Source organism: Prinia subflava (genome assembly GCF_021018805.1).
Source record: "Prinia subflava isolate CZ2003 ecotype Zambia chromosome W unlocalized genomic scaffold, Cam_Psub_1.2 scaffold_37_NEW, whole genome shotgun sequence".
Taxonomy (NCBI): domain Eukaryota; kingdom Metazoa; phylum Chordata; class Aves; order Passeriformes; family Cisticolidae; genus Prinia; species Prinia subflava.
In genome coordinates, this window is record NW_026960612.1 from 2,563,076 (window position 1) to 2,707,254 (window position 144,179).

General features: G+C 43.3%; 1 protein-coding gene and 1 long non-coding RNA gene across 4 annotated transcripts; one reads left to right on the plus strand and one right to left on the minus strand.

The window, feature by feature from the left end:
* Nucleotides 1-508: 508 nt before the first annotated feature.
* On the minus strand, nt 509-104,759 carry LOC134565191 (very long chain fatty acid elongase 6). Of its 3 annotated transcripts, XM_063424668.1 has the most exons (5): nt 104,590-104,759; nt 104,354-104,415; nt 37,018-37,149; nt 3,343-3,494; nt 509-1,384 (listed from the first exon to the last, which is right to left on the minus strand). In XM_063424668.1, exons 2-5 carry the CDS (start codon nt 104,365-104,367, stop codon nt 960-962), a joined length of 723 nt encoding a protein of 240 aa, XP_063280738.1. In that variant the 5' UTR covers nt 104,368-104,415; nt 104,590-104,759; the 3' UTR covers nt 509-959. The 3 variants fall into 3 exon arrangements, with proteins under 3 accessions (XP_063280738.1, XP_063280737.1, XP_063280739.1); XM_063424667.1 differs by having other exon boundaries at nt 104,354-104,667; XM_063424669.1 differs by lacking the exon at nt 37,018-37,149 and having other exon boundaries at nt 104,354-104,670.
* On the plus strand, nt 31,087-32,742 carry LOC134565192 (uncharacterized). The gene is made up of 2 exons (XR_010083804.1): nt 31,087-31,673; nt 31,954-32,742. It is a non-coding gene; the product is annotated as an uncharacterized LOC134565192 (long non-coding RNA).
* Nucleotides 104,760-144,179: the final 39,420 nt, after the last annotated feature.

Consider the following 144,179-nt stretch of genomic DNA (forward strand, 5'->3'; position numbering starts at 1 on the left):
AGTGTTGCTGTAGGCTAAATTAAGAGTAATGGATAATTTCTAAAAATCTCGTGATTTTCTAAAAATCTCGTGATTTTCTAAAAATCTCCTTCCTGAACATCCCTCCACTATTAGCCCCTGGTAATTTAGCAAATATTGATTGATTTAACCCTCTATGACTTATCCTGCTGCAGAAATTCCTTGCCTCTAACTAAAAAATGCACTTGGAAAATGCACTCTCTCAGATATGTATTGCAACGGTGCATCTTTTCACATTAAACTTTTGTAAAAGTACCACTCCTTTCCTCCTTCTGAGGGAGGTCACTCTGTGTCCCAGATATGCTCTCCTGGCAGAGCACATAGCAGAGAAATCATTTTTCTATACATAACCACAGTGTGGAGTTCAGCCAGTTTCCATGCAGGAAACATATTTTTGGGCTTCATTTTGGCTAAAGGTATCAACCTTCTATGGAAAAGATTTTAATTCTGCAATCTTGTTGTTATTATAGACATTTTTTGTTGCCTCTGCTTTTTTTTTTTTTTTTTTTTTTTTTAATGCAGAGAAAATATTAGAAAGGATTTAGAAACCTTTTTTCTTTTTAAAAATAGAAGTCTCTCCACTTTGGGGAAACACACTGCTTATTAATGTACTTTTTACTCTCCCCTTAACATTATTCCATTTCTCTTTTCTTCCTTTTTCTTTCCTTTTTTCTTGATTTTTCTTTTCTTTTCTCCTTTTCTAGAGCAGAGAGGTACAAGAAGGAAGTTGTCTTTCATCAGCAGTCCTTTGAGATAGAGTAGAATTCAGTGAGTCCTCACCATGATAGGATCATAAACTTACTGGGTTAAACCATGCTAACTTTCCCTAAGCTGCCAAGTTTTAGCTGCACCATACATATATGTGTTTCCTTGTGCCTTTTCTTTTTCTTATAATTTTGTTTTTCTTAATGACCCTGAGCTATGGCTTCCCCTTTCTACCACTAGTCAACCTTTCTTTCTTTTCTGGTTTTGCCGATATAGGCCTCAAAGAAAAAATGGCAAAAGAGCACAAAGTAGCTGAGGTACATGAGAGAGGACCAGATGATGTTCTGCACGTGGGAATGGCACTGGCCCTGCTGCATCCAGGAGAAGACCAGGTAATTGATCACGCAACCGATCAACATCTGAGTGATCTGCGACAGGGTAATGAACATGGCAAACTTGCGTGAGACTCTGAAGCCAGCAGCCCGCAAGGCATAGTACGAGTACATGACAGCGTGTACTCCGTAGTTCATGGTCATGAACCAGCCACCGCCAGCCACCATGTCCTTGTAGGAGTACCAAGAGTAAAGTAACACAGTAATGTGATGGTACCAGTGTAAGAAGATGAGCTTCTGCTTCCTAAGAATAATGAATATTGTATCACCTGTAATAAAAATGAAACACAAAAAAAGGAGGGGAGGAAATGAGAAACATATCAATTCCATAATTAACACAGTGCTTTCTTCCCTTTGCTGTTGCTGGAGTATGTGCTACTTTAGAGCATGAAATCCACCTCACCTCTGTTGCAATAGGACAGGGCGACACACCTCTAGATCTGAGAGCCCATCTGAGAGCCAGTTTGGCTCCTAATCTCTATGCAATCTTTAGCAAACCGATGCATCTACATTTTACTGTATGGATAACCCCGTCTGAAAACTCCATAGTTTTATTTGGTAGCCCTTTGCTGCAAACATTACCCAGAAAAGTCTGGGGTGAGGTAGGTGGATGAACGTGTATTGTCTCTAACTGTGAGACTGCCCATCATATACTGTGACTGGAAGAGAAATGCAGCTTGACAGAAAGCAGAAAACCTAGAGGAACCAGCACAGTGTCCTCTGATTCAAATGTCGACATGCAAACTGAACCTAGTTAAAATCAGTAGAGCCTTTTGAGATAATACACAAAAAAAGCTGTTACATGTGCAACCTACCATACTGAAGGAGATTCTTCCAGAAAGAAATTTGGCTTATGTTGAAACACACATCCCTTTTCTGCAAATCCATCTTACTATTGCTGAAAAGTAAATATTATTTCCTCTTTCTTGCTTTTTTTCTTCCGTCTGCTTCTCATGATTGCAATGAGCATCTCAATTAGATATATGGATATATATGTATGCTACTTGTTTTCCACTGTTATACATACAGTGTTTCCAAAAGGATCCCTGAGATTTCAACCTGGGAACTTAGTTTGATGTATAAGTATCCCAGGAAATCTAAGTCATGAATGTAAGTCATGGATGGAAGCAAAACTGCACTGTCTTCACAAGGTCTGTAATAAACCATAATGCTGCTGTTCACTTCATTAAGTGCAAGATATTTTAATAAGTAATAATGTGCTCAATTTTTTGTTGCTGTGCAGTTCTAGCTGATGTTCCCCATTTCTAACAACTAAATTTCTGTGGGTTTGCAGCAATTTAAGCAGCAGGAAACCAAGGGATTCTGACACAGCAAGGCAACTGGTGTCTGTCTCATTCTAGTTTTAATGCTGATGAATTGCTGTCCCCTAATTTGCTGAACCAAATTACCTGCTGAAAGGTAAAGTCTTATTTTTGCTGTACACCTGAACACAGTGAGAGCTGCAGTCCTTTGGGGTTTAATAAGGGCATCCTCCAAAATGACAGCTGTAAGGCTGCTCCTTTCCATTAAAATAACCCTTTCTTACACTAATAAGCCAGGGATGAGAACATATGAAGACTGACTTTCAAGTTGGCTTTCACATGTATATCGTATGTATCCTTATCAAGAAACTGTTGGGGAGATATAAGTTTATAAAAATCAGGACTGAAAAAGCTAGGGATATTATGGGAAATTGGTTTCTACTTGGAGGAAGCAGACAGCCACAACTTTCATAGTCTAGGGAGGAAGCACCTTACTGTTCATAATTGTACACTTAGATGTGTATTGAAGAATGAAAGTTGCAGAATGGAGGCAGAGCCTGACTCAAAGCTTCTTACTGGCACAGCTGCTATAGCCCACCCTCCACTTCTGTAGCCACGGGGTATGTGACTGCCAATTATGCCACTCCTATTTGCCTACAAGTAGTTCAGGAAGAGGTATGGACCAGATTGCTTTTACTTCTTGGCTGCCCTGCTGTGTATAATCACTGCAGTTTATTCCTGGGCAGGGAAAGGTCTTATTCAGCTGCACATTGATCTAACTTCAGCCAAGCTGGAATTGACCTCTAGAGACTAAAACATGTAGTTTGGGGTTGGTTATGCTTACTCAGTTTTCCTGAGACTTAAATGGGATTTTGACAGTGATGAGACCCTTCTTGTGCTTCCTGTATGGACATTTCTTCTCTAAAAATACACAAATGCATATGAGAGAGAGAGAGGGTACTCACCTAGTTCAGGTGCTTTGCTTAGCACAAATGCATATGCCCAGAATTTGCTGACAGGTCCAATGTAAAAACTCTGGTCACACACTGACTGCTTCAGGCCTTTGGTCATCAAAATGTACAGCATATAAGCACCAGTTCGAACAGCACCAAATATACTTTAAAACAAAAAGAGAAAATTAGGAAAGGTCAGTGGACATTTGAAATCTACATGCAATCACTTCAAATCATTATGAGGAAAATGCCATAACTGTGCTGAAATAATAAGTTTGAGACAGCTTGAGAGCTGGAGAAACTCTGCTGGCTTCTAGGAAGTTACTCTGAACTCAGACCTGTAAACTGGACTGCAGTCACATCCCCTGTTGAAAGTCTGGAATAGTAACATCAGTGGTTTTTTTATTGCCTTACCGCAGGAATGATCCTTCGGTTTTCAGGAGCAGTGGAACATCTATTTCAGCTCAAAACAACATGCAGAGTTTTGATACTGGTGGCTAGGAAACTACAAGAAATGAGTTGATAAAATGCTGTATTAGCAACATAATCAGGACCAATTCACTCTTCTGGTTTCCTCAGTTTTCTCTCATCTCTCCCTGTATTTGTTACATCCACAGGAGCTCTGAGCACAGCCATATCCAGGTAGGGCATACAGATTTTGATGAGGAATGTCAGTCAGAGCCAGTGTTTTGGTGCATATGCTTGACTTCATCCCTTAACAGGTCATTGCTAACAGAGGAAACAGGTAGTTAAATCAAGATGTAAACAGCAGATTCACCTTCACCTCATCAAAGTGAGATGCAAGGTAACAGTGTTCTGTAAATGAGAAACTTCATGAGATTTGTAACAGTATTAATTAGTGCAATTACAGAGGGGATAGGTTGATATCCAGCTCTTATCAGGAACTAAGGCTTCTGTCTCACCAGCAAGGAACTCTGCAGAAGGGTTTTTGTCTCATTGTTTTATGGCAAGAACATGCCTGCCTGTTGTCTACCACTGTAGCTTGGTGGCCCCACATAAGCTGTGATGAATACTAGGTGAAGGAAGTAGCTTCCAAAAAGAAATCAAGCAAAGACAGACACAATCTCTTTTGGGGTTGAGTATATCTTTATGCCTACATCATACGTCCTCATCCCTCTACCTAGCTCTATCTTCCCTCTAACTTTTTTGTGACCTTGACCTAACCTGGTTCCCACTCTGCCTCATTGTCTTTTGTGATTATTACATGGCAGGCAAAACAAGCCACCTAAAACTGGTGTATAAACACATGTGGGTAATGCAAGCTGCCATTTATGCAGAGTGTGTGAAAGAAGGAACAGTTCCTCTGAAGTTGTAGATTCTCTGTTACTTGTCTTTGTCTTGTGAAGTCAGTATTCTGTATAAAACATTTTAAAATCATCAAGGCAGCCCCAAAAGCTAAGTTCAATGGCAGTTTTTATGGTACTTGGTCAGACTAGATGGTTCTAGTAAGCCTACTGCATATAAAACCTACCTAGCTGATATATAATATGCACAGAGTATTTAGATTTCCAAATCTGCAGCATTGATACACCCAGTCAAATCTGCCTGCTGCTAAGGAACAATGCAGCTTGCTCTCCCCTGTCCACTGCATGGAACATGCAGCCCAGAGGAGTGCCACAGAGCCTGCTGCTCTTTGGGCTGTCAATGGTATCACAGATGGGGCTCTACAGCCAGGTCATACCCATGGAGAAGTGCTGCATCCTGGCTCCTGCACCATCACCTTCTGATGCCTGAGATTTCATTGTGCCATCAGGAAATTCAGACTGTGAGCACTTACACAGCCACTATTATTATCTGCTATTTGCACAGTGGTATTTGCTCATTGGCTCTACTGCCATATGAGTCCTCTTGTGCTATGTGCAAGTAAAAAAAACACCCTGCTGTGGTTTTCAGGTGTGCTGAAGAAGTTTAGCTGAGTCTGTGTTTCCCATTAGCATTGCCCAAAGCAACGCACATATTCCCAGGCTTACGCAATAGAGCCACTGCAGTCTCTTACGTTCACCCACCCCAGCATGCAGAGGAGACAGTGCAGTGCTCTCAGCATCTATGCAGCTCACAGTGCATCCTCTCCATGTAGGGTTGTTTCCTCCCAGAAATGCTCTCTCAGCACACTTTTCTCATGTCTTTCAGGCATCAGTCATTTTGACTCAGCAGAGAGTGCCAAAACCTGCAGGAGGAGTTTTGAAATGAGGTGCAACTCATTCTGTGTCTTCTCTTTGGTGTTTAAAACATGCCCCCTTTTTTTCTGAGGAGCTGCATTTCTCATTCCCAGAGACAGGAGATCCTGACAGAGATGTGATCTGATGACTTCCTAAAGCAGTGAACTGAGGCTAGCCAGGGCATGCTGCTGCCTGCTCCTATGTTTTGGGTGCTTGCAAAACTGGGTGGAGGAAGATCAGGCAGAATACCTAATGATACACTGGTTCTCCCATTAGCAAGTATCTCAGTGCTGACATTAAAATTGGGGGAGAAAAGGAAATTTTATATAATGAAATCAAATAGCTGCAAGCAATATGTCTTTCTCTATAAAGAAGCTGTATTGCTTTTCTATTGATTCTAATTTTCTGCTTTTCTAATTGTTCGCTACTTAAGTTTTAAAACCAAAGAGAATTCTGTGCCATGAACACAAACGCCAATGAGAAGAACACTTGTTTGAGCAACAGTCAAACAATGATCTAACTGTGATTGGGTATGAACCTAGATTGATAACAGGGCCACAGAGTCTGTGCCTGGTGGGGATTACACCATCCCTTTACTGTGTTTGAGATTATATTGATGTAATTCTGCCTGTCTTTCCATTTAGCAACTACTACAAGAGCTCTCCTTGGAGCACACACACACTGATTCACACTCACACACTTTTCTACAATTCCACAGGATGGTAGCTTCCTCTAGTTCCATGACTCTTGAAGTGACCCCAGTTACAGCTCTACATGGTGTGACTCAGACTAATCTGTATTTTTTTATCAGTAGAAACCAAGTTACATTTTCACATAATTCACTGTGGAAGGCTTTATGCAAAAGAAGCAAACTCCAAGTAACTGATTTAATTACCTAAATAGACACCATGAGCAGGTAGCTGCTTATGAGAAGCGCTGCATGCCAAAACACTACCTTGCCAACAAGTATGCACCACCTGAGACTGAAAAAGATCTAATGCATGCCTGCAAATGTCTTGGAGCCGGAGAACTAAGACAGCTTTTTGTGCCTCTGCCACTTAATCTTGTTTGTTCTGTAAGGTAAAATCAACTAAGAAATTTCTATCTTGCAAAGACATGATGCACAGCAGAGTGATGACATTGCTTACTCAGTAAATCACTTCTGCTTCATTCTGTCCTCACCCTGCTCTCTGCTGTAGCTTTTGTGAGGTATTGAAATGAACTGCTTACCAAAGCAGTCTGTCTGGTGGGAATCAGCTGCAGGGATTTTCAAAATAAGGTAGCAGTGAATTACTGTACAATTACAGTCTTTTACAGCTAGAGAGACTTATCATAAACAAACTGCACCACCTAATGCAGCTTTCTTATCTATTCAGGCTCAAAATGTCCTACATTCTCCTCTCTTCAGGCAGTGACTTCTCTGGTAAGGTAAAAAATGCCCAATTGATATTTTACTGTCCATTGTATGATCAAAATATATCCACGAGTAAAATACAGACTAGTATTTTTCCCTCTCAAACTTGTTTTCAAACAGGGGTTGGTGGGTTGACCCTGGCTGCATGCCAGGTGCCCACTAAAGCTGCTTCAGTCCCCTTCACAACTGGACAGGGGAGAGAAAATATATCAAAAGGCTCCTGGGCTGGGATAAAGACACAGAGAGATTACTCACCAGTTACCATCAAGGGCAAAACAGAGTCAACGTGTGGAAATGACTTTATTACCAATCAAATTAGGGTAGCATAATGAGAAGTAAAGGCCAAATCTTAAAAACATCTCTCATCTTCTCTTCTTCCTGGGTTTACTTTACTCCTCAATTCTCTACCTCTTCTTCCCCAGTGGCAAGGGGAGGAGGGGGATGTGGAACGGTCCTCCTGCTACCAAAACCTGGCCACAGAAATCCAGTATTCAGAGGCCCTCAAAACACATCCCATGCATGGGTTAGGTGCAGAATTAAGAAGGGCTGGAGAGCTGCCTGATGGGAAGACAATGCAGATGTTATTGTCTGAAGCCTATTGCTACTTTCTGCTGTCTCCATCCTACCTGCCAGGAGGGAGTGAAGTATTTGTTTGTAAAAAGCCCAAGTGAGTAGCAGGAACCTCAAGCCTTCAGTCCAACCCCAGCTGGTGTTGTAGCAGGCTCAGCTCCTTCTCACAGTAGAGGTCACTGCCCATTTTTGCTAGGGCTGCTTTCTGTGGAGACCCATCCCTGCATTTGGCTCCTGACACCTCTGGACACTCCAGTCCAGAATCAACACTGCAGAACTGAGCGGGGAATGTGACTTCCAAATAAGAAAAAATTTAGAAGTGCAGCACGGAATATAGCAGCATGTCCTAAAGGATAGTCACCGAGCTGAAAGTCTCTGCTCTGGTTTTAAAAAAACTTAAACAAACAAACCATGCAATCTGTATATGCAGTGCCCAGCTGGTTCAACCAGTTTCTGGGGTGTTGGACTACAGTGTGCTGTGGGTGTGCGGGGCTAGTCCAGCAGCGAGCCAGCTGGCCACCCAGACAGCTCCCACAGGTTCAGCTCTAGTTCCCAGCCTGAGGTCCAGCTGGAAGAGAGAAAAAATATTAATTCTGCCCCAACCTGCTTACATGGTGACTCACAGGAGTTCTGGCAGGTAAGTCTGTGCCCTGAAAGCACAAGGCTATGGCAAAAAGCACGTCCTCCTTTGTGAAAGCCACATTGAGCAGACAGTGGTCCTGGGAAAGCAGCTGAGATGACCACACTGACACAGCCTGCTTGTACCATAACAGCAAGAAAAGAGGGGAAGTAGGTTCTTTCGTTGTTTGTTGACTTTTTAAATTTTTTTTTTTAAATTTTAGCATGTGAAATATTTACAGAGGGAGCACACTGAAATGTCTAAAGGGCAGCAGGTGAAGATGTGCAGCTTCCTACACCTTCCTTCATGAGAAATCAAACCATGTTCACCTTCCTGTTCTGGTCAGCAGCAGTACTTTGGCAGTCATTCCAAGCTTCCCTTCTGCTGCGTAAGAGTTATCTCATAACATAATAAAATGGCCTTTCTGTGCCCTTCTGATTTAAATCCCACAGTCCTCAGGAAAGAGGAAGGAGTTGCACTGCTAATGCTGGGTCAGCACAGGAGCATGGGAAGTACAGTGACCCCTCAATCTGTCAGTTCCAAAGCAGCAAAGCAGTCCTGAGAGCACACCTAGAGAGCAGTATCTGTAAAAAGGGACAGCAGAGAATTTCTGTGCTTAGCCAAGCAACAGAACACGTGCAAACTATGAATTGATACTGGGAAAATGCAGGGAGGAAGCATGTATAAGAAACAACCCTCAGAAGTAATTTTCTTGAAAAGAAATGTAGCCTCATCAAGCACTGCTGAACTCCCCAACAGGACAGTTGTCAAAAGAGTAAAGAAACTCAGGAACTCCTGGTATTACCAAGTACCATGTGCCAAGGTGGGTGCATCTCCATGTCAAAGAACATCTCACACCATTCAGTTGTTCCCTTGCTGTGCTTTTTAACTCATTCATAAAAATAAGTTTGTAACAAAAGCAATTTTTCAACATGAGTAGTAGGTTTATTTTGCAGTTCTCTGGAAGTATTTAGAGTTTTTCTTCTCCACCTGGTAAGGGCGAGCTTCTTTCCAATCACTCTTTTCTTCTGTGATCCGAGAGTACCAGCCCATCAAAGATGTGCACCACAAAGATAACACAGCAGACACAGGGCTAGGTGACAGATTTCTTAAGAAACTGATAGATTTTGTTGCTGGAAATTAAGCTGTTTGTAGGTGTTCTCATTTGAAAGCAAAACCAGTAAGACTCCAAGCCAGAAATACAATTTAATAGAGAGAGAAGAAACAAACAACAAAAAAGGAAAAAATAAAATGAAAATAAAATGAAATAAAAAATATAAAATTTAAGTAAAACAAAATTAAAAAATTATAAAAAATGCAATAGTACAAAGGACCACCGACAGAGTCAGAATGCAAACCTGACACCCTATTGGTCAGGGTGTTGGAAGCAGTCCAAAATAAGTCCTCCTGGAGTGACAGATGTGACTCCGTTGGAGTAGAGATGATCCTCAAGAAAGGGTCCAGTCGTCCTTTGGGAATCCAGTGGAAACAGGCTATCTTGGTGTTGGGGATGGCTGGTTTTATCCTGGTGGAAAGGCTTTGGCTCCTCCCACTGGGTGGAGCATCTCACAATGGAATGAGGTAATGTTATCAGTCATGTGAGAAGCCTTAAATGGCCCATTCACAGGTGATATCCCTCAGAGGAGGATGAGTGGAGGAAGAGATAAGAAGGCACTGCCTTGTCTGGTGTTATCAGTTGTCCCATTAACAGAAGGCATAAGCCCTCTTCCCCCTCTAGAGTTACAAGAGATAAAGAACAATATCTCCCGACTGGTTTCAACAGATGAAAATAGAATACACATTTTTGGTTACATTTTTCAACCCAAGAAAGTAGGAGATTTCTATCTGTCTCCTTAAAGACCCTGCTTTGGCCACATGAGAAAGAATGGTAGTTTTGGCTGACTCAATAGACACTGGGACATCTCCAGAGCATGCAGGCATTGAAGGGGGTGCTTGCCAACCAGCAGAGGAAAGGGTTTTTTCCAAGTCTGTATTGTTTTTTCCTAAGTGAGTACAGATAATGTTGGCAGATCAGTGTTGGGAAATGGCCTATTCCAGGGAGGAAGGACATGATGACAGGTCCTGTCTAACAAACAGGGCAGGAGTTCTGGAAGTACGCATTTGTATGGCAACCACATACTAAATATATATTTACAGCTGTATTGTAGAAAGATAAATCTAAACTATTATCTGTGTAGACAGGTGGGGTAGTCAGATCACAGCGTGCTTGCTGCATTGCTATTGCTGTGGTGTTTATACTATCAGCCCAGTGGGAAAGAGGGAAGATTTAATGAACCATTGGCCTGCTCCTACTCTAAAATCGGTCTTTATATTTTGTGGTGGTTTCAGGTCCCCTAGGAGCAGACTACTCTGTGAAACTGCTAACGTTAATGGGAAAAAGAGAAGACAGTCAAACAAAATTTTAGCAGTTAAATCAGAATGCTTATGGGAATGTGCCCTCATCATCAGTAAAAAGAAAAAAAAATTGCATTTTTTTTCAGTTCTCCCAGGATGTGGCTATAGAGAGGGTAATTTCTTTTTAAAGTTGAGCAATACTAAAAGGGAATGTCCAGGTTAAAGCATTTATCTGGGTAATGATAAATGAGGAAAGAATACACTACGATCTGGTGCTTATTCAAAGCCTATTGTTCCAAAAGCTTTTGTGGACAGATGTGCCAGACTGTTTCAAGGCTGGGAAATGAATTAAGACCACAAGAGTAGCCTCCTTAAGAGCCTGTCCAACAGAGACAGTATCCCTTCCTCCATGGGGAGGGAACAGTGAAAAACCTGGTCACAGACCAGCCTTCCAGTGTACTGAAGCAAAGGACAAGTGAGAAATACCTTTCCTGGCCAATTAAGTTTCCTTAAACTTTTGTGTCCACAGGCACATGTTTGCAGGGTATCACGGAGAGAGAATGTGGGTCCTGTGGGCCTCACTTTCTGGGGGGGGTTGACATGTGCAGGAACATGGCAAAGGAGCACAAAAAAGCAGCACAACCCACAAGAATTTGCAATTGTTTAGATCTGATTTCTGATACTCAAGCTGCTCTTGGGTGTATGTGAATTGGTTAGATTTCATTGCAGCTGTTCCTCCACTTTTTTTTTTTTTAATGAATCATCTCAAGTCTTGTTGTGTTTTTTTTCCACTGATGGACATATTCTTCCACATCTGGCCATCTCTGAAGGGGAAGGGAGGAGCAGCACCAAGTTCACTGGGCAATGTGATATGTGATGGTGCATCTGGGAATACACAAGAGAGAGAGTCAAACAGACTTGATTAGCATAGCTAGTTTGATAACCAAGATGCCATGGAAGGAACAACCAGAACTGTGAAAATTACAGGAGATGGGATTACACCTGCTTACGGGAAGAGAGAAGATTCAATCAACTTCTGCAAGCAAAGAATTGTTGTAAAATGCATGAGTTTTCTGTGTGATTTTTAACCTGATTATTGTAGTAGAAATCATTAACCTGTTTGAAATAGTATATAAGCTTTTGGGAAACCTGAGTAAAATGGAATTCTGATCACCGAATCAGTCTTCCCATCTCTCATCAATCGCCAATAATTGGTGCTCCATATGACCGGAGAAGAACAGGCTATCTGCTGGGAATTGGCGACGCCCCTGGAACTGATCGTGACTGTGAGAGAACCGTGTTTGGGCCTGCAATCATCTGTACGCCGGACATGACAGGTGAGCCAGGGGGGATCAAGGTATGGGACAGGTTGCGTCCAAGGAGAGAGACGTTAACAAAACCATGCAACGCTTGCTGAGCAAGCATGGATCTCCCATCCTTAAGCAGGACCTTAAGTCGCTCCTACGATGGGTGTCACGCATGTTCCCTGATACCACCCCTTCCTCTATTTTTACTCTCCGCTACTGGGACAAGGTCGGCGTAAAGCTCTACGACCTGGCTACGCTGCCTGGCATGAACCAGAGCTACGCCTGCTTCCTGCATGGAGGGCGGTCATGGAAGTGATTAAGAGGGGGGGAGCGAGGCAGCCTGCGATACAACCGCGGAGACAGCCCCGGAGGCCGTGCTAGACTGAAACCTGCCCAGGTCCCGCTCCCCGTCCTCCGTCCGCACCCCCTCCCCAATGAACGCCAAAGATAAAGCCCAGCTGCCAGCTGCACCCCCACCAGGATCCCACCAGCGACCCCAGAGCCACCGAACACTAACCGCTGATGGGGACTCTGACTTTAGTAGTGACAGGGAGTCTTTTGATCCTGGCCCCGAAAAAGATCTGGACTTACTCCCTTCAAATATGCATAACAACTGGTTAAAGATGAAAAAGAAAGCCCTTAAAGACAGAGACTTTGCCTTTATTTCACTGATCAATGCTCTTCAAGTTTCACCAAATGGCCAGCTTTTACAGCAAATCATCTCACAGCACGGGACAGCAACGAGTGCAGACACAAGTCCCACAGCCAACCCAGCAGCTGTCACAGTAACCAGGAGCAACCTTCAGCTTTCAGCCGGCCCAGCCCCCATTCACTAGACCATCTCCAACCTACGTGCAGCCACCCCAAGAAGTGTAATAACATTATCTAATTGCTCAGTTTTTGTCTCCCTACAGGAAATCTATGGACTCTTCCCAGGTCCTCTCAGGGATGGGTGGAAACAGTCAGAGCTATCAAAGCCAACACCTGGTACAGATAACAGGGCCTGAGGGGAGGGTGGCAACTGTCAGGCATTATGTGTTGTCTGTGCCGCTGGTTTTGTGGGGGAGAGATGTTCTATCTCAGTAGGGAATTTTTATGCAGTCAAATTTTGTATAAGGGTCATTGGGGTGCGCGACACCCCGAAACTGACTTGGAAATCCTCTGATCCAGTTTGGGTAGATCAATAGCCCATTGTTGGAGTCCAGGATATTCCTCTGGCCGCCCTGGAGGATTTGGAGACTGGACAGGGGGGTCTGGGATCTGGACAGGGGGGTCAGTTAGACCCACACAGATCCCAGGAGGACACTGACTCTGATTCCTGTCCATGGGAGTGAACACTCACATGCAGGAAGAATCACAAATCCTAAGAATTTAAAATAAGTAGTGGATGGTTTATTATAGAATATAAATATAGAAATTAGGATTCTTAGCATATGGGGCTGAAGAGACAAGATGGAGGAATTGGGGAGTGGCCCCTGTCTTCCTTGTTCTTGCTCTCGTCCCCCATGTTGTGCTGAGTTGGGTTTTAGAGATTGGCTTAGAGTAGAAATGACATGTTAGTATAGGTAGTAGGTATTGGTAAAATTTTGTAAATAAAAAATACATCTCGGACAGTGGTTGGGTCAGGGGTACTGTACATAAGGTGCGGGGCTCTCTGATCCGCCCAGTCTGCCGCGTGTCCTGCTCTGCTGGGGATGCCTTGCAGAGCTGAGAAAGAACTAAGATAAGGTACCCTGCCAGGGAGGCCTGGCAGAGCTGAAAAAGGACTGAGATAATGAAGAATAAACAACCTTGGAAATGTGCACCGGCGGACTCAGCTTGTCGTCTCTACCTCTGGTGTGTAACACTTAGGGCAAAGAGAAGACTGAAAACCTTATTACCTCTGGGAACAGCAACCCAGAGGAAACCCTCAGGGAACAGCAACCCTGGGGAAAAACCTTATTACCTTGGGGCAAGCAACCCCAAGGAGAATCTCAAGGAAACAGCAACCTTGAGAGCCCTTAGCATTAGAAAAACTGCGCATATTACAAAAACTTGTACAGGTACAGCTGGAAAAGGGACACATAGTCCCATCTAATAGCCCTTGGAATTCACCCCTGTTTGTAATTAAAAAGCGGTCTGGGGGGTGGAGGCTGTTGCATGACTTGAGGAAAATAAACAAGGTAATTGAGGGAATGGGGCCCCTACAGCCAGGCCTCCCTTCCCCTTCTATGATTCCTAGAAATTGGCCTCTAACAGTAACTGATTTAAAGGATTGTTTTTTTGACATTCCGCTGCATCCAGATGATGCACCCAAATTTAGCTTTTCTGTGCTGAGCATTAATATGCAGGCACCACTAAATTGATATCATTGGTTATCACTTCCCCAAGGAATGCAAAATAGCCCAATTTTGTGCCAGTGGTACGTGGCAAAAACCCTGAGCCCGATACGGGAACGAATGCCTGATGTTCTGTTGTATCATTATATGGATGATATTCTTATCTCTGCAGAAACTGTGGGTCCAGTGGAGGAAGCAGTGCAGGCTGTCTGCCAAGCTGTTACCTCAGCGGGCCTGACCATTGCATCTGAAAAGGTTCAAAAGACATCTCCGTGTAAATATTTGGGCTGGCAAATAGGCATGCATTCTATTTCTGCACAACCCTTGCAAATTTCAACTGAAATCAAAACTTTACATGATGCTCAAAAATTGCTGGGAACAATAAATTGGGTCTGTCCCTTGCTTGGGATTTCAAAAGCAGATTTAGAGCCATTGTTTGCCCTCCTGGGAGGAGAGCCCAACCTCTTATCACCCAGACGCTTAAACAAAGAAGCACAAATTGTGCTTCAAAAGGTAGCTGATGCTATCTCTCAGAGGCAATCAGCTAGGTGGGCTCCTGAACTGCCATTGTGGCTAATCATTCTGAATCCTAACAAACAGCCTTATGCCTTAATATTTCAGAGGGACTCAGAAAAACCAGACCCTCTGCTAATTATCGAATGGGTCTTTTTGCCTAATAATATGCCCAAGACTATTTCCATGCAAGATGAACTTATGGCCATGTTGATTGTCAAGGCTCGTCAAAGACTGACCTCTTTGGCTGGGAAAGATTTTGATCGCATCTATCTACCTCTCACAATGTTTTATTTGAATTGGTTGCTACAGATGTCTGAAGAACTGCAAATTGCTTTAACAAATTACCCAGGGCAGATATCTATCCATCCGCCTAAACACAAATTATTAAGTTCATCTTTTAATTTAATCCCCAAGCCAAAGAGAAGTGAGACTCCTTTGCAAGCTATGACAATATTCACAGATGGGTCTGGGAAAACCCATAAATCAGTGATTGTATGGAGGGACCCTGAAACTGGAACTTGGCAATCTGATATTGCTGTTGTTGAAGGGTCTCCACAAATAGTGGAGTTAGCTGCCGTGGTCAGAGTGTTTCAGAAATTCAGCACACCTTTTAAGCTGATTACTGACTCCGCATATGTTTCAGGTATTGTACAGAGAGCAGAGAATTCTGTTTTGAAAAATGTTAAAAATTACATTCTTTTTTCCTGGTTAAATCTGCTGGTCTCTCTGTTAGACCAAAGGACGGCTCCTTACTTTGTGATGCATATCAGGTCACATTCCAATCTATCCGGCTTTCTCACTGAAGGTAATGCCCAGGCAGACTTGTTAACCTTATCAGTGCAGCATGTTTTGCCTAACAAAATAGAGCAAGCTAAACTGAGTCACTCCTTTTTTCACCAAAATGCTGGGGCTTTGGTAAGACTCTTGGGATTTACTCCAGCACAAGCCTCTAATATCATTTCTATATGCCCTGACTGTCAGCGTTGCTCCCTTTCTAATGTGAACACAGGGGTCAACCCGAGAGGTCTACAGAGCCTGCAAATTTGGCAGACAGATGTGACACACATTCCTGAATTTGGCCGCTTGAAATTTGTGCATGCTTCTATTGATACCTTTTCAGGTGCTCTGTTTGCCTCAGCTCACACGGGAGAGACAGGGAAAGACGTTTGCTGTCATTTCGCTGCTGCCTTTGCCACCTTAGGAATTCCGCAACAGATTAAGACAGATAATGGGCCCGCATACATTTCCCATAGAGCTGCAAACTTCTTCTTATGGGGTATCACTCATAAAAGAGGCATACCTCACTCACCCACAGGACAATCAATTATAGAACACGCCCATGGCTCTCTCAAACGTCTTCTGTTACAACAAAAGGGGGGAGCCAGGGACACTCCTGCTGAAAGATTATGCAAAGCCCTGTATGTTTTTAATTTCTTGAATTGTTCAATGACAGACTTAAATCCCCTCAAATTACTGAACTTGCTACTGTTGTCAGAGCTTTTCAAAATTTTTCTCTTCCTTTTAATCTAGTAACAGATTCAGTTTATGTTGCAAAATCGTGAAGCCTCAGCCCTAAAAGAAAGTGTAAAACCTGCTAACAGATGATAGATTTGAATAGCTGAATAAACTCCTAAGAAGCTAAAGACTCCATAAATAAATTAGAAATTTAGTTAAAATAAGCTTATATGTATTAGACATTATATTATGTATTGTTATAATTATTCCTTATATTTTACAGTGTGTTTAAACTAAAGGTAGAATCTGGATCTTGGCTAGATAACCTGTTTAGTGGCTGGAGTTTGACACCTTGGCTAAAACTTTTTCTTAGGATAGGAATGCATGTAATGATTTTAATAATAATTGTATTAGTTATGATACCTTGCTTGCTTCAGTGTGTGCAGAGATTAATTAATAAAGCCATCAAGGGGTTGTTCTTGGTTAATACAGAAGGGGGAGATGTGGGAACACACAAGGCAGAGAGTCCAACAGACTTTATTAGCATAGCTGGTTTGATAACCAAGATGCCATGGCAGGAACAAACAGAACTGTGAAAATTACAGGAGATGGGATTACACCTGCTTACAGGAAGAGAGAAGATTCAATCAACTTCTGCAAGCAAAGAATTGTTGTAAAATGCATGAGTTTTCTGTGTGATTTTTAACCTGATTATTGTAGTAGAAATCATTAACCTGTTTGAAACAGTATATAAGCTTTTGGGAAACCTGAGTAAAATGGAATTCTGATCACCGAATCAGTCTTCCCATCTCTCATCCATCGCCAATAGGTACAGTATTAAAAAATAACAACAAAAAAGTTGGGTATTCCAGATGGAACAAATCTTCTAAAAGAGAGAAGGAATCAATTATCCCTACCAAAATCTTAATATATAGTGTCACGAAAAGGTTGTCAGACCACCTTAATGTTATCTCAGATGTGACTCCTGTCTTAGTTTGTCTTGATGGTATTCAATAAAATTTAAGTTACATAAATTCCATGAGTTACCAAAAGTCCTGAATCTTCCTTTATTTAAACTGGTATAGAAACTATATGGTTTCTTTAGACTTATCTTTTACTGCAAAATCATAGTATTTGTACTGTAAGGTGAAAAACCAATCATTAAGCACAAATGAAATGTGACCAGTGACTGAAACCTCTCATTTGACTGTTGTTCCACATAGTGACCTACATGGAATTAATGGCTCTTATTTTGATTTCACGGAGTTAATGAGATCTGTTGTTAACTCACTGCAAAATAATGAGTCCTTGAAACTCACAGAAAAGCAGCCTGGAAAAGGATCTGGCACCCAACATCCTAAATGGTCAGTGTGACACAAGGGCAACCTACATGAAATATTAATTTGTATTAATAATTGACTAGAAGAACCAGCTTTGTAAGTCTGTGCCTAGTTATTAAAAATATTTTGCTAGGTTTGTGGGAGAGCATTTAACTTTCCAAATTAAATTAATCAGTTTCTTAGTCAGTGAAGGATACACAGTGATATGGTACTCACAAAAAAGTCTGAAAGAGAATGGTACTGAGTATGGATTTGGTCACTCTTAACTCTAAATGTAGTATTTTCGAGGTGTTTTATAAACATTTAAAAGACAGGACTTTTGAACAGTGAGTTACCTTGAAATCCTAGAGAGACACTTGTTCAAATCACAGCTGATGAACTCAGGCCAAGTGTAATTTTGTAAGAAATGACAAAGAAAATTAATGTAATTAGGCTATTGTTTCGTCTTTGAACATTTCCAAAGTGCTTTCAAGCAATGCCAGGGTTAGTGATGAAGAGGGAGACCTGTTCTTGCCGAAAGACTTGTTTTAAGACATTTGTAAAGCACTTCTCTGTTTTACCTCCTAGAACTGCTCCAGGTACCTCCCCTGAAGGCTCTGTCTCCTCACTGAATCCACTTTAGATGAAAAGAACATCTCCATTCTCTCCGCAGAGCAGACCTTCCTCTGCCATTCCAAAATCTTGGTCTTCTCTCCTTTCCAAAACCCAAGACCTAACACCTCCAGCCAGGGCTGTTCCAGAGTTACCAACCTAAATAATATTCAGGCCAGCAACTGCTTTCGGTCAGAAATTCCTGTGTAAAGAACTGCTAAGTACAACGCTGTTCAGAAGCTGGGGTTTATTCAGGTAACTTCTTTCAGACTTCTGTCTGTGTTGATATCTCCAAGGCCCTTAACATTCTATGTATGAATTCCTCCAGAACTTCATGGCCTTTACCCATGTGATAGCCTTGTAAGGTGGTTAAGCATAAAACCCGTTTCAAAGACAGAGAAGTAAGGCAAACTGAAATTTAATTGTCCTGTCAAAAATCTGTGTCCATGTTGGGATAAGAAATGATGTGCAACTTTATGAGTCCAAGGTTGTGGGTTCAATCCCCATATGGGCCATTTACTTAAGAGTTAGCCTTGATGATCCTTGTGGGTCCTCCCCAACTCAGGTTATTCCGTGAATCTGTGAGCTCTGGTTCAGTGCCCTACCTGTAGCAAGAGCATGATATGGAATGAAGGTTGAGCTATCCCAAACTGGGCCTCAGATTTGGGCCCATGTAGCAGTAGATAAACCTGTGGCGCAGTTAGAAATTAAGTTAAGGTGTGTGCATGCTTTAGCTAGGACAGTTAGGGTAGAAACATGGGAACTGCCTTAAGCTAAGATTGTTTGCATTCTTTCTCATGCTGAATGCCAATAGAAGTGCACCTGCAACTGTAAACTATCTGACACTATAAAACCAGCCATATCGGGAATAAAGGGGAGAACGTATGTTTTAACCACATTGGTTGCATCTGCATTGCTCTGTTCCAGCCCTATATAGAGACCCCGGCTTCATTCTGGTGCCTGGACCAGGGACTCTTTTCTACTTTTTATTTTTGCTTCAATGCAGATTTTATTTGATTTTATTTCGCGTTAATGCGGATTTTATTTTGAATTTTGAATTTTTTATTTAAATATGAATTTCACTTTGATACGGTGAAAGACTCTGCCACTTGGGTTTGCTCAGTGTGAAAAATTCGGACCCAGTCCGATTCAGCCACTAGCAGCGCTGAGCTCACAGAGCTGGGGCTTGGAAGCGTCGCCCGTCTGCTTTACCCAGAGGGGAACAGTGACACACAGTGGAAGGAAGAGGTAAGCGGCTGGCGTGCGTGAAAGAAAGGATTGAAAGTACATTATGGAGAAGGATCTTCATGCAGCAGTACAGCTTTTAGCAACAATTGCCTCTAAAAGGGGTGAAAAGATAAAAGAAACTGATATAGAACATGTAACCCCATGGGCTCGGAAAAAAAGAAAGCTAAACCAGCCATCGCTTCTTTTTAGTGAAGCAGAATGGAAGGAAATAGGTGAATTATTATGGGACTGTGTCGTTTCGCAAGGAAAAGAAGCAAAGCTTGCTTCAGAGTTAGGTGTGATTTGGAAAAAAGTGATTAATACCTTGCAAACGTTTGCTGCTGAATGCCAAGCAGCACAAGCTGCCATCCAAGCTCTGGAAGGGGCAGTTCCCCCTCCCTCCGGTTCGGGCGTGTCCCTTTCCGAGCCAAAAGAGCTGAAAAAACCATCTAAAGTGGCAAGATTTTTCGGTATAAATTCCACACATCCCGTGAGAGGGAACGCAGCTCCAGTGTGCTCCTCTTTGTGTGAGGTAATGGATACAGCAACAAGCCGCGTGAGCCGATCACTGGAAGTGCTCCCTTCAGCTCCCAGAGAAAATGAGAGCTAACAGGAAACGCCCCAGTCGCCAAGCTCAGGGGGCGTGGTAAAAGATGAGGAGGCAGGCGGGGCCGAAGGCAGAGCGGGGTGGGTGCAAGTGATGCAGCAGGGAGGCAGAGTTCGGGGCGATGCAGAGAGAGGGGGGGTGCCGGCTCTGTCTTCACCGGAAGGGGAGCTGACGTCACCGGCACATGTGACCAAAACAAACATGGCGGCCTCCATTGCCACTTCCAGAAACTTGGACCCGGTCTGATCCGGAGTTCCCGTGCCCCCGCAGCCTGCACCAGCTCAGCCTGTCACCCATTCACAGACAGCCCATTGCCCCCTGCCAGAATCTGACTCAGAAGGAGAGGTTTCTGAGCCCAACGTTTGTTGCACACCCTGGCCACCAGAAAAAGTACGGCAGTCGGATGAATTACAAAAAATAATAACTAAACTCGCAGAGCTTTCTAATCTCCAGAGCCAACTAGAGCAACGAACAATTGAAGCGTCCAGGATTTCTCCGCAAAAACTGGATCATTTGCCAGCTTTCCCTTCTCTGCAATCTAAGCAGGCATTGCCGCCTGATGCCCAGAAGATGGCGCTGCCTGCCACCCAAACAGACCCAATTCAAAAATGCTGGGCTGGTGTTTTAAAGGACGCTATTTTAGATGGGGATTTTAAAACTGCAAATTCCATTGTCTGCTCAGTCATAATAGAGCAAAACAACGCTAAATGGGAACTACATGAATGGAAAGTTTTACAATCGGCCAAACAAACTGTAATGAATCATGGTATTAGGTCCGAAGCAGCAAAAAATATCATACAGCACATTTTTACAGCTGATCTCCTTTGTCCAGCAGACTGTTCTAGCATTGCAACCCTGCTATTGACGCCCTCGCAATTTCTTATTTTTGAAAGGGAATGGAGATGCTTGGCCACCGAAGAGGCAAATAAGCACCAAACAGTAGGAGACCCATTTTATGGTATCCAGCCAGATATGTTGACATGGCGAGGTCCTTCCTCAACAACTAATGTACAACTGACTTTTCCAATTGAAATCCATCAGCTGTCTCGGGCATTGGCCCACAAAGCTTTGCTACTGGTGCCAGACAAGAACAAGCCTGCATCATATGCTAATATTAAGCAAGGGGCCATTGAGCCATACGGCCACTTCATCGATTGCTTATCTGCAGCTTTAAAAGATGCCCCATATTTACCTGCAGAAGTGCAAGAACATCTATTTCGTTCCCTTGCCTTTGAGAAGGCCAACTCACATACCAGGACTGTTTTAGCTTCTCTTCCTCAAGGCCGTGGAGTCGATGAGATGCTAGTAAAAGCTGACAGAGCTGAACAAGACGACGAGACAGCAGCATTCACAGCAGCCATGCAAGATGCGATAGAGCAACAGGGACACATCATTGCAGCTGCGTTGATAGGAGGCAACGCCAACCATCCCAGAAACAACAGAGAAGCCTGCAGTCATGATACATCACCAGGCAGTGAAGAAGAAGAGGCTGCGGATGATTTTGGGACTTTATTTTTAGAACCTGTGTATGGATGAATGGCAGGGACTGAGTCATGTGCTTTTATCTTTTTGCTTTTAATGGCTGGGATCATGGGGTTTCTCTGGGTGAATCAAAGTATGCTTTGCTTATAACAGTGTATGCAAAAAGTAGCCAGCCATGCCACAGAGCCAGTTTGGATAGCTCAAAAAAGAAAAAAGAAGGAATTTGTAGCAAGAGCATGATGTGTTATGGAATGAAGGTTGAGCTATCCCAAACTGGGCCTCAGATTTGGGCCTGCAAGGCCTCAGATTTGGGCCCGTGTAGCAGTAGATAAACCTGTGGCGCAGTTAGAAATTAAGTTAAGGTGTGTGTATGCTTTAGCTAGGACAGTTAGGGTAGAAACACAGTCGCTACCTTAAGCTAAGATTGTTTGCATTCTTTCTCATGCTGAATGCCAATAGAAATGCACCTGCAACTGTAAACTATCTGACACTGTATAAAACCAGCCATATCGGGAATAAAGGGGAGAACATATGTTTTAACCACATTGGTCGTATCTGCGTTGCTCTGTTCCAGCCCCATATAGAGACCCTGGCTTCACCTACCCATGAGGTCTGTTTGATGTAAGCAGAAAGAGGTCTGAGCTCACTCTGCATCATTGAAAACAGCATAGTTGAAAAAACAGTAAACACTCCAGGAGGAGAAATTTTCTTCAGAGTCCTTAGACCTACTTCAGATTTTCTTTGCACTTTTTAAAGTTATCTAAACCTTCAAGTCGAAAGCGCTTCATCCTAATTACCTAAGGTACGCCTATATCTGTGGATGCATGGCTGGAAAAGCAGGGACATGTGCACAATCCTGCTCTTAGCTTAAGGGATGAATAGAAGCTGAAATGTCCTTGAACTGTTGTTTAGATGGGATAAGGAGGAAGTAAAGTTTGGAGCAATAGCTGTAACAGGATGCCAGACTGGATGCATTGACCATAAGTTAGGGAAGATTTGCAGCATTTAGCCTCTTGGACAGAGCTTCTGAACCAATTATGTATACTGCAAGGATGCGTGAACACTATGGTTTAACCAATGATGTTCAGAGTTAGGTGCATGATATGCTTAGCACAGTATAAATGTACGTCAAATAGCTGAATAAACGAGCAAGATTTTTAACTCATATTGAGTGCTGTCTTGACTCTGGCTGATTCCCCAGCCAACATATATCTTTCAAGATAAGTAGTTTATAGACATAAAAGCTATAGGTACACCTCTTAACAACACTTCATTGCTTGTACATTTGATATTGTGGCAGCACACTTTCAAGATCTAAAAGTACAGAGTGATGTGCAGAGACATATAGAGCAAATTTACAAAGCTGTGCTGTCCTAGAAACACCAACAGCTGAAAACGTTCTGACCTAGCCTGAACACCAGATGTGACTTCCACAGGCGCAGTCAGATCCTTGTTTTCCATCTGTTTTCCCTTAGGAAAATGTTAGGCAAACACCAGGGCAGATTTGGCCTGACACAGGTGGACAGACGTGACAGAGAATGTGAACCTACAAAGTGAGTTTCAAGAGCATCCATGCTTCTACCTCCTCTCCACAGTCACACCTGCTGAGTTTGCATAGGACCAGACTGCAGCAACTGACCTTAACTGTAGGAGGAAATACTTGGATTTTCTCCTTCACGTAAGTTTTGCAGTTGTTTTAACTATTGCAGTTGTTTTGCACCAGTGAACTCCAGAATAAAATTAGGTATGGATCAGAGTTCATGATGGAGTGCTTAACTCCTTGTGACATCAGCAGATACAAAAGTGAGGTGGAAAATTTAATGCCAATATTCCTAAAAACTTCTGTTCTCCTTCACTTATGCCTTCAATTTATAAAACTAAAAAAATGGAGTTTTAATCCTATTCAGCAGCAACGGAGTATGTGGGAAATCCATTTTTAAAAGGCTTCTATACAGCCAAGTCTATGAAGGAAAAGCCTGAAGACACAACCAATGCCAACTATGGACAAAAATAGAACCCTAAACTCTCACTGTAAAATGAAAAAATCTGATTATTTCGAAGTCAGTCTTTCAGAGAATGCAATGCTTCTTTTTGTATGTCTGGGATTTAGGACTATCATAACATTACTGAGCACCTAAGCTGAACTCCTTTCTGTTCTATATGTGGGAGAAAAACCCCACACTGGCTATAATTTTCTCACATTTTCCTTTAAGAAAAGTAATTTTGGGCACAGATGTGAAAAATGTTACCAAGTTTTCTCTGGTGCCAATGAACTATGGTAACTATTTACATGCTCATTCTACATCTAGCAATTTTAGTGTAAAACTGTAAAAACAAAGAAGGAAGTTTTTGCCACCATATTTTACCCCTTGTTAATTGTGTTTAAACAACCATGTGCTCAGTTAATACAATTCAGTTGCAGCAGATAATTGAAAGCACAGGAACAACTTCCTCATGCCTGTGTCCTCCAAGGCCTAGCCTATAGATAAAATTATTTGGGACCATTATATATTCTCTTACAACAGGCTGGAAAAAGAAAAAGAACAGGCTGTTGAACAAGCACCTTGGTTCCATTATACACTTTTTTCTTAGGGTAACTGAATACCTTTAAAAGCACTTTTTTAAAAATTAACATAACACTCATTTAAGAGCACTTATGTTAATCTCATTCTTTAAAAAGAAGACAGAACTCATCCTTTTCAGCCCATATGTCTGTAAGGCTGCAAGGTATCTATAAAATGACTAAACCATTGTAATTAAGAGCACAATTTTCACAAACATTTCAGACTAGGAAATGTCTTTGACTTCCTAAACTGCCTAAAATCTTGTAATGACCAATGCCTTTGTTCTCACTTGCAATTTTACTTCTTCAGCTGAGAGAGGAGAGGGAATGCACTGTTTGAAAATGTTAGCTTTCTTTGGGGAGGTGAATGCGATTACTAGCAATGGGCATTCTCTGTGGCTCTTCTCTGCTCTAAGCTCCTGTATCCATGCATCCCACAGTGAGCTCCAGCCCTCTCCTGCTGGAGCTATCCCACCCCTCCACCCATCCCACATGAAGGTGCTGCCTCCAGTGCCTTGCTGCCCACCCCTCTGTGCTCTTCTGGCAGGCTCCATGTCCATGCCATTTACCTAGACTGATGAATGATGCAGCTAAAATCGTCTCTTAATGACATGATTTCATTCCTCTCATTCATAGTGAGGAAAACAAAGACCAGGAAAGGCAGGAGCCTTTCCAGTCAGCCTTGGCACTAGAGAGTTCAAAACGTGGCACTGTGCTCTGAGCAGCTACTCTGCTCTAGGAAGCCACTGAAAAGGAATTTAGGACAGTGGTTGGCATCTCTGCTGGGTCTTGTTTCAAATACGCTCCTTTACAGGGTAACAAAAAATCCCAGGACTGACTCAAAAGCTTGAAAATACACAGGCTACAGTTGAGAATGCAGCAGGAACTGTACCAATGCTGTATTAGGTACATTATGTTTATTACAAACCTATAATCCACTGCTCTTAATAACAGAAAAGGGTCCCTCCAAAACATACACAAATGCAAGGACATGAGAACACCAAGAATTTAACAAGCTCCAATAGTAAAACCTTCCTTCTGATGTTTTGCTGCCTAGCAGCTCCTCAGCCTCTCCTCCTGACCATTTTCTAACTGGGAAGGAGAACAAATCGATCTTGCAGTTCACCCATACAGTCCTTTACAGGACTTGAAGGTGAAGGAGACTCATTCAGGGTGAAGTCCAAGCCACAGTAATGTTAAAAAAAAAAGAGGTAGGAATAGGGGAAGATGAGGAATAACATTTTTTTTCAGTATAGTGCTTGCTTATCCTAAAACCTGCTGGTTAGCAGTACTGGAAGTGTTTATAATGAGGTTCTCTGGCTCTCAGGACCACGTGTGTGAGCACAACTTGTGCTGATCTTTGCAGTTATTATCAGTCTTTTTGGCAGAAAACTTCTTGTTGCATAAACTCATGCATACTTTGAGGTTTGGGCTCAGTCCTATCAAAATCCCAAAGCAAATTTGAGAGAATTCCCCTTCCATTTCTAAAAATGATTGCTACCACTGTACCAAGCACATAAGCCTTGCTTTTCAGACCTGTCTACTGCACTGATCCAGATGCCTTTCTAAAAAGCTTTTCAATGCAAATCATTTGAGTTTTCAGTTGGGACCAAAACCTGAAGTCAGGCCAACTCAGACTGATTTAGAAATTGTGGAAATATTTTACATGGCTCCAAGAAATAATATATCATTTGTGCAGCTTTATAGACCCATAAGCATATGCATGCATGCCTGAGTGGTGTTAGGATCCCATGTGATAAATTTTGGGGAAGGTAATGAGGTCTATTAAAGTGATGGCTCGCTCTGTGGTTTCCAAGTGAGAGCAGATACTGTGCATATTGCATCAGCCTTTTTTTCCTTCTTGGCAATAAATCCCTGAGTGTGGGGCCACTCCCTTCAGCCCTTCCCTCTTGTCGGCAGATTTCTTAGTCACAACTCACCTGGCTCTCCAAACCATTTCTTTGTCCTTTCTATTGACAAAACTGTAAGGAAAGCCAGACCTAACTTATTTCTTTCCCTCCCTAGGGACCTCATTATGCATACCCAAACAGTGACATCTCTGCAGGGCTCCCGATCAGTGGACACTAATCTGGACATTTTAATCACATTAACACCACAGCAGAGGAAAATCCATCTGACTCTCCCTTAATAAGGTGGCAAACTCAACAATTCTGCCAGTTGCTGCATCTGCAACTTGTAAGGCTTATTTATTTGTATGTGTGGATAAAAATCTATCTACCACAGGTACTGCCTTCCAGTCTCTCCTCACAGAGCCTGAACAAATGTAGTTTGATTCTCCAGATCTGCTTTCCTTATGATTCCGAAAAGCCATATTCAGACAAGAGCAGAACACAAAAAGAAATAATCAATAAGTGAAGCTTTGTACGCTGGTGGAAGAACTTGCGCTGCTTAAAAAGCACAGTAGAAAAAAAATAATGCTGGGTCTAAATCCCTACCAGTAGTCTGTGCAACAGAGGGGTAGACAACTGGTGAAAGTGAAAAGAGTTATGCTTGCATAGAGAGCCTTATCCAGAGCACTCAGCAGCTATGCAAGGCCCGCTGGGTTTTGGCAGAGATAAGCAAGGAGCAATGGTCAGGCTGAAGGGAAGCTGCACTCAATCATCACCCGAGGAACAGCAGAGGAACACTCTTGTACTTACACACTGCCGAAAATCATGTAACTGTTTTCTTACAGAGAATGAAAAATAATTTTCCAGCTCTACCCACGCATCCCTGTACACCTCTGATTTCCGAAGAGTCAGTTGCAAGCTAATCAGTAGTAAATACCTATCTGTCGCCCTGGTTTTGAAGACTTTTCTAAGCCTTCTGTATTGTTCTTCATATTGGAGTGAGAATTTTTACTTTATCACACTTTGTACTATAAACAATGGCCATGTTTTGCTAACTGTAATTGTGTACATATTTTAGGTGGGAGGAGAAAGTTGATTGACAGTTGGCTTGACCAATGTGGTTTGAGAAGTGGAATTCCATCCTCCAATCCACGGGCACCATAGGAAATGTATAAAATTGAGTTTTGTTAATAAACTTGTCCCTTTTCCTGCTTTGCTCACCAGCATGTCTTCGTGCAGTTCTTTCCGTGTCATCTGTGACACCTATCACCTGGTTTTACCCTCTTCAGTGTGTTGGTAACTGACATTGCTTTCTGGTGATCTGGCACATGGAGGGCAGGAACTTGCAGGAACAGTATTTCTTGATGAAAGCTGTTACTTCTCCAGCAATAATGTTATGAACAAGTTTCCTGGTTGGGAGGGGCTGGGCTGCCCCTGTCCCAGCCCCGTGGATGGACGGTCACCCCGTCCCCCCCCCGGGGGAAAGTGCAGAGCATGCATTGGCATGTTAAAAGAGCTCTGGGAGTGCAGCCCTCCTCCTCCCAGTTTGTGCTGTCGCCCAGCCTTGTGGAGGAATGGGGTTTTTTCCTGTTTAACCCCCACACCCCAGCCAGTTTGAGTAGGGAGGGAAGCTGCCCTGAAGAAAAGTTGCCTGGCAACACTTGCCTGCCTCATTAAAAAGTGAAAAGGAGCGGCTCTGGCCTTGATTGCCCGGTTATTGTTCTTTGTAACTACCTCCTTCAGCAAGAATACATCTGCTGCGACCAAGACCAATGCATATGCATTTGTATATGTAAATAAAACTGCCCCGGTGGATCCTGGGAGGGTTTTTTAGGGAAACTGCACCCCAAGACAAGAAGCTAGATTCATCAGAGGAGAATTAGATAGTGCCCTAGCCAAGCAAGGAGTAGATGCACCCCCTAGCTTAGTTTGAAGATTCACCATGACCTATGAGGAGTCTGAATGGAATGGGAACCAGCCAGCTTAAGCGACACAGACAGACAATGGGAAACTCTCGAGGTTTTTCCCTGAGGGCAAAGAGCTGACTCTGTACTCCAGTGACAGACTGACACTGCTCTGCCTTCTGATGGTTGACCAGAGAGAACTCCTAGCTGTTACTATGGGAACAAGGACTCGGCATCTACTGTTTGCAGTAGAATGATGAACTGGGACAGCACCTGCTCCTTTGGATGGCTGCAGCAGTTTGAAGAACTCCAATCGGACTCTGCAATCCTGCTGATGACTTTAATAAAGAGCTGATCATTTTAATAAAGAGCTGAATATTAATAAAGGCATATGCCCTGTTCTTTTCAATAACATCACTAAATAATAACTGGACTTTGTTGCAGCTGAAATTCCCTGGCAACCTGTGAAGGCTGCATACTCAATGAGATATTTTTTCTTTCAAGAAGTATTTCTTAGTTCTTGGATATTTATTTCAACAAGTTTGGACTGTGGCTCAACTACTAAAAAAAGGAAAAAAACCACAATTTTCAACTTAAGCCTTGTGTTTGGTGCAAAATCTCATAGGAATTAAGAAATCCATCTGAGGATTTCTAAAGTAGCCCATGAGGATTCATAAGCACAGTGTGCCTCTTAAGCAATCCTTAATGAATGCGTCAGGGGCATTTGCACTTGTTCTTGTGTTGTTACTGAAATTATTCTCAGCATCCAACATCATCTCAAGGCAATCTTAGAGTAAGTATAGAATTGCAATGATTTAAATGATAATCCAAAAAAGTGGCATTATCTAGTTCTGCAAGATAAATTGAAGATACAAGATCAAAAGTATCAAGTTGGCAGAGTAACTGTCATGTATAGCACTGAAATATATGTATTCACAAGTTTGAAATTATCCTATGCAAATAAAGCCAAACAGTAATAAAGTAAAAGATTTAGCAAAGAATCAAGCCAATGAATGAAGCCAGCCATCAGTAAAGCTGTAAAACTGGGAGATAAGAAAGTAAGAAAAATCTAAGTTACAGGGAAACACTAGCATTTGACAGAATAAAGGAGGCTTAAAGAAACTGGAAGTTATAATACAACTGTAATGAGCTGCTCAGATCCATAAATTTAATACCAATTGCTGGCCTGGAGCCACTGATCTTCTTTTTCATTCTGTCTTCAGTGGGGTGATATTCGTGCAAGCACCTAGAGAAGGTCACATCTCAGGGATTTGCCTACAGTTGGCAAATAATTTATTTTTCTTTTTTAATTCAACAACCTAGGGGGAAGATGCTGAATGATACGGGCACAAGGAGACACGTTTGTTTAGAAGAACCTAAACTTGTGACGAAACAGTGACTCTGGTAAACCATGGGCCGACATCCGCACGCAGCCAAGCCCTGCATGCGAGCACTGCTGGGTCTGACAGTGTTTATTAACAGCTCGTCTGCAGACCAAGCATTGGATTTGATAGGTCATGCAAGTTAACACTTCTCAGTGTTGTATTCCTGCTGTCTCCAACAAGCACAAGCTGTCAGGGACTTACTCAGAAGAAAATACATGGAGACACCAGTTCCCCAGGGAATTTCTGCATGGGGTAGGCCCTTTTACCATGCTCACGAACCAAGTATTGAGGCTGAGGAAAATACAAAAGTGCCACATGGGCAGAGAAGGGAGATTTGATTGATTCCTTTTTAATTAATTATAGACATTGTCTCTGGTACAGTTCCCTGCTTAAGCCACCAGACAGATGTTCTTTATTCCTCAAATGCACACTTCAGTCTGGTCCCTGTATAAAATTGTGAGGCAAAGTTTCACTCTCAGGGGCTTTGCTTTGGGTATTATTCATGCTGGGTGGTGGGTGACCTGTGAGGGCTCCTGTGGGCTGGGACAGGGTGAGCTCACGAGAAAGGTGTAATTCAAGGTGACGCTGAGTGTCAACACACTCATTGACTGTGAGAGAGGGGAAGGAACAGGGGCAAAATAAGCAAAACAACACCTTTCAAATGATGCACTGAGTTCACTTTGCTAAGATGTTCATTTTCCAGTAATAAAGACAAGCAAGCTAAGTCAGAGAAAAAGAAAAGGTTTTAAAGAAAGGAGGCCCAGCTTAGCATTGAGAAAAGAGATTTTCATAACAATTTTTAGACAGTCCTATCCATATCTCCTGTAAAGTAGAATCAGCCAGGTTTCACAGTGACTCTTTGGTTTACTTTTAGTTAGGCCAGAGTAGGTAAAAACAGTAAAACCAGCTTACATTCAAAATTACTTTGATGGAAACAGGAGTCCACAGGAATAACAGCAGAGTGAACAAAGGGGTGAGATTTCAGAAGATGGGTACAGCATTTTGTCACATGGCATCAGTTACAAATCTGGGAATAAGGATAGTTGGGAATAAATAAGGTAGATATTAGAGATACATCTTCTTAGTCTGTATATTTTTATCACCTCTACACAATTTTTTAATGCCAGCTAGCCTTTGTTTTGCACTGTATGAATTCACTCTACACAACACTGTATTTTCCTGCTCGAATTACAATAACTTACAGAAAAGAAACTTTTCTTCTTAAACTGTTAAATCTCATCCAATGGATTTTTGTCTTCTCTCCAATCATTCTGAATTTCTACTGTTCACTCAACATTCAACTTCATCTCCAAAATGGTAATTAAAAAGATGTTTCTTTATCTGTTATGTAAGAAAATACGTAAGTATGTAAAAATGAACGTGATCCTATAGAAATAAATTAGTAGGTGTATATTAAGCCTTTTACTGATTTGGGTTCTGAGAAATGTCCTGAGAATATGCATTAATGCTTTACAAATATAGGGAATGTTTCACTTTGAATTAATTTCCTTTTAAATTTATAAGTGAGAAGATTATTAATTCACCTTAAATGCTGCTTATTGATTTTAATGTTATTTGGCAAACATTCCTCTTTTCAGTAATTATTTTTCTCTTTGAATGTACTGTCAGGACCTCATAAAATTCCAGAGTATTCTAAGATTTTGATGGGTTGCCCAGCAACATATGAAATTAGGTTGTGTTTAAATCTCCATGGCAAGTATCAGTGAATAGCAGTTCTTATGATGGGACATAAATCTCAATCATCTTTCATTGATTTTCCTACGTACATGCATGATAACTAGAATGTATTTCAGAGTCACAAATCCAATCAACTGAAATCTTTTCTTTAAACATGTTTTGTCTTTTCTGTTTAATTCAGCTCAGAATTGAGCTCTTCACATAAAAGTATGTCTCGGACTACCTTGTCAGGAGCCCTCAGTGGGTGCAAACCCCTCTACACGTGCTGTTGTGCCTCCAGTAGCAAATCAGTCAACATCAGTTCCGTAAAGGCAAAGTGATTCACCTTCCTTTAGTGAGTCTTTTTGGGGTTGTCTTTCAAATACAAGACCTGTTGTTGTGGGAATTACTTTGCTTTTGAAGCTCTGGCTAGCTTGGTGGCAAGCAGCTAGCAACCTTTTAGCTACATTTGATACTATGTCTACTGCTTAGAGAAAGTGCTTACCAGGAAGAGAGACATTTGGAAACCCTGTACTGGCATCTACTAAGTTCCACCACTGCTACAAAGAATAGCTGGGTTTGGATTAGAATCTAGGTGACCTCAGGAAATGATAAGAGCATGATAGTGGTGTGGCTTGGCTAGATGAAGAGATATTCCTCCTCTCACTGCACCCACCAGCCATGGTCAAGCTTAGCCTCTGCCTACAAATGATTGCATCATTGTCGTGGTTTGAAGGGAAGTGAGTTTTTTTGGAAGTAGTGGTCAAACCAATCAGTCCTTAGGTCTGAGTATTGGCACCTTTGTTGGCCACTAAGAGGTTGGACACGCCTCTGAGGACACGAGGGGTTAAAAGCCGGATTTCCCAGCAGGACTCTCTTTTTCCCTGCTCTGCTTTCGGAGAGGGAGTGTCTTCTCCTCTCCCCTGCCCAGGCCTGGCTAGGCTGGGTGGGGGAGGGGAGCAAGGTGGGCCTGGCTGAGCAAGGTGGGCCTCGGGGTGGGGAACAGAGGGAGCTGGAGTGGAGCTGGTCCAGCTTCCATCTAGAATGGAGGGGTGGAGGGAGAACTTTGGAGGTGCCTTCCGTCCCCCTCCCTGTCCCATCCCGTTCCCCCCGCTTCCCCCCCCCCCCCCCCCGGTCCCGTCTCTCTCCTCCCCCCACAGAGAGAAGGTGCCGAGCTGGAGCTGCTTGTGAGAGCTGCAGTGCCTGCGATCGCCTGTGCCTGACCTTGGTGGTGGGAGATAAAAGCTTTTAACTCTTTCTAAGGCAGAAGAGAGTTATCCCTGGACGCTGAATTCTCATAGTTGGTGGTTTTAGAAGAGAGAGGACAGCCTGGGACCGAGAGGGTAATGTGAGATGAAAAGAAGCCCCTTCGATTGCCGGAATGAAGAGGAGTGGCCTATTAGGCCGGACTTTTCCTGCATAATGATAGCCATAGACGGACCCTGGACCCTCCTGACTATAAATAAGACTGTGTTTGGGTGGATGTTTTTGGCTCAAACCCAGAGACGTTCTGGCCTGCTTCTTGGAGCCCCCGGCCCCAGGGGTAAATGGGGGGGACCTGAGTCCCAAAATGAGAAGATGGCTGGTTTTTGGTACTTGGCCAAAACATCCTTAAAAAGAGCCCTGTTGCAGTTCAGGTCCATGGACGGCAGTGAGAGTGCTGGACATGGAAAGGAGGGTGTCACCCTGGCAGACTCTTCGAGGCAGTGCCATGGGTGACGTGGGAACACGGGATGGTGGACCTGTGTTTCCTGTGGGGGGGGGTCTGTGGTGCGAGAGAGACTCCTCTCGTCCTGGATGGAATGTGGATTGTCTGAATTTTAAAGGATGATGATTTGGATTAGGAACCCAGGGTTGTTGAGGGATTAAGCAAGTAGATGAAGGTAATGTGCTGGAGTCAACTGAGTGAGCATGTATGGAATGGAAATTGGGGGGAGGAGAAGCAGTGTTTTTGGGAGGTTTTCTCTTCTGCTTTTGGGTGGCTGGGTTTTTCTTTCCTTTTCTATTGTCCATTGTTATGTAGTATAATAAATTGTCTGTCTGTTTCAAGTATTAGGCCTGCTCTGCTCTGTTCTTGACCACATCTCACAGTAGTTCATTGGGTAAAATATACCCTCATGGGTGCATTGGCATTTTGTCTAATGTCAACCCATGACAATCATGTTAGATGTTTTAGCTTCTTTGCCTCCTGCATTGATGTGACAGTGCTCCCTAGGAAAGACAACCTTTTACTATTATTAGTTAGAGCCTTGACCCTGAAACTTCTGCTGTCAGCCCCTTAAGGACACACAGGAAAATGGTGCCATGCTGCTGTCCTCTGTGAAGATGAGGCGATCAAACACGTTTAAGCTCCTTGAAAGAAAAGCTACCCATACACAGACTCTGTGGCCTATAAAAGGAAATACAAAAATCCATCTGAGATGCAATGAAAACATGAATTAATGACTTTGTATCCTTCTGTGAGTCCTGTCATCAGCTTTGCTGATTTCTACAGATGCCAGCACGACACTTTTGATAGACTCTACGTAAAACATTCAATGAATGCCCCCAACTTTATATTCAAAGTGTCACAAATATAAAACTGGCAATTCAGGTTTGATGGGTTTTGCAGAATTTTAACCCCAAGAAATATTCAGAAATACAGGACTGACTGTCACTTTGATTGTGTAGGTGAAACAGCAATGCTTTCCTTGGAGTCATAGGGGACTGAAGAAAGACCTTTTGTGTAGCTTCCTAACAGCAGGTTCTTGTTACCACAGAGCAATGTGGGACTGCTCTCCCATGACCTCAGTACATAACCAGTCTGGGTAAACCCACTTAATTAAAGTGTAGAAAACAAAACAAATCTTCAATGACTGAAACAAGTCAACAAACCTGCTAGAGACCAAAAAACCAAACCAGCCCAGCAACCCCAGTATCTCAAACTGATTTCTCAGCAAAAGATTTCAGGAGATGATGTTTTCACAGTGGTTTCCAAGTGAAAAGCAAGATTTACTGTCATTGCTCCTACTGAAGTTTTCAGTGACAAAATGTTCAAAACTAGTCAATGCTTTCAGGAGGAAATAAAGCTGCTTTTTTTCTCATAAATCCTGCTGACTGCCAGTGTTTACACAAAACTCACTCTTGACCGGGCTCCTGAATGCTCAGCAAGCTCAGCAGGGTGGTGTAATTGTTTTGTTTAATTATAAGTGTGGCAATTTTCCCACCCTAGCAGCTACCACAATTAAATGATCTTGGCAAGTGGGAGGGCATACAGGATACATTCTGAAGAAGGACCACGTGATTGGCTGGCAGGCAATTTCCTTTTCTTTTAAAGCCCAAAACACATCTTTTCAGCCTCTGCTAAGTGTTACTATTTCTGAGGATATTTGAAGCAGGTAAAATGGTAGGAGTGCTAAAAGGGAGATAAACAAGGACTCCAGAAAAAAGCCTCGAACTGACCTTGAGGCAGAATACTTAGGACTCTCCAGGCAGTTTTTTCTTCCTCAGTATAACCACTCATGGCAGACAAAAACATTACTTAAGAATTTCTGTAAGGTATTGTAAAAGTTGGAGCATTTTAGCATCCCAGGAAGCCAAAGAGGAAATCTTTTGAAATTTAGGGAGCATTTTCCTGGATCCATAGTAAGTCTACAGTTCTCTAAATGTACCTGAATTGACCTTTGGAGGAAGCTAGAATGCCTTTCAGACCAAGCATATATAAATGCAACACCTAGTTATGACAGGAGCCAGAAAAAAACCAAATCCAAGTTACTTGAAAAGTTTACAGCATTTCAAGTGCTGCTTGCTGAGACAGTCAGTAAGGCTGTGACTGATGGCCCCAGAAAGGACACTGGTGCTGAAGTACCAGGTAATGGATGTTCCAATGAACACTTCTGTAAGTCTTTGTCTCACGTTTTAATGAATTCTTTGTCACTTCTGTTTTCCAGGCAAGAAGTCAAGGGGTTTTGTACGGGATTGCATGTTGCTCTGGAAGCTACAAAGGTTTCATGCTCTGTCTTAATGCAAACATTTAGGGTTGGTTTTCCCCCTTCCCTATTTCACTCTTCTGCACACTACTCAGCACCTCAGGAGAGCAAAGCATAATCATATAATTTTCATAATCAACTGATGCCCAAGGCAAATCCAGCAGGTTAGATGCACAGTGCTTCTGTGCAGGCCAGACATCTCACACACCCCCTCCACTCTGCTGTCTCTTTCCCTAACATACAGAGGGAGAGTTCTGCAGTGCTTGGGGAACCCTTGTCCCTGAATGGTGCTATTTGAGTTGATGGAGCAAACAGATGAAGGAGTTGTGAATCCCTCTCTTAACTATACCCTTCTGGCCAATGCAACTCATCTGCACAAGCAGAGCTCTCTTCGAGTGCCTGGCCTGAGATGGTCTCTGAGGCAGGTTTATCCTGGCAGCTTGTAGCTTCAAAACATCAAATCCATGTTTTTATATCACCCAACATCACTCAGCAGCTCATGCTGGCCATGAGTTAGCTATTTCATATGATTATGATGGGAAACTCCAATCAGCAAGTAATGAATCTGTTGATTTCCAAGTCCATCTAGGCAGTGTAGTGTAAATTCATGCTATTCATTGATCAGTGCATTGATCACTTGTGAGTTTGAGAGGAGATTAGCTAGTGAAGTTGCTTTAAAACCCCACACTGTGAATGTCAGCCACATCTCAATTTGATTTTTAAATTTGACCTAGACATCTCATGTAGAGATCCAAAATCATGCTTCCCCACCTCAGATTGGAAATTAAACTACAAATGCTTTGTGTAAGCCAGATGGTTCCTAGTGTCCTAGGAACATTCAATAAGAAATCACAATCAGAATTGGAATCCTGCTGGCTACAAACAACTTTACAAACTGATCCAAAACCAAAATGCCATCTAGGAATCAATTCAACAGCTGCTGAGATTCAGCCATTTCTGGAACAAACAATGACAATTGCTTACAGGACCTTAAAGCAAAATTATGTTAGACACACAGCCAGAAATACAGCACCAAGTGCAAGCAAATGAAAATTACGAATTTCCAGTGTTAGAACTTGCTCTCAAAGTGATCCAGACCACTAAAAGTTTTGTCCACTTTGAGATATTCTTTGATGTATTGATGATTAAAACCAAGCCAAAATAAAGTTCTTTTGTTAGCATGTCCTAGCTATTAGAAATACAATTTATTTTCCCCTGCCAGAGTTTTGGAACATTTCAAGGTGATACAAATTTGGAGAACAAAAGGAAAAGCCATGAAATAAGCCAAACTTCTCTATTCCTGCTTTATTTCATTCTGTAGAGTCTCTCAGCAAAAACTATTCCCATTCTGTGAAAAGTATTGCACTATTCACACTGCTCAGTAAGCAGATGTGTTTTATGTAGTTGTGAAGTAATATAATCAGTAATTATTATATTGATATAAGAAAGATACAAGTAGCAGTGTTTGATAACAGTTTGTTGATGGTCTACACGTTGTTCGGTGAGTTTTAACTTACAGTCCCAATAGTCCCTGATATGAAGGATAGTCCTCAGGTCATCTGTGTACTATTACTAGTAATTTGTTTCAGAAGTCGTGTTTATAAGGGCTATTTTTTTATAAGCATTTTTTATTCATTCATTTATCTTCAGCCTCATTAAAAATTAGCATATTAAGCATATAAAGTGGAGTTCAGGTTGGTCAATTTTACTTCTGACTTCAACAACTACCAACAATCTGAACATGACATTCCCCATACTAAATATGGAGTCAACACATGGCCAAGAGATGTGCATCACTAAAAAACAGCCTTTCCCTGTGGAGCCACCTTTTTGCTACAGTCACAACCAATTTGTGATGGAATACTCAGAAGTCAGCTCCTGATATCAATTACAGTGGTCTAATTTACCTGCCATCAAAGCAGTGACTTTTGTTTTACCGCACTATAATAGAGATCAGAATCCTGACTAAATATTCCATATATACACACCACATAAACATAATACTACTAGTACGTGAGAACAAGACTAGCATCTTCATGTGTTTATTTCCATTTGTAGCTTGCATGGTAAATGTATTGCAATGAGAAGTGCTTTTTCTCATGTCCTCCTTTATTTTCACCTTTGTTCTTTAAGAGATTTATTGATTTCTCCCCTCTTCAAATGCTCTGTGATTTGGTAAGTCAAAAGGGATCATTTCAATGTTAAGGAGTGGATCAGGACACAACCCTGAATAGCAGAAGCAAAGAAATGCCACTTCTGTGTGAGCCTGTTGCTGCACTAGCAGTGCTGCTGTATGTGAAGAACCCCAAACCTCTCAAGGGCCTGATGTCAAAGGCAGGTGGTGTGAAGAAGTGCCTACCTGAAGACGGCGAGGCTCAAAGACCAGAGCACTAGCGGCTTCCTCAGTTCAAATTTTGCTCGTTTGTTCATTAGGTGCCGACCACCAAATATAAAGGCAGCATACAGAGCTGAAAACAGGAATGATTTTTTCCTGCAAAACAAAACCAAAAAACACCTGTCAAATGTTTAATTAGTATTAGATACAGAGCAGAGTCACATATGGACATCACTGCTAAGGGCTTGTGCGCTTCCTTGAAAGGAAACTTTTGGAGATGTTCCTGCATCCCAGCTGAGTGTATCATTTCTGTATGAAACTACATGCCTGCACATGCTCACGGCTGAGTGCAGGCAAAACTGAGCCCGGGGAAGTTCTGGAAAAGGACAAATTTGGCTCCCATTCTTTGCCAGTTTCAGAAGACTGAACTTCTGTGAGGAATAGAATAGATATTGCAGAGCCCAGAAATACTTCTCCAAGCAAAATATGGCTGGTACTTGAACCAGCTGATCACATTTTGTGCCTCATTTATCTTTTTCATCAAATTTTTTTTCCTGCAGGATCCTCCCTATGTGGCAATTTAGTTTCCCACTGTTTACCTTAAAAAGACACTTAAAGATCATGAGCACTGCAACACACCAAGATGAGCCTCACAAGAAACAGAGTCAGCAGGAGAGGTCAATAGCCCCATTAAGCAGCAAGACCATGCTGGTTGGCATTGCCTTGTGGCATTGCCCTGTGGCATCGTCCTGCCCGTGAGTGCTGGTTCAGGAAATCCAGTGCATTTGCTGAAAAGTCAAGCAGGGCTCTCTTAAGGAACTTCAATTATACTCTCCAAATTGCAAATTTTATTTTTAAAACTGCCTGATAGTAGTCCAGCTCAGCAATAATCACCAAATATTTGAACTCTGCTACTATAACTCATTGTAAATCAACCATTAGAGGTCAAAAATAGACTCAGCCTGGGATTCCTTCCCACACAGCACAATATTACACTGACTAAGGCTTAATGATGTACACCATTAATGGTGGTCTAACTGGAAGGGCATCTATTCAAGAACAGAATTTTCTCTACATAATTTATCATTACATTCACAAATATAGGGTAGACTATGGTTCTGAACCAGGAGGTTCTGGTTCCTATTGTATGCCAAGAAAGAACCACAAATACTCTCAAGAAAGGTAACTACTTCATTAACGTGACAGAAAAGACAGCAGCAGGCTATAAGACCTTTAGTTCCTTCTGACACTGGAATCCCTAGGGCAGCAGTGGCAGACAGGCCTATGATCAGGGCATGGCACACCGCCCAGGCTTCCCATTGGGAGAGAGGCTCACCCATATTGAAGTGTTCAGACTTCATAGGATTTTCAACTGGATGTTTAAATGACAGTATGTTGCTTTACCTCAAGACAAAGACAAGTATGTGCCGTGGTGTCACTACTGGTACCAAGCAGATGCCACCTCTGGGCTCTTCCATTGTGACTGGCCAGCTGAGGTTACCCTGTGGCAAGGAAACTGCCCAGCACAGCACGGTTCTGAGGGCCAAGCAGTGTGGCACAGCACAGCATCTGCCTGTGTCTCCTCAAGGCTGCTGGTAATGGATCACGAGACCCTTGATGGCCAAGGGTCTTCCTGGAAGGTTCAGAAAAACTACAAAAAGCTGTAGCACATCAGACTGGAAATACAAAGAAAGCACATGCAACCTTCAATCAAGATAAATGAATTGAATTTTATATAAGTTTGAAAGCTAAGTAAAAACTATCTCCAGAGAGACAAATGCATATCAGTATGCATTCTGCAGCATGCCATTTTCTGCCCACTGAGAAACTTTGTTTCTACTGATGTATTTATAGCTCTGTGTTGTAAAACGCAGGTAACTGCATGAAAACACACCAGATGCTCTAAGAAAGGAAGACCCAGTGCCTGTAATCCACCAGGTGAGCTTTAGCATCCATGCTAGCAAAAGCCCCAGGAAGACCAGGACAACCACAGAGCCAGCACCCTCTCACCTTGTGCATTGAGATGGTCTAATTGCCATTACAATGGTTATCATGACCAGGTTTTGAAAATCAAAAAGCCTTGGCCCTTATTCATATAATACAGAAAAAAGCATTTATTTTTACTTCACTGGTCAGGGAAGGGACAGAATCACCAATTTGAAAGCATGACTGCACTTTAACTTGGGTGGAGATCAGTAAATATTTGTTAACCAGTTTGGGTAATGATGAACCACCTCAAGCTTGCTCATACTGAACCACCTAACTGTTTACACAAGATTTATGGGTTAAAAGATAGAAGCAGGCTCAGTGTGAGTCTAGACTGCATTCCCATCTCCTTCACTCTGCAGCCTTTTCAGCAGCAGTGTGAAGTGCAGCCCACTGCTACCCTGGGCATGGGTGAGGTCTGTCCTGCACCAATCCATGCATGGATCTCCAAAGCAACTGAGAGCAGTGCAGGATGACATCCCCAGTAATGCAGGGGAAGAGACTGCAACACAGTGCTGCCATGCAGCTGCCAACACAGCACAGGCTACGCAGGCTGGCACGGGAGGACATCAGGATTCAAGAGCAGTAGCTAGAGATTCTTTGCAGGAAGGCAAGCTAGAAACAGTTCAGTTCTAGATCAAATACAGCCGAGATTTCAAAGTATTGGTTCAACTTCAGTTCCAGTTCAAGACAAAAAAAGCAGTCTGAATGAGTTAGCAGTTCATGTATATGTTCTGTCTGTTTCCAGTTCTTCTTGAGCTAGATAATCTATATATTTACATCACGTAACATTTCATTTTGCTTCTTATTACTGAAACTATCTTTTGTGAGTTCAATCAATTTATTGAGGTCAATAGTTACGTTACAGTAATTAGAACAGATAAATTTTAGGTCACTTTAGAGCTTTGCAATGAGTGTAGCATTATTTACAATGATGGTAAATGGTACTCCCAGAGTATGCAGCTTTGTATCAGCAGTGGCAGGCATAGCAAGGTTTGACTGCACACATGATGTGAACTGCAGAGAACAGCTGTAAGCAGTTTCAGACAAGAAGGGACACAGTAGTATTATCCCTCATCAGAGGTAAGCATAATACTGAATAATGATTAGGCTGATCTTGAAATCATCCACTGTTTTGATGCCTGCTAATTTTTGCACTCTTAAGAACTTTGAATTTTCCCCATTTTTTCAGCCTAGCAGTGGTTAAAAAAACTGGGCAGGCCAGGTGATAGAGTTACAAAGGAGTTGCAGTGGTATGTACTCTTAAGATAATCTGATAAACTCCATTAGACTGGTATTAACCAGTTTCCTACCAGTGTTTTTATGATGGATTTTCCCAAAGGTTCGTACTACAGTCATGTCCTGGGCTAGTGACACAAAACAATGGCGATCTGACAGAATTCCATTAGGTCTGGTATGATTTTAGCCAAAGGAGAGTATATTGAACAAGCATTTTGAAAGACAGAGGTTTGGAGTTGTTCTGGAGCAATGTAACTTTTCAATACTATTACATGAAGAGAAACTAAATAGAGCAGAATGATGACAAAAAAAATTAACCTTGAAACTAAAAAAAATAAAATCCCTCAAAGTAATTCAGTAACAGACTTGCATCCAATAACTTAAATGTTAGCACATTCATATGTTTGTCTTCAATTCTGTTGTGCATGGTAACACAGTAGACATAAAGATAGGGCTGCCAAATCCTCCACATTTTTCTGGCATTTCTGTTTCTCACAGTTGTCTCCCACCTTCCTACATTTTCAGACTTCAGGGACTAAGTACTATCTCTATCAAATACAACTCCATGTTCCTATGACAAAAGTTGCCGGCTCTTTCCCCTTTATAGGTTTCTGGAGAACCTATTAAAAGCCATATTTGGGCTTACTACAAGAGAGAGAGGCAAGAGGGACTATGGGCTGAAGATGTGAGACGTCTTCCAGGAGAGTAGCAGGGAGATGGCTGTCTCATGAAGCAAAGGGAGAGGAAGAAGATGGGAGAAATGATGGGAGAAAGAGAAGAGAAAGGATGAATAGTAAGCATGGAAGCAAATGATGGGAGCTCGCAGCCATGAGATGGACATAGAGCTGGGACATCATGGAAGGCAAGGAGGCTTGAAGTCCTTTCTGTGCTGGAACCCCGTGGGCACACTTATGGCAGAGGAACAGAGACAGGAAAGAGGAAAAGTATGAGAAGAGGGAGGCAAAAACTGAGAATGATAAAGGAAGACAGGAACAAAGCTTCTCATTTCCAGCCAGGGAGTCCCATGCAGGAAAGCCTACTCAGGCACCACAGAGTGACAAGAAATCAGCCACCCAAGCCTCAGACAGGAAAACTCAACACTGGGAAGGAGCAGCAAAGAATCCAAAGAGGAAAGCAAAGGTAAACAAATGGCTAAGGATTAAGGAATCATGACTTCCTCAGAAGCACTTATTTATAAAATGCTGAAAATATAAGAATTACTATAGTATTCTAAAATTAGGGGCCAAAGCCTGAGGGTAAGCCTCATGTGCAGCAGCGTGAGACATCCCCCTGTCTCTGATGCAAAGTGAAATAGCCCTGAATATTGCAGTACTGCTGAAGGAGGTGCTTTTGAGCCCAGATGCACTGGCGCCATTTTCCCCCTGAAAATAGCAGACTGAGTCATTATTGTAGAGTTCTCTGATGTTAATGAGTAAACTGAAACAGGTATATATATGTGTGTGTGTGTTCTCAAATTGACTATTTCCACAGGATTTTCCTTAATCCTTAAGGAAAATCGTTATAGAAATGCACAAAAGACAACCTTATCACAGATTGTTTAACTATCTTTTATCATGTAATACAGGATTATCTGCATAACAGCATTCAGTAGGGGAGTAGTGAAGTGGTGTTAGCCCCCTTTCTAGATTCTATAGGATTTTTAAGCTTTTTTAAATTGATATGTATTTGCTTTGCACATTCAAAGTTCACTTTTAAATTCACTACCACTTCTTCATCTGTTGTAAAGGGAGCACAACAGTAAAAAAAAAAAAACCACTGCAGCTGCCAGAGCAGTGTTGCTGGAAAGTAAACAGGCAGTTTCAGGTTCCTGACGTTTTTCTCTTGGCCTTCTTCATCACCATTTCATTGATGTAAAAAAAATAGATTTACTGAAAATAAAAAAAGAATGTTTGGCTATATGAAATATAAGGAAATTTTCCTACTGCTTTCTTCCAGCTTTCAACAGAAAATAACAACAATCACTTGTATTTATAATTGAAACTGCTAACTTGAGAGTCTAGCTCAAGTGCTTTAATCTGAACCCATATGAATTACACACCACATCCACACATCAGCCAGCAGGGTTGGTAGCCTTGGCGAAGTTACTTTCTCTCTGCTGCTTATTTAAAAATCACACATTCTGTATAAAAAAAGGTGTGAAAATGCTTCTCAGTCTCTCAGTGCTTCTACCTCAGAAATACCGTCAAAGCAAACCTTTCTCTCTCTTCACTGATATAATTTTGACAGAACCAGCAAGAAGAGATCCAATGTGTGGATATGCCAGATTTGTGTATGAAAATATAACCTGTACTCCTGGTTTAGATTTGAGTTCCTGCAGCTGCTTCCCATTGACCATAGCAGACTTCATCATAGAGAGAGAAGGGCACACAGAAGAGGAAGACCTGTCTGATACACACATGCCAACATTCTGATTTATTCCTACAGCTCAATATCCTTTGACATTTATATTTAGCACAACAATGATGACAGTCACACACGTAGGTGATTCACTGATTATGGCCTTTGATGTAAAAAGCTATCAGAGAGTAAACACAGACATATCTCATACCAATCATCTGATCCTTTGATTTCTAAAGCCTGTGTCTCAAAAGGCCATTCAGCCTCCTCATGACAGGTACTGTTGGATGCACAAGTCTGTGCTTCCCCCAAGGCTGGAGCAACTTTCCAGGCACCTCTCTCCTGTCTGAGAGCAAGGGAAGAGGAGTCAGGGCCCTGGGAACACATATGGGCCAGGAACTATTATTCCCCTACATGTGCCTTCTCTCTGGGGTGCTGTTCCCATCACCCAATTCATGTCATTACTGCCAGACAGTACTTGTGTCACTGCCCTGGCCCCTTAACCCACACGAAGGAAAGAAACATGGGGCCGGGAGGCTGCCAGGAGGCTGCTGTGGGAACTGTCCCAAGCACAACGTTGCTGAAAAGGATGGAAGATGAGGAAGACTCACATGTGCACTCTTGCTCTATGACTGCTAGTGGCCGAGTTGAGGGGCAGCCTGAAGCCCAGGTCCTCCACTGCCCAGGTCAGAGTGCCAAAGGTGAGAACTGCAGGTGCAGCAACCTCTGAAGAGCAGAGCAACTATTTTTTTTGAGGTATATCACCAGGTCACAGCCTGCTCTGGTCTAGTGGAGATAGCCCCAGTTCACCATCAGCAAATTTGTATGAGTACTGTCCCAAGGGAGCAAGAGGCTGTGCCCACCTAAGCCTCTGGCCACACTGCATTCAGTCAGACCCAGGGGCAGAAAACTACTTCTGCACTGGCAGGGCATCCAACAGCCCTAAAATTACAGAGAGGAGAAACAAGGGCACGGAAGTGTGGGGGCATGGGAGAAGGTGGCTCATGTCCTGCACCTCCCTGATGGTTGCATCTGTTTCGTTGAAACGTTTGCCAGTAATTTGTAACACTCATGTTTGTAAAACATACGTGTTACAGAGTATTAGCCACACACTTAAAATGTGGGCAGCTAGAGACAAAAAAGCAGTGGAAGTTGCAGCCCAGTGGGCTGGGTGACTGGAGTGAGCCACACCATACCCTCCTACCCAGTTGGCATCCCAAGTGACACAGTTCAGCCTAAGTCAAAGCCTGCGTCATCCGATCCTCAGTGCCACCACACATCCCAAGGATGGGCCACATCCCAGGGATGGCATCTGACCCCACTGTTACTGACATTGATCATATGTAACAACCATTTTTGCACAACTCCCTCCAAGATTCACAGTGACAGTACTAAGAACTGAATGTAGCCCCACAGGAAAAATGATGACCACCCCTGTCCCTGTTAAGAGCCTTTACAGAAGCTCAGTGTAGTCAGAGAAACTCCTTGACTGGGGAGCCTCTGCTAAATCCATTGATATCACTCTGACAACATATATAGTTCTTAAGACTAAGATTTGAGGTTATAACAGGTGACAAATCAGGGTGTCCCAATTCCCCTTGCACCCATCACAGGTTTTTTCAGGCTTTGCTGAGACTTTCAGGCAGTTGGTGGAGAGATGGCAGAAAGCAGAGAAGCTAATGTAAGTCATAGGCACTGCAGTTCTGATGAAAAGCTACAGTACTTTCACTTTTGATTTCATCAATGTAAATGTAAACCTCTGGCCTCCACAGTAAAAACCTGGAGCTAGTAAACACAACTGCAAGTGAACTTGGGGACTACTAATCTACATCCTTCTCAGCTGAAGTCATTCTGTTTGTTCTTACCTCTCACCTGAAAGCAGTTAATGAAGATGCTAATAGAGGTATGTCCTACAGACATAGCATGAAAATAACTAGATCTCCAAACTGCCTTACTCCTTTGATCTGCTTTATCTGATCAAATTAATCAATGGTTATGACACTTCATAATTTTACATTTAAAGGAGTACGTCAACGTAATTCCTTCAGATCCAGGAAGATCGCTGAAGAAACTCAAAACATTATTTATATAAAGAAGTGCTGCTTTTTAAACTGCTTGGCAGACAGATATTTGTTTATTAAACAGGACAAAACACAACTCAAGTAACAGATCAATAAGAATACTTCACTGAAGCTGCCTTTGCCTGTGCACCTGTGGAAAGCCTCAGCACCACAGTGGCAAGCTCAGGTCCCTCTATCATTGCAAAAGCAGTTTGTAAATATTTTGGGAAAGTGTCTGTTGGATCTCAAAAAATATTTAAGTAAAAATAAAAGTAGTCATTAAAGATGAAACATGGAAAATGGAGGGGTTGCAAGCAGTGTGTTATTTTTCTATCTGCCCTAAAAGACATTCCAGCAGACATTGCTCCCTTCTGCAATATGACCTCAGAAAATGATGTTGCTACAACTGTCAGTGGATTGCAAAACACAAACAAATAAAAACTGTTCTGATTTCCCTGAGAGCGTTCTCAGCCAAAGTAGACATGCATAATTTTCCCACAGAGTAGAGCACAATGTTAGAAACAGGACAGCAAAAAGTAATGCACAAATAAGCCCTTACAGCCAGGGATTGTTGAACACCTTATAGAAAGCATCACCATAAAACTTTTTCAGTGCTGGAAAACATTAAATTATCCTGGAGGAAACCAAACTAAGGGGATGCCTGAAAAGCATAATAATTTAGAATACTATCCTGGGTCTGGCCAGGACAGGGTTAATTTTGCAGTAGCCAGGAGGGGGCATGACTCGGACCCAGAGGTTATTCTGTACCACCACACTTTGTCACTGCCAAGGCTGGAGGTAAGGGAGTGTCTTCTGGGAAGAAGGGGTTCCTTTTGGTCAAGTGGCATGGCAGGGGGAGCTGTCCAGTCCTGTCTGCTGCTGGGGGTTTTCTGTGTAAATCCTTCCTTTCCTGTACCCTGTCATTAGTATTGTTGCTGCTACTGTTTGTTTTCTCATTCCATTGCTCTTTCCAGTAAATTGTTCTTATCTCAACTCACGGTGCCTCCAATTCTCCTCTGCAGCAGAAGAGTGGCCAGGAGGGGAGTGAGTGAAAGAAGTGCGGGTTTTAGTGGGAATTCTAAATTGGAACATATCATTCCTAAACCATGTCAGATATCAACTAACTCCCCTTTTCTTCCCCACCTAAAGACCTAAAACCATATACATGGATGAGAGCAAGCCAGCAATATCATTTGGTTAAAAGGGGATACTGGTACCAGTGATATTGCAGTAATGGAACTGTGGAATAAAATGTCTTGCTAACTGACTTTCTGAATGTCCAGGTAACCTGTGGAAGAGAAGGGAGCAAATGGAACTCAAAAAAAGGACATTTTGTTGGAGAAGCAAATGAAAGAATATCTTCCAGCATCCCCTACTGAAGAAAAATCAGGTCACCTTGAGAACAACTGCCTGCTCTGACTGGTCCCATAGTACTTTTTGATGCATGATGTCAAGGACTTCTTGATGTATCTAATAGAATCTTCAAGGACGTGTGACCTTTGTCTATGGGTGAGAGCCAGTGACAAAGAATGCTAATGGACATGCTGCAGTGAACCCAGACCTAACTCTTGACCAACAGGAAACTAGCAAAATTCAGACAAAAAATGGGGAACTAAACTACTTATTTAAGAGTTTCTTGCTTTTCATTCCCAGTGGAGGCTTCAATACCCAGAATAATCTGCTAATAAATTTCCAGGTACTTTCAACCTGTCTCAGTTCCCATGTGATTGACCGTGACCTATAGCTTCTCCACTAAATTCAGAATTGTTTTACCTGAAATCAGTCAAGGCAGTATCTTTAAAGCAGACCCTTTCATATGCAAAGGTAGAGGCAAACTGGCCTGAATCCAACTAAAAGTCTTTGAGGAGTATATTAAACACCATGAGAAATACTGCAAGCAATAAACTAGTGGAGGTAATTTTCTAATTACGGTCATCATTTTCAGGATCTGAGGTGGACAAAATTTAAGAAGCAGGATGACATTCCTAAACCTGTAGTGGAAAAAATGGGACAAAGGAATGTAGCAAAAGCTGTACAATCACCAACACCTGTTCCTCAACTAAATATCACAGCCTGGCTGTTTAATGGCCATTTCCTGCAGAAATACCACTTGTACTCCTGAACAAGTCCAAAACAATTGGCATAAACCAGCAGGAGTGGCACAAAGCAGTACAAAGTACATGACATTAATGTAGCTTATCTCCGTTCTGTCAGCAGTATGGTTGTGTGTCATGGGTTGGCACTAGCCAGATGTTAATGCACCCATGAATATATGTTTTTTCCCTAACAACTACTGTGGGATGTGATCAGGAACAGAGCAGAGCAGGCTTAAATCTTGAAAACAAAAAAACACCAAAACTTTATTACATTACATAAGAACAGAGACAGAAAAACTCTTAAACACACACAGAGACAGAAATAAAAACTTCTCAGAACATTTCTTCTCCTAGTTTCCACCCCCTACACATTACTCTTCACAGACCAAACCTTTGGGTTTTAGATCAAACAATCACCACTCAAAAAAACTAATCTTCAATTCAGCAAGGGAGAGAGGAGTCTCTCTCGCACTACAGACTGTTCCTCAGAAAACACGGGTCCACCCCTTATGTGTTTCTATGTCACTCGTGGCACCGCCCAGAGAAGTCTGCCAGGGTGACACTCTCTTTTTCCTATGTCTAGCGCTCTCACTGCTGTCTATAGGCTAAAGCTGCATACAGGGCTCTTTTAAGGATACTTGCATGCCGAGCTCTCCCCCTTTTTACCCAGGGGCTGGGGTTCCGAGAGCAGGTCTCCCCTGAGGGCAGAGGGCACCACCTCACCTTCCCCCTCTCTTCTCTGTTTGCTCCATTCTTCAAGTGCTAGTCACTGTAGCAAAAGCAAGGGCAGCTGTATCCACCGAAAATGCAGTTTATGTTCAAAAGAGACTTAAGTTCAGTCCATAGCTGACATTATGCAAGAAAAGTCTAGCTCAGAAAGCTACTCCTCTCATTCTTTGCCCATCGGGTTCTTTCTAATCGTGCTTTATCATCTCGGTCCCAGGACGCTTCCCTCTCTCTTCCGAAACCACCATTCATGAGAATCAATGTCTAAGAAAAGTTTCTTTCTGCCACACAAGGGTTAAGAGCTTCTAGCTCTCGGCAGGGTGCAGGCTCAGGCACTCTCAGGCTCGGCAACTCTCACGTAGCTGGGCACCTTCTCCCGGAGTTTGGGGGGGGGAGGGGGGGGAGGGTGAGCACACACAGAAAACACTTCTACAGTTTTCCACCCCTCCATCCTGGATGGGGCAGCTCAGTTCCAGTCCTGTCCACTCTCTTCTCCCCCCCGGGGCTCCGGCTTACTTGAGCCCGACCATGTGTTTCCCCTCCCCCACTCAGCCTCGTGGCTGGGCGGGGGAAGGAAGCCTGAGACCTCTCTCTGCTTAAACCAGAATCTAAAAGAGGCCGAACCCCCCTGGAGTCCTGCTTTTAACTCTTTGTGTCCTCAGAGGCGTGTCTAAACCTCTGAGTGACCAATCCAGGTGCCAGCAGAAAAGCTGATTACTGATTAGCCTGCCCACATCCCCCTGGAAAAATTGACTTCCCCCCGCAACCACGACATTGTGACAGCTTGTTCTGGCTTTCCACCTCTGGCTACAGTGTCGTGCTTGGCACGTGCCCCTCTGTCTCTCTTAACAGGTGGCAGGACCCACTGGGTCTCCCAAACTAAAGTCTGAGTCTCTTTTTGCTTCCAGCCATGAGGGTTTGACTGACTGCATTATGCCCTTGGCCACCCCCTCACCTCATTAGATGGGATACTAAACTGCTTAGCCGTATTTCACTTTCCATAGCAGCATATTAAGACCAGGTTACTAAAGGATTAGGAAGTATAACATTAAAGTGTTATACATACAAAGAGAGTTGCCTGTCCTAGTCTCTGCTAAATCTTGCTCAGAGAGGACCTGTTAAAAGACAGGAGATGCCAAAAGGAAAGAAACCACAGAAAAAAGGTTATGAATCTGGACTATGGTGGAAGTGGCTGCATACATGGCCCAAGAGAAGGAAAAGGAGCATTATGATTAGTGATTGACATCCAGCTCTTCTGGACAGGCAGACAAATAGAGCAAGCAAGGGCATAAATATGAATAATTTTTTTTTTAAATTCACATACATTAACAGTTAGAATTTAATGGCTGTGGTCACTAAGGGACAAAAAGCAGAACCAGATCATTGCAAATGAATAGGAGAGCCTGTTAGTATGTCAGTGATCCTGCTTCAGATTATTTTCAAACAGGAAGCAGCCTCCTGTGAAGGTAGAGAACTTAAGTTACTTGACCTTGGTTTGTTCTCAAAAGTCACATAACCAAATTTTGTTTTAGATCTCCTAATTTATTCCATTTTCTGTTCTCTTCTTCATTGGATTTTAAACCACTGTAACTTGTGGATTTTGCTCAAATTTCTCTCCATGGCAGGTTTACTAACTTATGGGTGGCCTGTGAAGAGGTTAAAAAAAGATCTGTTCCAGTCAAAAGCCAAGCTAGTCCTACATTAATTTCTGTATCACACAGCTACTATAGTAGAATACTCTCCACTCTCATCACCTATGCTTACCACTTTTATGGAGCTATTGTAAAGTCAGCAGAGAATCTGCCTCCTGTATCTTCCCGATGTTTCTCTCATGTTATGATCAGATGACACATGAACCCATTTGCATCCGTATCTCATTCAAGGATGCTCTATTCCCTTTGCAAACAGAATACAAGAGTCCCTTGGCCCTTGTGTGCAGGATTTGGTAGGCAAGAGAGGGGGAAGAAAGTGATCTTCCCAAAGACATTGTTTTCTCAGAGGATGCCGTGAGGTGATCCAGTGCTTTGCAACTCTTCCACTAGAGCCCACCAGCTGAACAAAAGCAAAACCCAAGCACTGGTCACCCTCACTGCCCCTGCACCTGGTGGCCCCATCACAAAACCCACACATGCAACTGGGAAATATCTGATGCTTCCTTGCTAAACCTGCACAATCCAAGCATCTACCACACTCTTCAGGTGTGGGGCACTCCAGTTTCTGGGCACTAAGTACACATTAACAGTAGCCTGCTTTTATGAGCCCCTCCTTGGGAAGGTAAATGGTATCTCTATGAGGTTGGTAATGATCAACACAACTGCACATTTGCCACCCAGCTAACCTAAGTGCCCAGAGAAGTTGCACAGCTGCATATTCAACTAGCTTTTCCACTTCTTTGACACCCTAGAGTAAACGTCAGTTTGCTAATATTTACTGCTTTTGGTTTTGCTTCTGTTGCTGTAGCTTGCTTTGAGACTTATGAATGTAAGTGTGCTATAAATGCATATTAGAGACTTCCACAATTACTCTGCATCTGGACTGACACTTCACTCCAGCCTGTTTTCCAAAAGGCAGATAGTCTTGGAATTGAAAGCACCAAGGGGAAAGAAGTTTATTCACATTTTAGGGAGCTATGCCAGTGATTCCCCTTCTGCCCCATTGCAAGGGGCTTTCTACTTTATCCAATTTCTTCAGATCACTGGGACTCCAGCTCACTAAGAACAAAAACATTTTAGAGACCTTGACCTGCACCACCACCAACACAGACGTGCCCCTGCATTTGCCTGCATCCTGGCCATGGTTCTGCAGTGTTGCAGTCAGCCTGTACCTGCACTGACAGCCAGCAGCAATGGTCTCGGTCACAAGCTCTGCTTTACTTCTTTGAGGCTCCAAGCTGCTATGTCCACATGGTCAGCACAGTGCAGGGGTGCACCAGCTCACATGGACATGTCCAGTGCAGCCCTTCATTCTGGTCCTTCCTGCTAGTCTGAATCACTGAGCAAGTACAGAGGGACAAGTGACAGAGAGAAACCTCTGAAGAAAAATATTTGAGTCTTCTGTCTTTTGCCAAGAAGGAACAACATTTATGCTCAAAGTTTTGGTTCAGCAGTTTCAGTCCCTTTGGTAGAACAGGTTGGGTCAAGCAAAAACACAGTCAGTTTGTGATTAATTGCAAATTTTTTTATTTCAGCCTACAGTTTATGTTTTAGTCCCCCTACCCATCTACTCTATCAGCAAAAAGTATCAACAACTCCCCGCCTTAGACATTTAGCAATCTTATAGGACCCTGGTGACTTGTTCAAAGATATATCAACCTTGTATTGCAGACGTTTGTTCTTTTTGGGGACTGAATTCTCATAAATACAGCTTTGAGCTTCTTATCCACATTTCTGGAAAATGCTGGATCTGTGTTACAGTTGCCACTCCATCCATCCTACCCCACCCCTGGTAGCTTTTGCTCTAAATAAAACCAGGACATTAGCGTGGCTACAAACCAGATGATGGACATAACTAGACTAGTTGCAACTGTACCAGTCATTATTACTTAAATCAGACTGTGCTTCCTTGTTCTTTTATCTCTGTATTTAAACACTGTGCTGATATACACCAAATTCCCTATAGCACTATAACACACTTTATTCATGTCTCACATGTGCTTGTTTACTTGGATAGTGCGAAAAATAAATCCCACTTCTACTCCTCACTCACTTTGATTAAATAACACCGGCATGATGGATAAAAATTAAATATTACTGATAATATTACTACTGGTAACATGCTAAATGAGCCTCTTAAATAATAATTCAAGAGAATGGATTTACTCAAAAAAGAGGTAACTAGTTGAGAATGTGGCACCATGTAATTGAAACTTAACCCCAGTGCTACATTTGCATTCATAGACAGACCATAAACTTTGAGTAAAACTATATTCAAATGATTTGGCTAAATTTGGTGCTCACAGGCTGTGCTAGGCTGACAACTTTCTGAACAGGCTCATGAACTGATTCCATTAGACCTTCTAAAACCTTCTGATGACAGGATGTGTTAATAAGCAATTGTAGTGGTGTGTTAATGAGTTCTTTATATTTTATAAGTTTTTCTAAGTTCTTTGTAAGATGGTTTGTTCCTTGTACCCCCCGTTTTGCCTTCCTGTTAGTTGTCCCTGGTAACCCCCCAGTAACTGTTAGGTGTCAATCCTTTCCCCCCTCCTCCCTGGAGCCTGCCTGTCACCTCAGAGTCCTGCCTCAGAGCTAGAAAGTTCTGTGAGGGGCTTCGAGTGATAGGCAAGGTTCGGGGAAAATTCCCTCCTCTCTATTCTGTGTGGTCCTCGTTTGTGTCAGTCACCTTCGTATCCCCTTCTGTATTGAACCCAATTGGTTGTATCCTCCTCACCACCCGCTGTACCGCCCCCCATAAAAGGGGGCCGCAAAAGGCCAAAGGTGGCTCCATCAGAGCAGTCCTTGGCAAGTGGGGAGGCTCCGCCTGACCCCTCAAATAAATCCCCTTGGACTTACTCGGCCGGCTCCTCCCTTTATTCTCCACCGTCGTCTGCCGCTTGCCACCTGTGCCCTCGACATTTCGTCGGAACCAAGACCCACTGGATCGGCTTGGCTTGCGCTGCTTGCCAGCCGTACCTGCTGCTTGCCATGGTGCCTGAGCTAGCCTAGGCAGGGCGGGACTGCGTTCTGAAAGGCACCAGCGACAAGCAATGGTTTGGGAGCTCCTTAAGACCAAGAAAAAGCAGGTAATGTGTCTATGTGAATTTAGTAGCTGCACTGATCCAAAAGAGCAACACTGCAAAAACATTCTCAAGCAGCTGCTTCTCTTCCTCACCATTGTACACTAAAGCATTTTAAACCACAGAGTTGTTTAAACTATAGGGGTGACACATTAAGCACCCTTCCAGTACACATCCTGCAGCCAAAATGAAAATGTGAAAATCCTGCTACAAAACCTAAGCATCCTGCAGCTAATATAACTGGAAAGTGATAGAATAATGTCTTGATGTCCCCTCATGGTGTGAAATACAAAGTTATGTTTAGTGTCAGGGAAGTTAAGAAAATCTGTGTAATTGTAGTTGTGGAACACGGCCATGGGACAGTTACAAAGATGAGTTCTAATAAACAACCGAGGAAAGCATGGAAGGAAAGAAAAACGGGGAAGAAGGGAGGCCCAAGACAAGTGATGCCATTGACAAGCTGAACGTCAGACCTAATGCAGTGTATTTACATTGTTTGCGACAATCTTGTCATGAATGTGGTAATTGTGAATGGTGGGCAAAGATTAAGTGTGGAGGTTGCAAGTGAATCATTTGGATCCATAGGAGTCGCCTCCGTTGGCTTGCCTGCTGTATTAGCTGGGATGGTAATTTTCACCCTGGAAATCTTGCGCCAGCATTAAGAGAGTATTTAGGAAATGTGCAGCTAGACAATTTCAGTTTGGAGGATTTGTTTGAAAACGAAGGAGCCAGATGGAGAGCCTGGATCGTTTGGCTCATCCAGCAAACTTTGAAACATGTAGTGACCCTTAGGGATACACATATTTTAGGACAGCAGTGTAGTAGAGGGGTGAGAGTCCCCATTCAACATGGGGCTTCTAAACATAGTTGGGAAAGGACGTGCTGATATTGGCAGCGGTGCCGTAATGGTCGTCGCAATCGCCATTCTAGCCACACTACACAAGGTTGATACTGCCACAGCAGACCCTGGGAGAGCCTTATTTGACCCCAGAGAAAATGTTTGGGTAACGCTGGCACAAAGCCTGAATACTGCCTCCTTTTGTGCCAGTTTGGCCGTCCCAATGTCACCATTTGTGACATGCTTGGTAGGTGTTCCAATAAATGACGCCAACATAAATTTGTTGACTGAGACCCCCATAGGAGATTTTTGTAACAGTGAGGTAAACTATTATGAAAATGGATTGGTGATTAGCTTTCTCTCGATTACTGGAAAATGTATGTATGGAATCGACTCATGGATCCTTACACTACCCTTTTATCCAGGCGATCCTCCGGAGCTTGAAATTCTTGGGACACTTACTGCTCCTTCATGTTTTAATGCATCAGCATATGGGTGGCCATTGGGGATAAAGGATGGGAATCGTATAAGGCCTACTTTTGTTACAGGGTCAAACGGATGGAATAACGAATCCTTATGGTGCTTGGAGCTGACTCAGAATAAAACAACCCCAGCGTCATCGATCTACCCTAGGCAATTACGTGCTGGCCTATTTTTAATATGTGGCAATCGCGCCTGGGCCAGGATACCTCCAGCACCTGTTGGTGGGCCATGTACAATTGGACAAATAAGCATGGCAATGCCACACCATCATCCTAATGTCAGTCATCCAAAGGTTAAAACACAATACAGCCGAACTAAACACACAGCCACTATATTCCTTGGAGAAAACTGTAATGATGAGGTAAAGTTATGAAGGAAATGGCAAGTTGTTTTGTCAGCATTGTTTCTCCCTGGAACTACTGCTGGCAATGCCTATAACAATTTAGAAAAGTTTGCCTGCTGGGTTATTAAACAGGCTAATGCTACTACCAATGTTTTATCCTTATTAGCTAAAGATTTATCTAGTGTGCAGCATGCAGTGTTACAGAACCGCGCCATGATTGACTTCCTGTTATTAGCTCATGGTCATGGTTGTGAAGACTTTGATGGAATGTGTTGCATGGACCTTGAGGATCATTCTGAATCCATCTATAAGAAAATACAGAGCTTGCAGCAACATGTAACAAGATTCAGCAAGATGTGGGATTTTTTGGATTGGAGTCATTATGTGATTGGCTAGGCCTTGGTGGGTGGATAAGAGGTCTAGTGAAAACAGGAATCGTTGTGTTATTAGCAATCATCTTAGGAGTGTGTTTGTTTAGCTGCTTGTTATCATGTGTGCCTAGAGTGTTTGCTAAGGTAACAGAGCAGGCATGGATTGTGCAAAAAGAAAACGGGGGAATTGTGGATGCATGGCTGGAAAAGCAGGGACATGTGCACAATCCTGCTCTTAGCTTAAGGGATGAATAGAAGATGAAACGTCCTTGAACCATTCCTTAGATGGGATAAGGAGGAAATAAAGTTTGGAGCAATAGCCGTGACAGGATGCTAGACAGGATGCAATGACCATAAATTGGGGAAGATTTGCAGCATTTAGCCTCATGGACAGAGCTTCTGAACCAATTATGTATACTGCAAGGATGCGTGAACACTGATTTAAGCAATGATGTTCAGAGTTAGGTGCATGATACGCTTAGCACAGTATAAGTGTACATCAAATAGCTGAATAAATGAGCAAGATTTTTAACTCATATTGAGTGCTGTCTTGACTCTGGCTGATTCCTGGCAACATCTGGGGACAGAGTTTTACACCTAGAGCTGCAGTTCTTACCTTTCACCAATCGAAAGCTCATTATGAGATGTTTCCATGACTTCAGGTCAGCATCCTGTAAGGGAGCTCATCCCAAATGCTCCCACACCCACTGCCTTTAGTCTGTCTGGAAAAAATATCTCTGCTTCCCCCGAATTAAACATTTTATGGAGAAGTAAAATGGGCTGGGGAAATATTTGTCTATGATGGGTCTGAGGAAGAGGAAGCCAGACAGGCAGCGAGAAGGTTGGGTAATTAAAGTCCCTGAAACTGCCCGCCAGCAATGGGCACGCATCACTGCTCCCGTGGCTCACTAGGCTGCAAGTGTGTGTCGTATGAAATAAGTCCATACCTGACAATTCAATTTTTAAATTGTTGTTTCTATGTGGTGCCTGGAGGCAAAATATAGGGCTCTGTCATCCTTCCTGGAGCTGTCAACACTGGACCAAAACAACTTCAGGAAAAATGTGGAAACAAAAAGCTAAAGGAAACTAAATTCAGGTCATGGCTGTGTGTTGGATCAAGCAGCTACAGAGTGAAGGCAGGTCCTTTTCTTTGCTTTCTTTCCCTGCTCAATGCCAGACTTGTTTAACAAGACTCTCCTTGGTGAATTTTCTTTTGTAATTAACAAATGAAAAGGAAGCATGCTTCTCTGCATTAAAAGAAAAAACAAACAACCAATGTAGCTGCCTTTTGTAATCCATTTCCATTTTTAATACTAGGAAAAGGTTTTGCTGCCTCTGCTTAAGTACAGTCTTACTTTTTGGCCTTCTCTAGTTCAGGAGGGAGAGGGGGAACAAGCAAGTATCTTAAATGATTGAAGATGTCTGTATTCATATTAAATGGTAAACACTAATGAAATAACAGTGAGAAACAATTTCTAGCACGCAGGCTGGGTAAATCTATCACAACAGACACAGCAGGTGGCTGATCTCACAAGGTCTGAAGCATTATCTTGCTCCTCAGACTGCACTAACCACACGTGCTTTAATTTTTTTTTATGATCTTTTGATGCTTTTCATAGGTTCACACAATTCTTCCCTGCTTCACATCTATTAAAAAACCCTGGCAGGTTGAGTTTCCTCTCATGCAAGAGGGAAGGTGAGGAAGGTATATAATCGCTTCAGTTTTCTTGGCAGCAGAACAAAGCCACAGATGCCAGCCACCACTAAGTGTAGGCAGGAAAATGACTCCCAGTCATTAGGACATCCAGATTCTGGGAGACTCTGCTTTCCAAGTGCAAAAACATTTGTCTGCTTCAAAGATGGGGCTTGACAAGTTTGGGGAAAAAAATAATTAAAGACTAGGTGATGGACTGCATGACCCTTCAGGTTCCTTACAAAATTAAACGGGCCTTGGGCACTCCTGCCTGCACCCCATCACTTCCTATATGACTGTGCTGAAAGTGATCACTGGGCACACAGACCCAGGAGAGGAAAAGCTTGGTGGTGCTGGGTACAGCTGGGTGTGATGCATGAAGGTGGCAGACAAGTCTCACCTCTACACTACAACAGTCTTTCTGCAAACAGAAGCATGCAAGCCTAGCACCTTTAATTTGCAAAAGCTTCTCCCTTGCCTTCCAGCACTTGCAGTGCCAAAGCACATCCCCCAGCATGCATGGCTGGGACTTGTTGAGCAAGATGTACACAGTGAAACTCTGACTGAGACTCCTGCACAGCACGACAGCATAAAAATTATATATAGTCATCCTCTGGGCAGAAAACTTCCTACAAACTGCATACCTAGGAGAGCTGCAGAGCTATCAGCAAGGAAGGGAAATCTAGAGAAGGAAAGAAGGAAAGGAAATGTAAGTTTGCAAGCATTAAGAGACACAAAGATATCCCCTTGCACAGTCATATAGTGACTGTCAGCCCAGCCCATCTGCTACATCATCTTCGGCATCCTTGTAGCCCAGTAACAAAGGATGGTCTCTATCTCCAGTGCCCCTGAGGACAAGTGCTGTCTAAACCACAGACACAGAGACCAGGACCTGAGGCTTGAGAAAATCTCATTACTCTGGACCTTGAGATGGGCTGGAGTGGCAGTGGGATCAGCAAGGATATCCCATAGTGGTCCCTGTCATGGTATCAAGTCTGCCTCCAGCACAGTGCTCTGTAGACCCAGGGGTTTTGGCTGCACCGATAATAGCTAGTAGCTCAGACCAAAAGGAACAAATTAAAATTAAGATTCCTTTGAGGCTGACTCATTGCAGAAACGTAGTCTTTTACTGGCCTATGCTTCCCTTCCCCTGTGTGCTTGCCTCCCTCACAGCAGAATGGTGAAGAACTACAATTTACCAGTGAACAGGCTCCCACACCTCCCCAAGCCAAGCCCAGCTTTGCTCAACATTCCACATCCCTGCAGCTATACAAACAGTTTAAAGGCAACTCCAGTTTAGAAGGCAATTCAGAGCCAAATGTTTAAACTCCTTACTCAAAAAGGCTCACTGAGCACTACTGTCCTGGGGTGACAGGACATTTTCATGCTTTGTATCCCATTCTTGTGTTTCTGTTCCCATGTTCTCAGTTTGTTTTGTCTATAGCTGAGCCCCTCCCCCGGCTGCTTGCTTTTGGCTTGCTTGCTGCTAGCTTAGGCTCGCTTTGCTGGCTTTGCTCTCTTGCTTTTTGCTTTTTGCTTGCTTTTTGCCATTTTTCTGCTTTTGTTTTTCCCCTTCTTTCCTTCCTCCCCTTCCCTGAAGACATCGGACCTGCTTCGGGCCCTGATTCAGGAACGTCAAGGGACCCCCCCCCCCTGGAGTCTGCACCTGAGAGAAGCTTTGGCACCTTCCCCAGCAGAGACTGCTCACCCTCTCTTGGACTGGTGAAAACATTTGTTGTCATCTTGGACTCTTTTTCTTGTGTTGGGGAGTGTTTTTTTTGTTGTTTCTTAATAAACAAGTTTTTCCCACTTTTCCTCTGAGGAAATTCCTCCCGAACCCGGTGGTGGGGGAGGGGGGGGGGGAGTTGTGGAGATTTTTCCCTAATTTGTCCTAAACCAGGACAACTACCCATGCACAGATTCCTCCTTCATCTTTTTATTTGTTTTGCCAAAATGCTTTGCTGCATCAGTGCACTGATTGGGCTGACAACACTTTGTTCCTGGGAACTAAACAGTAAACTATTTGCTAGCCCATTCCTAGCAAATATATTCCTTGTAATAAGAGCACATTTTTGTCTGTCTTGATCTGGATCAGTAGCTTTTGTTATGCATCACCACAGAATAGAAAGAGGATAAAGATTTCAGGGTTTGGCCCTACACTGTGTGTGTATATGTCTTGGGTTATGTAACCAAAAAATGTGTATTCTATTTCATCTGTTGAAACCAGTTGGGGAGATGGTTTTTTTTCCTTTATCTCTTATAACTCCAGGGGGGAGGGGGGTGGAGGCCCTCTGTTAATGGACCAGCTGTTAAAACCAGGGGAGCATTATTCCTTATCTCTTCCATGACCCATCCTCCCTTCAGGGGGATATCTGCTGTTAATGAGCCATTGAGGCTCACCACATGACTGATAAAATTAAATCATTCCATTGTGAGATGCTCCACCCAGTGGGAGGAGCCAAGCATTCCTACCTGGATAAAACCTGAGATTCAGAACAGCAAAGCATCTTTTCCACTGGATTCTCAGAGGAAGACCAGACTCATCTCACCGCCACTACAGGATCATCTCTACTCCAACAGAACCACATCTCTCACTCCAGGACAACTTATTTGGACTGCTTCCAACACCCTGGCTGACAGGGTGTCAAGTCGTATTCCTGACTCCGTCAGGGTTTTCTAGGACTTTTGCTTGTTTGCTTGCTGGTTTTTTTCTTTTTTTTTTTTTTTTTTTATTATTCCTAGTAAAGAACTGTTACTCCTATTCCCATATTTTTTGCCTGAAAGCTCCTAATTGCAAAATTATAATAATTTGGAGGGAGGGAGTTTTACATTCTCCATTCCAAGGGAAACTCCAGTTTTCCCTGACAGACACCTGTCTTTCCAAACCAAGATAGTGCAGAAAGGAGAGAGAAAGGGAGCCTGGCTCTTAGTGATAACAATATTTATCTGAGCTCAAGGCTTGGTAAGTCTTGGAAGTTTTTACCAACTGATGTTGACAAGTCTTTTGTAGTTTCATCCCCCTTCCCAAGAGACCTCCTTAAGGACAGCATGGCACTGCTCTGACAGCACTTGGCAGCTCAGCTATTGTGGCAGCCGACGCCAAAAGGGCTGACGGGGAATTAACTGAATCACTCTCTTACTTCAGTTCAGGTCAGCCCATGTCGTGGCTGAGGTGATGTAGAGAGATCTGCACTGATCAACCTGTAAGGGTGGACAAAGGGCTGCCAAGCTGGTGTTTGTTCCCAGTGCTAAATGTGCTTTTCCACATAATTCTCTAGCTGTAACCATGCATGTATCAAGAAAAAATAGAATAATAGAACTTTTGAGGTCAGAAAATACCTTGAAAATCATTGAGTCCAACCATTAACCCAGCACTGCCAAGTCCTCCTCTAAACCATGTCTCGAAGTGTGATATCTACATGACTTTTAAAACCTCCAAGGACATTGAGTTAACTACTCCCTGGGCAGCCTGCTCCAGTGCCTGTCAACCCTTCCTGTGAAGAAATTTTCCCTAATATCCAACCTAAACCTCTCCTGGTGCAACTTGAGGCCATTTCCTCTTGTCTCATCACCTGTTACTTGGGTGGGATGTAAAGAGGATGGAGCCAGACTCCTCTTGGTGGTGCCAAGCAGTAGGATGAGAGGCAATGGGCAGAAACTGGAACACAGGAAGTTCCATCTGAGAAAGAATTTCTTTACTGTGAGGGTAACGTAGCACTGGAGCAGGTTGCCCAGAGAGGTTGTAGAGTCTCTTCTCTGGAGATATTAAAAAACCATCTGGACATAGCCCTGAGTAACATGTACTAAGGGACCCTGCTTGAGCTGGGAGGTTGGGCTAGATGATGTCCAGGGGTCCCTTTCAACACAAATCATTCTGTGAAGAAAGACCACCCCACAACTCACTGCGACCTCCTTTCACATAGTTGTAAAGTGTGATAAGGTCACTCCTGAGCCTCCTTTTCTCCAGGCTACACAACCCCAGCTCCCTCAGCCACTCCCCATGGGACTTACCCTCTAGAGCCATCACCAGCTTCACTGGCCTTCTTTGGACATGCTCCTAAGTTAGTGCAACTTACTGGGCAGGAGGGGTAGGGAACAACCCTTGCTTAGGGCATAAGCTGGCAAAAAGCACCTATTTCTATAGCTGAGAAACACAACTCAGCAACTCCAAGCCAAACATAAATGCTGCAGGCAAAGCTGCTCTACTTACTGCCTGTCAAAGAACAAACATGTTTGTATCCTGTCGTTTTTATCTGCATAGGCCCAGTGGGAAATAACAGACAGAGGATGCCAAACACTGACAAAGTATGTGGTGAAACTGCAGAGTAGCCAGAAAAGATTTCACCTCTCTCTTACTGCCAGAGAAACACTTAGGTCTGGTCCAGGCTTAGGGGCATTAATGGAAAATTCCTTAAAATTTCAGAGCACTTTGAAAAAAATGCATATTAATTGGCGGACCCTGTTTTTGTCATTTGACATCCCTAAGTCAGACAGCAAAACTCCACAGCTTTAACAATCTTATTTTATTTCTTAGTCCCCCAAGTCCCTACCCAATGCTTTTTCTTGATTAAGCAAACTTTCTTAAGGGACTTATCAGCTTTCAGTGATCTCTCTTTCTGTGTGACTTATTCACAGGCAAAAGTGTGTTGAACATCTATTCCCCCTCCCTGGGGTTCCTTGCAGTACCTCTGAAGTGTTTTATTCTGCCTTTTTGTGACTGAATTATCAAGATTACCATTCTCTATATGTGTGTATTGACTATATCTATATTGCTTAGTAAGTGAAAAAGAAACAACTCAAAAAGCTATTCCTCATCCAAAACATTCACATGGCCCAGCTTTCGAGAGTGTGTTAAACAAAGGTATCTCAAGGGCGAAACTACGCATCTGACCATGTTCCTGCTGTGATAACCAACTGGAGTCAATTCAAGGCATTTACAGCCTCTGCATCCTTACAACAGGCATTAGCTGGGAGTCAGAAGGGGATAGACATCAACGCAGGCTTGCCTTCCTGATTCCTTGCGAAACTCCCACTCACCGCATACAGGTGGCATCATCCCTGGTCCCACTACAGCTTAGCTTCTTCCCAAGAAAAAACGGAAGTCCCCAGGCTGCTAAAGAACATTCCATATAAACTAGGAGCAAGTTGCACCCTACTAAAGAAACAACCCAGTTTCTCTCTTTCTGTTAATTTTTGGCCTGTACAATCCAGCTGAGCTCATTACAGCTCATTTCACTGGCATTTGTGGCAGTACTACAGGACTGTAATTTGCACTGGTGCCAGGTTGTCTGCATTGTGAATCTGCATAGTACAACTCCATTGTACACTTACTCTAGTGCAAGTTTCTCTGGAGTATGTCTGAAGAACAGAAATAAAATCAGAACTTATTAGGAGCAAAAGTAACTGAGTTTCATCTTTGGTTTACAACAGCTCACTAGACGCAGCATGTATGTTACATATCAAAGTAACACTTCATGAACATCACTGTAGGTCACTTGAAGTATCTGAGTTTAGTTATCCAGAGGTAAAATAAATATGTAATGATATTTTCTATGTCTGCATCATCTTCTTAAAACTTTGGAGATCCCCACCTCCTGGAATGTCCTGGAACACAACTGTTTGCTGGAGCCTGCTTACAACACAAAAATCAGAGATAATAAAGCCAAGAGGGAAAACCATCGTTTTTTGCTAGTTTCTCATACCTGTGCAAAATGCCAAAGCATTATGAGATGCATAAAGACATGTTAATATGGACAGATTCACAGTAACAACTAACCATTTATAGTACTTTTCCTAACACTGGATTATTGGTATATGCAGCTGACTTCAGGCCATAACTACTATATAAAGTGGTTCATCTACTTTAAATGCCTGTGTAACCTTGTTACTGCTCACATTCTTCTCACACACTTTTTTACTTCAGTCCAGAACAGGACAGTGCCATTTTATAGACAGAAGACTGTGTTACAAAAATAGGCTTGGCCACAGTCTTACCTGTGCTTTTGAGTCTCTTCTGCGGCGGAATGCTGTCCAACAGCAAAACTCATCAGGAACAGATTTAAGACTTCTTCCCTTTTTTCTCTCCTCCCTGACTCACTCTCACTATACCCAGGTCTCTATATATCCAAACTAGTGTTGATACTGGGGTGCATTCGGCTTTACCCAAGCCAGTGACAACCCTCTTCCCCCATAACCTTTCTTATCTTGCAGACTTTTTGGTGTCTGTGGGAGGAAATAAGGCACAAATATTGCCCAAGACCCTGCCTCTGCTCAAGTGCACTTCTGATTATTCACTTAACTGACTGCATTAGGGAACTGCAGCATCAAGCACATCACATGTGGGACACATCTACATTCTCCTTTTTAATACAGCTTCATGATTTGAAATGTATTTCTCTCATTTAGAAGCACAATAGCATTTCCTAACAGAGACTGGATTTATCAGATGCAGAGAAGTCAGTTGTCTTTACCACTGATAGATGCACTTCAATGTAATTAGTTTCATGACTATTAATGAAATAACTCATTTGAACTTTTGCCACTAAAATGTTAATGAGTAAGACCAGATAATGGCTTGGTAATGGGATATAGATCCTTTTACAGTTTGCTAGTTTAGATCTGGCCCATGTCTGCCATGACCAAAGGTCATTACTACCTGAAAGACTATTTGATAATCAGCATGAGGCGAGCTAGTAGCATTAAGCCCATGCTTAGCAAGAAACTGTCTTATCATTTCCTCTCAGCAGAAACAAAGCTGAGGAAGATCACTGCTTCTTTTACACAGCTGTGGTCAGAAAATTTCCCACATTAGGACTGTTCACCCAGCATCTTTCACCAGCAATGCATTCAATGAAGTTGAAAGAGAAATAATTGGAGTTGAAAAAGCTTGTGTATTTTTTGTGCAAGACACCATTAGCTGCTCTGTGACTCACTGTCAGGGATTGTTTGCTTTTAGTACACTTGTAAAGAGAACAGGACAAATAAATAAATACTAAACCCATAAAAGATCATACTGTGTCTAAAGTTCAGCTGGTCACTCATTAGGTTCAGAAGTGCATTTAGGGATATGAACGATGTTAATCCTGGTATATTGAGCCCTCTCATCAGTCCAGCAAACCAAAATACGCACCACTTTCAGCAGTAGCCAACACATACTTGTATCCACTCCTTTAAAAATTTATACTCTTCTGTTTGGTACTGATACAACTCAGCTGATACATAAGCACACACCTGAAGGCTGGGATCAGATAAGATCGGGGACTAGAGAAACGAGGGTCCAAACCAATATGGTTATATCACAGGTTCTCCTACTTTATTCTGCGAGATGTCAGGTTTTATACAGACAGAATAGTTTACACGAACAGGTGCATTCTGATAGGCAGTGAACATACAGAAGTATGTAAGCTATTGCAGTTTAAGGTAGCCACCGTGTCTTTCCAGTAATTATCCCATGCTAGCAGCACCACTACCTTAACACATTTCCAGTAACAGATAAGGTTATTTGTGCTGCGTATGTGGAACGTACTGAGGCCTGCTAGACCAGGCCTGAGGCCTGATCTGAGGCCTGGTTTGAGGCCCAGTTTTGTGGATAGCTCTACCTTATGATATAAGCTATCCTCCTACACACACCAAAATTAATAAATTCACCCTGACTGCATTCCATATTGCTACCTCTTCACAGAGAGTAAATTGTGACATGGACATGCAACAATTTTTTTTGCTCAGGGACTTAAACGAACTGGGACTTATTACATTTTCATGGGGAACTTTAGGATGGGTAGGCACAACATAATTACACAGAAATTCTAAGCACTCAAGCTGGCAACCCTTCTCTTATGACTGCACATGGGCTCGACCGAGGTTGTGTCTCACTGAGTATACCTCCAGCACCATGTCCCTTCACCTTGCCATCTAACTCTTGCTTTTACGTGGAGTCACAACAGACACACAAGGAATCCTGAACAAGCACCCTCCTCAAGCACTCATTTTGACGAATAGGCAATGTATGCAATAAATGCAATTCCCTAGCTTACCTCAGCTTTTCTCTTCTTTAGTCTCCTAAGAACAGTTTTATTTGGACTGGATTATCTTCTGCACGAGATTACTGGTGGGAGATGTCACAAACCCTCATCATTGTTTTGGCCATGGAAAATGAAATTAAAACTGCTGAGTGGCAGCCAGTCTGCTATGGATTTGACACTACGATCAGAGCACTCTTTCAAATGTAGTTACAGGCTATGGCCTTCTGATATCCATGTGTGCAGATGTAGAATAAACTAAATGCTTGCAGGGCACTGTTATCTCATGATTTTTTAAAGAATGATGATCAATACTTAGCATTTAGTCATGTCATATAGGATAGTAATTCTAGCTTACTTTTTTAAAAGAAAAAGGATTGCAGCTTGGGTAAAAATCAGTCAGTGATCAAACTGGGAAGCTGTCATATATTTACATTTACATATACATGACTGAGCCTCAGAAATTGGCAATACATGAAAGAGCCAAGAACAACTTTTTGAGCAGTGTTGCCTTAGATGTCAGAGGGGATAGTGACTCTAAATGCTTGGCCAAGATCTTGGCAGCCAGTCTGGTTTTCAGAGTAGAGCTGCTCAGTAGCTTCTGCAGACTCTCATAAGGTGTTTCTGACTAGGAAACTCACAGGGAGATACTATAACCATTACTCACTTTGAAAATCTTGAGACACAGTAGATATCTAAGACTAAGCATCTCACTTCATACACATTTCAAAAGGAAACTCACATTACATGGTGCAGCCTAAACTCCATAGCTAGTGGCCCGCTCAGGCACTCTTTTCCCACCATTTCCAGATTTCACACAAATATTGCAGCAGAGTAATGAATGCCATGTGTTAAGATTCAAACAAATAATTCTTTAATTAGTTAAGAACCTTCCAAATCTGACACAACATAAACATGGCTTTTGTCTAAATTACACATGCACCCTTCAGTAATAACTCAGCTGCTCTGTGCTTTCACTTGTTCGTCTCCAGCTGGGATATGGAGTCACCCCTGCGGTCCATGCACAAACACCTGCTTGCACACAGACAACCTTCCTAGGTAAAACCCTCAGCACTAAAAAAGGCTCCAACCAAAAAAACCTGTGGCACATTACATTGTCTTGATGAGTGGCTAGTGCTTTACTCTAGGAAGCCACACCATCAGTCTGTGCAGTCATCTTAACTACAGCCACATTCAAATTATTTGTTTTTTGATTTTAACAGTTATTCTAAACAGATTGATGGCAGCTTCCAAAACATGTTGATATTACAAGGCAAAGGCAGCAGAAGAATTACCTCAGTGTAGCAAAATCAAGTGTCTGAATTTAGAGACTTGACAGGAAGAACGTGCACTTTTAACAGCACTGCTTGAACACAAATCTTTGAGTCTCTAGAAATGGGGCACTTTATTCTATATTTATATTTTTCCTCAAACAGCAAAGTATGGCACTATTGTACTACTGACAGATCTTTTTTATTGTTTGCAATGATAATTTCTTTTTTTTTTTCAAGTATTTGGGATTCTTCTGAAGTGGGATCTTCTGCATTTCACAGTGACATTCCTGAAATAACTTTGAAGAAGAAATAATGAGCCTACCTTTACTTTACAGGTTCTCTAATACAACATAAGCAGCTTTACAAGGCTTAGCTAGTCTCTGCTGACCTAACTGCATATTTTACTCCTACAATAAACTAAGCAGCCTGCTTCCACAACAATTGACTAATTGACATAGTGCTTTTGTTAGTTTCTTAATAAAAACAATCCTAGTCTTTCAAAAATCAGACATAGCAAGTAACAGTGGAGAAGATTACTAGAGAGAGAGAAGGACAGAGACACACACATATCTCAATAAGCAGATCAGTGCACTACCGTTGTCGTGTGGGGTTTGTTTTTGGTTGCTAGGGGTTTCTTTAATTTCCAGCCATTTAGGGTGGTTTTTTTCATTGCCTCTGATTATTTTTCTCAAGCGCAGACACTGTTCAAATCCCTGTTGGCTGCCGTGTTTGAGCACTCTCCAATCAGCACTACAGTGTCTGTATGGGATCTGTCTGCTACTGAGTCACTGGGTCCCTGCAGAGAGCATGAGGTCACTTGCTGCTAGAGCAGAGCACCCGCAGGGACCGCCCGGAGCTCAGCTGGGCTGGGGAAACGCCTTTACATAAGAGACAGGCTCCTCCTCTCTGCTGCCCACCATCAACTGTCCTGCCTCTGCTCCAGAAGCAACCAATAATGGGGTTTTTATTAACACAAGCATTTAGGAAAGACAAGCTTGCAAAATTTACTATCTGGAACATCTATATCTCTTGCACTGCGCAAAAGCAATACCTACACACACCCTATATGCACACTGTGCATACTGATATTGGGATGTATGGGGAGGAGAGGGAATTTAATTGGAACAAACCCCAAAATTGCTTTCTCAGACTCAGCCCATCACACCTGTGATGACAGACAGCATGCAGATGTGATATCCCCAGTCTACTTCTTTTGTGTTTGCCCACAAAGGAATCAGCAAACAATGCTTTTAAATTGTTATCATTAAACTCTCAGAACTAGCCCCTTATGGAAAAAAAAATAGGCAGCGTTCAATTCAGTTCAAGCAATGGGGCAGAAAATTACATGTTGATGCAAACTTTATTCACAAGGGTTTAATAATTTTTTTCCAAGTATTTAGTTCTATTTTATCTGAAAATTTGGTTTCTGAAACCCAAGTGACAGCTCTGAGCAGCAGTATTTGATCAAAAATTGTCATCCCCTGGCTTTACTCACTGTAAACACTTTTTGCTTTCAGAAAAAAGAATGGTTTGCTACCCATACCAAAGCTCAGTGGCGTCAGTATTTTTAGTTTCCTCATTTTCCTCATTTTAGCTTCACCTTCTGGCTGAATAATTTGGTCAAGGTATAAGTAAACAAACATGATAATCCAGTGGAAAATGAAAAGGAATGGTATCTCTAAATACTGTTACATCCACAGCAATAAATGAATAAATAAAACTAATGTAATAAACTATACAGGTAACAGACTGAACACACATTTAAGTTGATCCTGTGAACAACAGTGAGCAAGAGTAAAGAAAGGGATGCATCTCATCTCCAGCATCTGTTCATGTGACAACAAGCTTTATGTTCCAGAATCCCATCATCACTGGTAACACATGAAATGGTACAAATGAAGAACTGCATATGGCAGTTAAAGTAATACAATTTCTGAACCTTGTTTCACTATGGAAATTCCAGAAATTCTACATGAAAGGCTTCCTCCTAGGGACTGATAAGAATATATGCTTTTTCTAATGATGTGCTTATCACAAGAAGAACTGACAGGAAACACTTAAGGAAAGGACAAAATTTTCCTAGGTGCCAAAATATTTTATGGTAGTCTCCTTATGTAGGTTACTAATTTGTTCCAATGCATAATTGAGGCTTATTGCCAGTGACAAATGCTGTGCATAGGACTTCACCTCTCAGGCACAGACCCTTGTTCATCCGCCCTTTACAAGATGGGAGAACTCTTCAATGCTCAGTATTTTCTTTAGTTTCTGGTGCTAACATGATAATTTTGGATAAAATGATCAGATAAATGCTTAAATTTTTCCTCAGAGGGGATCTTCTGTGGCCCTTGAATCATCTGAGAACTCTTTCACAACTTTTCCATCTTTGCAATAATACTGTCAATACACAATATTTTTTTTCAATATCCAAACCCATTTTTTCACTTTATTCCATGTTTGTCTCTTTGGACATTGACTTGAGCATCTTCTGTGGAAGGAAAAACCTGTAACAACATATATAACAAAAACAGCTATATAACAACAGCAACTGATGCACTGGCACATCCTCCAAAAAAGCTGTTTGAAATCAGAGGACCTCCAAGCATACCAGATGTGCCATTAAACATGGGCTGTGTGTGCTTGATTTCTCTACAAGGCACTTCACCAAAGATTAAAAACAATCAAGAAAAGCTGGGATTTCCTCCTTCTTGCTATAAAAAACAAATACCAAAGAACTCAGAGGCCGAGAGGCACAAGACTAACTGCAAAATGATTAAACTATGCACAAATGTTTCACTGGAGGTAATTCTCATTCCATGGGAAGAAATATGAAAGCAGACAAACTTAGGATGGCTACAACTAAAAACACCACCTGAGACCTTAACCACTGCCTCATCAGAACTAAGCACCACAGCCTAGAAGAGCTCCAAACAAAGTGCAGCTCAGCACCTGTTTAACACATGTTCTACATATCTTTCTTGGGATAAGATGGCTGAAGAATCAAAGGAAATGCTTTGCAAACAACTCACTAGACAATTTTGAGGTGAAATTTTAATTGCACAAAAATAAAGGCCTTTGGCATTATCATTACAAAACCAAGCTTATCTTTGTCCTCTTGCCTTGTTTGAATTGCTCTGGATTGTGCAAGTGAACAAATCACCCAGTTGTGCAAGCTCCAGAAAGGTGATATTTATTCAGCAAATAAGTTTGAGAAACTGAACTTCTAAAACATCAGATGCATGAATGTAATTGTTTGTGTAATTATTCTAGGCTGTAATTTAAGTACCATCCCTCCAAATACAACTGTGTAAAAAGAGTAATTCTGCATCATGTGCACAGATTCAAAAGGTATTCTTTTCTATAGCTATGGATATATTACCAATCCAATCTCATATTTCATGTTGGATGATCATAAAATGCTTTTAAATGAAAATTTAGGGGACAGAAGCCAAATGGCATTTCACACAGAAACTTCTAATCCAACTAGTGATCTTTACATACACATCTCAATCACACCAAGAAAAATCATCTAACCAAAGAGTGCATGTATCACCAGCCAGCCAAACAAACCAACATAAAAGAATTGATTTTGACCATGCATTTATTTTTATTTACCTTTCTGTGGCTCAAAGCATTTTTGGCAGTAATCCCCATACTGTGCCATTTCATTGTTTCTCCATTAAAATTGCCTTTCAAAAGTTTACATGTGTGCCTGCATCCATCCATACAGCACAGCTACATATTCTGGATAATCCAGATGAATAATCCAGCAAGTATCACAAAACCCTATAGTTTTTAATTGCAGGAGGACTTTGAGAACAACTACCCGCACCTTCCTCTGAATCAGCACTACAGAAATCTGTAAAGATCTTAGTCAATTCGAGAAACTTTTAGTGTATATGCAGCCAAATTCATCCTTTGGATACCTCAGAACCAATGCATCTCTGAAGGCAAATGAAAGAACGACACAATTCTGAGATCTTCAACAGTGATAAAGCTTACCAATGGCATTGCGTCAAGTTTGATAGCAATGAAACCTGCCTCTGGTCTTGCTCCTTCTCAGTCAAGAAAATGGACATACTAAAGCAGTTGCCAAAACAAAGCCAAGACCAGTGTTCAACTGCTGCTCTGCTTTGCTTACTGCTATTAATTACGCACAAATTCCTTGAACTTTCGAGGGGTTATGGATACCCTGATGTCCCAGTTTCATTTTGCTGGCACTCACTAAACTTTCAAAGGACTTGCCTGCCTCAGACGGTCTCTTCCTCTTCTGATTTGAAGTTATGACTATTACTACAGCAACATGGCAACAAACAGGAAGCCCCAAGGCAAGTAGTGCAGCTTAACCCAGAGCGCGAAGAGGATTATATATGGTAATGTTTATTTGTGCAGCACAACTTCATGTGTGACCAAAGGGCAGGAGCGCATTCCCCAACCACACAGTGTGGCTACCTGCAACCTGTGGAAGCCATAATCATGACAATACTTCTCTGGGAATGCCTGAAGGGAAGATGGTGCCAAGCTCATACCATGCTGTCTTCCTCCCACAGCTGGCAAGAGGGTCACAGTCTCTGCAATTCATCTTGCATAACTGAGGACTGAATTCAGCCCTCAGTTTTTTAGATAGCAAACTGAGCTGAAAAACCATTCATTACACAAGGTAATTTGCCCCAATCACTTTCAAGCAGGTGTGTGTGTAGGCAGGTGTGAGGTGAAATCAGCCATAGAATCACAGAATCAGTTAGGTTGGAAAAAACCTCTGGGATCATGAAGTCCAACCTTTGAACACCACCATGTCAACTAGACCATGGGATGAAGGACCTCCTGTCCTGTCACTTGTTGCCTGGGAGAAGAGGCCAACCCCCATGAGGCTGTACCCTCCGTTCAGGTAATTGTGCAACAGAATGAGAAGATCCCCCTGAGCCTCCTTTTCTCCAGGCTAAATAATCTCATCTCCCTCAGCTGCTCCTCATAGGATTTTACTCCCCAGACCCTTCATCAGCTCCATTGTCTTTCTCTGGATTAACTCTAGCACCTTAATACCTTTCTTGTAGTGAGGGGTCCAGAACTGGACACAGTACTTGAGGACCTCATCACTGTCCTGGTCCCACTGGCCACACTATTGCTGATACAAGCCAGGATGCCATTTGCCTTCTTGGCCACTGGGCACACGCTGCCTCATGTTCATCTGGCTGTTGACCAGGATCTCCAGGTCATTTTCCACAGGGCCACTTTCCAACCTCTCTCCCCCTCAGCCTGTAGCACTGCCCAGGGTTGCTGTGGATGAAATCTAGGACCCAGAACTTGGGTCTTGTTGAAGCTCAGTCAACACATCTCTCAAAACCAAGGGTGCAATTAAGGGGAAATTCCCAAATGGCTCAGCCCACAGCGTTGCACAAGAAATGCAATGGAAAAAGAGCACTGTATTTCTTCTCCAATTGTTTCCTGTTTACATAGCCCAGCACTGAATAGACCCCATAAAGACAAACCCTATAATTGCTGAGAATGACCTTTCTTTGCAGACCTGATTAACCTGGGGAGCTCTCATGCTCCATGAGAGCATGCTTCATAGGCTGTTCACTTCTCTTTCTAATTGTATCCATCCTGGACTGAAAGGAAGAGGTTAAAAAATACATAGCCCTTTTCTCCCAACCATTAAGCAAATTTAGGTTTAGCCACCTTTACACTTTGGAGCCATAAGGAGTCATCCAAAAAGATTAGACAGAATACAGAAAATTCCTTTTGGCCTTACAGGAAATGACAGCCTGAAGTTCTTTGCAAATAAGCTAATTTTTTTAGCCTCTGAGATGCTGACCAGGCTTTGGTGATTTTCTTTTTCCCCTGGACGCATTCTCCAGTCTTCCTGCTTATTTCCCTGCTATTTTAACTGCCTAAACTACACTGAATTGAACTAAATCTGATATAGAATTATGTAATCATTCTAACAACTGAAAAGTACAGGGCTAGCTGATTAATTCATTATGATCTTCAACAATGACTTCAAAATTTGCCTTCTGTGAAGACTGTGACTGAGCCTAAAAACATTGCAAACCTGTGATTTTTTCTCTCCCCACATAGACAGTGAAGTGCAGAGAAGAACAGATAGATCTTGGCACAGTTCTGCAAGCATGGGAATGGGAAAAGAGCATGCAGTGTCTACATGAGTTTGCAGTTTGGGCTGTCCATTATTCTTCTACTGTAGCAAGGAACAGTATAATACCTCTAATAGGTAGTAAGGAACAGCATTACTGTCATTCTGTATTGGACAGTCTAGTCTCGTCACACCAACCTGTGCAGCACCTTTTCTTACTGAAGCATAGCTTATGTAGATGTTAAGATATTATCACCTTCTGAAAGTTCACCATTTAAACACAGAGTCTGTCTCCATAGTTAACTCCAATGTGAAGTCCCGTGCAGAGCATCCAGATTCCCACACATCACACGTTGAAGTTTCAATGCTCTCAGGAATTTGGCTACCCCATTTTGCCTTATTTGATCTGTTGGAAAATTGGCAAAACTCTACTGTGCCTGCATTTGGTCTATGTCTGTTGTATAGTAGGATAGTTATTAAGGTCCCACCTATGGAGAGCAAAAAGAAGAAACACTAAATAAGAGAAGAGAGTCTTGGTGTCTCAAGCAAAATTATAACTGAACAGCAATTGTTTTAGAGATTAGCTGTTAGTAGAAAAAAATATCACTCTAGAGAATAACCTAAAGACAGCAGTGATCTTTCTCTAGAGAGCTTTTTCTGCAAGGTAAAAACATTACATCGCAATAAAACCTGTGCTTTTTTTGCTTACATCTTTGTGCTTTTTGATTCTGGACATCTGTACTTGATACTTTACTTCCTACCTACTTGACTTAAAACTTGGTTCTGACTTATAATTTATAATGCTGAAAACTCTGCTAATATATTCCAGACCACATTGCTAAAATGACAGAAGTCTGAGAATTAGGTCTTCTAAATTAACCTCTTATCAGACTTAGGAATGTTACCCAAATAATACCAGAAATGTACTGTACACAGCTGAAGAAGTCACTGAACAGAATTATATACAAAAGAACAATAACAGCATTGTTCTATATTGCACTTGGAAAAAGTAACCCTAAAAGGTTTTAAAACTTCTCTGAATTCAATGAAATGAACTTATATGAACTTAAAAATGTACAGCATGTTGGAATTTTAGACCTAGTTCACATTCACTATAGGAAATTAATAACAATCTAAATCAAAGATCTTCAATCCCCTTATACAGTTGAAACCTGGGCCTGAATCTTTCACTTTTTGCATGCAGATTGACTGCATCTTCACCCTGAGGTGAACTGGAAGCAGCTCCCAGAGTGAGAGAAAGGGTACCATCTCATGCAGGACCACAATTCAGGTGGGTACCAAGTAAAATGCAATGATGCAAAACACAAGAGTACACACCATGAATAGTGAAATGGAAACGAGGGTTATCCCCACGTATCAGTAACTGCAGGTGCAATAAGTCTTTACAAAACAATGCTCATTGCATTTTCTTTTTGAGCAGTGCCATAAAATTAGGACACTGCATGATGCTACTCAAGGATGCCACTATTTTCTACTCAGGGATGATAAAACAATGTCTGACATTAGTGTGACTGCAGCCTACTGGATAACACACTAACCTTTGGTGAGGAGTCAAAATATAGTTATTTGTCTAACCTGGGTTAGAAATAGGATTACCATTTAAATGCATTTCAGTGTCTACTGGGATAAGTTATTTCACTAAACAGTTACCTAATGACACAACAGACTGCTCTCTCTACAAAGCCCTTGACACATTACACAAGTGTTTATTGCTTCTGCTTACAAGCCAAAGATCAAAAGATATCTTGAACAGATCATAACATGAAAAAGCAAGAGGCAAGCCATGAAAGTCTTACAGACAAAGCACTGACACCAACAACCGAAGACTACAGCTTTGGTTAGATAGGTTTCTTCATACATGCTTAATCACTGAATTTAACCAGTGAAAGTGCTGTGTAGCCCTTTATGAACTAATAAGCAGCCAGGAAGAATTTAGACAAATACTAATTATGGTGTATTTATAGAAAAGCATAGAATCACAGCATGGTTTATGTTGGAAGAGACCTGAAAGATCATCTATTTCTAACCCCCTTGTTGTGGGCAGGGACATGTTCCACTAGACTGGGTTACTCAAAGCCCCCTCCAACCTGGCCTTGAACACTTCCAGGAATGGAGCATCCACAGCTTCTCTGGGCAACCTGTTCCACTGCCTCATCACTCCCACAGTAAAGAATTTCTTCCTTATATCCCATCTAAATCTACACTCAGTTTAAAGCCATTACCCCTTGACCTATCACTATATGACTTTGTAAACTGTCCCTCTCGAGCTCTCTCATAGCCCCCTTTGGATACTGGAAAGCTTCTCTAAGGTCTCCCCAGAACCTCCTCTTCTCCAGGATGAAAAAATCAAACTCTCTCAACTTGTTTTCACAGGAGAAGTGTTCCAGTCCTCTGATCATCTTCATGGCCTCATTTGGACTCACTCCAATAGGTCCATGTCATGTGCCCCAATCAGCACTCCCACTTGGTAATTTGTCATAATTAAACAAAATTTGTCATGTGCAAGTACCTGCAATATGACTGCAATACATCCGTATCAACATCCTCACTGCTTAAGACTCAAGCAGATTTAAACAAACACTGAGATAGATACTCATAAACCAGTCAAATAAATAAATTCCAGGATTTGCATACATTACCTCAAGTTATTAAACAATGAAGGCTGATCCAAAGAAGGTCAGCAGACATGTAGTGCCAACATACACTAAAGAAAACAAGAGACAGAAAAGCTTGACAAAATATTTAGGAAAGTCACATAGGATTAATCTCTGTATGAGAAACAAGTATTTATATGGCCTCGAGGCTCTGCTCTTTTTGAGTCAGCATTCTTTTACAGTTCCTCATGGTATAGAAAAAACTTGTCCTATGGCATTAGTGGGAGCTTCGCCTGGGTTTGTTTCCTGAAACACAACAGCAAAAATGTAGCAGCCAAAGGTAAAGACTTACAAACTGCTTCTGTACTTTTCTGATATCAGACACAAAAGATGCCCCCTGTAAAATGAAAAGTACTCTTATTGTGTGTCTACAGTTATACAATTCTGAGTAAATCAGAAAACCATCAATAGTCCTTAAGAAACTTTGATTCTATTTTTTTTAAAATAAGGTGTACATGTAATGTGCATTTAGTTTAAAATCTGACTTAAAAGATCAAAACACCTGAATCCTGGAGTACCACCAAATCCTACCTAGATTACTTTTAAATCATGGCAAATAAGGATAGAAATTGCCAGCGGGTAGAAGGCAGATTAAATGCTAATGTAGTCTAGAAACCTTGAAACTTAAAACTGAATTAGTAGAGAAGCACTTTTAAGCCTAAAGAAAATATGTTCAACTAACACAGAAAAAAGTGGTGGTTAATACTTATTCTGTTGTGCTGTAGACAGCAGGATGTTTCTCCCAGGGAATCTGAAGAGGGCTGAAAGCATCTTGTGCTGGGCTTCACTTCAGTGAACAAGGTTGCATGGTCTGTTGGGCAGCTTTTTAGACCTCTTTGCCTGGTACAATACTTTATGCCTCATTTGAACCAAACTAAATCTTTTTCTTTCTCTCTTAATCAGCCTTCCACCCAATGCCTCTGCCTGGAAGACACATACAGGCACCATTTTTAAAATCAGCCAGTGATGCTGCTTACAATGACAGCATCAGGCTCCTTTCTGCAGATAGCTTTAAATTTCAGTCCAAATGCAGATATGAAATCTATTGTTGGTTAACAGCAGCAGAAAGAAATTCATCCAAATATCTGAGACATATAGGTACTCTTTCAGAGAGCTGCCAAATCTGAAGCTTTAAAAAGTATCCACATACAACCTAGGCCAATAAGTAGTACTGGATTAAACAAGAATGCTACAGGTCTGTTAAAATCATTAAAATTAACAACTTGGACTTAATAACCTCTGCATTAAGATGTCTCAACATGCTTGTAAAATAAGCTGCTGGAAAATCTGATCTAACTATCTATATAACTAATATATGGATATTTCCTTGACTGTCTGCAGCCTAAAGCACCTTCCAGAGGTACAAACCTCTTTCTTTATCTTAGAGAAAAAGCCAAGTGGCCAACTTTGGACTGGGAAAGGCATATGGCAGAAAGCTGAAGGGTCAGCAGTTTGGAGGCCAACCAGGGTGGGAGCAGGCTTAAGAGTTTACAGCCTACTGGGAACTCTGGTAAGGCAATAAAGCCTTCTCCTGAACTCTCTAAAAGAGAGGATTTGAAAGCTGAGTGGAAAAGTCCCGGTTTCCATTTTAAACTCTGTGCTGAAGCAGCTTTTCATCCCAGAAGTTCATCATCCAGCTGCACAAAGGAACATAAAACATTACTGGGAGCAGGTGCTGCAGTTTGGAGGTGGAGAAGAGTTCATCTGTTCCAGCACCACTGCTCACCATGTCCTGTGATAGTGTGTCATGCTGAAGAAAAAGCTTACTGCTCACCTTAGACAATAGAAATGAAGAAATATTTCAGTAGAGCAGACCTCACCAGAATACACACTACCATGAACTGATAAAGATAAGGCATCTTTCTTAAAGCTCTCATATTATTGTCTATTCTGGAACTGGCTCCTGTTCACTTGGGCAAAATAAATCTAAATGTATGACTTACAAATAGATCATGCCAGATGCTCTTTGCCAGTAAGTATAACACAAATTCAGAGGAAGCTGGGATAGAGAAGATGGGCTAATTTAATGTAAAACAAAAGCTCTGCTCATAATTTAGTATTCACTGTATGGGATCAAGGTGCCGGGCACTGCTTTTGAGACAGTAAAAACAAGTGGCTTTCAGAAGGATTTGGACAATTTTCTTCCGTTTTTCAAAAACTACTTCTGCTTTATTGCCCCACACAATGATATCATCAATGTACTGCAAGTGTTCCAAAGCTTATTCCCACTCTAGTGTAGTCTGGGTAAGTCCATGGCAGATGGTAGGGCTGTATTTCTACCACTGAGGCAGGGGATTTCAGATGTACTGCATGCCCCTCCAAGTGAAAGCAGACTGTAGCCTGCATTCTGCTGTCAAAGGGATTGAAAAAATGCATTAACAAGTGTACAAAAGTATGTGTACAAGCACACGTTGTCCTGCTATTGTCTGAGTATATACTTGGTCCATTATGTATTCAGAAACAATGACAAAAATGTAAATCCTAAAGTGAGTAAAGTTGGGCACAAGTCCTTAGCATTGCCACTGAAATGCCTGGAGGGCTTTCAGAGCTTGATTCAAGAAGCTGACAGTCATTTCCGCTATGAAGAAACAGCTAACAGAAGACACCAGAGAAGCTGTATGTTTAACTTCCTCCAGCACTTACAAAAGTCACAATCAAAAATGCCAAGATTTTTCGGAAGTTTCTGTTTGCAAATGCTAAACATCACTGATCTCACTGAATCTGGAATATTGAAACCTGCAATAAGAAATCCTATAAATATTGTTTAACTTGAGAAAAACAATCATGCCTAAGAAGAATCAAAAAGGCAGCCCTTTCCAGGCCAAAGTTCCTCAAAGTGTCCAGGCACTCAGAAGCCTGGCTCTGTTCAGCTGCTGATGTGCAGAACCAGCACAGAAAGGCTGTAGTTTCCACACAGGGAGGGTTTTGAAGGCACCATGGAAGCTGGATTCCACTTGGTGATGTTGGGGAGTGCTGTCTGTGCACCTAGATTGACACAAAAGTGATGAGCAGGAAGGAGAAGGCAGAGAGGCAAATAGCATGTTTTGTTTACAGCAATGCTATTGCAAGGTGATGCTGTGTGGTATGATCTCATGGGAATGCATATATAATGCTCTTTGAACCATGAGGAAGAAGCTGCTAATTAGTTCCCTGGTAATTGGCCATGCATTGTCCTTGCATGAGGACTACTGTGAATACACTGGACATCATCTGATTAAAACAAGAGAAAGGAGCATCATGTGATGGCAACTGAATGAGATGGGCTTCAAACTAGACCTAAACAAGATGGACAAGAAAAAGAAATGGTGGCTTATTTAGAAGCCATTGAGAAGACAAGGTAGTTGCAATCATCTGTACTACTCATCCAAAAAGTTTAGAAGCCTGGGATTTAAAGGAAAAGAACTTGAAGACATAATGTCCTTGCATACAAACCCAGACCCTCAAATATTTTAGGACCATCATTAAGTATCACTGGTATTTGAAAAGACATGTCAGAAATGAGCTGTACCTCCAGAAGTATATGAACATTGCATATAAGAACAGGCACTCTTTGACGTGGCAAGAGACGTAGTTGCAGAAAGAAGTCAATTTTTTTAGGAAGAAGTGAGTAAGCTAATCAGTGATCAGCTTTTCTGCTGGCACTTAGTCACTCAGAAGTTTAGACGCCTCTGAGGACACAAAGAGTTAAAAGCAGGACTCTAGGGGGGTTCAGCCTCTTTTAGATTCTGGTTTAAGCAGAGAGACGTCTCAGGCCTCTTTCCCCTGCCCAACCACGAGGCTGGGTGGGAGAGGGGAAACACGTAGTCAGGCTCAAGTAAGCTGGAGCCCCGGGGGGGAGAAGAGAGTAAACAGGACTCTAGAACTGAGCTGCTCCAGCCAGGATAGAGGAGTAGAAAACTGTAGAAGTGCCTTCTGTGTGTACTTACCCCCCCTTCTTTCCCTCTGGGAGAAGATGCCTAGCTACGTGGGAGTTGCCTAGCCTGGGAGTGCTTGAGTTTGCAGCCCTGCCCAGAGCTAGAAACTGTTAACTTTTGCTTAGCAGAAAGAAACTTTTCTTAGACATTGATTCTCATGACTAGTAGTTTCAGAAGAGAGAGAGAAGCGGCCTGAGACCGAGATGACAAAAAGAGATGAAAAAAAAAAAAAAAACCCAGATAGGCAGAGATTAAAAAAGAGTAGCTTTTGAGCTAGACTTTTCTTGCATAATGTTAGCCATAGACTAAACTTAAGTCTCTTTTAAACATAAACTGCATTTTAGGTAAATACAGCTGCCCCTGCTTATGCTACAGTAACTAGCACTTAAAAAGTAGAGCGAGCAGAGAAGAGAAAGAGAGAGTGTAGTAGCGCCCTCTGCCCTCAGGGGAGACCTGCTCTCAGAACCTCGGCCCCTGAGTAAAAAAGAAGAGAGCTCAGCATGCAAGTATCTTTAAAAGAGCCCTGTATGCAGCTTTAGCCTATAGACAGCAGTGAGAGCGCTAGACATAAGAAAAAGAGAGTGTCACCCTAGCAGACTTCTCCAAGCAGTGCCAGAGGTGACATAGAAACACATAAAGAGTAGACCCGTGTTTTCTGAAGAACAGTCTGTAGTGTGAGAGAGACTCCTCTCTCCCTTGCTGAAGATTAGTTTTTTTTGAGTGGTAATCGTTTGATTTAAAACCCAAAGGTTTGGTCTGTGAAGAGTAATGTGTAGGGGGTAGAAAATGAGAGAAGAAAAGAAATGTTCTGAGAAGTTTTTATTTCTGTCTCTGTGTGTGTTTAAGAGTTTTCTGTCTCTGTTCTTATGTAATGTAATAAAGTTTTGGTGTTTTTTTTGTTTTCAAGATTTAAACCTGCTCTGCTCTGTTCCTGATCACATCCCACAGTAATTGTTAAAGAAAAAACATATATTCATAAGTGCATTAACATCTAGCCAGTGCTAACCCATGACAGACATGGACACTTAATGGCTCTGGGTGAGAGATCAAAGTGGGAAGGCACGCTTGGCTGTGAGGATGCAGGGCTGCTGCAGCACAGCTAGTGAGGAGCAGCCAGATGAAGCCCTTCTGGGAGCAACCTACAACCAGGGCAGGTGGTTATGTTAGAAATGAGACACTTGACACGGCCAATATATCAAGCAGCAATTCAATTTGTAATATATGATGTAATTCGTGTTCATGCAATATATGTTCATGTAATATGATGTATCAATGGTATGAATTCAGCCACGTTTTAGGAAGAATACGGTAGCAGTCACTCAGGTTTAGAAATAAAGTGAAATGTTTAAGAATTGTGAACGCCCTTGCCTGAAACTTGGGCAAAGACCATGATTTACAACAGAAAGGAAGGTGACTACGAGAAGAGATAAGCCCACTCCAGAGATGGACTCGACAACGACCGACAATTATCACTTAATATAGATCTAGACTTCATCATCCGGGGTGTGCATCCCAATATGAGATTCCCTGAAATCGAATCAAGTATTCATCTCTTCTCGGAAATCCAATCAACCGTCCGTCCGGCAGTGAGGACAGAATTTCATGAATATAGAAAAGGAGTTGAAAAAGACAAAGAAATATGAAGCAATGTCCCGTCCAACCAAAAACTGTGTATAAACTGACCCTGATGGGACTGAAATTGTGAACAGGGGAGCTCTGGTGTGATAGAGGCTGAAGCTAGGTTCACCCAGTGCTGACCCCCAGCTCGACACTGACTTTGTTTGTGGCTTTTTAGTTTTTGCAAATTTTGTTTCCAAATTTTATTTTGTAAATTATTAATAAAATTCTTTTTTATTAATTTGATTGGTGTCTTGGTTTGAAAGACAGGTATCTGCTAGGAAGGGGGCAGGACCTCCCTAGAGATGGAGAATTCAAATCCCCTCCCTCCAAATTATTCTAATTTAGAAAATTAAAGGGGCTTTCAGGCAAAGGTAACAGTTCTTTACTAGTATATATGACAAAACAACAAACAAACAACAACTACAGCATTAATAATAAACAAAACCAGGAACCTCGTGGGCTTTCTTTCACAAAAGCCCAGGGCAGTTTGATCTTGGTGTCCCTGCAGGACTCCAAGAGGCCAAGCTGGAAGGGTGGAAAGTCCCGGTCTGGTGGATGAGATTAGGAGCTCTGCGCTGGCAGCTGGAGCGGCAGGGGTGTCCCGGCAGAGCTGGGCAGTGCAGGGCTACAGAGTAGCAGGAAAGCCTCAAAGCTCCGAAGAAGCAGCGGTGGTGGGGGGAGGGCCGGAGAAAGGGAGCTCAGGATTCCTGGGTACAAGAGCAGATGACGGTAGATTTCCCAGGACGAGGCAGAGTGATGGCTGTGAACTCTTCCTGCAGCAGCGAGCAGCAGCTTGACTGTCCTCCTCGATGCCGAAAAGCAAGAGTGAGCAACTTCCCCCCCCCCCCCCCCCCGAAGGTTTCTTAGCAACTTATGGGAAAAAATTCTGTAAGTGAAAAAGAGGCAAATCTAACCCCCAACAATTGGCTACGCATTTATAACAAACTTGAGTTCTCGTCTGGGAGCCAGAGCCAGTTTTTGGGGTCTACGGTCCCTCTCTTGCAGTCCAGGAGGCACCCTGCTGATTCAGCATCCTGGCGGAATGGGGAGATCTCATGGAACCAACTGGACATGCGAACCAATCAGAAAAAGCCACAATCAAAAGGGGACAGGATAAGAGCTGGCTCAGGGGCTCTCAAAAAACTCAGGGAGGACTGGAGGTAAGGAGTCCTCGGAACTGCGGTATAATTTCACTCATAAAAATTGATGTGCACGAAGAATCCATGCAGGAAAAATGCTCTGTAAGTATTGCCTGGTTGAGTGCGGTGACTGAGTGTGAGTGAGACGTGATATTATCATGAGGAGAGTGCAGACCTCACGATCGCAATTGTGTTGTCCCGTGAGGGAAATGGTCAGTCACAGGGGAAGCAGGTGACTTATCTCACGTCAAAGCCGATCCGGGGAGGGTCGGATATCGGTCACGGCGGCTAAAAGGGAAGGGACATCCTTGGGAGTTTAAGGACTGGTAAACCTTTTAGTCTAGGACCAGGGTAGGTCCAGGAAATTTAGGCAAATAGAGAGCTCATCACCAGGTGAAACCCTCCTTGTCGGACCCTTGCGGGGTTAGTAGTCTGGTGATACTGAAATAAGGAATTAGAAAATATGGTACCGGGTAAGTTCAGAAATTGCAAAAGTCAGAGAAAGTCGGACCTTCACGTGGGACAGGCTAAACTGCAGTAGCCTAGCTAATATGGGACAGCAAAAAAGTAAACCTCAGGAGAAAACGGAGGAGAAATCCACCGAGAAACTAAAGGATGGCACACCAAAAATCCCAAGGGGCAGCCCATTGGGGTAGTTACTGGAGTGTTGGGACAAATATCCCGTAAGAGGAAGAAAATCTAAGGAAAAGATGATTCATTACTGTGTAGAAATCTGGGGAGGGGGGGAAATAAGGAGTCATGTAATTTGGCCTGTGTTTGGTACATTCGAGTAGTGGGCATTCAGAGCTTTGTGCATTTATGAAGGGGGAAAACAGACACAGGATGATGAAGAGTATGAATACGCTAAGGTGTGGGAAAGGGCGGACATCAGGCTCTACCTGATGAAAACGAAAAACCTTGGTGAAAGCCAAGGCAGCACATAAGAACCTCTAGATAATCTCCCACCACCCTATCTACAGCCATTACCCCAGCCTGTGCAAGTCCCAGTACCCCTGGGACCCCCACCCCAGGCCCTGCAGGCGGCTCGAGCCCCTCCACCGGGAGCTTCAGCACCGCCGCCTGAGCAACAACCCCCACTGGCAGAGTTTAAGTCCCCGCCCCCTTCCCAGCCCCAAGACCTCCTGCCCCCAGAACACCCACCTCCTGAGCTGGACTCGGCACCCCCTCCCAGCCGTAGCCCCTCCACAAGACTTACAAAAGCGATCTCCACCCTACCAGCCAGGAGGACAGGGCGAAAGTTAAAGAAAATGAGTGAAGGAGATAGTGAAGAGGAGGAAGTTAAGCACAATCTTCTCCCCCTAAGAGAGGTGCCAATCGCCCCAGAGGTTATCGGATACGTAAATGTACCAATTAATACTGGAGATGTAAGAGCTTTTAAAAAGGAGATAGGAGAATTAAGAGATGACCCTTTGGGGGTCTCAAATAGACTTGATGAGTTCCTAGGCACGAGTATTTATTCATAGGAAGCAGTGCCGAGGGGACAACACATTAGCAAAGTATTCAGAGAATGCATGGGGAAAGATGAAACTCCTTCAGAGTGGTTAGATTAAGAAAATGTCCACAGACAGACGCTAATTCTCCTATAGGAGAGGTGTTGTTAGAAACTCAATTTGTAGCAAAATCTTAGGAAGACATACGGAGGAAACTTGAAAAAGAGTTTGAAATGGAGTAGGCAGGAAAAAAAGGGGAGGAAAGCTAGAATCTCTTTGCCTCAGTCCCCGCACAGCCCCTACAGCTTGCTCCGCCTGCACCCGGGGTGGCCACGTTGCCCACAGCTGTGCCACCCCTGCCTGTGCCCCAGACGCTGCTTGTAGCTCCACCGGCGCCCGCCACAGCTCTGGCCACACACCCGCTCCTGCGGGATGCCCTGCCCACCCCACCATCTGCGGCAGCCCTGCTCGTCCCTGTGGCTGACCCCACACCAGTGCAGCCGCCCGCAGCCCTGGCCCCTTCTGAACTGCTGACTCCATGGGAGCTCACGAACGCATGGTCCGCGGCAGCTCTGCTGTAGGTCTGGCAGAACCACCCTGACCAGGGGACAGTCCCGGTCCCCACTCCCTCTGCTGCAGAGGTTCGGGCCCCAGCACTAACTTCTGCGCCCCCCCCCTCCTACCTTGGGAAGACCTGACATAGAGCAAATTTAGCTCTCATGTCTGTCCTTATTTCTTTTATAAATACCTTTTTTTATGACACAAGAAGCCTAGCCAGGATCTAGAATTATCTTGATCCAAGTTGTAGAAGTAGGAAAGAAAGATGTAGTAGAATTCCAGCACAGTTATATCCAGAGAAAGAACAAAGAGTATGTTTTCCAAAAAGTAAATATCAAATAAAACCTTTGGAAAGCTTAAAGGTAATTTCTAGAGAAGTTGTTTTTCAGTGTTTAATAGATTTAAAAGCAGAAAGAACCTGTATCACTAGAAACCCAATAAGATGTGAAATGAGTAAAGAAATTTTAGAAATAGTGACAGAGAGAAACAAAACGTTTGAAGTTCCTATCATAAAAGATGTAGTGATTAGCAGAAATACCAAAAGATGGGTGGGCAATATTTTATTAATCCCAGAACTAGGTCTCAACGTGTTAAGAAAAGATCTAGAAGTGTTGTTGGAAACAGAAGTTGTACCAGAGATATGGTGAAAATAACAAAAAAAAGATCCTCTTAGAAAGAAAGAGAATACATGTTGATAGTTTGTTTAAAAGTTTTACAAAAAGAATGTCGAGATGTGCCTTTGTTGATAAAAAGAAAGTGTAAAATATACTGATTATGTGCATGCTTTTGAGAGTTGTACACACTTTCAGAAATTTGAAAAGAATAATACATGAGGGACTCATTTTTAAAAAAATTTTGGAGGCATTAAAATAATTGCAAGATACAAAAAGGGGGAATAACTTCAAAACTAAGAGAAAATAATTTGATGATTAATAGAGCAAAAATTGGAGTCAGAAGAGTTGTGATAATAATAATGTTTGATGAGAAAAACTAGAAGTTTCTAAATATAGTACAAGCAAAAGTGCTAGTCGCAGCTGTCAAAAAAGTGCAGAAACAGGAATGTTCCCATGACTCTAAGAAATCAGGGAAAAAAGGGAAAAATAGCACCCAGAAGAAGAAAAGAAAATCACTTTTAGAGCACCATGGGTAGTATATACCCCCCCCCCAATGTAAGGAGTATATTACAACAAAAAGCAGACAAGTGGCTTACAGATGCCAATCTTTTAAATCTGAAGCTATATTGATTTATTCACCTGGTTTAGAATTGCGGACAATGACAGCTAAAAAATCCAGCCCAGCTTCTGTCTGGAGAAGCGTTAGAAAGATCTGCTCACACCTGTGCTGAAATAATAGAACTCCAGACAAAAATAAGACCTGATTTATAGGAGGAAAATTTAGAGGACGAAGAGAAATAGCTTGTAGATAGATTGGCAAAGATTATAAAAAGGAGTAATAATGCAAAGCACCCCTTTGGGTTTTGCCATATACAAAATACAACCGGGAGATAAAGTGTTAGTTAAAGCCTAGAAAGAAGCCTCCCCAGCTCCACATTGGGAAGGTCCCTTTGTTGTCCCTCTAAACACAGACACAGCACTTCAAACAGCTGAAAAATCCAGACACACGCTTCTCGGGCAAAGGAGATCGAAAGACAAGAAGAGGAGCCCGAGTAGAAAGAAGCCTCTCCCCCGGGAGACCTGAAGATCAAATTCCACCGGCTCTATAAATGACTGACAGGAATACGATAAGTTAAGCCAGAACGTCTGTTACCCATGCATTCATTTTAGGTGCGTTTATTGTCACGAGATATGGGTTGTACATTGTCAAGAGGGATATAGACCAAGGGGCTTGTGCACAAAGTGTTTAGAAACAGAGCAAAACCTGGCTGATCACATCTTAGTGCTCGCCACAAATTTGGGCTTACTAGAATTGGATTTCTACAAGTAGTTTCTCCTATTTCAAAAGGGGGTGAAGAGACAATTGGACGCAAGGGCACAGGTCCTAGCAATCAAGTGCCGAAAGACTAACAAAGTACCCTGTAATGCCGACCAGGTAAAGCTATCTAGGTGGGGCACCTTTAAGAGGAGGTTCATGGCTCGATCTAATTCTAGAACCCCAGAAGAATACCCTTGCTGTCAAGAAGACGGATTCCCTCGCCGCCGGTTGCAACTCGGTGGGTGCAGGCATAGGCAGAAGAGTACACCCATGGGGAATCCTAGTGATCCTGAGCCTAGCCATGTGCCAGATGGTTGGACTGCCCCTAGAGAAACAGATCAGCATGGAGGGGCCGAATCTCGATAATAGTGCGAACCATGCTTTAAGATCGTGACCCCGTATAATTGCCAGAAGGATGACATAAAAGAGTACTGTACATATAACGGCACTCGGTTCGAAATGTGTAATTCAGAAGAGAAAATAGTCTGCTATGACACAAAAACGGTGCCTAAGGGCAAACAGCCAGGTTTGCCATCTAAGCTGGGAAGAAATGTGAGACACAAACGGGATGTCGGAAAGGCACATACTATCCCTATTTGTGACAAATGTAATTGTACAGTATGGATTGGGGGCAGAAAAGAATCCATGTTCAATGGCATATTTCCAGATAAATAAGTTGTGTTATGATAAGAAAAAGTTAGGAACATGTGTAATGAATAGAAAAACTTATTGGGTGGAGAAAAACCTTAAATACGGTAAACCCTTGCCCAGGAATGAACCAGTAATGTTAGACCTTCTAAAAAATGATGATGACCGGATTTGCCTGAGGTTTGATGAGACTTTTTGTTTTTCGAAAAATGACGAAGGGATGGACCCAGAAAGTAAAACAGAACAGGTAGCTCAGGAACTAAAAAGACAGGAGTCCGAGGCCAAGAGAAAAAGAATGGAACAAGAAAGATTTAAGACATTGAGTGAACAGTACGAGCAGCTAGAAAAGCAATACAACAATTATAGGCTGCCTGCATCAAACAAAAATCTATTCATACACTTAATGCAGAAAATTGCAACTAAATTAGGGCTATCTAACTGTTGGATTTGTGGAAGACTAAAATCGGCAGAAAAATGGCCTTGGAGAGAGTTTGACTTCAGAGCAGCTCCTGAAATGAGATAATACACCAACATCAAAAACCATCCCACGGCCTGAAGGGTAGATGTTAGATCAAAGAGTAATTGGGACCCTTTGCATTAGCAGGGAGGGGGGAGCATTTACAGAAGTAGTGGGGTATACTCCCTGTGTATCTACACTGGCCGTAAATTCCCAAGACAAAAGCAAAATTTGGCAACCCAAACCCCCTCAGGGATATTAGAGCAAAGAAAAGGGGACAAATTGTAAATAGATCGGTCTATGCTGGTGCAGAGGCTCTGGAGCAAACCCTTTCTGATGCTTGGAGAGTCTGAAGAGTTACTGAGAAGAGCCAGGAGCCGTAAATATTGAATAGAAAGCCCCTGGGAGAATTTATTGGATCTGTAGAAAGAAAGCCTACAGTGAATTACCATGTAAAGTGGAAAGGCTCCTGTCCTTTAGAGATCATTCAGCCCTCCTTTTTCACTCTGCCTGATCTGAGAGCGGCATGTTAGGAGCACCATTATATGAAACCCTGAGCAAGAAAAAAAAAAGAATTAAAGAAAAACTCCCGAATGCAGGGAGGAACCAGAAATGGAGAAACAAGGATTAGCCTGCAAAAAGAATAATAGAATACTATGGCTCTGCCACCTGAGCTCAAGATGAGACCTGGGGATATCGGACCCCAATCTATCTGTTGAATAGGCTGATAAGATTACAGGCTGTAATAGAAGTCTTGTTGAATCACATCTCTGACGCACTCAAATTACTGGCCAAGCAACACTCCCAAATGCGGGCCTTTGTGTATCAGAACCGGATAGCATTAGACTACCTCTTGGCCAAGAAGAGAGAGGTGTGTGAAAAATTCAATGAATCTGAATGCTGCGTAGAAATTGATGACTACAGAAAAACAATAAAAGATTTGTCTGCAAAAATTAAGAAGGTAGCACATGTCCCGGTTCAGAAGTGGAACTCCATACTTCAGGCCTCTTAGTAAGATCAACTGTTCAGGCAGGAAGCATGGTAGAAGAAAGCAGTTTTCTTTATACTATGCTCTGTAGCAGAGATAATATTCCTGCCCTGCCTGATACCATGTTTCATACACCTAATACATTCAGTAGTGCAAGGCATGTAAATAGCAGCCCTGCCCATAGATCAGGACATGGCCAGAAGGAAACTAGGCCAGGATACTCAGGCACTTAAGATTATGAAATTAAAGGGAAGTAACACAGAAAGCACGTCGGCAGAAGTGCTAGCAAAATTTGAAGCTAGAGCAAAAGAAGAAAGAGATAACTATGAGAGATATCATACAGCTGATTGAGATGATTATAAAGATGATTTTTAAAATAAGAAAAAAGTTTTGACAAGAGAAATTGCTTAGGGACAACAGGCCTCAGTACGTTCAGCATACGTAGTAGCAGATAAACTTATCTGCTACTAGAAATGTGTTAAGGTAGTAGTGTTACTAGCATAGAACAGTTACTAAGAAGACACGGTGGCTACCTTAAACTGCAATAACTTACATATTTCTGTATTCTCACTGCCTATCAGAATGCACCTGTTCTTGTAAACTATTCTGTCTGTATTTAACCCGCCATCTCACAGAATAAAAGAGATTGCGTGCTTAGAACCATATTGGTGTAGACGCACGTTATTCTAGCCCCCAATCTACCAGGGCTCCGCCTTTAAGGGACTACTTCATACACTAAAATACGGTTAGTATAAGAGTAGCCTTAGTATATGTCAAAAAAAGAGAAAAACAATTGATCACCTTCATTCAGGTGGACAGGAGTAAGAGATGACAAAAGAACTTGGAGACATTAGAAAGAACACTAATTAATTAATTAATATGTTAATATGTTAATGTAGAAGGGGAGGGATTGTAATATATGATGTAATTCGTGTTCATGCAATATAAATGTATAATCATTTATGTTCATGTAATATGATGTATCGATGCTATGAATTCAGCTGCGTTTTAAGAATATGGTAGCAGTCACTCAGGTTTAGAAATAAAGTGAAATGATTAAGAATTGTGAACGCCCTTGCCTGAAACTTGAGCAAAGACCATGATTTACAACAGAAAGGAGGGTGACTACGAGAAGAGATAAGCCCACTCCAGAGATGGACTCGACAACGACCGACAATTATCACTCAATATAGATCTAGACTTCATCATCCGGGGTGTGCATCCCAATATGAGATTCCCTGAAATCGAATCAAGTATTCATCTCTTCTCGGAAATCATGAATATAGAAAAGGAGTTGAAAAAGACGAAGTATGAAGCAATGTCCCGTCCGACCAAAAACTGTATATAAACTGACCCTGATGGGACTGAAATTGTGAACAGGGGAGCTCTGGTGTGATAGAGGCTGAAGCTAGGTTCACCCAGTGCTGACCCCGGGCTCGACACTGACTTTGTTTGTGGCTTTTTAGTTTTTGCAAATTTTGTTTCCAAATTTTATTTTGCAAATTATTAATAAAAATCATTTTTATTAATTTGATTGGCTACACATTTATAACAAATTTAATAAGTGATTAATTAGCATGGTAAAGTATGAGCAAAGACAGCACGCTGGGTACAGTGGTAGGGTTTTCCCTTACGACTCTACACCGTTTGCTGGACTTGCTGGTATTTTATTGGCTATATTCATACATATTCATAAGCTTTTCTCAGCAGTCTCTATTTACAATTTTTAACATCACTATTCAGTACCTAGAAATCATAAATCTATGATGGTGATGTTTGGTTCCTGTTCAATTTCTATACTCTATTGTGATCCATTTTAGATTTCAATATTCCAGGATATGTATCCCAGATGGTGGGGTCCAGCTTCCAGATGTGGGGTCCAGCTTCTATTTTCCAGGTCTATCAATCTTCGATAGTGATGTCCAGTTTCCCTTTTTCAAGAACCATAAATCAGCGAGCTGAAATCCTTCTTCCGTATCCAGGATGTTTTCACCATTCTGTGAGAAAGCCTAAGATCATTCTTACTTCCTTCTTTTGTCTAAAAGCCTTTTTACATCCTAAAACTACAGTTTAAAATTCTTTAATACAAAGCAAGCTTCTAAAGTCATAATTAAAAGACTCTTATTACAGAATAGCTTGAAATTTATAATAGGCAATTGCAAGCAAACGGTTTGTTCAAAAACCTCCTTCCATGCTTTCCTCAGTTGTTTATTAGAACTCATTTTTATAACTGTCCCATGGCCGTGTTCCACAATTACAACTACACAGATTTTCTTTATCTACCTGACACGAAACACAACTTTGTATTTCACAGTTAGCAGGGTCTCTGATCACCCATACTTCTAGAAAAGCAGGACAGTGGGGACCCAGAATCTCTGCCAAGGTTCTTAGCCATGCCCGTGTACAGCTCCCACTTAGAAAGTGCTTTCAGACACAGGTTGCCTGTGTTAGAGTCTTCTGCAAGTGAAAACACGAAGCTGCCTACAGGCCATTCACTGGAGAGTGGGACTTGATGACTCTTGTGGGTCCATTCCAGCTCAGCATATTGTGATTCTGAATTTAAATTCATTGTCCAAAACAGTTTGGGGGAGCAGGGCTTGAAAAGACAGCAAGACCGAATGCAGGTGGTGGTGTGAAATGCCAGGCAGTGATGCTGGGGATGGCCCTGCTCAAGAGCAGTGTCCCTGCCCTCCTTCCCATTCCAGGTGTTATGAACAAGTTTCCCGGTTGGGAGGGGCTGGGCTGCCCCTGTCCTGGCCCCGTGGCGGGACAGTCGCCCCGTCCTCCCCCGGGGGAAAGTGCAGAGCATGCATTGGCATGTTAAAAGAGCTCTGGGAGTGCAGCCCCCCTCCTCCCAGCTTGTGCTGTCACCCAGCCTTGTGGAGGAATGGGGGTTTTTCCTGTTTAACCCCCACACCCCAGCCAGTTTGAGTAGGGAGGGAAGCTGCCCTGAAGAAAAGTTGCCTGGCAACACTTTCCTACCTCATTAAAAAGTGAAAAGGAGCGGCTCCGGCCTTGATTGCCTGGTTATTGTTCTTTGTAACTACCTCCTTCAGCAAGAATACCTCTGCTTCAACCAGGACAAATGCATATGCATTTGTATATGTAAATAAAACCACCCCAGTGGATCCTGGGAGGGTTTTTTAGGGAAACTGCACCCCAAGACAAAAAGCTAGATGCGTCAGAGGAGAATTAGATAGTGCCCTAGGCGAGCACGAAGTGGATGCACCCCTTGGCCTGGTTTGAAGATTCACCATGACCTATGAGGAGTTTGGATAGAATGGGAACCAGCTAGCTGAAGCAACTTAGACAACGGGAAACTCTCTGAGGTTTTCCCTGAGGGTAAAGAGTTGACTCTGCACTCCAATAGCAAACCCCCCCACTGCTCTGCCTTCTGATGGTTGACCAGAGAGAACTCCTAGCTGTTACTATGGGAACAAGGACTCGGCATCTACTGTTTGCAGTAGAATGATGAACTGGGACAGCACCTGCTCCTTCAGATGGCTGCAGCAGCGTGGAAAACTCCGATCGGACTCTGCAATCCTGCTGATGACTTTAATAAAGAGCTGATCACTTTAATAAAGAGCTGAACATTAATACAGGCATATGCCCTGTTCTTTTCACAGGGGTCTTCAGACCCTTGTATTTTGTTGCTGTTATTCACTTGCAGGTGAATGATATTAACATATGTATCCAAATGTAAATACCTTCCACAGACACAGGAGCCAAACACAAAGACGCTGATTATACAGCATCTGGGGCACAGCCCTAGTAACAGAGATAAAAATCAACACATCCAGGGAACAAGAAAGAAAAGGCAGTGCAAGAGTGAGTCAGCAAATGTAAGCAATATATTAGTCAGGCAAGCATTTCTGAATGCACCAGGAGGCTGCTCACACTGCAGACAAAGTCACAGCCCCAAAAACCTGGAAGACCATCCTGGTGTGAGGGCCCCCTTTTGCAGGGGGAGCTCTAAATTTTTATACTGGTTTTGGGAAGGCTTTAATGTAGATTTTTTCCCTTGCCCCCACCCTCCCCCCATCCTTAAACCTCAGAAAGGAAAAAATCTGTGCCATGTTTAGAAAGACAGAGATGTGAGCATGGAAATCTGGTAAAGCAGAGGAGGCTGCCTGTGCTGCTGTGTCAGGTGTCACCATAAAGGCTGCAGGTTTCCAGGATTAGCCTGGTCACTTTGCAAGCCATGAAATGCTCCACCAAGCCTGTTTACCCTGTGGTTTGGCTCTTTCTCCTGCCAGCCTGCAAAAGAAGTGGCTGAATGCCTCAGAGTACTGCTGTGACATGGCCCCATCAGTGCTGAACCTGTGCAACAGCCATGGGGAGTGGGACTGCACCGCTCCTCTCTGGGGCCACACACAGCACAACCCACTGCACGGAGTCTAAGGGCCACTGCTGCAGAAAGCAGTGAGGGGAAAGAAAAAGCAAGGCACAAAGCCAGGAAGTTTTACAGAAGTCACTGGATTTCACATCACCAGCAAACTTATTTGGTTTTTCTGATCTAAATCCTGTTGTTCTGCCACTTTGAAAATGCAGACTCTAATTAACTCACATGCTTATATACTCTGGCACCTGAAGGATACTTGCTTTTGTAAATGACATTTATAAAGCAAGAGCTATTTAATACCTGCTTAACATATATCCATAACCTTCAGAATGTCTCCTATGAGTCAACACAGCCTGACTTGAAATGACATCTTTCTCCTTTCTGTTCTGTAAGGCTTTCTGCAGTGTACAGCCACTACCCCAAAGCACAGCAGAAAGCAGCCTAAGCCATTGCTCATATTAACTCGTTCAACACTGTGTAGTTTTATTCTGGAAGAGGAGCACTTGCATAGAGAGGATTACATCTAATCCCATCTCTGGGAAACAGGCTCTTTTCAGTTTAGTCTTCATGTTTTCTAGTGATCTCCCATACGTAGCCATTTACTCCACAGGTAGATCCTGCATTTAAAACTCTTCGTCGGTATTTCTGCAGGAAGCCTGTGGGATGGTGGCTTAGTCTACCTTCAGCAGAACTCAGATTTCTGTCTGTACCAAAGATACAGGTAATGGCAGAGCCATCCCATTACTCATCCACAAAAATTTACATCTTCTTCCCATTCCCATCACAGATATGTCTCCCACTGAGTTGGATGAATCCCAGGCCCCAATGTTAGTAATTAAGGTCCTTGACAGTCTCTAGGTCTCCAGATGAGTGCCTTACCCACTCTTTGAATGATGCAGATTGAGCAGGATAGTCTAAGGACCACACCACAGGACATTATCACAGCAGACCGTGGGATCCAGTTAGAGAGGGATGTTTGTCCAATTCACAACTTACGAGTGTTTATCCCCACTCCTGCAGCCATAACAAAACATCTCAGACTGCATGGGTGCAACATTTTGGGCAGACAAGCACCTGAGTATAGATGCCATCATGGGTACTACTTAGGACACATCACCTCCATGCCATGCTTTCTCCAGGACTGTTTCCAGGACAGCTACACAGGCAGCCTCCAAGCAAGGCAGCTGGAGCAGTGTGATAGTTTACTGCCTCTGCTGGTCCCTTCCACTCCGCCACAGATCACAGTCTCAGGAGGAGTCATGAAAGGCAGCTCAGTTTACCCAGCTGTGGCAGTGCTTTCACGTGTGCAGCATGGGGCCAAAGTTCAGCCCTGGGAAGCTACTCCAGTGCCAGCAAACCCAAAGCAACCCACCCTGATATCATCCCCTTGTGCAACCTGGCTGACAGGGAGGCTGTCCCTGTTGCCTCACAGACTGGCTGACATTCAAGAGGGAGCATTTGATCCAGCAGCCAGGAAAAATGCATGATGGTACCAAGTTTATGTCTGTACATGCAATGGGAGACTCTCCAAAGTTTTGGGAACCAGTCTTGCTTTCTTTTCATGTCACACAGGACTTGAGAGCTAAGAAGAGAGGCCTCAGCTGAAAGTCAGTGGAAATGGTCATTTTCATCTGGGAAGATTTCCAGCTCCAATGGCTTCGGGCAGCTCTCAGAGCAGCCCTTGTGGCTGTGCAGATCCACCACTTTCAAGGCATCCTTCCTGTTCTTCGAAATGCTACATTATAGAGCTTTCTGTCATTAAAGCATCTAACTCACCAAGAATGTGACTGTGGGATTCTGTCTTGATCTTAGCAAAGGGAAAAAGGATTCTTAAAATACCGTAACTCTTCATGGTAATACAGTGAACACAAGTGTTCCTCTTTCAAGATGTACTCCACTGAGTCGACTCATTCTTGAAAATTTAAACAAGCTAAGTGGGTTAAAGATGTCTGAAGCCAAATTCATATCCCCTGTAAACAGATATAACACTACCTAGTTTAATGGAAAGGAGTCTAACTGCCAGCAATAAATATGGATTAGGTCACCAGGACACAGCCTATGAAAACAAAATGTTGGACCACAATCATAAAAGCACAGGCAAGATATCTGTGGTCTGTCAAAAATCTCCCTCAATCCTATATGTTAATTTGTTGGAAGCAATGAAGACTGCTCACAGTACTTGCAACAGTTCACTGAGATACAGCAAAGGACCACCCTCAGTATCTTACACACTTAGCATGCCCACCCTGGAACCACCAGCATTCATTAGGGAAGATGCTCCATGGCACCCCAACAGCTGAAGTCACAAGGACTGCTAAGCCAAGAACATTTGGAAAGCCTGAGGTCAAAATCTGCATTCCCAACTTTAATGCTGACACATGATAGATGCTAACAGATCCTGTTTTGTTACCCTCATCCAATTTTCTTTTCCATCAAGAGCATGCCACTATAGAAAGCAGAGGAAGGAGCTCTGCTTGTTCACCCCACAATAAAAAGCTGTGGTAGCTCTTCCAGTTACGATTTCTCTCTAATCTCTGGATTGCCCACTTTATCAACCTGGTGTATTTTTTTCTAAATGTAGAACTTCTCTTAATTTTCTCCTAACATCTTTTCCAATTATTCCATTTATAGTAATGACCATTTCAAAATATGTGAATTGTCATAATTGTTTTACACATCAGATGCTACATTACATTTAGCCAATACACATAAATTTAGAAACTATTTTACACTGAAGCCAACTGCCGTTTTATTGTGGACTTTATTTAGTATTTTTCCACTCAGTGACTGGGAAGTGGCTTTTAAAAGAGAGGGCCCTTTTATACCAGTATACAATGGGGCTGTGGAAAGGTACAAGCAAGCACCCTTCTTTGGTTATTATTGCTGCATTCCAGGAACCAAGGTCCATGTGATTTTATCAGAGGATGGCAGTGGGACTACCCTGATGCACTGCTTTTTCTGTCCAGCCTGAGACAGCTCAAGGCCAGGCCTGTGCTGCCCAGCTCCACCAGACCAACACCAAAACATGTGCCAGCTGTTTCCCACAGTGCAGGGTATTCTACAGAAACATTCAGGGCTTTCCCAGCCACCTGTGCTGCTGATTTGACTGCTCCTAAAGGGGAAAAAGATATATAGAAAATGAAAGAGGATTGGGAAAAGGGTGATAGAAAGTAAAAAGCAAATAGGCATCTGAAAAAAGAAGACAATGCATTATGGGGGAGAAGAAGGAAGAAGGATCAGGAGAAATAACTACGGTCTAGTTTGCTCCCTGAGTCTCTGCATTTGGTAAGAGAGGGAGTAGTTTTACAATACAACTTCTTTCAGCTGCCCACTTCCTGATGACTCAGACACCTTACATAGCAGGCATCTGTGGTCAGATAAATGGCATCACCAGAGCCTGCAAGGTGCTCCTAGGACCTGACTGAGTGAACAGTAATATAAACTGTCTGTAATCACTAAATAATAGAATCTCAGACATTAAACAACATCCCGAGTAAACATCCCGAGCAGGACCAAAAGACATCATATATGTAAAGATCTGGGAAGCACGTCCACTGTAACTACCATCTTTATGCAGGGGCACCATTACACAAGGACCACCTTTCACAAACATCAGGGGACTGGTTTTCAGAATCTCTCTTTCAGCAAAACATTTTCCTTTATTTCCTAACAAGTGTGAGCATCCTGGGTACAACAGCCTTGAGACAGTCAGGCTCCAAGTGTTCCAATAGGAATAGCTGGTGTTGATCTTATCTTTCAAACAAAAATTTGAAATTTGTCCATGATCTAAGCACTAATATAGGAGAGGAGATCTTGGAAAAAGCTGGAAAGCTTATCTGAATTTCTTAAAAACTAAAATATGCATTTCATTCATGGTATTAAAAGATACTGAACAGGGACACTGAGTATTCCTTTCACTGCTATAACATTACTTTCCTTCATGGTCTTTGGTTGTTTGGAGCCATTCTCTCTCCAATGGAACAGAAGCAAAACTCCCCACTGGGTCACAGAGATGGTGGCAATGTAGCTGCACAGATCTGGCTCTCATAGTCCAAGCAATAATTTACCTAAACTTTTAAAAAATAGCGAGTTTTGTCTGCTTGGGGTACTAGTCTTAAACTAAATCCCAAATTAGGGGCAAGACAAGAGTTTTTCATTGCGTCCATGGGCAGTGCCTCGCCCAGAAGGAACCTTGCCTAGCATAAGACTCCCAAGCAAGATTTAAAAATAAAGTATTTACAGAGCTCTAAAACAACAAATAATGGCGTAACAAAATAATCCGATCATCTGTGTACATTGCCATTGCAAGAGGCAATGTCACTTCCAGACAGTTGTTGTGTGACCAAAAACAGTATTTTCTTTATCAGGCATGTGATCAAAAAAGGATATTTAAGCACATAGGAGCAGTCAGGTCAGAACAAAGGTTGAATTAGGCAGTGTCTTGTTTCAGACAGTGCCAACAGCAGTATTTTATGAAAAACTATAATGGGGAAATGCCCTCACAAAACAATAAAAGGCAACATTATGCATCCTGAAATACTTCTACCTGCTAAACAACCTGTTTCATCGTGAGTCTGAAATGAATGCTGCACACTCTCATCAGCAATTCCACTTAGCACATCCTCACAGCTTCTGCTTTTACCTAGGAAAAGCAGTGAAATCACCCACGGGTTTGGCTGGGTTTGGGCCGGACGCCCACGTGCATGGAAGACGCCATGCACACATGGAATAGGATGGATCCTTGTCCACAGCTGGGACCGGGGCTGAGGTGCAACAGGGTCCAGGGCAGCCAGCAGCCCCTGAGCTACTGTGCCAGCAGAGCAAAAGTCTTTGTGAAAGTCGAGGTAGACGAGCATCTAGACATCCACGTGGTGGACAAAACAGCTAGGAGTTTCTGCTTGGCTGTCAAGCCAAGGCAAATGAGGAAACAAGAAGGAATTGAAATGTAACGTGTCTACATCATTTCCTGCTAATAACTAAGGTTTCTTTTGCTTGTGACCTGCAAAGACATGGAAAAGGAGTTGGATAGCCAGCTCCTCCAGGGAGAACAAAGAGGAAGAAAAGCCACAGCTTTCAGCTGCCTGGAGATGATCTATGTTGGCAACAACAAAATTCCCATTAATGTTTACAGAGGACCTGAATTCAGAAGACTCACATCAGGGGACCTAGAGGGTAAATGCCCAATTAAAGCTAAAAGGAAAATTACATAATGAAAAAGACAGACTTTGTAAACATTTGTTAATAAATCCATTATCTGAATGGCACAGTGCAGCAACTTTGGCATCCCACTTTTGTTTATACTTAGGGGATTTTACTGCTATTTTAAGTAGCTCTTAATGGCTCTAAATAAATTAAAAAAAAAAAAAAGAAAACTGAAACCCAGGAAATTTTGTTAGTCAAAAGATAAGACTCCTCTTTTTTTCAAAAATTAACTTGGCCCATTGTTTCTTCCCCTTAAAACATTAATTGGTACGCCCTGGGATTGCTCTTTCCAGGTATATTTATACTACTGATGGCTCAAGATATATAGAGCAGACATTTGGCCTTAACACTCTTGGCTGACCTTAAGTTTTATGTCCGGGGTAACTGAGGCCATCAGATATCAAAATCAACACATTCAATCTGACGAGCTCACCACCTGGATGACGTCCAATTCATTTTTACTCAGTTTGTAGACTTCATATACTGAAACTAATTACCAACAAATTTTAAAAATTCTGTTTAAAAGTTACCATCACATGTTGAATAATCTGAAGTTTTATTGGACTATTTGAAGGACAGTTCCTTTCATAAATTTGCAATTAAAAATGGTCTGGACTTTAGCAGTTTAATTCCATGATACCAACACTGAACTGTCTTGCCTCTAATATTACAGCAGCTCTTCTCAGTCCTCGGTTACCACAGTCAAGGAGACAAACTTTGCCCCACATCCTTGGCAAGAATAAAGTATTCTTCACTGCTAGTATAAGTGTAAAACTGCATAGTAATAGTGTAAGACCATTATGTTTTCTGTACTGTTTTACTGTAGTTATATACAGGTCTTACCACTTCAGGATCACCTTTGTGGCATGGCAGAAAACCAACTCTGAATATCCCCAGAAAGGAATTGTTCCCTATTTTGCAGCAGAGGAACTCAGGCACAAAGAGAATTTTTCAGAGGTGACACAGGTCCTTGATTTCCATTGAAATGATGGGACTCAGTCACCTGACTGATGCCCAACTTCTAAACAGTGGCTATGGCTGCCTTCAGTTTGAAGTCAGGCTCCCCACATACTTAGAGATATCATTCCCCTGCATGCCATACATTGCATAAACCACGGCCTGTGCTCTGCAAGGTCCCAACTCCCCTGACATGAGGTAAACCACTGACTTGCATCTCCCCCTCTTCTTCCCCACTCTGAATACCAGCTCTTCCCATAGGAGGTCAAGGACTGCTCAGGAGATGCAAGCTCTGCCCATCATTTCATGCCATGTCTACTCTGTGGGACCTGGGCCCCTTCTCTAGGCAAACTGAGGTCATGTTGCTCTTGGAGTCCTTCCACCTTGTTCCTAGTATGTAAATAAAATTCACAGCAAAAAAAGTTTGTGTTCTCACAAAAGTCAACAAGATTCGCAATTGACAGTTTGCAACAGAGCACATAGTACCAAGGCACACCGTGAAGGGCAGTATCAGGTACCATTGCTACTTTGGCTCTGAAAGCAATCACAATATTTGCAAATCTTACACACAAACTGATACAATTTTCTCCTTCTATTAGCCTGGGTCTAGCCCCACCCTTCTGTTTCCTGTTCTGTTGGCAGCTTGCAAAGCATTAACCCAGGTGTCCCTGCAGAGCTCCCCACAAGGCTGCACCAGCCTTCCCCAGCAAACCCAGGAAGTCCCAGGAAATGCAATGCTGTGATGCACACAGGAACAGCACAGCTTGTAGTAGCAGAAGTCTGGGACACTTGAGCCAGTGATGGGGCAGCACAGTAGAAGACAAAACCCTAACACTCCAACACAGAGCACAGCTCAAGTGGCCTGACAAAACTGTTGGCAAGAAAAAATTTACTGGGTAGCACTACACAGGAAATGTGGTTACACAAACATATAGGTTTATATAGCCTAAGCCAGTGAAAAATTTTATATTTCAGACAATCCTAATTTACAGTTAAAAATAATGTTTTAATCTCTGCTCTTTTCCATTAAAATAAAAAGCACATAAATTCTTAACAAAGCTTTCCAAAAAGTGTTTTGGAATGTCCACCTTCCTGAATGTCATATTTATTTCTGAAAATGATGGTAAAGTTCCTAAAGTACTCCTTGCTCCACTCCTAAAAGTTTAGTATTCCCAGAAGTATGTGGTGCTTCACAAAGTGGAAGAGGAGTCTTCACTCTCAAGAGGTTTAAAATCATGGAAGCAACATGATGACAAATGTGTTCATACTCTAGGGACAGAGTAAACAATAAGTCAATGCCTTCGTTTCAGTGGTAAGCTGAATCAAGAAGACACTGATGTATTTATCTTCAGGATGACATTTTGATGTCCACCATTTTTTTTTGAATTTTTTTCCTAAGCCCACACAGACAGAAAACACCTGAACTCTGAAAGGACATTTGCTGTTATTCCTCATAGACTCCATCCTTCTATTTTCAAAGAGCCAAAACCCTGTGATAGTCCAAAATATCAGTCTTTGGCTCAGAAAGGCCTGTAGGATGAAAGAAAGGCAAAGAAGTGGGATCCTCTAATCTCTGCCATACACTGGTGGCCCTGTCAGCTTTATGGCCAGTTTGCAGAAGAGAGCTGGAAAAATTCCCTCTGGAGAATGACATGTGGAGGATGTGGAGGTAGGCTAAATTTTTGGGCCAACTGAATTCTGCTCAAGTAAAACAGTCTGGTGGAAAGAACCAATTCACATCTTCCTTTGAGTCCTTGCTGCAGCACAAAGGAAAGTACAGGGTGACTGCAGCGTCCCTCTCTACATCCTTCACTTGGCATCTAGCAAGAGCTCTGGGCGGGGGGGGGGAGGGGGGGGGAGAAGTAATTTACATCAGTTTTTGGCTACTATGCACATATGCCTGGAGAGATACGCTCACGGCCTCTCACTCTTGATTTCTGCATGAGGTAAGAGCAGCTTAAGTAGATGAGGAGAGCTTGTTCTGCATTTAGGAAACAAACCTGTCTAGGATGATGGTGCTTGTGTGAATTATTAAAAGGCAAGTACACTTACAAATCCAAATTAGCTGACCCTCTGCCCTTCCACATTTATCTCTAGTTTTGACTTAAAAGAAAATCACACCAAAGGATAAATTTCTCCCAGCACTGACTCCATTTTCTGCCTCTGCCACATAAAAGTTTTCATAACAAAAGATTAAAAATAAACTTGAAAATAACTTGCTGCACAGATGTTTTCTTTCAAATACATAAACATTTATCTTCATCTAAGGTCCACTAAGTTGATTTCAGAATCGAGTTTGAGTTGTTGAATCCCCTTAAAACCAAAAAATTCCCAGCAGTCCTTATGCAGTCTTTCTCTCTACTGAATCATTACTTCAGTTAATGATAACAAAACCACTCAGTTTCTGCAGCAGAGCCCAACAGCATCTTTAGGGAATAACCAGTTTCACTTTCATCCTGCTTGTCCTCCTCCCAGTACTACCTGCGAGCATGCTGTCAGCTGCCAAGGGTTAAACCTTGGCTTTTTAGGAAGCAAAATAGGAGGGGAATGAGAGAGGACCGAGGACAGTCTGCTCAGGGCAGCAGCTGGCAGGAGGACATGAGGCTGGGGCAGGGACGTCCGGAGCACTGCAGCAGCCGGCGAAGCAGCAGAGGAAAAGTTTCTCTGATTTTAGGCAAGCCCTGGTGTGATGTCAGCTCTCCCAGATAATCTCGGTGCAGTCAGCACAGGCCTCCTGCCTCCCTATTGACGAGCCCCTTGTCAGCAGACATCTGAAGATAATTATTATTGGCCAGACAATTATAACAGGAACGACTGTCACTTCGTGCTGATGCTCAAACCTGGTACTCTGCAGCACAATGGAGAGGGACTTGGCAGTCACCACTCCATCCAGGCATTTCTGTCACTTTGCCTTTCCTGAGCACCAGCCAGTTTTTGCTGCCTCACTGGCTGCAGCTGGGAATAGGGATCTCAGTGCTACAACACTTTTTGCTGCATGTCTGACAGAACCGTCGATTTTCTCCAAAAATATTAATATACTTACCCATAAGAAATAAAGGACTAGAGCTGCATTAACTCTCATGCAGCAGTTTAAAGGAAAAAAAATCCTCTGGAGACTATCTACTTCATACCACTTCCCTCTTTGAAGAAGTTTGGGAGGAGGTGCTGAGAGAGTTTGATTAATCATTTTAAGCAATCATTTTAATACATTTGACTTAATCCTGAACTCACACTCACAGGTACTGAAATCACACCTCTCATGGTTTGAGCACAACATGACAGTATCTTAAAATGATACTGTATTTTATATTCAAAGCTACTTGATGGCACTATACTTAACAGCTTTCCCACAAAATAAAGTGTAAGGAGTTTCGTGACAGTAAATAGACCTGCTGTTCTTTCTTTAACCTGAAATCCTGCCATTGTTAGTTTAGGGAAGGCAACTAACTGGAAGCTCTTACCATCAGAGACCAGGAGGCTGCAGGTCCACCTTTGCAGCCTCCAACCTTGCTCTGCCACTCCTGCATCCCTGCATGAGAACCAGGCAGTCTGGGGGCTATGCCATAAACGTGTACATAAATATAAAGCCAGGCATTCAGGAAGGCATGAAACCCATCAGCTCGTAAGTATGAGGCAACAGACTATTTATTTCTCCTCAAAAACAGCACCCTCTTTACAGCACTGCTAATCCAGGCCTAAGCTTTAAAGAGATCTCAGTGCCATGCATGTTGCAGCATGGGGTCCTCCATGTAGTGAAGCAGGAACATCTGGAATGAAGCAAGGTGGACCTCATTCACTGCCATTAGACCAATATGCCCTCAGATGGGATTTTTGGGGGCAAATGGCAGTAAGGAAACAAGCCTTAGGATGGGGAAGAAAAGACTGGGTGCCAGCTGCTGATGAGGGCAGAGGACACGCACTTGCCCCAGGGAGTGATGGAGCATGGAGCAGGTTCAAGGGACCTAGGCAAAGAGGGGCAAGCCTTGGCTGAACAGAATCAGACCTTGCACCACGATCCTTCCTGACCAACCATACCAGTACCTAAGGGTGTATGCCACTACCCCTAGGCTTTGCATTCAAGCTTTTCCAGCTTTAGGCTTACAGAGTTTTAATTAAAAGGGCTTGACAGTGCTTTAACCAGCTCAAAACTCAGAGGATATGTAAAAGGATTCACATCCATCCTCAAACTAGGCTACAGCTTCATATGCAACCTAGTCACACATCTCAAAATCCAAAAGTCCAGGTCAACTCCTTATAGCAATTTCTCGCGCCCTAACACCCTACAGCCTTTTTTGTGTGTGTGTATGTTGCAAGGTAACAAGACATAGTTCTGAGATGAGGTAAAAAAGCAAATGCCACACCTATAGAATTTGTTTATCTTCATGTTAGACATTGTAATAGTATTGCACCCTAATTAAATAACAATTACAGTAAAAAATCCTGCCACAGTCTTTCCTTAAGCAAGTCCCTCTAGTCTGTTTTCCTGGTCAAAGAGCAAAGGAACACGTTTATCCCTACATACTACTACTTGTCCCTACATACTACTACTTGATGACCTCATCTTGGATGACTCTTATGTTAAGGATGTGTACATTAAGGCTACACCTATAAAGTGCAGGAGCCATGTGCTGCCATTGAGTCATCCTCACAGGAAGTAAAAAAAGCTGATCTATTTCACCAGTTCAGCTCCCTGCAAAACTCAAATGCTTGAACAGGACCTGTTTCATTAAGCAAAAGAATTTCTTCAAGATAAAAATGCACAATTTAACCTGAAACTTGGAAGAGCCTTCAGCAGCGTTTTCAGGAAAAGCCTGCCACAGTAGAGACCTCAGAGGCCACAGCTCCATTTCATTTCCAAAAACATTCCCAGGACACAGGAAGATCGTTCTCCTTCACTTTCACGAGAATCAAAGATACTAATTCATCAGTTCCCTGAGAGAAGGTGAAACTAGACCAAAAAGCATGTGGACATGTATGATCATATCTCTTTAGCTGTACAGCAGCAGCGTAACACCAATGGTCTCCTCCTCTGAACCTGGAAAGTGGGAGCCCAGCATTACAGAATCCCAGCTGGCGACCTCTGCAGCACATGAAACTGCCAGAGAGATTTTAATAACACTGCTTAGTATTTATGTAGTACCTGACATCTTCAAGGCACTTGGCAAACATTACCTAAGTCATTAAAGCACCTCATAAGGGCATTTCAGCATTATTATTTCCCACTCCCCTGGTCTATCTTTGCTGGGGAAACTGAGGCCTAGGAGAGGTTATGTAATGTTCCCAAGGTCACATCATGAAGCACAGGAGGGTCAAGGAGAAGATGCAGGAATGCTAGTTGCTAGTTCTTTAAAATTAACTGTATCGCTCCTGGGTTATTTGACTGTTACACTCATGTATCACCCCCTCCATCCTCTTTCACCAGCACATCCTATTCTGTTGCATTCCCCTGAGGAATGGTTTTTCCCCCCTCAGGGACCCCTAGAGTCTGTAACCACGTAGTTTAACCCTTCCTCTCCTTTCTGACCCTATTGGCTGTGTCCCAATTATCCCTCCCTGGGAGAAGCTTAGATAAGACCCTCTTCTTCCGCATTCGTCCTCTTTCCCCTCTGGTAACCACCTGGAATAAACGTCTTGAACTACAGCTGGGGGTCAGAGCCTCTTTTGGATCCTTTGTCCTGTCCATGAAATATTCTTCCAAAGCCCTCTAAGGTCTGAGCTAACATTGGAACATTGGAGGGGCTACAGGGGGATTTATTTCACTATTCTGATGCCAATTTTCTACTGGAACATGGACTGAATGGGAAGCATCCAAGACTCCCAGCCCAAGAATATCTATGTGGTCTCCTTTCTCCTGAAACGAGTGACACCACGCACCCTTCAAGAGGTGATAAGCTCACCTGCAGAACAGAGGGAGACATACATGCACTTAAATGGTCATTTTAATTATACTGCCCTTAAAATTCCCCACACAAGTCACTAAAGGATTCTAGCAAATCCCTGACTGAGATCCACCTAGGATCCTGGACCATTCTGCCCTACAAATATAGACACCAAAGCCTGAGCCCAGAGGCAGTCCTATCCTACCACTGTCACATGAGGATGGCATGGGGAAGGTCCTCCCTCAGCAGGACCCTGCTAAAAAGGGCAGACAGTCCTGCCACGGGAGGGCATGCAGGCAATATGAAAGTTGGGGGCTAGCTGGGGAGAGAAACCACAGGAGCAGCAGAAAGGGCAAGACTGGACACTAGGAGAGGGTGGTCAGGGACAGTGCATCAGCAAGGCACAGGTGAGCGGGGGCAGACTGTGAACACAAGGCCCGTGCAGGTGGACAAAGCCAGGACAAGGAGTGAGGCAAGGTGGGCAAGTATCATCGACAGAGGGATCCTGGCCCCGATGATAGCTCAGAGAGCCCCACGGAGGGGGTAAGGCCAGCTGGGGGGCTCTCTCCATCCTCGTCGCCCTGCTGCCGGCCAGGGCCCAGAGATGTCCCCGGGGCATTGCCTGGCAAAGAGCAGCCTCCTGGCACAGCCACTCCCGTTCGGCCAGGCTGTGAGCGTGCGTGTGTTCCTTTGCGGGGCCGTCATGCTCCGGCTCGCCGCCACCCGGGAAGCCCCGACGGGTCGCTGCGCAGCCCCGGTCCCGCCGCGGCTCAGTGCGCCCCGGCTTTCCGGCTGCACGCACACGCCGGAAAAGTTAATAACCGCATGGCTGCAAATGAAGTTTAATACGAGCTGGGGGAGGGGAGGGGCAGGCAGAGGGGTTCCGCGGGGAGCGCGGGCAAACGCGCAACTTGTTTGAACGAGGCTGCAGCGCGGGTAACTGTAGGGTCGGGCAAGGATGGAGGTAAGGGAGGCCGAGGGCAGAGCCGGGGCACGTGTGCAGCTCTGCGCCGCCGGACCAGCCAGAGGGCCGGGGCGCGGCCGGAGGGGGAGGCGGTGGGGCTCGAGCCCCGCAGCGCACCGCACCGAGACGGCGGCGGGCTGCGCCGGCCTTGTGTAACCCGGCGGGGTGGACCCCGCCCGGGTGCGCAGGTAGCGCCGGCGGCAGTGTCCATGCGCCCGTGCACGGCGGCGCAGAACCGAGCCGAGCCGCGCCGCGCCGGCCGGGCGCAACCCGCGCACCCGGATGGGCTCAGTGCCTCCCCGATCAGGGCGGGCGGCGGCACTCACCAGTTTTCCTGCATCCACTGGATGGCCGCATGCTCGTTGAACTGCTTCTCGAATTCGTATTCCTGCAAAGTCAACACTGACATGTTCATTGGCCCGGTGGCTGTGGAGCCGCTCCCCGCGCCGAGATGCTGCCTGCCGCCGCCTCGGGAGCCGGGCCCCTGCGCGCCCGCCGCCGGAGAGCGCCCGCGGCCGGAGAGCCCCCGCCTCTGGCCTGGCCCGCCCCGCCTCAGCGATACCCCGGGTATGGCATAGCTCCGCTCCCCTCCGCGCCTCTCCTCCCGGGCCCGCCGGTCTCCTCCTCTTCTGCGGCCGCCGCGCAGCGCCCGGGGGCGGCGCGGTCTTAGTGCCCGCCCGCCGCCGCCGCCCGGGACACCCGCCCCCTGCCGCCCCTCGCGCTGCCCTGGTGGTCATCGGTGGACCGCGCCGAGGCTGCGCTCCTGGCAAGGAGGAACACCCCCAACCCCCTCTCTCCCCGCCCCCCACCAGGCTGTCAAAAATAGCAACAAAAAATAGGAAGCCCCCACCCCTGTGCTGAAACCATGCCGCAGCGCTCTGCGTGCCCTCGCCGGCCAGCCGAGAACTAAAGAAGCACAAGCTCAGATTTAGCCAGAAGGGCAGACGCATACATTCCCCCAGAAGCCTGCACACTCCCCGACACGTCCTCTTTTGGATTTAGATCCCAGTGCACCTGCTGCGGGTGCCTCCGTCCCGCGGGAACAGGCTCTCTGCCCTCCTGCCCAGCTGGGTCCAGCTTGCTGCGGGGACAGGGGCTGCAGCTGGGTGACCCCATGCGGGGGGCACCGTCCTGCAGCCAGGCTGTCCCGAGCTCCCTGCAGTGCACAGACACGCTTTTGGATGTTACAGTATGCATGGGGCTGGTGGAGCATGGGGCAGAGACTCTAAGTCTAACCATCACCTGCTGAGCTGCTCTCGCAGTTGGGTCACACGGTGTTTATGTAGCCTTAATTTTCCTTCCCGTCTCATCTGCCACTTGCTGATGTTTCCAGCTGAGCTCTTCCAACTCCAGCAGCATCCTAGATGTGCGCTGCAGTATGAACCGAGCTAAAAGAGTGGTCCCAGCCCCCCAGTGAACTTGCAGTCTTAAGGCAGGAGGAAAACAGTGCCAAGGAAGCCAGCCTAAGTGAGCAGCTCCAGCAAGATCAGCACACTCTTGATTCTCCTGGACTTCAGTTCTCATTGACATGAAAGTCTTTAGTATCATTAAACTCAAGCACTGAGAAAGTGAAAAAAGAGAGCCCTCAAGTGTTGAGACATCAACAGCTAACCAGTCTGATGATCCTGCTTGCATTTGGACTACCATGCTCTCCAGAGTAATGTTTTTCAGCACATTAGCCCAGAGGTCTGAAGACCTGCTCCCTTACAGTGGCAGCTACCTAAAGTTGGTGTCAGAGCTGGTGGAGTGCACAGGATGAAGCTGAAGGTTATGAAGTGTTGTGACAAGGGCTCCTTTAGGGTTAGGATGGACTTTAGGGTTAGGATGGCCTTGGGGCTTCAGATGAGGTTAACTATTGCCCCCGCAGGGTTTCTGTCTCCCTGGGAGCTCAGGTGCCAACCAGACTCGCAAAGCATCTGTGAGGCATTCAGCCTTCATTGTAGAGTACAAGACATTAGGTAGAGGTTAAGTCACAGCAACACTTGAAAATGTACTGTAACAGTCTCAGAAAATACATTAACAGCCTGGAAATACTTAAACTCTACTGAGATTCATGCAAGTGTCAAAAACTCACTGGGGACTTTCCCAAGTTTTCTATAGCTCTCAGGACTTTGCATAGGTTAAACAATCTGCAGGGAATCTTACTTCCTTTCCTGTCCTGCTCTACCTGAAAATTTCCCCTAGCTCTTTACTATCTACAAGTTAATCCTGAAGCTTGGGGTCACTTGCAAAATCTGCGTGAACAATGGAAGAGCATATAAAACCTTCTTGGCCTTCAGGAGTTTGTAAGACCTGCTTCTATTTGATTATACTGATCGCAGTCAAGAACAGTAAATAAAAACATATAGTCTATTTTAAAGGAAAATAACAAGTAACCATTTTTGAAGTAATTTAATTAGTTCTCACACAAAAGCACAAACTTGAAGTGAAAGTTGGAAATGCCTCTCAGGAGAAAGGGTGCGGGGAGAATGATGTGGTCTCAAGAGACAGGGAATACAACGTTAGTCCCTCTATGCTTGTTCATGTGCATACCTCTGTATTGTTGTGGTTTTTTATGGGGTCCTCATCTCGTTCAGTAAGTGGATAGTTACTGAGCATTACTTTTTTATTCCCTTTATTTAGCATGTCTCCTAAGGCTGTACAGAAGGCATAGCAGGTAAATAATACATTTTCTACCAGATATGTTTATGCGGCTTCTGTTTACCCAAGACCCTTTGGTTGAATAATGCAAGCAGCTTCATTCAGGATTTACAGATAAGTCTCTAATCAGGTTGTGTTGCTGGGAATCAGCCAGAGTCAAGACAGCACTCAATATGAGTTAAAAATCTTGCTCGTTTATTCAGCTATTTGATGTACACTTATACTGTGCTAAGCATATCATGCACCTAACTCTGAACATCATTGGTTAAACCACAGTCTTCACACGTCCTTGCAGTAAATATAATTGGTTCATAAGCTCTGTCCACGAGGCTAAATGCTGCAAATCTTCCCCAATTTATGGTCAATGCATACTGTCTGGCATCCTGTTACAGCTATTGCTCCAAACTTTACTTCCTCCTTATCCCATCTAAGGAATGGTTCAAGGACATTTCAGCTTCTACTCATCCCTTAGGCTAAGAGTCTCAGGGTTGCTGTTCCCTGAGATTCTCCTCAGGGTTGCTGTTCCTCGAGGTAATAAGGTTTTCGGGACTGTCCTTCTCAAGGTTGCTGTTCACTGAGACTTTCCTCGAGGTTGCTGTTCCCCAAGGTAATAAGGCTTTCTCTCAGGGTTGCTGTTCCCTGAGACTGTCCTCAGGGTTGCTGTTCCCCAAGGTAATAAGGCTTTCAAGCTTCTCTTGCCCAAAAGGTCTCATGCCGGAGCCAGAGAAGACAAGCTGAGTCCGCTAGTGCATGTTTCCAAGGTTGTCTATTCTTCTTTATCTCTCAGTTCTTTCTCAGCTCTGCCAGGCCTCCCTGGCAGGGTACATTATCTTAGTTCTTTCTCAGCTCTGCAAGGCATCCCCAGCAGAGCAGGACACGAGGCGGACTGGGGGCGGATCAGAGGGTCCCGGACCTTATGTACGGTCCCCTTGACCCTACCACCATCCAAAACGTACTTTTTATTTACAAAATTTTGCCAATACCTACTACCCATGTTAACATGTCATTTCTACTCTAAATCAATCCTTGTAATACAACTCAGCAGAAAATGGGGGAAAAGAACAAGAACAAGGAGGACAGGACCACTCCCCAATTCCTCCATCTTGCCTCTTCAAACCCATATACTAAAAATCCTAGATTCTACATTTACACTCTGTGATAAACTAACTACGACTTCTATAAATTCTCTCAGCTTGTGATTCTTCATACAATGTGGGCATTCACTCCCATGGACAGGGATCAGAGGCAGTGTCCTCCTGGGCTCTGTGTGAGGCTGGCTGACCCCCTTCTACAGATCCCAGACCCCCTGTCTGGTCTCCAAACCCTCCAGGGTGTCCAGAGGGATGTTCTAGACTCCGACATAAGAGCACGATTGTGCACATGTCCCTGCTTTTCCAGCCATGCATCCACAATTCCCCCGTTTTCTTTTTGCACAATCCATGCCTGCTCTGTTACCTTAGCAAACACTCTAGGCACACATGATAACAATCAGCTAAACAAACACACTCCTAAGATGATTGCTAATAACACAACGATTCCTGTTTTCACTAGATCTCTTATCCACCCACCAAGGCCTAGCCAATCACATAATGACTCCAATCCAAAAAGTCCCACATCGTGCTGAATCTTGTTACATGTTGCTGCAAGCTCTGTATTTTCTTATAGATGGATTCAGAATGATCCTCAAGGTCCATGCAACACATTCCATCAGTCTTCACAACCATGACCATGAGCTAATAACAGGAAGTCAATCATGGCGCGGTTCTGTAACACTGCATGCTGCACACTAGATAAATCTTTAGCTAATAAGGATAAAACATTGGTAGTAGCATTAGCCTGTTTAACAACTCAGCAAGCAAACTTTTCTAAATTGTTATAGACATTGCCAGCAGTAGCTCCAGGGAGAAACAATGCTGACAAAACAACTTGCCATTTACTCCATAACCCCCTAACTTTACCTCATCATTACAGTTTTCTCCAAGGGATATAGTGGCCGTGTGTTTAGTTCGGCTGTATTGTGTTTTAACCTTCGGGTGACTGACATTAGGATGATGGTGTGGCATTGCCATGCTTATTTGTCCAAATGTGCATGGCCCACAAACAGGTGCTGTAGGTATCCCAGCCCAGGCGTGATTGCCACATATTAAAAATGGGCCAGCACGTAATTGCCTAGGGTAGATCGATGACGCTGGGGTTGTTTTATTCTGAGTCAGCTCCAAGCACCATAAGGATTCGTTATTCCATCCGTTTGACCCTGTAACAAAAGTAGGCCTTATACGATTGTCATCCTTTATCCCCAATGGCCACCCATATGCTGATGCATTAAAATAAAAGCATGAAGGAGCAATAAGTGTCCCAAGAATTTCAATCTCTTGAGGATCGCCCAAATGAAAGGGTAGTGTAAGGATCCATGAATTGATTCCACACATACACTTTCCAGTAATCGAGGTAAAGCTAATCGCCAATCCATTTTCATAATAGTTTACCTCACTGTTACAAAAATCTCCTATGGGGGTCTCAGTCAACAAATTTATGTTGGCGTCATTTATTGGAACACCTACCAAGCATGTCACAAATGGTGACATTGGGATGGCCAAACTGGCACAAAAGGAGGTAGTATTCAGGCTTCATGCCAGTGTTACCCAAACATTTTTTCTGGGGTCAAATAAGGCTCTCCCAGGGTCTGCTGTGACAGTACCAACCTTGTGTAGTATGGCTAGAATGGTGATTGTGATGACCATTACGGCGCCGCTGCCAGTACCGGCACATCCTTTCCCTTCTATCTTCAGGAACCTCATGTTGAATGGGGACACTCACCTCCCTACTACACTGCTGTTCCAAAATATGTGTAGCCCTAAGGGTCACTACATGTTTCAAAATTTGCTGGATGAGCCAAACGATCCAGCGTCTCCATCTGGCTCCTTCGTTTTCAAACAAACCCTCCAAACTGAAATTGTCTAGCTGCACATTTCCTAAATACTCTCTTAATGCTGCCGCAGCATTTCCAGGGTGAAAATTACCATCACAGCTAATACAACAGGCAAGCCAGAGGAGGCAACTCCTATGGATTGAAATAATTCACTGGCAGCCTCCGCACTTAATCTTTGCCCACCAATCACAACTATCATATTCACAACAAGATTGTTGCAAACAGTGTAAATACACCGTGTTAGGTCTGACATTCAGCTTGTCAATGGCATCACTTGTTGTCTTAGGCCTCCCTTCTTCCCTGTTTTTCTTTTGCCATTGACAAAACACAGCAAACACAGTGGTGGGTTGTGTCACCACAAACAAATGACGTGAAGCCCATCGAGTAGAAATGAGATGACCAAGGTGGTTAATACAGTCTTTCTGTTCTTGAGGAAGTTCTGTACGTTGATCTGAATCAGTATCTCTGAGTAGTGGCAAGAGTGGGTACAATTCATTGTTTGTAATGCCAACTGGAGTTCGAACCCACTGTAGATCACCAAGTAGCATTTGCACATCTGTGAGCGTGGAAATTTGAGTTTTAATGGTGACTTTCTGCAGAGTGATTATTGCATCAGTTATGAGCCAACTCAAATATTTTCCAAGGGCTCTTCTGTTGAATCTTCTCAGGTGGAATTTGCAACCCAGCTTTCCTTCATTCTCTTGCCCTGTTGCTTCAATGCAGCTGCCAATATTTGCATCTGGCCTTGTACAGCACCTTTCACTGCCTCGGCAATGAGTGCAGCATTTTGACTCAAGTCTTGTTTAGCCATTTTTTCCACCATTTCGTCTACTGAGGCACCATTCGGAAGCGTTGAGAGAATCATCTTTGTTTTGGCCTCATCAGTATGTAGGACAAACCAGCTGCTGTAATCACAAATGATGGCTTGGGATTCCTGGGCTCTTGAGGTCTCTGAGAAGACTTGCAATCACAGGCTGGCCTAGTTTCCCCCTCTGCCAGAAAGGTGGAGCTCATACACCAATGCTTGCCTCAGCAATGGTGGGGAATATCAATTCTGAAGCCTCCTAAGTGATGAGGAAACTCCTTCCAATGATTTCTAGCCCCAAACAGGAGTTATCAGAGTGACCCTTTAGTGATGTTCAGAAGCTATGCCTGTGCTGCTATGGATCACATTTGTACCAAACCAGCACAGGAAGGCTGCCTGCAGTTTCTCACAGGAGGAAACAAGGCTTCTCCCTGCAGTTACCATCAACTGCATATCACACATTCTCCGCCTTTTCCTCCACAATTAAACATTGTGAATAGTTTGAAAATATCTACTTAATTTGTTTTTTTCAAAGTTGCATTTTCTCACATGTATTAGACAGGCATTAGGTGGCAGTATGGGCTGGAGACTTCAGCATGGGGCAATGGGCAAGATATGCATATTCCTGATTCCATTTATGGAAAGAGTCTAAACTTTCCCATTTGCCTAAAAAATGGAAGTGTGAGTAATGGTCCCCTGACATCCTGTGAAGATTAATTAGCTAATGTCTTCACAGAGCTCTGTGCATGAAAAATGTACCCCCTGAGTACAGAAATAGTCAAGTAAAGAGTTTTTCTTTTACATCAGTTTAATGTCACACATTTTGTCCTTGATTTCTGCACTGACACATTTGATCCATAATTCAGCCCATAAATTCTCAACTATTCTATTTTTAGATTTCAGAGAGACAGATTGGAATTTTTTGCTAAATCTAACTTCCCAAACCATAGTCTGACAGGACAGATCAGAGCTATGTACACAGTAGTTAGTGAAGAGCTGACAAAGTGCTTTCATAAAGTCATCACAAAGGTGGAAAAAACCCAGTGGGTATTCTAATCCATCTCCTTGCCTCTGAAACATTTTTCTTTATGGTACAATTGTACAAGTGCTGTATCTGAAATGGCAAAAAATGTTGTTAGAAGTTTTCTAGGGAAATGCTGTCTGACAACCAAGGAACACTTGAATTTCCACATCAGTTTCAGAAGTAATTTTCTCCAAGGTTCAGCCTGTAGCTCCTGAGCAACATGCCTCAATCCAATCTACGCCACTTTTCAATATGCAAATGGGAGTTTGGCTAAAGCCTGTCCAATATCAAAATACCTCAGGTAAATTCTGATCCAAACATACTTTGACCCATGTCTGGATCATGCTTGAAATAATTTCTGTGACTCCAAAATTGCCTTGTATTATTGATATTTCAACTCACAGCATGGTATTTTTCTTGCCAAGAAAACATTAGGAGGACATCTTTACCTCATGCTGTGCTTGGGGCCTGGCAGCAGACAGGTCTAGACTCCAAGCTTGTGTTTTTTACACGTGAAATCCAGAACTAATGCCGTCTTTTAAGCTACCATATCACACTGCAGACTCATTTCACTGGCTCTGTATTTCCATCTTGCACATTTCTTGTCTTTCAGCATAGCTGCTCTGTACAATTTTCCCTTCCTTTGGATTAATTCCATTTCTTTTTTTTTTTTTTTTTTTTTTTTTTTTTTTTTTTTTTTGTATCTTCTTTTATATTTCCTCCAAGGCAGTTACTTATACTTTCACATCATCTGCAGTTCCCCTTACTCTCACATTAATGAGAACACCTGCATAAAAAGTGAGCCTAACACAAGTCCTACCTCATCCGTTTTCCTTTCAGGATTAATTTCACTCTCGTGTTTGTATAAAACCCCACTCTTGTCAGACCTCCTTTCGTGGCAGGGAGTTACTTGGCTTCTCTGCTACTCTCATTGCTGCACATCTTACACGTTATTTGCCCAACCAACCCTTTTCACTTGCAATATTGGATTCCTTTCTCATTTCAGTCTCAAACACTGGAACTTTCTTACCTCTCTCTTGCCAGCCACTGTGCCATAAGGTACCTGTTTTCTATGTACATGTGAAGAGTCTAGAACAATTTTCTCAGCATTCAAAGCATTTGGTTTCAGGTAAGACCTTGACCTCATGTTTGTACATATGGCTCTGTATGGATGATCATGCAGTTTTAACTCACTTATTGTTTGAGATACTCTGAGTAGTTTTCTTAGATTCATGTCTCCCGAGGCCAACGGGGATGTCTCTTGAGCAGAACTCCCCTGTGTTGACTCATTAAAGTGTAGCTGTAAGAAAAAAAAGAGAAAAAAACAAGAAAAAAAAATTTACAATTGCTACCATAACTTTTAATGAGAACCTTACTGTTAGATCCTGTGCCATGCTTCTGGTCCCATTTTTCTGGCTTCAAGGCTGCAGGAAGCCATTACCAAAGCTTTCCTCCCTTGTGAACTCATGGATTGCAAAATAGGCACCCTTTAACTTTTTTTTTATAAAATACACACTAGCTCCTGGGTTTTCTGCCCATAATAAGTATTTTCCAGCTTCTTAATTGTTCTCTAACTCTTCTCTGAACCCATTTCAGTTTGTCAATATCCTTCTCAAATGACAGAAATGGACACAGATTCCATTACTGCGCTCTCCAGTGCCAAACACAAATATCATCGCTCCATTGCTATTTGAGCTACCTCTGTTTATACATCCAAGTTCTGCATTAGACCCTATCCTGTCAAGGAGAAGCTTATTCGCCCCACAGATCAAATTCCCATCTTTTACAGAGATGCTGTTTTTCCCATCCTTTACAGAGATCCTGCTTTTTGGGATGCAGGAAGATCCCTTGGGGCAGATTCGTCCTCTCATTTTTATTATTATAAATTGCACCCAGACCACAAATTTGAGTAATAAACTTCAGTTTAAGACCTACACTGTTTAGCTTATTCTCAGTTTATTTAAAGAATAATATTGTTCTGTCTGGCTTTTAAGCTCAACATTGCTGTCATTGTAACCTCTTTGGTTTCTGGCAGTTAGTCACTGATCAAGAAGCAGCCATGAGCTGACCACTCTGCAAGCACATATGCTTGCTCATGGTTACCTGCTTATATGTACTGAAGACTTATCACCCATCTTATTTTTTAAGATATGCTATGGTAATTTTGTGGAAGTCTTATTTATTATCAAAATATTACATAAGATCTAATCAAACTCTTACCAGATGTCTGAGCACATTATATCCCCCAATGCTAGCCAAATTTATCCTTTTATCTAGCAATCTATTTCAAATATGAAAGCATCCATTTAAGCTCTTTAATAAATAGCAAGAAGTAATAATTATAAAGTCATTAATTCTCTCCTCTATTTTATGATTGTATCCCATTTAAAATATTTTACCCGGAATGAATGTTAGAATGAGAAATAGCAGTTGAAAGCATCTGAATCATGCCATCTTCTGATTGTAAACATTGGCATAGAGCTAAAGATGCCTCTGACTAAATAGTTATTTAAAATTCATCCTAGAAATACTGAGGTCCTCAACCAGCTCATTTAAAACCCCTGGCTGTTGACAAAGCAAAATATTCTCTTTCTCTCATTTTAATGGATATTTTAACAAAGTTTTTGTCCAATGTGTCCCAGACTTCTCTGGGAACACAGTGAGACTGTCTAACAAACTATGAGTGATGGCTCCATGTTTCAGGTAGGTGCCCTCAAGATTTCTCTCTGTTGCCACCTACCTCTGGAAGCAGTAGTATCCCAATTCTGTCACTGAAACTAATCCCTTTTGAACAGTCAAACTGGTACTTTTGCTTGTGTATCATACTTGCAAAAGCAGGTCTCACAGGTGTCATCTTAGCAAACACTCCAGGCATCTCCCAGCACCCCCTTGAGCCTGCTTATAGCACAAAGATCAGTGGGGACTCTGAGCCACCATATGCCCTTTCCAGGAGGTAACCTGCAGGGTGAAAGGCAGAGGCATCTGCTCCTTAGGGCTTTTCAGATTGATTTGAGGAGATGGGAGCTAGCTGTTGCCCTTATCCTCAGAGGACATTCCTACTTGGAGTGTTCCTAGTGGATTACCACCAGCCTGGATTTAAAATGAGGTGAAGGCTTCAAGCTGTACTCCGTAAAACATTTGTCCACATGGCTGGGGCCAAAGTCTAGCAAGGGCACTCTTTCAGGAGTTGCTTATGGCCCAGCTGTCCTCAAAGCTAAGGGTGTGTGGAGCCCCGCCAGCAGCACACTTAGGCAGAGCTCGTAAAACACCTCTTAGAAATTCAGCCTCAGGGAAGACATTTCCCCACCTGAACTGCTCCATTTAGTCCATGTTTTCTGGTGGGAAGCCAAGGATGAAAGAGAGATATAGACTTCTAAGTTTATATCTCCAGTTAAGAAAAAAAAAAAGGGTTCAGATCCTGTTTCATAGATGACCTGGCCTCTAGCTTTATTCAGCAACTTCTATGTCAAGAAAATATTCAGTAAGCAGGAGAAGGGAAGAAGAGGGTTAAAATCTTAAAGCTGTTCTGCTACACAAAAGATGTGGGTGAATAAATTATATAAAAATAATCCACCTAAAAATAAGTAGAAAAAGAATGCTAATCCTATTTACATTTGGTGATTCTCACTATATGTTTTATTTATGAAACTGTAATCCTAGAACAGTAAATACTGCTATTCTTTGTCCTCCCATGAAGATAATGTGGTAGAAAGAAAGGCATGTAGCATGCAGAAAAAGCACATTAAAGGAAGAAATTGATCATGTAATTAAAAGAGGATTTTTTTGTGGAGCTTAAGAATGTTTTAAAACATTCTCTCTGATTTCTAAGTGATTGCTTTCACAAAACATATAGTACAATAAAAATGGCGGGAAAAAAACCCCAAACCTTTCAATTATTTGGCATTTCACAAACACCCTTTGTCAACTAAAAAACCTATGGTTTCAGCTGAGTCTTGTTAATAGGCACAACTTCAGCTACTGCAACTGAGAGCAGGGTTGTATATGCCTGTGCAAATGGGCTCCACACAAACTCCTAATTTGCTCCTCACTTATTCTTTCTGCACTAGTTCCCAAGAACTATTTAGCAGTCCTGGTTGCTCAGCAATTGCCTGTGGTTTCCACACTGAGGTAAACACTGTCATATGGGGCCTGAATCTTTGCTCTTAATGTGCTAATTGAAACTTGGCTTTGGGAAGGAAACAAAATGAGGAGAACTGTGGTGGGCCAGAAACCATAGGTGAATTTTCCTGGCTGGCCAAAAAGGTGAATTTTTCTGGCTGAATGAGGTATGTCCTGATTTTGTGCCAAAACAGGGCTCCAAGTTGAGCTGGAAAAAAATGTAAACATCTCTCACAGTTTTGGTCTGCCACCCTGCAAAATGCACATGATTGGCTTATACAAGTAAGACCCCTGTTCGTGGCTTTGTTTATCCAAAGCTCGATTGCACCCTATGAAGCAACAATTAGTGATGGCACAGAATTAAGCAGATTTGATCTGTGAATTCAGCTGTTATAATAGCTTCTGCTCAGGGTTCCCACTTTTATCCATTTAATAGTTGTGATTTTGGTTTGACATCTTAACCTGTGTGGTAAGGAATATTGTAAAAACACTTTCATAAGATGCACCACAACTCTCTCCTTTGCTATGACAGTGGTATTTCTGGGAGAAGAATTTCTTGCACTCTTCCCGGTTCTGTGAGAGTACACTGGCAGCTCCTCCATAGCCTTCTGCCCCCACTTTTTTTTGAGGGTATATTCAATGAGAACACCACCCATGATGTCCTTGCTTGACTTGCTGTGTCACTTAGAAACTCCCAACTCTCTGGGGCCAGATGGGGTTCACATGAGAGAGCTAGTTGAAGAGCTGCCCAAGCCACTCTCCATCATTTATCATCAGTCCTGGCTAACTGTGGGGGTCCCAGATGGCTGGAGGTTGACCATGTGACACCCAGCTACAAGAATGATTAGAGAAGGATTGAGAGAACTACAGGCCTGTCAGCCTGACCTCAGTGCAAGGAAAAGTTATGGAACAGATCATCTTAAGTGTGATCATGCAGCAGGTACTGGACAACCGGGGGATTGGGCTCAGCCAGCATGGATTCAGGAAAAGCAGGTCCTACCTGGCCAACCTGATCTCCTTTCATGACCAGGTGACCTGCCTAGTGGGTGAGGGAAAGGCTGTGGTTGTGTCTAGCTGGACTTAAAAAAGCTTTTGATGCTGTTTCCCATGGCATTTTCCTGTAGGAGCTGGCAGGCCGTGGCTTACACAGGTGCACTCTTTTCTGAGTTAAAAACTGGCCAAATGGCTGGAACCAAAGAGTGGCAGAGAATGGATTACCTCCAGTTGGTGGCTGGTGACTACAGGGCTTCCCCAGGTCTCAGTGTTGGGGCCAGTTCTGTTTAAAACCTTATCAATGATTTGGACAAGGGTATTGAGAGCACCCTCAGTTAGTTCACAGATAACACCAAGTTGTGTGGGAGTGTTGATCTTCTGGAGGTTAGTAAGGCTCTGCAGAGGGATCTGGACAGGCTGCATCCATGGGCGGAGGAAAACAATTTGCGGTTCAATAAGGTGAAGTGCCCTGTCCTACATTTGAACCACAACTGTTGTAATTTAGATTTAGGGGGGTCCCCAGGGAGGGTTCCCCAGGAGCCCCCCGGGCTTTAGGGTCATGGGTGTTCACATGCAGGCAAACAAGGAGACTCTAGACAGCTGGTGAGGTGCTGATGAGATGAGGATTTATTCGGAGTTCGACCCCAGGAAGGCAACATGGTCACTGAGGGAGAGGGGAGAGGAGGGGGAGAGGTGGAAGGGGAGAGGGAAGGGGAGAGCAGGGGAGCCTCCGGAGGCCTCCAGGGCAAAGAGTATGAGCCCTCTCTGCTTGCACCCTTAACAGGGAGCTTCGAAGTGGGCACGGACAGATTCTTCAGCCAATGGGGTTACAGACACACGATACTGCAGGGAGGTTACAGACTTGGGATAAACCATACATTTTCCAGGGGTGAGCCAGAGCATAGCATTTCAATAAAATGCAATCCCACAAATTCACCCTTTTTTTGTTAAAATGTGAGAAGAGAAATATGACATATAACAATTAACAATTTAAAAATGAAACAGTAATTACACAGTTTTGCAGCATAAGAACAGATACAATTGCAGTAAGGATTATGTTATACTGTGAACATTTTATCTGACTTTGTAATTGCAATAAACGGGTTATGTGGGTTTATATTGCAAGATTTTAACAAATTAACAAATTTATTTAGCCTTTTCAGTGAGTCTGGCCTAATAGTGTCTAGCCTTTTCTAACTGACTTTTCAGACCTCCACAACCCCCAGTTCTAGGCTATGACGCTGACTTCTGCTCCCATTCTAGGGACAGGAAAACACTTGGAGTTCCCCAGGCTCCACAGAAGGCTTCAGATTCTCACCCATGGATCTGAGCCAAATTATTCCTTTCACTTTCCAACTGGTTCAACCAAAGGAGCGACACTCTGCATGCAATTGTTTACATTCGTCTATATGTACCCATTGGGGATTTTTTTCATCCATACTTGAACCAGAAGTGTCGGAGACCTAACAGAAGACCCCCAGTTTTAGGTCACCAAAAGAAAAACAAAAAGAAAAAAAAAACTACAAAAACTGCCAAATACTTTCTCAGACACCATTTTAGGTTATCAGTCACCCTCAGAACCTACTGAGGACAGCATAAACCTAAAAGCGTTATTGATTTAGTAGTCTACTACTGAATCGCGCCTTAAAAGAAGACAGTTCAAAAACTGCTTCCCATGGATTTACCCTTGTGACCTGAAAAGGCCTCTGCTTTCTAAAACTGAAAACAGGGGAATCTGCAATATTCACACACACAAAAACTAGAAAAGCATAATTGTAAAACTACTTCATGGGGATGGGAAGGAAATGGAGAAAGAACAGGGTTTGGGTTTTAGGGTTGGAGAAATAGGGGGCTTGGATCACCCTGCTGTTTGGCCAGAACAGCAAGGGAGAGGGACAGAATAACAGGGAAAGGAGATCATAAAGTAGAATTAACAATTATACAAGGCTGTAAAACTGGTATTACAAATTTACCTTAGCTTAGGGTTTTGGTTTCTTAGCTTTTACTTTGTGGGACTTGGAAAGCAGAAGGTGGAACTAGGATCTGGATGGGGAGGCACGTGGCCATGTTGGCCATGCGGTCACAGCGGACATGGCAGTAGCTCATGCTGTGCTGGGCTTAGCAGGACGGGGTTAACTCTTGGGGATTTGTTAAGGGAAGGGGGGTTAGGGAGAAAGAGCAGTGAGGGGAGGAGGGAGTAAGGGTAAGGAAGGAGGTTACAGAATTTACAAAATCGAGTTTTGGGAGGTGCGGGGCTTGGGCACAGGTGAAGACTGCTTTTTCATTCTCTGATGGCTCTCTCGCTGAGTTCTTTTCGCTGCTGTCAAGGGCTCTTCTCGCCACTGCTGCCGGGTGGGGGGAGGGCCGGGTGTTCTCCGCGTGGCTTCTCCAGGTGCTGGGGCCCGCACGCTTACAGGGGCTGGGCCAGGGCCACCCCGCGCCTCACACTGGGGCCGTGCCGCGCCAGCTCTCAGGCACGCACTGCTGCGGCGGTCCCGCCGCTCCGGGGCTCACGCCAGAGCCTCGTCGAGCCAGGGCCACACTGCCTGCTCCGCGCTACCGCGCTGCTGGGGCCGCACCGCCGCCCAGGCTGCGCAGCTTGCGCCGCATCACTGCGGGCCGGGGTCCCAAGGGGCTGGGACCCATGCCCGCACAGCGCTGCCTGGCGGTGGTGGGACGGCGGAGTGGTGGGTGGCTTGGGGTGGTGGGTGGTCTCTGCCTGGTGGGGGAGGGGCCGCCCGGGGCCACGATGGCCCAGGACGGCCACTCCGCATTGCCGGAGACAGTGCTGAAGCAGTGTTCCACGGCACTCTGCGCTGTGCTGGTGTTGCCGTGGTCCATCTTTGTCTCAGGGTTGTTGGTGCTCTTGCCCCACGTTGGTGCATCATTTGTTGTAATTTAGATTTAGGGGGGTCCCCGGGGAGGGTTCCCCGGGAGCCCCCCGGGCTTTAGGTTCCTGGGTGTTTACATGCAGGCAAACAAGGAGACTCTAGACGGCTGGTGAGGTGCTGATGGGATGAGGATTTATTCGGAGTTCGACCCCAGGAAGGCAACATGGTCACTGAGGGAGAGGGGGAAGGAGGGGGAGAGAGGGGGGGGAGAGAGGGAAGGGGAGAGGGAAGGGGAGAGGGAAGGGGAGAGGGAAGGGGAGCAGAGCCTCTGGAGGCCTCCAGGGCAAAGATAGCGATCCCGTTTCTCCCTGCACTCTTATCAGGGAGATTCGGAATGGGCAAGGATACATCTTCAGGCCAATGGGGTTACAGACATATGACACTGCAGGGGAGATTACAGACTTGGGATAAACTGAAAAAAGGGACTCTGTTTGGGGTTGGAGACAGAGCAAAAAACGCAGGTCCGACCAATGTGGTTAATAACATACGTTCTCCTCTTTATTCTCGAAATGGCTGGTTTTATACAGTGTCAGATGGTTTTCAGTTGCAAGTGCACTTCTATTGGCACTTCTACTGGATGACGACCGCAGGCTCCTCTCTTCCTTCTGCTAAGCACAAATAATTTAAAGTGAACAGTACCTTGGATAATCGACTAGTTATGTCAGTTTCATCACTCTGTTTTTGCCTTGCTAGATATTCTTTCAGAGTCCCATTAGCCCTTTCTACAATGGCTTGACCAGTGGGAGAGTGAGGAATTCTGGTGGTATGCTTGACTCCCCACTTCTGCATAAATCCAGCAACTCGCTGACCGACATAGGCTGGACCATTGTAGGTCTTAATTTCTGCAAGCACACCCATCACTGCAAAACAGTCAGGTGTCTTTCAACATGCAAAGCTCTTTCACCTGATTGTGCTGTGGCCCAGATAAATTTAGAATAGGTATCAACAGTGACATGGACATATTTCAATCTTCCAAATTCTGGAACATGAGTTACATTAATCTGCCACAATTCTAAAGCTTTCATCCCCCTTGGGTTTGTGCCCAAGCCAAGGCCAGGCCCATGATGACTACATTGAGGGCAGGCACTCACAATTCCCTGTGCATCATTCAGGGGAATTTGGAATTGTCGACGCAAAGCCCTAGCATTTTGATGAAAATTCTCATGGCTGTCGCAAGCCCTTACAAATTTGTTTTCAGGAGGGATATGGGCAATGCAACTGACTGCAGCATCTGCTTGTGTGTTGCCTTCTCCTAAACCGCTGTTACACTGATGGCTGCGAATATGCATGACACAAAAGGCATGCTGACGCTGTTTCAGTATACTTCTTAATTGCAAAAACAGTTCTCCAAGGCGCTGATTTTGGGTGGTCCTGATGAGTGCATCCTCAATTCTTTGCACGACTCCGACCACATATAAAGAGTCCGAAACATCATTGAGTGGTTCTTTGTTCCAGGTCTGCAAAGCCCAACACACTGCTCTCAGTTCAAGGGTTTGCAGACTGTCTCCCATTTCACTCTTAAGTAAATGTTGCATCCATTCTCCTTGTTGTTGCCATACACACACAGCCCTTTTTGCTTTTCGGTCGGCATCTGTAAAAACTGTTCTGCCTTTAACTGGTGTCAAGGAGCACAAAGGTCTCTCTAGCCATTGATAACATGTAATTAGAGCCCACATTGGGCCTTTTGGCTGCTGGTTATGAACCACACCTCTAAAACCCAACAATGCTTCTTGCATTGCCACAGAATGTCTCAGCTTCCACTCTAAATCTTCACTTCTCACAGGAACACTGATGTCTGCTGGTTCCTTTCCATCTATCTCTATAAATATGTCCCCACCCTTTCTTATCAATGCAGCAAGAGCGTCTGTTCTCGTCATGATACGACTCTTTGGTTGCACAGGTAAAAACACCCATTCTAACACACTTGCTGTTGACCTAAACTTAGACAGGCGTTCTCCCTTTTTCTTTTGCCATTGAAAAACAATGGCAAATGGACAGGCATCAGCATTGGAAAGAAAAAGTGACAGTGGAAGATGCTCTATGCGACGAGCATTCCAACCACGTTGTAACTTTTCTGATACCTGACTTAAAGCTCTTTGTTGTTCAGGGGTACACATTCGAGGACTGCTGGCATAGCTGACATGAAGCCACGGTAGAAACGGTTGTAAATCATCATTGGTGATTCCTACGATGGTATGAACCCATTGTAAGTCTCCAAAAAGTCTCTGAGCATCATGTAAGGTGGAAATGCTGGTGAGTAAAGTAATTTTCTGTGGGCAAATTTGTGCACTTGTGATCAGCCAACCTAAGTATCTCCAAGGAGCTGATCGCTGCATTTTCTCTGGGGCTACAGTCAGTCCACGATGTTTCAATTGTACAATTAACTAGTTTAACTCTGTTTCTGTCAATGGCTTTTTGGTGGCAATAAGAATGTCATTGACATAATGATAGATCATTGCACTAGAAAAATGCTGACGAATGGGTTACAAAGCCCAGCTAACAAATAATTGACAAATTGTTGGTGAGTTGCGACCCCCTGGGGAAGGACTGTCCATTCATATCGCTGTGCTGGGGCCGCTCTGTTGATAGATGGCACAGTGAAAGCAAAGCGGTGAGTGTCCTGTGGATGAAGTGGGATGGTGAAGAAGCAGTCCTTTAAATCGATGATTATGATGTTCCACCCTTGAGGTATCATGGTTGGTGCTGGCAGGCCTGGTTGTAAAGCACCCATTGCTTGCATTTGCTCGTTGACTTTGCAGAGATCATGTAATAATCTCAATTTTCCTGATTTTTTTGGGGGTAACAAAGATTGGCGTGTTCCATGGACTCACTGAGGGTCGAATATGACCTGCTTCTAGTTGCTCTTGTACCAATTGCTTAGTAATTTGCAGCCTTTCTTCTGTCATTGGCCACTGCTCGACCCATACAGGAGTTTCAGTCAACCAGGTGATTTTTAAAATGGGTGGCTGCTCTGCAGTGGCCATCAAGGAAAATGCTGGTTAGTGGTTAGGACCATCCCTAGCTGAGAAAGCACACCTCTGCCTAATAATCCTGGAATTTCTTCAGGCATTGGCATAACATAGGGTTGAGCCACAATGACTTGATTGTCTTCAAAGATAATACGGATAGGGTCCGCGGTCATTAAGGGGACACTCATGCCGCCCACCCCCACAACGTGGGTGTAGGGAGATTGCAGAGGCCAATTAGGTGGCCAGTGCAGTTGATTTATTATGGATATGTCTGCGCCCGTGTCGAGAAGTGGTGCTCGGGTGACATTGTTGTCACCGCGTTGTAATTTCACTGTGATCTTTTAGGCTCACTGTAAGGAAAATATTTCTGCCGGTTGATCCAAAGTTTCCATTTCCTCTTTCTAGTTCAGTTGGCTGTTTCGGTAGTTGACAATGCGGTAGAATATTTTCAAAAGGGATAATTTGAGCAATTTTGCTCCCTTTTGGAATAGTCACAGGTGGCTGCAAAGCATAAGCCATTATTTTCACTTGCCCGGTGTAATCTGCATCGATGACTCCTGGAACTACGATTACACCTTGTTTGCCTGTGGAGGATCTTCCTAATAATAAACCTCCAACTAGAGAAATCGTGCTATACATTGGTCCATATACATCGGTGGAAATCAGGGTTACTTCTTTGTCTTGCAGGGTAACTTTTTCTGCTGTTGTTATATCTATGCCGAGACTTCCCCATGTGGCAGGCCTGTTCTTGTTTAAGAAACCATTTTTGGGATCTTGTGGGTCAAGGCATTGATTTGTGTCTTGGCGCGCTGCCTTAGCGCACTGGCTTTGAAGTTTCCCTGCTTTCTGCAAGCTTCAGTGGCATGGGTGTCTGCATTACATTTGTGACACCACACAGTCTTTTGACAGGTTCGCTTGAAATGGCCTGTATCACCACAGCGGAAACAAATAATGCTGGATGCTGGTTTTTTGTTGTTGCTGGAATGGCTGATGCTTTTTCCTGTCAATGCAGCTGCAATAATATGTCCCTGTTGTTGCACTGCATCTTGCATAGCCGTGAATGCTGTTGTTTGATTATTTTGTTCTGCTCTGGCTGCTCTTACTAACATTTCATAGACCCCATAACCTTGGGGAAGGGAGGCTAACACAGTCCTGGTGTGTGCATTGGCATTTTCAAAAGCAACGGAACAAAATAGATGCTCTTGCACATCTGTGGGTAGATCTGGGGCATCTTTTAGAGCTGCAGATAGACGGTCGATGAATTGGCCGTATAGTTCAGTAGCTCCTTGTTTAATATTTGCATATGAGGCAGGCTTTTTCTTATCTGGCACTAGCAGCAAAGCTTTGTGGGCCAATGCCTGAGACAGCTGATGGATTTCAATTGGAAAAGTTAGTTGCACATTGGTAGTCGTGTAAGCACTGTGTCCAGTTAGCATATCTGGTTGTATACCATAAAATGGATCTCCTAGTGTTTGGTGTTTGTTTGCTTCTTCAGTCGCAAGACGTCTCCATTCTCTTTCAAAAATAAGAAATTGCAAAGGAGTTAACAGCAAGATTGCTATACCTGCACAATCTGTGGGGCAGAGATGATCGGCTGTGAAAATATACTGTATGATATTCTTAGCTGCCTCTGATTTGATCCCGTGGTTGACTACAGTTTGTTTGGCAGATTGTAAAACTTTCCACTCGTGCGGTTGCCATTTGGCTGTGTTTTGTTCAATTAGCACTGGGCAGGCTATTAAATTTGCAGCTGTGTAATCCCCATCCAAAATGGCATTTTTCTTAACTGCGGACCAGCGGTTCTGAATCGGGTCTGTTTGGCTGGTAGACAGCGCCATCTGCTGGGCAGCAGGTGGTAATGCCTGCTTACTTTGTAGAGATGAAAAAGCTGGCAGATCATGTGTTTTTTGTGGAGAAATCCTGGATGCTTCAATTGTTCGTTGCTCTAATTGACTCTGGTGATTAGAAAACTCAGCGAGTTTAGCTATTATTTGTTGTAATTCATCCGACCTCTGCATCTTTTCTGGTGGTCGAGGTGTGCAACGAACATCAGGCTCAGAAACCTCTCCCTCAGAGTCGGATTCTGGCAGGGGGCACTGGGATGCCTGTGGATGGGTGACGGGCTTTGCTGATGCAGGCTGCGGGGGTGCAGGGGCTTCAGATTGAGCCGGGTCTGAGTTCTCAGAAGCCGACATGGGGGCAGCCGTGTTTGTTTTCATCACATGTGCCGATGATGTCAGCTCCTTTTCCGGTGGGGAGAAGGATGACACCACCCCGCTCTCGGCACCGCCCCGAAATCTGCCTCCTTGCTGCGTCACTTGCGCCCGCCCCGCTCCGTCTTAGGCCCCGCCTGCCTCCTCGTCTTTCACCACGCCCCCTGAGCCTGGTGGCCGAGATGTTTCCTGTTAGCTCTCATTCTCCCCGGGCGCTGGTGAAAGCACTTCCTGCGCTCGGTTTGCATGATTATTCGCTGTATCTATGACTGTTGGAGTCTAGAACATCCCTCTGGCCACCCTGGAGGGTTTGGAGACCGGACAGGGGGGTCTGGGATCTGTACAAGGGGGTCAACCAGCCTCACACAGAGCCCAGGAGGACACTGCCTCTGATCCCTGGCCATGGGAGTGAATGCCCACATTGTATGAAGAATCACAAGCTGGGAGAATTCAAAATAAGTAGTATTTAGTTTATCACAGAATGTAAATGAAGAATCTAGGATTTTTAGTATATGGGGTTGAAGAGACAAGATGGAGGAATTGGGGAGTGGCCCCTGTGCTCCTTGTTCTTGTTCTCGTCCCCCATCTTTTGCTGAGTTGGATTTTAGAGATTGGTTTAGAGTAGAAACGACATGTGAGCATAGGTAGTAGGTATTGGTAAAATTTTGTAAATAAAAAGTACGTTTTGGACGGTGGTTGGGTCAAGGGGACCGTACATAAGGTGCGGGGCTCTCTGATCCGCCCCAGTCTGCCGTGTGTCCTGCTCTGCTGGGGGTGCCTTGCAGAGCTGAGAAAGAACTAAGATAATGAAGAATAAACAACCTTGGAAACATGCACTGGTGGACTCAGCTTGTTGTCTCTGGCTCCGGTGTGAAACACTTAGGGCAAAGAGAAGACGGAAAACCTTATTACCTCGGGGAACAGCAACCCCGAGGAAACACCCAGGGAACAGCAATCCTGGGGGAAACCTTATTACCTTGGGGAACAGGAACCCGGAGGAGAATATCAGGGAATCATAACCCTGAGATACGACTTCACGTAGGGAAGAGCAAAGCGGAGCTGCATTGCCTCTGACGGGATGCGTGGAATTTATACCGAAAAACCTCGCTACTTTAGATGGTTTTTTCAGCTCTTTTGGCTCGGAGAGGGACACTCCCGGATAAGAGGGAAGGGGAGTTGCTTTTTCCAAAGCCAAAATTGCGGCTTGGGCGGCTCTGCATTCCGCAGAGAACGTTTGCAAGGTATTTATCACTTTTTTCCAAATCACGCCTAACTCTGAACAAATTTTCTCTTCTTTCCCTTGTGAAATAACAGAGTCCCATAATACACCTATTTCCTTCCATTCTGCTTCACTAAAGAGAAGCGATGGCTGGTTTAACTTTCCTTTTTTCCGAGCCCATAGGGTTAACTGTTCTATATCAGTTTCTTTTATACTTTTTCCCCTTTTGGAGGCAATTGTTGCTAAGAGTTGCACTGCTGCCCGAAAATCGTTCTCCATGTTTTTAAAATCCTTTGTCTCCCTCGTGTCAGCTGCTTACCTCTTTCTTCCACCGCGTGTCGCTGTTCCCCTTCGGGTGAAGCAGGCGAAATCAAGCTCTCCAACCCCAGCTCTGTAAGATCAGTGCTGCTGGTGTCCCGTTCGTTCTAATATTCAGTCCGAATCTTACTCACAAGACAACCCAAGCGGCAGAGACTTTCACCGCATCCAAGCGAGATTCATATTTATACTAAAATTTTAAAAATTAGAATAAAATCAGCATTGAAGCGTAATAAAATCAAAATAAAATCTGCATTGAAGAAAAAATAAGCAGAAAAGAAGTCCCAGTTCCAGGGCACCACTGAAAAAAGGGACTCTGAGGTTGGAGACAGAGCAAAAAAACCAGGTCCGACCAATGTGGTTAATAACATAGGTTCTCTTTATTCTCGAAATGGCTGGTTTTATACAGTGTCAGATATTTTACAGTTGCAGGTGCACTTCAATTGGCATTCAGCGTGAACAAGTATGTAAACTATTTCAGTTTAAGGCAGCTACTGTATCTTCACTCTATTTGCCCCATACAGTCTGTGCCCACACCTTAACCTAATTTCTAACTGCGCCACAAAGCTTATCTAGTTCTACGCAGGCCAAAATCTGAGGCCTAGCAGGCCCAAATCTGAGGCCTAGTTTGGGATAGCTCAAATCTCATTCCACAGCACATTGTGCCCACTATCTCTAAGAAATTCGGTTACAATAAACCATACACTTTCCAAGGGTGAGCCAGAGAATACCCTTTCAATAAAATGCAATTCCACACAGGTGGGTGTTGGTCTCTTCTCCCAGGCAACCAGTGATAGGATTAGAGGAAATGGTTTCAAGCTGTACCAGGGGAGATTCATATTGGACATCAGAAAGAATTTTTCCCTGAAAAGGTGATAAGGTATTAGAATGGAAATTACCCAGGGAAATGCAGGACTGATCACCACTGGAAGTGTTCAAGAAACATCTGGACATGGCACTTATTGCTATGGTCTGATTGACATGGTGGTGTTTGATCCAAGACTTGGTCTTGGATAGCTTTTCCAACCCTAATGCTTCCATTACTGTATATGTAGAAGTTCATAAGCAGTCCATCTGATTCACACTTTGTGGCATATGTCTGGCAATGACAAGAAATAGGTGGTGATTTACTTTAATAAGCTCACAGTCACAGGACATACAAGAGCATTTCATAAATCTCCATTGATGGTGAAAGGAAAAATTCATCAGTGTTTTGGTCAGACTTTTCCTTGAACTTGGAAGAGGGCATGTAGACTATTCCAGCCATCTAATTTAAAAACAACAATTGAATCTAATTCTTTAATGTATTTTCAAGTCCACCCTTTGCTATGAATCTCTGAAGGCTTTAAGGTGACTGCTAACCCATCAGCACTGAGGAAAAAGACAGACAAGGGGGAGATTGTTCTGGGAACTCCAGGCATCCTCATTTTTTCATACCCAGAAATGCCATGTCCCTCCCTCAGCAGCATCCCATGCAATACACAGAATCACAAGCATCCTTTGCCTCACCCGGAATGAGAAAGAAGGAAACAACCCTTGAGAAAACTGAATAATGAAATAGCACTGTCTTGGGTTGAAAAATGTAACCAAAAATGTGTATTCTATTTTCATCTGTTGAAACTGGTTGGGAGATATTGTTTATCTCTTGTAAATCTGGGGAGGGGGGGGGGGAAGAGGGTGGATGCCTTCTATAAATGGGGAAACTGATAATACCAGATAAGGCAGTGCCTTCTCATCTCTTCCTCCACCCATCCTCTTCTGAGGGACATCACCTGTGAATGGGCCATTTAAGGCCTCTCACATGACTGACAACATTATTCCATTGTGAGATGCTCCACCCAGTGGGAGGAGCCAAAGCCTTTCCACCAGCATAAAACCTGCAATCCTAAACACCAAGATAGCTGGTTTTCCACTGAATTCTTTGAAGAATGCTGTACTCATCTTGCCACCACTTGTTGAGGGTTATATTTGGTTTTTTTCCTTCTCACAGATTTTTTTTCCCATAAGTTTCCAAGAGGCCTTGATGACTACTTAATCAGAACAAGGGAGTACTTGAGGGACATGGCAGCACAAGGCTACACGTGTTGTTTTTGAGTCCCTGGGAGTGTCCCTCAGAGGGGAGAGATGATGAGCTTTGGGAAAGGCAAAAAGACAGAGCTGGGGGAGGGGAACTCACTCTTGCTCTCAGCGCCGAAGAACATGGTCAGGCTGCCCCCTGCTACAGGAAGAGTTCGCGGTCCTCACTCTGCCTCTGTCTCGTCCTGGGAAATCTACAGTCCTCTGCTCCAGTACCCGGGAATCCTGAGCTCGCTTTCTCCAGCCCTCCCCCCACCACCGCTGCTTCTTCAGAGCTTTGAGGTTCCCCTGCTACTCTGTAGCCCTGCACTGCCCAGCCCTGCCGGGACACCCCTGCCGCTTCAGCTACCAGCGCAGAGCTCCTCATCTCATCCACCAGCCCGGGACTTTCCTACCTTCCAGCTCGGCCTCTCAGAGTCCTGCAGGGGCACTGAGATCAAACTGCACCAGGCTTTCTGTGAAAGCCCTCAAGGTTCTTGGTTCTGTTTATTATTAATGCTGAAGTTGTTGTTTGTTTGTTGTTTTGTCATATATACTAGTAAAGAACTGTTATTCCTATCCCCATACCTCTCTCTGAAAGCTCCTTTAATTTTTTTAAATTAGAATAATTTGGAGGGAGGGGATTTGAATTCTCCATCTCTAGGGAGGTCCTGCCCCCTTCCTAGCAGATATCTGTCTTTCAAACCAAGACACATAAATGCACCATTCTGACATGTGGGCAAACCTATTAACTGAAGGTGAATAAACTCCAGATTCTGGGTTCATTTTCACCGAAAAGATCAACTGTGAGTTCTTTTTTTCAAGAACAATAGGTGATTCTGGAGTTTTCTTTCTCCTGTAATACACCTTATGGAGGAAGAAGAAAAGGTCAGGAGCACTGGTGTAGAAAAGACTACTGCAGCAATCTAAAAAAAGAACACTGAAGAATGGGCATGAGAGTATCTTCGGAATATGTAAATGCTCTTCATCTGCTCCCAGTTCCTCAGAGGCTGCACAAAAGGCATTGGGCTTACACTGATTTAGGAGGATGGACTAAACCTCTCAACCTTCAGCCCTATATTTTCCATGAATCAGCAGAAAGAGAAACTCCCTCTGTTCTTGAGGTTCCAAATTCCCATTTTTCTTTTCAGGTGTCTAAATTATATAAACACAGGAATCTTATCACTAGACATAAACCAGACCCAACATAATTACAACACACATCAGTTATTAGTAGATTCTTGGTCCTGCCTCTATTCACTTTCTTAGTAGTGCAAACATATAAAATACACAGTGGAAATCTTGTCACACACACAAAAAAATTAGGAATGATGACTGTGGTGATTCTGCTTGTTGGATTTGATCTCTGGTAATTTTGCCAATTTTTGTCATCAAGTGTGGGCCTGACATTTGTCTGAATTTAGGCTTCAGGCTCTGTCAGTGTCTGTGTGAAAGGTAGATGAGCAACTTTCTCATGTTAGCCTGAGAAATCTAAAGGAGGAAGTCAAACAAACCTTGGGAAGTGAGAAACCATCCGCAGGTGGTGTTTTTCCAACATGTTTACTGGAAAGAAATGTTTACTAAAGGGTGTAGACGCGGAATAACCAATCATGTTCTTTGTACCAAACTACTCTATAAAAGTAGAATTTAGAAGAATAAAGTTTGGTCTCATCCTTACCATCATGGAGAGTCATGTTGTTACTTCTGTGCCGTCCAAAATCCATAACAGCAATCAAGGGAAGTCCATTTTGTTCATACGTTACCAGTGTGAGCTTAGATGCTTTCAAGGTATCTAACTACTGCAAGTGTCTAAAATGCCATTTATTTCATGCCTAACTTCATCTTTATTCATCACAAAGTACCCTATAATTACACATATTCGTAGACTTTAATAAACAGATTTTTACTGCCACAGCCATCTTCACCATAAAGATGTCTAGTGTCAGGCTGGCAAGCTTCTCTTTCCTTACAACTGTTTTTATTTCATACTGAAAATGAGATTGTAGAACAGCAAAGACAGGTGAAATGGACTCTTGCTCAACACATACTGAACAGAAGGGTTTGCTCCATTTTTCCTGAAATGACCAGCTTTCTTCAGGCTGCATTGTCTGATCTTTTATGAAAGTTACTTTGTGATCATTTCTGGCAGTGCCAAATTAGTCTCTGCTGTTTGGTGATGGAAGACAACCTGCTAGTTCCTTGGAAAAGCAAACCAGCAGCACCACAAATGATAAACTTCCTGAAATCAAAGATATATATATATATCTGTCTTGTTCCAGCCTTGTCAGACAAGCTACAGAGATCTTTAACTTGAATTATTTGTAACTGCCTGGAAATCAGCATAAACTGTCCATATGGGAAATTTGACAAAGCTGTCAATAATGCCTGTTTCACTGCAAATCTATGCCAAAGAACCTTCTGCTTGTACAAAATTAGACAATGATTTTAAATTTTCATTTCAATTGCCTTCTCAGTATCTTGGGAAGAAAGGAACGGACCTACCATTAGGTAAAAATGTAAGTCAAGGATGTATGCATGAGAAAAGCACAGACAGCAATGAACTGGGGAGTGTAACATGGTATCCATTACTGAGCTCCTGGGCACGTATTGGACTGAAGCTACTTTCAGTCAGCTTGCACATTTTTGCACACAATTTATAGTTGAATTACGTGTCGCTAGTTTGGGAGTTTAGGGAAATTATGTCTGGCATCTGATTTTCAGTAACACATAGGAAACACTGGAATAATTTACGCACCCATAGCACCAGTATACACTCAGAGTAGCACAATTTAAACAATAAAATGTATGAGTTTGCGTCTGGGATGCTGAGTTAATTTATTGCATAGCTCTGTAGTTTATTTCTGAAGTAAAACCTAGGCTCTCTTGAAATCAATAGGAATTTTACCACCTGCTTCTGCACAGCCCAGACTTATCCTTATGATGTGGGATTGCACGTCATGGGTTAGCACTGGCCAGATGTTAATGCACCCATGAGTGTAGGTTTTTCCTAATGAGCTACTGTGAGATGTGGTTAAGAACAGAGCAGAGCAAGCTTAAAAGTTGAAAACAGAGAACAAAACTTTATTACATTACATAGGAACAGAAATAGAAAGGAAAACTCTAAACACACACACAAAACAGAAATGAAACCTTCCCAGGACATTTCTTCTCTTCCTTCAATTTCCACCCCCTACACGTTACCCTCCATAGACTAAACCCTTGGGTTTTAAATCAAACAATCACTACTCAAAAAAACTAATCTTCAATTCAGCAAGGGAGAGAGGAGCTTCTCTCGCACCACAGACTGCTCTTCAGGAAACGCAGGTCCACTCTTTGTGTGTTTCCATGTCACCCGTGGCACCGCCCGGAGAAGTTGCCGTGGTGACACCTTCTTTTCCATGTTTAGTGCTCTCACCACTGTCCATGGGCCAAGGCTGCATATAGGGCTCTTTTAAGGATGCTTGCATGCCGAGCTCTCCCCATTTTTCCCCTGGGGCCGAGGGTTCTAAGAGCAGGTCTCCCCTGAGGGCAGAGGGGGCTACCACACCCTCTCCCTCTCTTCTCTGCTTGCTTTACTCTTAAAGTGCCAGTCACTGTAGCAAAAGCAGAGGCAGCTGTATCTACCCAAATGCAGTTTATGTTCAAAAGAGACTTGAGTTCAGTCTATGGCTAACATTATGCAAGAAAAGTCCAGCTCAGAAAGCCACTCCTCTCATTCTTTGCCCATCCAGGATTCTTTTCATCTTCTAACTTTATCATCTCGGTCTCAGGCTGTTTCTCTCTCTCTTCTGAGGCCACTAGCCATAAGAATCAATGTCTGGGAAAAAGTTTCCTTCTGCCAAGAAAGGGTTAACAGTTTCTGGCTCCCGGCAGGGTGCAGGCTCAGGCACTCTCAGGCTCGCAACTCCCTGCTGAAACTGGAACTCAAAAGAGGCAGACCTTCTGGGAGTCCTTGCTTTTAACTCCTTGTGTCCTCGGAGGCGTCTAACACCTCAGTGGCTACTGAAAAGTGCCAATATTCAAACCTGACTTGTCCATGTGCTCACAGAGAGCCAACGGGCTCTGTCACAGCTAGTCCAGACACAGCGACAGGCTTCGTAGGGGGGTCAGTCTGCGAGCAACGCAGGCAGTACTGACCCTGTGGGTTCTTTGCCTAGCAGAGGCTTGTGTGAGCGATGGAGATTCGACAGGCAGTGGAAAGAAAGGAGGAAACAAATTCCAGATGAACAGAGGGTTTATTGCAAACACCTCCTCAGCCCGGGACTGTTCGGGGGGAGAGGGGTGCGGGGGGTTTTGTCCGAAGGATTCGGAGGGGGGGCAAAGGGGGTGGCCAGCCACTGCCAGCCAACCGGGGCAGGTTGCCAGGGGATATGGGGGCAGTAGAACATAACTTGGACCAATCAGGAGAAAATAGGAGGGATTTACAAAGGCAGGAGAAATAACAGGCAGCTAACCGTGTGCTGCATAACAGGTGCAGGAGTCATGTGAGTTAAACAAAGGAACAATCGAGGGGTGGGGTACAGAGAACCCAACCAGTACAAAATTAGACAAAGCATAACTGATTAAATTAACACACTGCCACACTGACTATTGATTGGTTTGCTCACAACTCCCTGAAAAATTCATCTCCCCCTCAAACCGAGACAGCACAGCAGAGGGAAAGAGACAAAAAAGACATCCATAACATTTTTTTGTTTCATACTCCTGGCTGAAATGGTCAGAACTTGAAGAAGGAGCCTCTATTAGACACTGCCAGTTTTTAAATTTGGTCAGGAGGTCTAGTTTGGTCTCCTGCAGCTTGGGCTACAAAGGGAGATCCTCTGTGGCTCAGGAAAGCTCCAGCAGTGTAGGAAAAACATTGCCCTCCTGGGAGCAGCTGCTGCAAGGTCCCTGTCACGCTGTGAAGAGCTCAGCACACACTACCAAAAGAGGCAGAAAGGAGGCATTGCCAGACCAGACCTTTCATCCCAGGAATCTGCAAGCCTGGAAGTGGCAGGCTGTGGAGCTTTCCAAGCAGGCTGAGGTCTGTTTCTCACAGCCCAGATTTGGCATCAATTGAGTGTTGTTCCTTGGCAGTGTCCATACTGATTAAGAGCACTGAAGCAAACAGTCCTCTCATCCCTTAAAGCAGTTTTTGCTCTGCTAGGGTTAAGCAATGCAGAGAAGATGGATCTCATGTAGTTTCTTTTGGGAATTACCAGCACAGCTGCCCGAGTCCTGTTCCTGTTTGTGACTTCTCACCAACACACAACTAGTGTAAATGATGCGGAAATGCTCCTCCCCATGTAATTACAGCCCTTTTAATTTCTGTGATACAAGCACTTACAGAAAGCACTGGAAAAGCTGGTATTACTCAGAAATTTCCCCCATGAAAAGTCAGCCATGAAAACTAAGCCATTTACAAATTTTGTCCAGAACTCTATGTGTTTTCCTCCTAGGACATCTCACTTTAAGACTATAAAACACATGCAGTTATTCTAATTAGACTATTGTATTCTGAGGAGCTTGTGATCCATGCACTGGTTACCAAGAGCAGGCACAGGCACATGCTGAGCTGTGCCACACTGTGCTACACATTATTTCTTGGCCTTCTGGATTGTGCTGTGCTCTACATATCCCATAAACCTAAACTCAGCTGGTTAATCATAATGGAAAAGCTTGATGGTCACTATCACCTGGCACCAATGATGATGCCACATGTCCTTGTCTTTATCCTGAAAGATACTTCTAAGAAAGTCCTATCAGAACCTGAAGACCTCCATGCCAGTGAATCTCACTCCTGATTGGAAGTCTGCACAGTATGCCATGCTCTGCCCATAGGTCAGTCTGAAGCCACATTTGTCTCAAGGTTCCCAGCATCAGAAGGGACAGAAGATTTTATAATTTGCACCTTTGGTGCTGAACAAGCACTCCTGGTGCAAGACAATGTAGGGAAGTGATTTTGACATCTTTATTTTCTCCTATTACCTAAATACTCATGGAGGCATATTAAGGAAGCTAAGTAATGCTATTCAGCAGAAGCAAGGATGGGAGGATTTAACCCTAAGCACTGCAAAATAGTTGACTTGCCAGATGGGATTTTTTTTTCTTTATATCACATTTCCATCTGCTTCTTTGAAAACTCATATGCTTATATCCAACCAGCCAATAATCCCACCCTGCACTTTGAGAGCCAGAGTTACCCAGTAACTCAGGTACTCAAGTTGCCCATAGTTCACTGAGATCAGGTTTGATACCAAAGCTTTTTATGGAGTCAGATTGCAGGCTGCAGCTGTGAGAGCTCTGCTCTTCTGAAATACATCCCACTGGACTTAGCAATGATAGAGAAAGAAATAAAATGTGAGAATTATAAACTCCTATTCAATCCCAAACTTGTGTGGGATTTGCCACTCCAGTTGCATCTCTGTAAGTCTATGGGGCCTGATCAGATTCATCCAAGGGTATGCAAAGAGCAGGCTGATGTCATCACAAGACCTCTATCAATGATTTTTGAAGTCTTGGGAATCTGGACAGGTCCCAATGGACTGGAACCTAGCAAACATTTTCCCAGTTTTCAAGAAGGCCAGAAGGGATGGCCCTGGAAACTACAGGCATGTCAGTCTCATTTCAGTGACTGGTAAAATGATAGACAATATTCTGGGAGCTACTGAAGAGACAGGCACTGACCTTTTCTCTCTGGTGACCAATGGCAGGACATGAGGGAATGGCTTGAAGTTGTGTCAGGGGATGTTTAGATTGGAGATTAGGAAAAAGCTCTTTACCCAGAGGGGGACTGGGCACTGGAACAGGTTCCCCAGGGAAGTGGTCACAGCACTGAACCTGACAGAGTTCGAGAAGCTTTTGGAAATGCTCTCAGATGTGGTGTGATTTCTGGGGTTATCCTGCACTGGGCCAGGAGCTGACTTGATGACTCTTCCAACTCAGGATATTCTATAATATTTCATTATTCTATGAAAGAGGCCTTTGCTTGCTGAGGAGCACAGACAGAATCCTCTGTATTCATTGAAGTTATCACTTGCAATGTGGAAGAGAAATAGCTGTGAGCTTGATGGTGGAGGGTTAAAATAATTTCTGTTTAAGCTAACTGCGGGTAGTTGGGGGAAGGTAGAAGACGCACAATCTGAACTTTACAGATAGCTTGGAACAAACGTCAGCTTCTGCAACTAGCTGCATACCATTGTTTAAGTATGACTCCAACCCAGGAGATAATTGAGAAGCATTGTTTTAACCAAATCAAGTATAACACAGGGTAGAGCATAGGTATGATTTAAGATAGTAACGAAGAAATAGGATAGCCAGTATCTAGAGGTGGAGGTTAGTTAACATATGTATAATCTGAAACTATAAAAATCACAAATCAACTCTGTATTCTTGGGCACAAGATTTGGGCACTGTATGCCCCTGTGTCCCTGCGCACTTGAATAAAGAACAGCATATGATCGCATTCGTGTGGTTATATGTTTTCCTACGCTAACAAGCTCATAATAAGAAGGGAAACATCAGAAAAATACATCAGCACATGCAAAATTAGCAGCAGATCTGCTGGTATATAAGCATATATTTTAGAATCATAAAATATCTTGAATTAGAAGATACCAACTTGACTTCCTGGAAATCTGATGTCAGCCCTAGCTGCAGCTCACTTTAGTATGTTGCATTTAAAGTGCTTCCCTTGTATTTGTAAAGGTTGTCTGAGTCTCCAGTTCAGAAAAGACCCTGAAATATCTTGAGGAGAGAAGTTCTTGATTTCTCAGCCAGGCAGCTGAAATTCAGGCATTTGTAAATGAGTTTCTTGTGTTGTGCCATTCCTCCAGTCCCTGCAGGCTGTGATCTGAGGAGCTGGCAGGATAGTGCAGCTGGCACGTTGCAGTGTGCTTTCGCTTTTGGTTCTTAGCTAGCCTTTTGTTGTATGTGAGTTAGCAGTCATAAGGGGTTTGCTTGAAATTATGGTTATGCTTTAGGATTTGCTGTATGTCTCCCCCAAGCATATGCTCCCCCATTCCCTATAAGGGTGCCTTTCTTTATTTGTATCAGCTTGTATTATATTTTGACTCATACCCTAATTGCTATTCAATAGGTTATATGTTAATCCCTTTTACTTATTAGCTAGCCACTCCTTAGAGACTCCTATTGGCCCCCAGGTGCCTATCTTCTCCCTAACCTCCTCTTTTCCCAAATGTCAATCCCCTGTATTCTTATCCCTCTCCCCAGAACCTTCCCTATCAATCTTTAGTTACTCCATGTCCTATTTGTCCCTGTGTATCATTCCCCTCCCCTGTTCCCCCCTGATAAGTTTGTAAGATGTAAGCCCTGTCTTGGACCCCTCCCTAGCTGTGCCCTTATGGGTTGTTTGTTCTGCACCACCCCCTCATAAAACCCACTGTCTGACCCCTGCTCAGTGTCTTGGGCATCTGGCACACCTTCAATAAACCACCTCAGTTTCACCCCAAGACCTGTCTCGCCTCTGTGTCATCTCTGTGCCCTACAAAGCAACAGCTGAGAGGATCACAGCTCCCGGGAGAAGTGTCACTCCCCGAGGTGCTGCGTGCTCGGGGACTCCCTCCCAGAACCACGGACCGTAATACTGGCAGAGCTCCTGCTCCTTGAGCATGGGAGTGAGCAAGGCACGCACTGTCAGCTTCAACACCTGCTGACTGGGAACAGAGCTCGCCACAGTGATGCAATATCCATCCTATCTCTTGCAAAAATACCCACACCTATATCTGCAATAAAGCTGAAGTCTTGGGTTTCTTGTAGTTGGTTTTCTGGTGACAGCTAATGCCGCTTATCATCCCTGTACACTTCATACCCTAAAAGTTCTCTGAACAGCAGTGGATATGATCAGCAAATTCTCTTTTGGAAATACACTGTGAATAACTTGCTGAAGACCTTATTAAAGAATATTACCTGTGCTGAGAGAGGTATCAATTTGGAGAAATCAGCTTTGCCTTTATAGGTTCTCAGAGCTGCTTTAAAGCAGAGTCTAAGATTATTGCTTTAAAACATATAGAGTTTATTTATTGCTATCTGGTTTTTATTTATGCTTTTGGCAGAGAAGTGCTAATGCACAAACTGTAAGAAATCCTATTTTTGTCAAAAAAAACCTGAGCAACAGTTAACACTTCTCAGCAAATAGGCCCATACATGACTCCTGACTAAAACAGTGAGGAACAGCAAGCAGTTGGCCCTAGTTTATTCTTCAACAGATTGTATCTGGGAATAAATGGCTTTTCAAAGAGCAGGAGTTTAAGGAAGCTTAAAAGTCTTAAAGCAGGCTTTTCTATTTTCCATCTTAAACACAGCACTGCATTCCTCCTCAAAAACTTGTTAGCACAGCTGAGAAAACATGCTTGATAAAAAGGCATAACTCATCAACTCTAAAGATGGGATCAGGTCTTAACATATGGAATTGAATTAAGGAAAAAAAAGCTTCCAAAATATTTGTGGGAGACACTGACTTTCTGTTCCTAATCTTCTTTCAAGGCTTATCATGATTCTCTTCTTTCTTGCTTATTTGCATGTCTTTCAGTAATTACCTCTTTCCACCATTCAGTTTACTGCTAAGCTCCATATTATTTGATAAAATTTCCTCCTATTATTCAACATAATTTCCCCTTATTATTCACCTAGTTTTTATTCTTTTATTTCCACTTTGTGCTTGCATTTTTAAATGTCCTTAGGACTCCTTTTGGGTTTATTCTTCCAGGCTGCTCACACCCTGAAGTGTTAGACCCAACAGTTCAGTGTGCCTGTGATCATCCTTCTCTAAGACGTCTCTTCTTATCCTCCCAACTTCCCCACAGATGCAGAACATTGCGGGTCTTTTCTTATTCCCCTTCAGAGAAGAGGAGGCAAAACAGGGTGCTTCTTTCTTGAAAGAGAAAGTGCAAGCAAACAGCTACTGCTCGAGTTTCTTCAGATACCTCTGCTTCTCCTGAAGTGAAGAGCATCACAGGATGCCTCAAGTCGTTGTCATTTCTCTTACAGTCTCTGCTATTGGTAAATCTTCCCTTGTTTCAGCACTGAGGGAAGAAACACTTCCGTTCACAGATTGTCAGAGGAAAAAAATTGAACCACATTAGGATTAAATCTACTGCTTCTTACTTAATAATTTTAAGATTTGAGCAGTTGGTGCTGCAAGAAATCAGCCACATGACCTCTTGCCTCCAAAAGAGTCTTTTGCTTCCACAAGAGTTTCCACTTGAGTGCTGAGCACTATTAGCGATTGATTGAGAGATGGGAAGACTGATTCGGTGATCAGAATTCCATTATACACAGGTTTCCCAAAAGCTTATATACTATTTCAAACAGGTTAATGATTTCTACTACAATAATCAGGTTAAAAATCACACAGAAAACTCATGCATTTTACAACAATTCTTTGCTTGCAGAAGTTGATTGAATCTTCTCTCTTCCCGTAAGCAGGTGTAATCCCATCTCCTGTAATTTTCACAGTTCTGTTTGTTCTTGCCATGGCATCTTGGTTATCAAACCAGCTATGCTAATAAAGTCTGTTGGACTCTCTGCCTTGTGTGTTCCCACATCTCCCCCTTCTGTATTAACCAAGAACAACCCCTTGATGGCTTTATTAATTAATCTCTGCACACACTGAAGCAAGCAAGGTATCATAACTAATACAATTATTATTAAAATCATTACATGCATTCCTATCCTAAGAAAATCTTTTAGCCAAGGTGTCAAACTCCAGCCACTAAACAGGTTATCTAGCCAAGATCCAGATTCTACCTTTAGTTTAAACACACTGTAAAATATAAGGAATAATTATAACAATACATAATATAATGTCTAATACATATAAGCTTGTTTTAACTAAATTTCTAATTTATTTATGGAGTCTTTAGCTTCTTAGGAGTTTATTCAGCTATTCAAATCTATCATCTGTTAGCAGGTTTTTACACTTATTTTTTTTCAGGGCTGAGGCTTCAGCTCTCATCAGGATTCTTGCAACATAAACTGGATCTGTTACTAGATTAAAAGGAAGAGAAAAATTTTGAAAAGCTCTGACATGAGTAGCAAGTTCAATAATTTGCGGGGATTAAAGTCTGTCATTGAACAATTCAGGAAATTAAAAACATACAGGGCTTTGCATAATCTTTCAGCAGGAGTGTCCCTGGCTCCCCCCTTTTGTTGTAACAGAAGACGTTTGAGAGAGCCATGGGCGTGTTCTATAATTGATTGTCCTGTGGGTGAGTGAGGTATGCCACTTTTGTGAGTGATACCCCATAAGGAGAAGAAGTTTGCAGCTCTACGGGAAATGTATGTGGGCCCATTATCTGTCTTAATCTGTTGCGGAATTCCTAAGGTGGCAAAGGCAGCAGCGAAATGATGGCAGGTATCTTTACCTGTCTCTCCCGTGTGAGCTGAGGCAAACAGAGCACCTGAAAAGGTATCAATAGAAGCATGCACAAATTTCAAGCGGCCAAATTCAGGAATGTGTGTCACATCTGTCTGCCAAATTTGCAGGCTCTGTAGACCTCTCGGGTTGACCCCTGTGTTCACATTAGAAAGGGAGCAACGCTGACAGTCAGGGCATATAGAAATGATATTAGAGGCTTGTGCTGGAGTAAATCCCAAGAGTCTTACCAAAGCCCCAGCATTTTGGTGAAAAAAGGAGTGACTCAGTTTAGCTTGCTCTATTTTGTTAGGCAAAACATGCTGCACTGATAAGGTTAACAAGTCTGCCTGGGCATTACCTTCAGTGAGAAAGCCGGATAGATTGGAATGTGACCTGATATGCATCACAAAGTAAGGAGCCGTCCTTTGGTCTAACAGAGAGACCAGCAGATTTAACCAGGAAAAAAGAATGTAATTTTTAACATTTTTCAAAACAGAATTCTCTGCTCTCTGTACAATACCTGAAACATATGCGGAGTCAGTAATCAGCTTAAAAGGTGTGCTGAATTTCTGAAACACTCTGACCACGGCAGCTAACTCCACTATTTGTGGAGACCCTTCAACAACAGCAATATCAGATTGCCAAGTTCCAGCTTCAGGGTCCCTCCATACAATCACTGATTTATGGGTTTTCCCAGACCCATCTGTGAATATTGTCATAGCTTGCAAAGGAGTCTCACTTCTCTTTGGCTTGAGGATTAAATTAAAAGATGAACTTAATAATTTGTGTTTAGGCGGATGGATAGATATCTGCCCTGGGTAATTTGTTAAAGCAATTTGCAGTTCTTCAGACATCTGTAGCAACCAATTCAAATAAAACATTGTGAGAGGTAGATAGATGCGATCAAAATCTTTCCCAGCCAAAGAGGTCAAAGTCTTTGACGAGCCTTGACAATGAACATGGCCGTAAGTTCATCTTGCATGGAAATAGTCTTGGGCATATTGTTAGGCAAAAAGACCCATTCGATAATTAGCAGAGGGTCTGGTTTTTCTGAGTCCCACTGAAATATTAAGGCATAAGGCTGTTTGTTAGGATTCAGAATGATTAGCCACAGTGGCAGTTCAGGAGCCCACCTAGCTGATTGCCTCTGAGAGATAGCATCAGCTACCTTTTGAAGAGCAATTTGTGCTTCTTTGTTTAAGCGTCTGGGTGATAAGAGGTTGAGCTCTCCTCCCAGGAGGGCAAACAATGGCTCTAAATCTGCTTTTGAAATCCCAAGCAAGGGACGTACCCAATTTATTGTTCCCAGCAATTTTTGTGCATCATGTAAAGTTTTGATTTCAGTTGAAATTTGCAAGGGTTGTGCAGAAATAGAATGCATGCCTATTTGCCAGCCCAAATATTTCCAGGGAGATGTCTTTTGAACTAAAAATCAAACTGGCTATCACAATCTTTGTCAAAAGCATGTAAGTTGTCAAAAGCATGTAAGTTTAACAGGCTATATTTGAGCACTAGAAACAATTCTCAGTAAATATCATGATACTCAGGAAATTATCATATTTCCTTATTCTCAGTGGCAGTAAGCCACTGTGCTCTAATTCTTCAGGTAGGTCAAACTTATATACACACATTAATCGTTGAATTTGTGCATTATTTCTGATGCATATTGATGCATCACATTGACAGCAAATACCTCGTCTTTTATGAGATGCACAGTACTAGATTATCTCACATATAACACATTTGCATTCAACCTCGGTTTGATGACAAACTAAACAAGAGAAGAGAAGCAGTTCTGCATTAAGTTCTCACTCAAAGGCTGTAACCATTTGTTTAGAGTTCATCAAGAACAAAAAGACTGAAAACATAAGAGACCTTTCTGCAGTCTTCTCAGCAGGGGTGCCATCCTTGGCTCCCCCTTTCCTGTTAAGAAGAGACATAAATTTACCAAACTTTTTTTTTTCTAGGTCAGTTTTAAAGTCACGCACTTTATTGACCTTTTTGCAAAAACTGACGGCATAAAAATTCCCTATTGAGATAGAACATCTCCCCCCCACAAAACTAGAGGGGCAGACAGCACAAAAGGACTGACCGTGGCTACCCTCCCCTCAGGCCATGTGATCTGTACCAGGTGTTGGCTTTGATATCTTTGACTGTTTCCACCCATCCCTGAGGGGACCTGGGAAGAGTCCATAGATTTCCTGTAGGGAGACAAAAACTGAGCAATTAGACAACGTTACTGCACTTGGGGTGGCTGCGCGTACCTTGGAGACGGTCCGGTGGATGGGGGCTGGGCCAGCTGGAAGCTGAAAGTTGCTCCTGATTACTGTGTCAGCTGCTGGGTTGGCTGTGGGACTTGTGTCTGCACTCGTTGCTGTCCCGTGCTGTGAGATGATTTGCTATAAAAGCTGGCCATTTGGTGAAACTTGAAAAGGCATTGATTAGCGAAATAAAGGCAAAGTCTCTGTCTTTAAAGGCTTTCTTTTTTTTTCTGTAACCAGTTTTTATGCATATTTGAAGGGAATAAGTCCGGATCTTTCTCAGGGCCGGGGTCGAAAGGATCTCCATCACTGCCAGAGTCAGAGCCCCCATAAGCAATTAGCATTCGGCAGCTCTGGGGTCATTGGTGGGATACCGGTATGGCTGCAGCTGGCGGCTGGGCTGTATCCCTGCCGTTCTTTGGGGATGGGGTGCGGACTGGGGACAGGGAGCGGGACCTGGGCAGGTTTCTGTCTAGCACAGCCTCTGGGGCCGTCTCCGCGGTAGCCTCGCAGGCTGCCTCACTCCCCCCCTCTTTTTTAATCGTGTCTATGACTGCCCTCCAGGCAGGAAGCAGGCGTAGCTCTGGCTCGTGGCCAGGCAGTGTAGCCAGGTCGTAGAGCTTTACACCTACCTTGTCCCAGTAGAGGAGAGTAAAAATAGAGGAAGGGGTGGTATCGGGGAACATGCGTGACACCCATCGTAGGAGCGACTTAAGGTCCTGCTTAAGGATGGGGGATCCATGCTTGCTCAGCAAGCATAGCATGGTTTCATTATCGTCTCTCTCATTGGACACGTCCTGTCCTATACCTCGAGTTCCCCTGGCTCACCTGTCACGTCCAGCATACAGATGATTGCAGGCCCAAACACGGTTCTTTCACCGTCACGATCAGTTCCAGGGGCGTCGCCAATTGCCAGCAGATAGCCGGTTCTTCTGTGGTCATATGTAGCACCAATTATTGGCGATTGATTGAGAGACGGGAAGACTGATTCGGTGATCAGAATTCGATTTTACACAGGTTTCCCAAAAGCTTATATACTATTTCAAACAGGTTAATGATTTCTACTACAATAATCAGGTTAAAAATCACACAGAAAACTCATGCATTTTACAACAATTCTTTGCTTGCAGAAGTTGACTGAATCGTCTCTCTTCCCGTAAGCAGGTATAATCCCATCTCCTGTAATTTTCACAGTTCTGTTTGTTCTTGCCATGGCATCTTGGTTATCAAACCAGCTATGCTAATCAAGTCTGTTTGACTCTCTGTCTTGTGTATTCCCATAGTTATCCAAGCCAATTTTCTTTAGGATCTGTGCTGTTGCTGAGAAAATGTTTTATCAGCTACCAACAATAGAAGGGAAGGGCAGCTATCTTAATACTAAGCAATTTGCTTCAGAGAATTTCTTGAAGTTTGTGGATTGTCTGAGAACACAGGTGGAGCAACAAGTACAAGACCCCATGGTGCAGGCAGAATTGATTAAGAAGATGGCTCAGAGAAATGGTAATGAGACCTTTCGTAGAATTATTCTTAGCCTTCCCCTAGAACCTCCACCTAAACTGTCACAGATGATAGAAGCTGGTTCAAAGAAGCCAGAATTGTTCTGCGCACCTGAAAGGAATCCAGGACCTGCACACGCACAGCCTAAGGCAGCTGCGGTACCAAATCCAAGGAGGCAACCAATGTCACCAGACCAGCTGCAGTGCATCATCTGCCTCCGCTGCAAGAAACAAGGACACTTTGCCAGAACCTGCCCTCAGAACCAGAAGCAGAAGAAATTCAACAAACAAAAAACCTGAATTTACAGGGCGTACCCGCTGTTGATACAACGATGCCAAAAATATAAATATAGCGGGACTAACATTGGCAAAAGCCTCTCTCTTAAAAAAAAGGGGGGATGGCGGGTCACACGGTGTGGGGGTGCAGAAAAATGAAAATGTTAAATGTTCAGCTAACAAGGTTTGGCAGCCACTAGGCTGATTCAGGCTCGTGACGACCAAAGGATTTCATTTCATATCTGCTGAGTGGACAGTCATAACAGTGGACCTGTCAAACATCTCACAGGACCTGAGGGTTTACCACATGGTATTCGACAGTGAGTATTTTGTTACTGGGGACACACAACACACACCCTTGGAGATTGAGGTAGCTCCCATGACCATTAAGGGAAAGATAACAGGCCTCATGTTGTTGGCATGCTGCATGCACCCACCCTTTTACCTGGTAGAGGGGCAAGTTCTTGCCCAGGCCATTCCGGTTCCAGCAGAGATCACAGCAGAAGGAAAATCACCAGAAGTCTACTGGGAAGAGGTGGTGGGAGAGGATAAACCCTCTATGGCATGCAACATAGCCTGTGGGTCAGA

What these genes read in the sequence shown, in the direction of transcription:
- LOC134565191 (XM_063424667.1), bottom strand. Translation starts at nt 104,442, where the DNA reads ATGAACATGTCAGTGTTGACTTTGCAGGAATACGAATTCGAGAAGCAG. An exon ending in CAGTGGATGCAGGAAAACTG is followed by an intron (nt 37,150 to 104,353) that starts GTGAGTGCCGCC and finishes TTTGTTTTGCAG; the next exon opens with GAAAAAATCATTCCTGTTTT. An exon ending in AAGCAAAGCACCTGAACTAG is followed by an intron (nt 1,385 to 3,342) that starts GTGAGTACCCTC and finishes TTTTTATTACAG; the next exon opens with GTGATACAATATTCATTATT.